Genomic DNA, 110,196 nt, shown 5'->3' with positions numbered 1-110,196 from the left:
TTCTTCAATCTGATGTCCACCATAGATGGATTTCTTCATTTCCTGCCATAAAGGTCTGCCATGTTGGAAAGGGGTTTATGGGAACTGAATTTCAACATACTTTAAAGACACACATTTGGGTAAGTTGGACTACTTCAGTGGGTTGTACACAGAATTTTCTGAGTACATGACTGGAATTGCAACTGGATATGAGTGCTGTAACACAGATGAATCAGGAATATTTTAATTCATGTCATTTATTTTAAAAATCTTACTTTAGAATTATTCATTAACAGAATTAAAGGAAACTTTATACAGATGACTTTTAAATGCATATCTATACTGTCACATTTTATAAATATGTATAAAATCATTATTTTCCGGCTTAAAAAACATATTCAATATTTTAACAATTCTCAAAATGGACAACACTTTTAAAGTATAAGCATAATATAAAACATACAGCAATTATCTACAAAATCCTTCAATACCAATTCTTTTCAAACAGAATTCAATCATTTTAAACCATCCCTAAAATATCTTTATCCTATTCTGGAACAATTTACTTTTCCATCTACCAGTAATGGTCAATATTTCTTCAAGCTCTGGGTCAGTGACAATTAACCTGAGAAACTGAAGCTGAATGCTTGAGAGGCACCCTTCACAGCTTTATTTCTTTAGAATGTTAATGTTCTTCAAACATTATTGCAATTAATTCCTTTTACTGTATGCTACTATATATGTGTGGTGGAATTTTAATTCACAAAAACAAAGTTTTATGTATTCCACAATCTCCAATAGTTTTCCCCTCCTTGAAAGAGTAAGAGGTTGCAAACCCTAGGGAAGATGAATTCAGCCAGATTTCAGACCCATATGTGATTTACACTAAGCAAAATTATATACTGCTTATTTTTAAAGGAATGGTTAAATATATATTTCTGTCAAAAAAAAAAAGAATTACATTTACAGTCACAAACAGATCAGACCAAGTTGATAAGAATAGTTCTGAATAACTTCGTAAAAGCAATCTTTATATCTCGGGCAATCCCACAAAAAATTGGTGGATGCCTTTATATATTTGTGGCAACTTTTGATGAAATTGACAAAAAGTCTATCACTAATTTTAGCTTAAGAAAACTAAATTTGTGTTCAGAAAAAAACACATCATCTCTGTGGGAGTTTTCAACATTTTTTTGCATGAAAATAGTTACACCAATCAAACAATGGTGATTAGCCCTAAGAAAAAAAGATAGTTTTGGGGGTAAAATCTTTAATTTCGATTGAAAGTAGAACTATTTTTTCTCCTTTCTAGGCAAAAAGCTCAATGTCTTTCAAAATTTACAAATTAAGAAAAAGCTTCAACCCTGCCTCCGATAATGGATTCAGCTGTACTTCAGTTCAGATATCTCCTGAATCTGTCCATAACAGTGTAATTGTGGAAATAGTGAATGAGGGATCCAATGTATCTGATACAAGGCATTATTTCACTGCAGCCAAATTAAAATGAAGATCAAAGATGTCTATTCCATAACCCCCCCCCCCGTCTCGATATATTAGTTGAAACTGGAAAAAAATAACCCACATTCTTAACCTTCCTATCTTTGTTGCATTCTGTCTCTCCAGTCAATCCATTCAATCTGCTATTGAAATTGTTCATTTACAAATAAGTTGAATATTTTCTTTCAGCTTTAAGCAAGCTTGGAGGATCTTTATCAGTTTCATTAAATAATTTTCCATGTTAGGCTCTAACAGTTCTCTTCAGCTTATTACTGCTACTGTTATCATTATCATCTATATCATCATTATTCCATTAACTGGAAACAGGATGGGAACTGCACACTACTGTTCTTTTGTATCGTATACTATCCACTTTCTTGGTTCTCAATTCTTCCAGAAGGCCAAGAGTCTTTTTAGTATCTCAGTGGCAGTTCGGTTACTCCTTCAAGATGTAGATAATGAATTTGCCCAATGATTAAAATTAAAATCATTTGCCCAATGATTAAAAAAATGTATATTTTTGTATCTTCTCAAAACCACTAATTCTTAATGATCAGAATCAGAAATTTCATTGAGATTGTCGAGCAGTTGGGAAAAAGGTGGTCTGTCGTTTTCCGTCTGAAGAAGAAAAAAAAAAAACAAGGAAAGAGAATTAAGTGCTAATATGTGAGTGCGTTAGAATGGCAATAATGGAAAAAAAAGTCTATAGCAAAATAGCATTTTGAATGAGCAGTACATTTTGATGAATTCAAGAGACTATAATGGTGTTCTCCAGTAGCAAATATATTGATGATCCCCCCCCCCTTCCTGGAGATGGAGCTATTTGTAACTGATAGGAAAAATCAGAAGGGAAATCCTTAGCAAAGCATTCTGCTATTAGATGAATGGTTCAACTTTACCAGAAAGATATTTAGCCCTATTCTTAAATAAGGATAATTTAAAATCCAAATATAAAATGAGCCCATTCTAAATAATTTTTTTTAAAAAAACCCCACATTTCTGTTAAAGATGAACATTTGCATCTTTTTGGCACTTCCCCATTGATAGAAACTCTTGACAAGTGATCACTTGTAATTTGATAGACACTAAGTCATAGCAATAGCACTTAGCACTTAGACTTATATACAGCTTCATAAGGCTTTACAGCCCTCTAAGTGGTTTACAGAGTCAGCATATTGCCCCAACAATCTGGGTCCTCATTTTACCAATTTTGGAAGGATGGAAAGCTGAGCCAACTATGAGCCGGTGAGAATCAAACTGCTGAATTGCTGTCAGCAGAAATAGCCTGTAGTACTGCATTCTAACCACTGCGCCACCACAGCTTTTAGTAACCTTATATATGGTCCCTATACCTTAGTAAGAGTACGTGTAGTTTAATTATTACATTTTTTTTCAATAATAAAACTTACAGATAACAACTTGGTTATAGCCTTAAAAAAACTCTTGGTAATATCAGCTAATGTTCTTAAATAGAGATATACTGCCTGTGCAAATGTCCACCTGGAACTGTGATTTGACATTTGACAATTGCTTTTATTTGTTTATTTTTTTTGGGGGGTAAGCAACATGTTGAAGCCTTATAGTCAGATATCATTGAAAATCTTCAAAATAGAGCATCTTCCGGAATCTTGGTGGATATCCTATGCTGTTATTATAATCCCACTCGATTTTAACATTATATTTGCTCTCCTTCAAGATCCAGTACAAAATTGCAAACAAAATGTTATAGATTTTAAAAACTTCTGTTATATTTGACTAATTAAAGACTCAATATATAAGTTGTTTTTAAAATACATTTTAAGCTTCAAGTTAATCCCCGCCCCCTACATTTTTCAGTAGTGCTGTATAAAGCTTTTTGAAAACTGATTTTATAGATGGCAGCTCATATCCAATTTCAAACATTAATCTGACTTAAATTCCCTGGGTTCATGAGAAACAATTAGAGAAATACCAAGGCTATAGGCTAGATAGAAAGTCAAAAAATGCCATTTTTTGAGAAACATTTTCTTTACTGTTGTCAAAAATCCCTCTACAGTCAGGTTGATGAAGTCACCATGAGTTGGGTATGATTCAATGGAGAATATATTACTTAATTCTTACATCTTTCTTGCATGAAATATGATGCACTAACCTCATTCCAACAATGTTGCATAAGTTTATAAATGGTATTGGAAGCAATTCTGGGTTTATACAAACGCAAGCCAGCACTGACTTCTTCCACCACCTCAGCATTTGTCCGATTCTCATAAGGAATTTTGCCTTCAGTAAATACTTCCCACATCAATACTCCTGAAATAAGGCAGGATACATAATTTATTAAGAATAGCATAACAATGTCCACAACTCCGTGTTTCTCAAATAACTTAATGTTCTGATCCGTTGCTTAAATAGACATTTTTTTCAGTGAGATTCACAATTTAATCCTATATATGATTGCAGAAAATTTCATTAAGTTTAAAGGAACTTTCCCCCAAATTAAGATATACGGTTGCATATTGGTTAGTCATCCTATTGAAATAATATTAGCAGGCTCCAGATTGTCAACAGATTGTGAGCTTGCTTTTGATCATATATTCATATGTTGTTTGTTCACTGTTACTTACTATTACTACACGCCCCCTTCTCCCTAATTCTGCTGTTCTGTGTATTGTGGTGGCAGCAGAGGAGGGTGGTATTACTAGGTGAGATGAGTGAAGAATGCCAGAAATGTGTCAAGGGAATATAATCCTAATAGGGTCATTTAAGGCATGGTGATAATCCTAGCTGCCCTGCTAAAACAAGCAGGCCTCCATATTGGGCAGTGGTGATAGAAGAAGATACTAGAAGCAGATGATCACTTTAGTGACAACAGCAAAGGATCATTTCATACTGGCAGGAAAAGGCAATTATCAAACTACATGTGCACAAGGGTAGACATTTAATGTGAAAGACAATACAATGCCAAATGACGGCCCTTCTCAGGTCACATGGCACTCAACACACTATCGAGGAAGAGCTGCGGATCTTTCAGGGTACTAATGATTAGATTAAAGCCTCAGGACATTTAGTTGGTGATGTTTCCATGGAAGAAAAGAAAATCTGAAGCTACAAAGATAGAATTACAATGGAAGCATAAAATGTAAGAAGCATAAGCATGGGAAAGCACCATACAGTGGAGAATGAAATGAATCACTTACACATTGACATTGTAAGCATCAGCAAATCAACACTTTCAGTCAGAAGTCTATACTACAGCTAGTCTTCATTTAGCAACTGACTTCTTTAGCAACTCTTTCAAAGTGATGAAATTATCACAGTGATGAAAAATTAACTTTGTATAGCCCTTGCATTTACAATCTTTGCAGGTAATGCTCAAGTTCCAAGTTAAACTAAAATGGAAACAGAAAACTAACCAGTTTCCATAATATTGTGGAATTGTGGAATGAATTTGAAGATGTTAAGGATGAATGTGAAAAGAGACTGCCAAAGACCAAGTAACAAAAAGAAAGAAGGAAAGAAGAAAAGTAAAGAAAGGAATCAAACCAGTTGTCAGAATAAACAATCGAAATTGCCAAGAAGAGAATAAAAAGTTTCAGAAAACTGTTAGAAGAAACAAGAAGTAACATTACAACAATATCTGTAAAGACACTATGGAAACAGATATGAACAAACAAGGAAAGCTTCCCCAAAACCTCCAAATTCAAGAATTTCCAACTTGAAATGGTGTGATAAAAGACACCAATAGACAAGCAGTAACTGATTTGAAAAAAGATCAAACAAAAAATAGAAGGAGTGTACTAAAGTTTTGTACAATAGAGATGTCAACATCCAAGATACTGAAGAAGATATTTCATACTTTCACGATCCTCTCATATTAGAAGACGAAGTTAACAGCACTTTCCTCATTATCAATTTGGAAGGCTATGGGAATTGCTGGAATATTTATAGAATTGTGGCAAACAACTGAAAAAGATGCAGTAAAGATTCTAGCCAAACTACACCATCAAATCTAGAGAACAACATAGAAGTCAACAGACTGGAAGAGGTCAGTCTTTATATCAATAACAAAGAAATGTTCAAAGTATATAAATACTCCTCAACTTCCCATCCTAACAAAACAATGCTTACATGGAAGAAGAGATGTACACATGTATGTGGCGGCCACTTGCTCTTCCGGGTTGCGTCGTGCACATGCATGCTGGACAGCTGGTCTGGCACGCATGCACATCGGCCAGCTGTTTTCTTCTGGGTTCCGGCACGCCACCTGGTCTTCATGTGAAAACCAGCTGGCCAGCAATGCAGGAACTCAGAAGAAAGCAGCTAGTCAGTGAGCATGCATGCCAGACCAGCTGGCCGATGTGCATGTGTGTGACAGAACCCAGAAGAGTACCTGGCGATAATGCATGTACCCACAGAGAGGGCTCTGTGTGCCACCTCTGGCACACGTGCCAATTATGTGACTGGGAAGTTTGTTGTTCAAGTCTCTTACCAAATGACCATACATCCGACTTGGTGCTATAGCGGTTATAGGAAAAAACCTCTGGTGCTGACCACCTGATGGGGAATTTACTACCAATGGAACTGTTATATACATCAAGAACATACCTAAAAGAGATAGATTTGTTTAAAGTATTTAAACAGTAATTTTAATGGCATAGCTCATGCATGAAAAACAAAAGATTAAAATCTCAGACTGTTACTGAATCATTAATCTGAAACCATGAGTTATAATGATATAGGAGACTCTATCTTTTTATACTTGATCCACAGCAATAATAGAACAGGGATACATACATACATACATACATACACACACACACACACACACACACACACACACACACACACACACAAACACACATACATACACACAGATTGACTTTGATTCCATGTTATCAAACACTAACCATTCTCTAGACATGCTTCTCTTTAACTGTCAGTACTATGGAAGCTATTGAAATAAAACAGACGGCTAGTTGTTATGCTGCAACCAATGCTATCATTGATTTTATGAGTACTGCTATTCTTTCACATACTCCTCTTTGGAAAAGCAGTAATGTCTGTGGAGAGAACTGACTTCAGTTGACCAATAAAATATAATTTGAATATGTCTGGCTGGCAAGTGATAGAAAAATATCTGCAAAGTAGGAAATTATCCTAGAAAGCTATGTATGATAGGATGTTGGGTGTTGGGAACTCCAATGACATCTCATGCAGAACTTCTATTAGCATAATTATGAGAAGATAATTTTGCTTTCCTAATACAGTCCTTTGGGTACCTTCAAAATCTGATCTGCAAGTTTTAAGGGAAGAGAAATTGCAGAATAGAATTGAAGAACTAATGTCCCACTGTCCCAAAGGTGCTTTTTCAAGAGGCAACTTTCTGATTTTCTTTGAAGACATTTTGCTTCTCATCCAAGAAGAGCTGAAAAAGTGTCTTGGATGAGAAGCGAAACATTTTCAAAGAAAAACCAGAAAGTCCAGTTGCCTCTTGAGAAAGCACCTTTGGGACATCCATGACCTGGATGACTGAGAATCTCTATAGACATTTAACGTCCCACTGAACAAGCAGAGTTGCTATACAATATAGCATTCTAAGTATGAGCTTTAACTACCTCCTTCAATGTAGTAGTGCCTATAGATGGGTTTGGCTTTGAACTTTGTGAGTTACAGTACTCACCTATCTGAAGAATCCCTGGTTGGGAAAGGCTGTACTATGAACCTTACCATTTTCATTCTTACTAGTTACAGATTTGCAGAGGTGAACAGTGGGGAAATTCAAATGATAAACTAATACAAAAATGCATTGAGATCCTTTAGTTCTCTTAAGCTGGCTGTCAAGAGAGGAGTAGGTTATAGAAATTGCAGCAGAAACAAAGCAGAGGTGAACTTTAGAAGCTTTTGCCACTATAATAAAGTTGAATTGGGTTAGATTGGATATAATTAAAAAAAACCTATAGGGCTAATAATGAATAAGAAACCTATATTACCGTGACATTCCAAAATCTGACACTTTGACAACTTGAAATTCGCCCACCAAACAGTTCCGAGCAGCCTGCGGGAAAGAAAAGACAGGATATATTTGTAGGAGGTAATATGAGCCACATTGTACAATACCTACATTTATCGCTGACAGAAAATCCTTTATCAACTTCTGGCAAACAGAAAAAAATGAACTTCACCAGTGACCAGGATATGAATGACCATGAACAGGGCATGATGATCCAGGAGTGGGTATAATTGGTACAAAAGATGAAGCTGTACAAAAGCCCCCTAATTCCTGGATTTCATCTGCTTTTTGAGCAGCAGCCATAAGTCTAGAACAGTGATGGTGAAACTTTTTTGGCTCTCGTACCAAAAGAGGGGGGAGTGCAGGGGGGTTGTGTGTGTGTGTGCCACACCCATAATGCTATGCGCAAAACCACAGCACGCATGCATGCATGACCAGCACTTCCCCCATTTTTTTGCATGCTTTTTTCACCCTCCCCAGGCTCCAGAGGCTTTATAGGAGCCTGGGGAGGGTGAAAACAGCCCCCCAGAGGCTTTCCCTGAAGCCTCCGAAGCGCGAAAAACCAGCTCTACCGGCAAACTGGAAGTTTGGGGATGGACTTCCAGTTTGCTCATAGTGTTGTTTTTTTGCCCTCCGGAGCCTTCAGGGAAGTTTCCTGAGGACTCCTGAACACACTGGAGGGCTAAAACCAGCCCTACGAGCAAACCAGAAATCCGTTCCCAAACTTCCGGTTTGCCCACAGGGTTGTTTTTCGCACTACGGAGGCTTCAGGGAAGCTTCTGAAGCCTCTGGAGGGTGAAAAATGGCCTCAAACGAAGGCCAAAGAGTGCACGCTGGCCTGCAAGCTTCACGTGCCCTGACAAATGGCTCCACGTGCACACATGCTGTAGGTTCGTCATCACAGGTCTAGATGATTCTGTAAATGGAGCACTGGCTTTGTTTGAGGCTATGCTATCCCATCCGGAATGAAAGATGGAAAGTCTCTGCATCCAGGAAGACCCATAATCCACCAGCATTCAATTTTATGAAGGTGGATTTTGAACCTGGTTTTTTTTTCTATCCAGTCCTTTATAATCCTCTCTATCTAGGCCCTGCAGACAGAATCTTGGTGTGTTATCATATATTATCATACCAAATAACAATAAGAAATTAGCAAACCTATGAAGACATTAAATTTACATAGAAAGCTACTGGGCACTACAAAACCAAATAAAACTAATAAAGAATTTAACACTCACACATAGAAGGAATAATAAGAAATATTGCACAATCCACAGTTGTACAATCCCCACTGTTGGTCCAAACGCTGAAAGCCTTCTTACATTAAAATTTAAAGATAAATGTAAATTTTACAATAAAATTTAAAGATAATATAATTTCATTTTTATGCTGACTTTTTATGGTATAGATTTCTTTGCAGGGAAACCAGATGTGATCCAGACATACCAGATCTCTATGAATGAAAGATGCCTCTTCAAGATAAGCCATTCCCTCACACACATCTTGACACATTCCAAGAAGTTCTTCCTTTGATAAGGTTCCACGTTGCTTCTTCAGGTAATCAGATAAACATCCAAACTCCATGAACTCAAATACTAGACATATAGGAGAATTTTGCATGCATACCCCATGTAACTGGACCAATTTGGGATGAGAAAGTTTCCTGATGATGCAAAAAGATGAATCAGGAATTTTCAACAGAAAATGAGGAAGAATACCATAAAAGAAGAAACCCAGATATATGATGGATATACTAAGAAAGAAAGAAAAAGGGAAAAGTGTGATTATTGTAAATACCACACTACATTTCCCTCATTCACTATGGATAATTGTTGAAATGGAAATCAATTGTGAAGTTACTCTTTTCAAACATATACAAAATTTCACTATTTTCTGAAAAATAAGAATCTTGTTAAATATGTTGTTCATAGACTCACCGTGAATAAAGTTTACCTCAAAGAAAAATAATTTTCTTAAAACTTAATTGCAAACAGTATTAGAGATTGTATTTTGTAGAACTTGTAACAATACAGCAATATAGCAACTTCAATCAAGGACCCAATTGTTTAATGCCTGATAGTGCCAATCATGTTTAGGAGACAGTCATATTTGTGAGACATAGCAAAACAGTGTAAGAAAGATTTTTTTAAAATCACAAAGCAGTCATATTTTAAGTTTCTTTGTGAGTGCCAATGATAGAAACTCTACTTCAAAAGTAGTACATAGCAAACTATGTAGCAAATTCTGAAGATATCTAAAAGGAACCCGCATAGAAACCAAAAACTGACTACCATTATTTAATGCACATGCTTTAGAAGCTTTATGCCATTAGACTTGCCTAATGTTAAAAATGCCTGATGTCAACTTGAGACTAAGAAGCACTACACATTTGCTAATATTCATACAAACATAGGCACATAACTGTAGACAACAACATTCATTTGATAATTCTAATTCTTCCAGTAAATATTTATAGAAGAGATGTGTCGATCACATCATATCTTTTAATTTCATCCATGATGCGCAACCTTCAGTGTTGCTTTGAAGAAACAAGTTGGAAGAAGAATCTAAGTTTAATTATAAAAGTAATTTTAAAAGTTTGTGGTCAAGCTTATCAAAATTCTTTAAAATAAATAATAATATGAGCCACATCAAATAATTAAAACATATCACTGAATTATTCATTGTATAAATAAAATGGGAATTTAGTAGGTGTTTATACTGCTTACATCATGACTTGGGCCTCTTCAATAAAGTCTTCTTCTGACATTGTTCCTGTGCGAATTGTCTTTATGGCCACTTTCATCCGATCAAGCCAGTTGCCAAGATGAACCACCCCAAACTCACCAACACCAATCTCCTGTTCAAATGTTAGTTCTTGCGGATTAATAATCCATTTGCCTAGGAAAAAGCAAAAGAAAAACAACCTAATAATTGCTTTTGTCCAATAAATAATAATTGTTATATAATCAATAGTGCCAGTGTTTGTGTATGTGGAAAGAACTTGATTAGGTCATTTAATTTATTAGGTCATTTAATTCATTAAGGTCATTTGATTAGGTCATTTAATCATTTAATCATTACTTCCTCTCAGATTGTGCACCCTTATTCCCATTCACAGAAACAAAGAAGCTTTGTGACTGCCTTATTTACCCTTATTTAAGTTTTAAAGAAAAGAAATTTCATTTTGTTTCAAAGTAAAAAAAAAAAAATACAAGCCCTTTTAGCAAAACATCTAGTTTACTTACCATAACTTAATCCAGCTGTAACAGGGGCTTTTGCTCTCCAGGTGGAGACAGCATATCTCAACCGAGTAACAAGACCTGTGTTTTGAAGAAATGTACAAATACATTTTAAAAAAGACTCAAAAGTAGGGGGATTTTGTAACTCAAGATTGAAATGAAGGGTCCTTGATGCTCTCTGAGCTTGGGCATTTCATTACCCAAACTAGATAACATCATGAGCGCTAGTGATATACTAGCACTGATGTTGTTACCTGGTTTGGGTAATGAAATGTCTGCAAGAAAACAACCAAGCCCAGAAAGCACCAAGGACCTCTCCTAAATGCCAGCTTTTGGCAGCTTAGAAAAAAAAATGATGGCCATAAAATAGAATTATGGAGATGTGCTATAAGAATGTACCTTAGAATCAAATATAGAAATAATGAAGTTACCAATAAAGTATATCAAAACAATTTTCCTATTATGTGATTTTTTTCATCAAGATCTATGAAGTTTTGAATATGTCGAATATAGGCACTTTGACCATGTACCTGATCATGGTAATCATTTTATATTAAATTTCTCCCAGAATATCTAGAAAAGCAAGGAATATAGGCTTCCTGTAAGAGATCCAGTAGTCAGGAAACTTTCAGCATTTGACGATACTAAGTAAATTGATATTTTTATACCAAGGGCTTTGATAATAAGGAATTATTTAAAACATCAGATGTCAAGATAATTTTTCCTTCCATTTTTTAGAATCTTAGAATTAAATAAGAATCTGCATCTTCTTACCTTTCTTGTCTGAACTTACCTCCTGCATTATACTGATGATAATTGATCAATTCCGGGATACAATCAAAAACATATTTCTCTGCCAAGTAATATCTCTTGGGCTTGTCACTGGTTTCCTTGATGTGATAGTGCTTTATAACAGAGCTATTGTCATTGCTAAAAAGACAGAAAATATGTCTCCTTAAAATAAGTAAAGGCAGCTAAAAAGTCCAAGTAAGGCAAAATGACCAATGATTCATGAAATATCAATCCAATTCGGGTTTGAACCATTGAATAAATATTATGAACCATTTTATTAGAGTCTGCTACCTATACAGTTCCACAGTATTTTTTTTTCTGTAAAACTTTTTAATGTGAAACTATATTTTTTTTCTTGTCATGTTGTTTCTTCAAACAAGTACCAGAATGCCACACTCTGGAAAGTCTAAACTGGGAGACTAAATTGGCTAGAATATATGCAAGTTCTACCATTACTTCAAAATGAAAAAAATAAAACAAATAGCCTTTTCCTCTGATTTTGAAATAATAATCTTGGAATTAGAGAAAATACCAAAAGATCTGTGTAGAAAATTTATTGGCATTATTAAATGTCTCTGAAAAGCCACATGTTACATATTTAGGAAAATTGGGGGTGGGTGGGGGAATACAGAAAATAAAAACTGTAGTTCTTTATCTAGGCTGAAACTATTAAGATTCGACTTTGGAAAGATTGAAGAACAGTCACTGAAATGAATACATCAATGATATCATATTCTATTATTTTATTTTAAAAAATGAAGACTATTTCTCTAAATAGTTCAAAGAGATAGCAACATATAATTGTGTTTGCTGGGATTATTTAAAGAACCAATAATTCTGAAAACTAGCTTTTAGAGAAATATATAAATTATTTATTGAGTGCCCAAGGGTTGAAGACACTTGCTTCCCACTTGGAAGGTTGAGAGTTTAATTCTAGGTAGCAGCAGATGTTTCTCTCCTAGGACACAAAGAAAAAATATCTACTGCTTATTCCATGTAGGCATCAGGAAGGGCATGCTCAGGTCCATCCAGTCACCCCAACTCTACACCAAATTAAGGGATTATAGGGTTGTAAAAAGGAAGCGTTTACAAAAATTGTTTATTGTTGCAGCAACATCAAAATTATGCCTTCTGTTAGTGTTGAGAAATTAATATTGAAAACAAATGTATGTTTATCTGAGGAATAACCTCCTATATTCATCCATCAATTAATCAGATTAAATAGCACCAACTCTTTCTGGGTAGCATTACTAAAGGATTGTCACTTGATGAAGCCTTGTAAGGGGTCCATGTTGAATTGCTATTGACCCTTCGGCAGGTTTGGTTATCTATCCATTTGGGCATTAGGAATATTGAGAAAAAAGCTACCTGTTCCATGTGTTGTAATTGCAAGGAGAGTTTGCTGGTGCAGGATATTTGTATGTTTTATTTTTTCCCCCCATACTCTTTTAAGTGCATTTGGAATTAGGGGGTCATTTTTTATATGTTGACACTTAGCTGTGCAAATCTTTGGGGAATAAGCAGCAGACAAGCTGAGCAGAGCAAATGAATAATTCAGAGGGCAGCAAGAATACCTATAGCCTAAAAATAATGATAGTAATAGTATATTTCAACAGCACATCAATTATTAGAAAGTGTATTAATAACAAAGTCAGGATATTAGATATAACATCAATTTTTACCTTATTTTCAATTATCAAGTTATGCTAAAAGGCATTTGTCACAAAAATTGTGCAAAACAAGATAAAGATGAATTACTATTGTGAAGAGAAAGATCTCCAAAAATGTCATGAAAAAGTCATATATTACAATAAATTATTTTTATATATTTCCAATGCCTGACAAAGTATTACTGAATATTAATTTTTATTTAAATGCTTTTTAAAAAAATGCTACCTCTCCTAAGATCTAGCTTACTTTAATGCTTTTGTGAAGACAGAGACTGTATAGGTGCCAGGTTGCCTTGAGTCTCTCACCATGAAAGCTCCTTCTTTATTCTGCAGAAAGATGAAATACATTGAATTTACAAAGGAATCTGTAAAAAGACCAGTTTTAAAGTCTGAAATGCTACGTAAGCATTTATTCATTCATTCATTCATTCCAGTTGTGGGAACTTCTGGACAGGTCCATGCCATCCTTTTGGCAACACATTTTTCAGTAGTAGGTTTATAAAGAGAGTGAACTTTCCCAAAGTTACCCAGCTGTCTTTGTGCCTAATGCAAGACTAGAATTTGGGGTTTCCTGCTGTAGCCCAGCACCTTAACTGGCTGAACAAATGTATCCACTGCTAATCATATAATAAAGGCATTTATACTTCATGCTTGTAAATGTACACATAGATCCATACACAATTTGCCTAAAGGAAAGTAAAACAAAGCAAAAGCACAAAAGAGCAAGAAAAAGAGAAGATGTCTAACAAGGAACAGACCAAACACCCTCAAAGTTATGGAGAATGGACAGGAATGTAGTAATGTCAAATTAATCTGAACAGTCGGGCTTATTTTAGTTTCCAAAATAGTCAAAAGTTGCTGAAAGCTAGAATTTGTCTTCTGTTTTAGTTGCACCAAAAGTAAACTAATTCCTTTTTGCTTGTTCTGTATTGGTATCTCATATTTTCCAATAGCAGTCTTCCTCCAAAGACTCAGGCCATCAATAGATAGTGATTTTGCCTATATTTTATATGTTCAGCAATCATATCTGGGAAGCAGACAGACTGGGGAACAATGAGTGGAAATTATAATTTACAATAACCACCATAACCAGCCAATTCAAATTAAAGATTTTTAACCAATTCAATTCAAAACTACTACTCGATTTCCTCATTACATCACTGTATGTTAATTTCCTATATGCCCAAGTAAGTGAAGCAAGACCTTGATTTAAGTACAGTAAAATGTGGGTACTATCTAAAGGGAATTACGTTACCTCTTCCCTGAGCATTGTTTCTGCTTTGGTTCGGTTGATATTCTTGTTGTACCAGCTGCAATGATTAAATACAAAGCAAAACATATTGTGTGTCAAGTGGAACCAATTCATAAACAGCATTAATGTTTGATATCATGGCAAATAAATAAGATATTTTTGTAGATACTAGTAGTCCTCAGGTCATGATGGTAATTGGAACCAGAATTTCCATTCCTAAGCAATGAGGTCATAAAGCACAACCACATTGGTTAACAATATGAATGCCAGCAGTGCCCATTGTCATTGTTAACTGAATTCAAATTGTCACAATTCAAGGACCACACCAATTTAAGACATTCCTGTCTTGGTTCCTTCCAGTCTCAAGCCTTGGCAAGGAGAGGAACTTCCTCCTCTTGAGCTACCCCCCTCTGCTCAGCTTTGTCCTTCTGGCCACCCTGTACAGGAGCACTCCTTGGCAGTGATGGTAGTGCAAGGATGAATGAGATACCTGGAAGTCTCAGTCAGCCACTGTTGCCCGCAGGCCTCTAACGTCTTCCCCAGCACCGCCACCCCACCCCTGCTGCTGAGAAGCCCATGGCACAATCAGTTGCCCTAGTGCCACAGGGCAAAGCACCAGGTGCTCCTGCCATCCTGCACTCCATAGACCAGTGATGGCTAACCTTTTCGGCATCAAGTGCCCAAAGCAGGCGGTGCATGTGCATCCCCAAAATGCAATGCATGTGTGCATGCCCCCCACAACTGCTGTGTGACCCCGTGCCCCAGTCCCCCCCACATGCATCCACCCACCCACCCCCACGCATGCACAGCAGAGACACAAAGACCAACTGGCTGGTGGGAGGCGTGCATGTGCAGCAGAGCTGAGCTGGGGCAACGGCTCGAGTGCCCGGAGAGAGCACTCTGTGTGCCATAGGTTCGCCATCATGGCCATAGACCCTGCTGTCTCTAGCTGACTGTCACCTTCTCTTTCCTTCCACTGCTGACAAGGCAATATGCCTGGACTTATGCGAGGCAGCTGCTTGCTGTGCCAGGCCTTTTTCCTGAGGCTGCCTGTGCCATTGAAATCCTTCCGAAACATTGCATGAGTTGGAGGAGATGGGCACAGCCTTCTTACAAGCTTTTGGAAGGCCTTGTCAACAGCAAGTATAAGTAGATGGCAAAGGTCAGCTGATCCTGACTAAAATCACATCTGATAAAAGGAAAGGAAAACTGAGATTTCCATTTCTTTCTGTGATCTCTAAAAAAACTAACATTTTTCTATTTGCTTTTACTCACAATATTTTTCCAGCTTTATGTTTTTTTTCTATGTGCTTTTGAATGCCATTATCAGTTTATATTCTAATAAAAATTGAACTGACATCTTAATGTTAAGATTTAAAAATTACATAATTCAAAGTTTCAGTTGTAACTTGATAATGATATTACATACAAAGAAGCGACACATTCTTACTTATATATTTGAAGATTGTCTGGTGATTTTTCTACTATGTAGCTGCTTGGCACATATCCTTCATGCCTGCAACAAAACATAACAAAATATATTATGTGTCTTACTCATCATGGACTGTCCTTAAGGTACAGTGCAGTAATCCAAGACAGGAAAACAAAATTATGGGGAAAATGTAATGTAGGAGGGAATTAGAACATACATTTTATTAAAAAAAGAAAAGGTCTCTTTTTTTCTATAGACCTACCCATTCTTATCTTCAACCAACCACCAATGGACTTCAGAGTTATCAATAACATAATATTCCTCATTGCATCGTAATGTCAATTCCTGAGAATTTTGAGCAATATAATCATAAATGGCAACTACTGAAGATTCCTTGGTATCTAGTGATGATTTCTGTTTTTTTAAAAAAGAAAGACATATTAAAAACAGAAAATGACTGCAAAAATATTTGATTACATATATAGTATGTCAGCATTATCAAATCATATATTTCAAAAAAGGAAGATTTCTAGAATTACACAATATAGGTGCCTGTAATATTAATACTGTAGGGCATATTAGCCTTTTTAAATTTATTATTTAAATAATTAAGAGCCGCGGTGGGACAGTGGTTAAAGTGCAGTACTGCAGGCTACTTCTGCTGACTGCTGGTTGTGGGCAGTTTGGCAGACCAAATCTCAGCCTTCCATCCTTCTGAAGTGGGTAAAACGAGAACCCAGATTGTTGGGAGAAAGACCCTGACTTAGTAAACCGCTTAGAGAGAGCTGTAAAGCACTGTGAAGCAGTATATAAGTCTAAGTGCTATTGCTAAGTTTTATTTGTGGCTGCCTTTATTATTTTTGCCAATAAATTTTGTACCCAGCTTTCATGGGTATGGCAGGACTTGAACTCACTCTCTCCCATTTTCTATCCTGATGCCTTAACGGCTAGACCAAATTGGCTCAATATTATGCCTTTTGTCTATAAACAGATACTGAATGAATGAACCTTACATTTTTTAAACCAAACTGGCCTCTACCTGCAGTATTGTTAGAAAATAATAGTAGAAGGCATCATGCAAGATCATTCAAATGATGGATATTGAAATATGATCATCACAAATTGCAGAGCTATTATTAAAATTTTAATTAGAAATGTTAGGAAAAAAATTGCAATCATTATTGCAATTGCTATCACTGATAGCAGTGTTCCGATATCTCAGGGGTTGCCACAAAGAAGAGAGTGTCAAACTATTCTCCAAAGCACCTGAGGGCAGGCCAAGAAGCAATGTGTGGAAACTAATTAAGGAGAGAAGCAACTTAGAACTAAGGAGAAATTTCCTGACAGTTAGAACAATTAATCAGTGGAACAAGTTGCCTCCAGAAGTTGTCAATGCTCCAACACTGTTAAGTTTTTAAGAAAAAAATAGATAACCATTTGTCTGAAGTGGTGTAGGGTTTCCTGCCTAAACAGGAAGTTGGACTAGAAGACCTCCAAGGTCCCTTTGAATTATGATATTCTATTGAACCACATCTTAGATGTAAAATCTGATATAACATTTCAAAAACTGAACTTCAGGCATCATGACATCAATGCCATAATATGATGGCTCTTCTATTAGTACTACCCATATCTTGATGCTCACCATGTTATTCTCCGGTGTAGGCGGAAGAGGTTTACTAAAGACTAGGAAAAGAAAAAACATGAAATCAACATAGCGTGTGTGCATACCAAACAGAAAAAAAAGTAAGAGCTTTATAAATCTGAGTGTTTTCAAGGACTACAGAGTAACTGTATATTGATTATTTCCAATATTTTTTAATCATGGGCTGAAATGAACATCTTCAATGACCCACAGAATGGGTAAGGTACTGACTGGATTAAGAATCATGAATAGAAACTATAAGCAAACAGCAACCCACAATCGGGACATGAGTGATGAGGATAAGAGTATTGCCCTTAAACACAGATGCCAGAGCAAAGGAAGTGATGCCTGTGAACCAGAAAGAAAAACCATTCACAGATCCTAGTGAATTGAAAAGTGAAACCTAATACTTAAAGTAGATAATCCACAATATTCATTTTGCTTATTTAAGATGTATAATTAATGTACAGCCCATGTAGTGCATGACAGCTAATATTACCATCCACATATGTTCTAAACAGTGACTGCATCACAAACACAGTGCAAGAAGCACAAGAAAATAATTCTAATTAGGTTTTCCGGCATTTCACATTGTTTGCACCATATTATGTAGAAGTTAAGGATTTAGACATTTATTGGTTTTATAGATGAGCAACACTGAGTCTGGAAATCTTCAGTTCCAAAGGAAATGAATAGATCCACATTACAGATTCAAGACATATGGTGAGCAGATCACTCTCATGAGCCAAACCAAAAGGCAGTCAAGCCCCTACATAAAAATAATGGAATTAAACATAAAGCTTTATTGAACTTCTCTCATACACATTTTACAGATGTCCTATAGCTTATATAGCAGTACTTTAAATGATTCTGGAAGCCTTGATGGAAGAGAAGCTTTTGAATTTCCTACCAGTCTTGGCTGGAATATACTCCATGCAGCCTGTTGCCATCTTTTCTAGCTGGGAACAACATCTCCATCGTCCTTCTATCCAGAAATCTGGGTGAAACTTTGACACCAAAGTGCTGTTGTTCCTAGTTTCTAAAATGGGGAAAATGTCAGATACTTCAAGCAGAGCAATCCTGATAATGGTAAATAGCTTTTACAATATACTCCCCCCCCCCAATTGATACCCTGCAAGTGCATTGGGATTGCCATTTCCCAAATTCCTAGAGAGTGATTTTAATCATTACATTTGATGGGAAAGAATTGCTTCCATTACATCCTCTATCCCATGAAAGAGAAGAGAACTGGTATTGGTGAAATTCCAAAGCATCCTGAAGTAGCAAAAGCTACTTTTACTCTGATTAAAACAAAGCAAAATGCAAAACTCCTGAAGTTTGGAGAACAGATTTCACCATGATATTATGAACAGATGATGTACATGCCATTGCACTTACTACAAATAATACAAGAATAAGCTGTTATCATTGTAATAAGGGCCAATCTTGTTTTATTTTAATGTGCTGTTATGTAAAAGGAGACGTTGATGCAGCATATAATTTAATTAGATACGTAGATAAACACATATTCCTTTCATCCTCAAACATTATTCCCAGCATATGGAGGTGAAATAAATATTTCCCATCAACAGTTTGCCATTAACTTTTTTTAAAATAAAAAATGATATTAAAATAATTAACGGTTGCAGCTGGAAACAGGAATATAAAAATGGAAGCCACAAAAACCTTATGTCCAATATGTATTTCTTAGCCTTTAATTACCTTAGTCAGTATGTTACCTTGACATACTGAATTTCAAATGAGGTGTTGACCTGAGAAATTACAATGTGATGAGTTACAAATTACCTTCTTTCAGAACCATGACCCATTTCTGGCAGCTTGCTAGGTTGGGGGCAAAGATGTAGAGCATATAGTTGTCATGAAAAATCTGTGATGGAAGGAAAAAGGATTTAGTCGATTCTAAACTGAACAGGATCAGCCCACTTTCTATGAATGGTTTCTAATGTGATGTTAGAAGGAAAAGTGAACTTGTATTAATAAATAATATTTTAATGTGGTGGCAGATTACTAACAAAATTATTGCATTAAACATTTTGTCAAATGAACATTATTTCTCATTCTGATATATTTGTGTGTGTGTGGCATGTGTGTGTGTGTGTCTAGTGAATACATTACATATATTTGCACAGAATGGATAAAACATAATAAAAAGCACTGAAGACCCATCATAAGCCACGGTGACACAATGGTTAAAGTGTGGTACTGCAGGCTATTTCTGCTAACTGCCGGGTGCCTTCAATTTGGCAGTTCAAATCTCACCAGGCTCAAGGTTGACTCAGCCTTCAAACCTTTCGAGGTGGGTAAAATGGGGACCCAAATTGTTGGGGACAATATTCTGACTGTAAAGCAATTAGAGCGGGTGTAAAGTACTGTAAAGTGGTACATAAGTCTAAGTGCTTTTGCCATTCCATTGTTAGTCCTTCTTCTCAAAATTTCTACAGATTTCCACAGGCTGGAAGAGAATTTTGCTCTTTAAAAGAGAGTAAACCTAACTGAGGTTGTAAAACTCTTAATTCCCCAACAAATATTCACTTCTGTATTTGTCCTGTAAGAAACAGAAACCATAAGCTATCTCTACCTTGGTCAATCATGAATTGTATCACTAGGATCATTTGTTTTTTATTTTCTGAATGACACTATATTCACAGCAAACGATGGATCTTTCATTTCACTGCTAAACAGGAAACTAACATTTGGGCTACAGCTGTGGGGAAAAATGATTTCATATGCCATTTAAATTATTATATATCTGGTTTGCTTTAGTGCAACCCACTCAAAAGAAGCCATATTTCCCAGAAGAAAGGAAAAGTTTTTTCTCCAATTAATTACTTGTGTTGGAGGATGGGGTTGGGAGTTTCTAGAGTTTTCTTTCTAGAGAAGAATACTATTGAAAGCATTTTGTGGCAGGTGGAAATAATGTTAGCAAGAGGCTGAAATAGACAACGGAAGAAACAGTAAGAATATGTGTATAAAATTAAATTTTATATACTGTTCTAAAATTTGATCCGAAAGGTATTGTACAAAGCAGCTGGATTCTTTTAAAAAATGCCGATTAGCATTAAAAACAGAAACAAGTCTGAAATTCTATAAACTGTTTTTGCTACAATTTCTCTCTCACCACATAAGCAGTTTTCCCCCTTAAATCTTTTGGTCAATTAAAAAAGCATTAAGCATGACTTGTAAGTTTGATGTATTGGTTATGTTTAGCATGATTGTAATGGCATATGTTGATACTTACCTGGAAAGGATATTTATAGTGACATGGAACTGGGACATCACTTTTTACAAGTTCTACACATTTAATCTTGGATAGTTCAACTGAACCCTTTAGAATTCTTTTTTTCTAAGAGGAGAAAGAAAATACAAAATACATTTAGGGCCCATGGTTGGTTTCATTGCTTACATGACATTACACTACTAAGTCTTTAAACTTACGTGTCTGGAAAGTATTTTAGCAAGGGAAGTGAAAACAATGAATGATATGTTATGATTTTCAGCATAACACAAAAAAAATAGAGAAGAAAAAAATGTCTAGGGAAATGTCTAATTAAATTTCTGAACATGTAGCTGACTTATTTCTGAGAAATAGTAGGATTTCTTTTCCCCTCTCTCTTTTTCCATGGTAGATCTAGGAAGCATCAATGCATTGGCTTGTATAGTTTGCTATAAAAGCTGCATTGAACAGGAAGCCAAAAAGCAACTACTATAATAACCCTGCTGTCCATTAATGCCTTGCCTTGAATGATTCACAGCCCTCTTTGAAAGTAACTGATTTCCTGCTTTGATTTTTCTACAACTGAGATGTAACACATTTTGTCATTCCTTTCAGACAGAGCTTAAATGTGGAGTTTCCGGAATAATTTTTCGAATGTGACAAGCAACTGATCTTATGCCTTTTCTATCAGAAACAAATCTGAGTGGCTTGCAAAAATGATACACAATTAATTATTTCATAAGAAATGGCATTAAGATGCAATCAAGGAGAAGAAGCATCTTTGATTTCACAAAACTTTCACAAAATGGGAGGATAGATTTTTGCATAGTTGTCACTCACATATAATTAAGCCTTACACAGCCCACAGCTGTGTGATAGCTTATATCTTTCCATGCTTGCAGATGACAACTTAGTGCAAATAGATTGCCAGTTACATTCTATTTATAGGTTATGGCATTCAGTGTCACCATATGAGAATCTATATAGAGTTTAGAAGGACTGATACAATTTATCTGTCATCCATTATTTAAAAATGTTCCCAGAAAATGCTCAACCCACATATAAAAGGATCCTGAAAAATGCTTGAACAGGGCATGGTGAAGCGCTGGTTAGACTTTACTCAAGCAGATGCCTTTGGGGAAATAGCGTGTCAACTCTTCTGCAGTTCGTACCCCAATTCAAAATAGAAATGGAGGGCATGACCAAACAATTAGAAGGTAGAAATGTGCCAGCAGCAGTCAAATTTGACAAGCGGGTGCTGGGCCTGGTTATGCCATTGCTAACATAATCAATGAGATATCGCACAGGAGAGGAAAAACCAGAAATCCTTCTAAAAAGGTCCCCTGGGAGGACTGGAATCCAGGGAACGAGAGGACTAGACATCCTGAAGAATCGCGCTCCCAGGTGATACCGAACGGCGCAATCCTTGGTGGCCGCGGAGTAACTCACGCTGTGTGGAGGGGAAGATGGCGGCGCCGCGCTGCTGACGGCAGCATTTTTACCTAGATTTTGGCGATTTCTGATTCTATCCAGCTGAGTGGTGAGCCTTGAGGACCCTATTAATGGACACTACCACTCATCATCGCCCCGGAGAGGTGGGGATCTATCTATCTGGACCTGACCGGGACCGGGCGGATCGGGCGGCTGGCTGTGGTTGCCGCCGCCATAGCCCTCCTTGGATGCCCCCTCTCCCTCCATTCTGCTCGCCTCCCTCGCCGTCGCAGCCTCTCCCCTTCGCCCCTCTGCATGTCTGGGCTTCATCCTTTGGCAAACTTTTTTTCTTCTGCTTGCCCCCGCTGTTGTGGAGCCTCCGCCTGTTCCCCTGCCCAGCATTGACTCTCCACTCTCCTGGCCTTTCAACATCTGGCCTCCTCTGACCGTTTGTCACCCGTCACTGCCCCTGGAACACCAACTCGGACAGCGCCCATCTAATACAACTCCTAGGACGCCATGGTCTGTGTATGTGTGGTGCATTCGGTTTATGGAAGGAGTGATAGAGAATGGCAGAAACACGGGTGGGGACTTGGCGTCTCAACAACCGATGCATCCCCCTCCCTTTCGATCTGTTCCAGCCACCCCCAGACTTTGGACCCCCAGACTTTGGACCCTCTCAGGCCTATAGGAGAGGGGGGAAACAAGACATTCCCCTGCATACCACCTACATATCTTCTATGGACCATCGTTGGCTTTTCTTTTGAATTACATCCTGATTTGGAGGGTGTGAGACTGCGAAGTTGCCGCGTGTTAATATCTGGCATTTACGCCCTGTCCCCCTCCATCTACAACCACCTCACCCAACACGGACTTTGGGCCTTTGGCCTTGGGTGTCTTTTTGGGACTTGGAGGAAGGGAGAGGGGTGGGGCAGCTCTCCCTCCTCCTTCCGCACCACTGGCTATTTTAAACCGCACTAGCGCAGTGCTCCGCAAATTTTATGAATGTGGTGTGGATGGTGTGCCTGTTTGATGTCTGTACCCACTTTTTAAAATCTCATTATTGTTGTATTTTCTGTGTTTTAACTGACTTATGTGGGGACTGTATGGGTGAGTGGTTGTGTATGTATGAGAGGACTGGGAGTACAGCCTGGTGCCTCCTCCACTGAGTGCTATTGCAGAAGTGGTAGGGGGCCCAGGCCTACCTCCCATCCTAGAATGACTGATATAAATCGCCTGCCGGAAGGAGCGAAGGCTCTGAGAGGGGAAATGGGGTCTACGGGTGCGGGGGTGGGCTGGAGCATTACAGTTATTACGGGGAGGGGCAGGTACGACGGGAACTTCAGGGCTAGCCATTACTGGGGAAGGAGGGTTCGCTATGTCACAGCGATCCCCCCTTCTGGCCCTGTTAGCTCCACTCCAGGACCAGATGGCGAGAGTTGTCAGGGCCCTGATCTCAGGCTGTTGTTGCTAAATGCCAGGTCTGTGGTTCACAAAGCTCCCCTCGCCCGGGACCTAATGTTAGACGAGGGGGCAGACCTGGCATGTATTACTGAAACCTGGCTGGGCCCGGAGGGAGGAGTCCCCCTCACTGAAATGTGCCCAGAAGGGTTTCAGGTGCTCCACCAGCCGCGACCCCAGAAAAGGGGTGGGGGAGTGGCTGTCATCATCCGAGGGTCATTAGTTCCTCGTAGGATCCCTGCTCCAGAGCTTGTCGGGTGTGAGTCCCTGTTGGTGAAGTTGGACCTTGAGGGTCAAGTGGGCTTGTTGTTAACATACCTACCTCCCAACAGCGTTGCAACAGCCCTCCCCTTGCTCCTCGAGTCAGTAGCCAAGCTGGCGGTAGAGTTCCCCAGGCTTATGGTGCTGGGGGATTTCAACCTGCCTTCCCTTGGTGAGCACACTGATGGGGCGCAGGAGTTCATGGCTTCCATGACAGCCATGGACTTGACCCAAGTAATTCGGAGTTCGACTCACTCAGCGGGTCACATGCTTGACCTCGTATTCCTCTCGGAGCAGTGGAGACATGATCTAGATTTGAAGGGCATTGATCTTGCCCTTGTCATGGTCTGATCACTCCCTACTGAGGCTTGACTTTCGGAAACCAATCCCCCACTGTAGGGAGGGGGAACCAATTAGGTGGTTCCACCCCAGGCGCCTGATGGACCCTATGGGATTTCAGACAGCGCTTGGAGAAATACCTGACGCTCCCGTCCACAGTCCAGCGGAGTCCTTAGTCGCTGCCTGGAATACAGCAGCGGCGGGGGCTCTAAACTGGATTGCGCCTTTGCGGCCTCTCCGAGGTTGCGGATCCAGGAGGGCTCCTTGGTTTACCAAGGAACTCCGGGAGATGAAGCACCAAAAGAGACGCCTAGAGCGCTGCTGGAGGGCCAGTAACTCTGAGTCAGGCCGAGCACTGATGAGAGCCTATATCAGGACCTATCTCGTGGCAATACGGGCAGTGAAATGTGCGTATTTTGCCGCTCTTATTGCACCCACTGAATCGCGCCCAGCCGCCTTGTTTAAAATAACCCGCGCCCTTCTGAAAGGGAGGGAGGCGGACGACCCTTTACAAGGTAGAGCTGAGGAATTTGTTCAGTTTCTAACGGATAAAGTCGCTCGGATTCGGACAGATCTGGACTCCAATTGCACAGTACCAGCCGAGGTACCGGGGTAAGGTCTTGAGCGGATTTTATGGAGCGAGTTTCAACTTGTCGCTCCTGAGGAAATGGACAAGGCCATGGGAGCGGTGAGTGCCTCCACATGTATACTGGACCCATGCCCTGCCTGGCTGGTCTCGACCAGCAGGGAGGTGACACATGGCTGGATCCAGAGGATAGTTAACACCTCTCTCAGGGAGGGATCCTTCCCGCTCCTCCTAAAGGATGCGGTGGTGAGACCCCTCCTGAAGAAGCCTTCTCTGGACCCAGCCATTTTAAGTAACTATCGTCCTGTCTCCAACCTCCCCTTTGTAGGGAAGGTTGTTGAGAAAGTGGTGGCCTTTCAACTCCGGCGGCCTTTGGATGAAACCGATTATCTGGATTCCTTTCAGTCCGGTTTCAGGCCTGGTTACAGCACGGAAACTGCTTTGGTCGCACTGATCGATGATCTCTGGCGAGCCAGGGATAGGGGTCACTCCTCTATCCTAGTGCTCCTTGACCTCTCAGCGGCCTTTGATACTATCGACCATGGTATCCTTCTGCGACGGTTACGGGAGGTGGGAGTGGGAGGCACCGTCCTACAGTGGTTCTCCTCCTACCTCTCGGACAGGTTGCAGTCAGTGTTGGTCGGAGGGCAGAGGTCAACCCCTAGGCCCCTTAATTATGGGGTGCCTCAGGGTTCGGTCCTGTCCCCACTCCTATTTAACATCTACATGAAGCTGCTGGGTGAGATCATACGATGGCACGGGATTAAATACCACCAATATGCGGACGACACGCAACTGTATCTGTCCGCCCTGTGCCAACTCAGTGAAGCAGTAGAAGTAATGTGCCAGTGCCTGGAGGCTGTTAGGGTCTGGATGGGAACGAACAAGCTTGCACTCAATCCCGACAAGACCGAGTGGCTATTGATGCTCCCTCCCAAAAATGGTCCAGCTATTCCATCCCTTAGCCTGGGGGGTGAAAGCATTCGCCCCTCAGAGAGGGTTCGCAATTTGGGAGTCCTCCTGGATCCACAGCTGACGTTAGAACATCACTTGTCGGCTGTGACCAGGGGGACCTTTGCCCATGTTCGCCTGGTGCACCAATTGCGACCCTATCTGGACTGGGAGGCCCTTTGGATAGTCACTCACGCCCTCGCCACCTCAAGACTGGATTACTGTAATGCGTTCTACATGGGGCTGCCCTTGAAGAGCGTTTGAAGACTTCAGTTAGTCCAGAACGCAGCCGCGCGAGCGATTGTGGGTGCACCTAGGTACATCCACGTTACACCTATCCTCCGCAAACTGCACTGTCTGCCGATTGGTCTCCGGACATGCTTCAAGGTGCTAGTCATTACTTTTAAAGCCCTGCATGGCTTCGGACCTGGTTACCTGAGAGACCGCCTCCTGCCAATTACCTCCCAAAGACCGATTCGATCGCACAGACTAGGCCTTCTCCGGATTCCATCTGCCAGCCAATGCTGGCTGGCGACCCCCCGGGGGAGGGCCTTCTCTGTTGCAGCTCCAGCCCTCTGGAACGACCTCCCCGTTGAGATCTGGACCCTTACTACCCTCCTGGCCTTCCGTAAAGCTACTAAGTCCTGGCTGTTCCGGCAGGCCTGGGGCTGTTGAAGTATCCAGCCCCACTTTAATTGTGAATGTTGTTGTATTTTAAATTGTTGTATTGTCTTATTTATCCCCCTTCCCTTTTTATTGTAAGCCGCCCGGAGTCCTTTGGGAGTGGGCGGCATACAAAACTAATAAACTAAAACTAACTAACTATTAACTTGTTTCTTCAGTCATAAGCTATCTGGAATTTCTTAGTCCCATATTTATTTTGAGTATAGTCAATCCATCTTCTCCACTCCAATTTATATCTCTCATTGGAATGGTCCTTGAGATATGCTGATATTTTAGCCATCTCTGCTAAGTTTGTTACTTTTAATGTCCATTCTTGAATAGTAGGCAAATCTTTCTTCTTCCAGTATTGCGCCACCAGCAGTCTTGCTGCAGTTATTAAATGCAAAATCAGGTTAGTCTCTATAACTGTATAATCAGTAATTATACCTAACAAAAATAACTGAGGGGTAAACTTTATCCTTTTTTAAAGAACATTTTGCATAATCCATCATATTTTTATCCAAAATGCTTTAACCTTTTTACAAGTCCACCATATATGATAGTATGTAGCATCAGCACAATCACATCTCCAGGAGTTAGGTTATAAATTCAGATACATAGAGGCCAGTTTTTTAGGATCTAAATGCCATCTATAAAACATCTTATAAAAGTTTTCTCTCAAATTTTGGGCTTGTGTAAATTTTACATTTCTTACCCAAATCTTTTTCCATGTATCAACTCATTTTTAATGTTTATCCAACTATTCAAAAGCTGCCAAAATTGCTAAAGAATAATTGGGATGAATTGGAATATTATTTATTGAGTATTTTATTAGTACAACCTCTACTAATTACAAACTCTGAGGGTTTAGAAATAGAAAATATAAACGTACAGACCTGATATGACTGTTAATACTTGCAGGTGATATAGATTTTATCTTCTTTTTTGTATTATCACTATTCAATGAAATATTTTTCTTGTATTTTACTATATTAAGAATTTTAAAAAAATACCAGGATACTAGATACAGTAGCTAAGACATAAGTAAGTAATAAGAGAAAAAAATGCTAAAATAAAACCCAAAAAGTCAATACATTTTAAAAATTAAAAACAAAAAACCCATACAAATGTAAAATCTAAATATATTATGATTAAATGAACTGAACAATGACTGAATACACAAAAACAAAAGATTTATATAGAAATACTTACATGGAATTAATTCAAATGTTGAACTTATCATTAAATCTGGACCATATAGAAACTTAATGTCATCTTATACTTATTAGAATACTAACACTTAATAATAAAACAGATAATAAGCTCAAAACCTGGATTTATTCCTATTCTATGTTTAAATAACATAGAATTATTCCCTTTAATCCCTTTTAGAGACTTACAAGGGTTCGAAAAAGAAAACTCTTCATAATATGGCAAATTCTACATTTTAGGAAAATAATTCAACACTACATTGGAGATACTTTAACATTTCTTCCCCAAATTGTATCTATCTTTTAATTTGAAATAAAAATAAAGTTACAGTAGACCCAGACCAAATCATGTGAATTAAAAAATATTATTAATCACGAATATAAGACTTTCTAGGTGTCTATCTATTTTTAAACATTCTTTGAGCGTTCCAAATAGATCTGAAATAATATTGTCTGATGAATTAGTTTCATTTTTAAATCATAAGTATAGTTCACCTTTTTAAACACCTGGAGTCATTGATTCCTAAAACTGGAACTTTTCTAACTCTTCTTTCCATAGTTACATAACAAATAATTCCATTTACCTTTTTTATATCTTTTAAAATTGAATTGTTGGTTTTCATTTATAGCACAGCATGTCTTAAAGAAAACAAAATTGCAGGTATCTTAGAAGCTATTAGCACATTACAGACCATATTGTTTAGTTGCTTATATTGCCAACTGTATATGGGAAGTAAGTCAAACTTAAACTTTCAAAAGGCAATCTTTCAAAACCTTTACAAAAAAAACATTAAAATAACAAGTGATTTAAAGTATTTCAATAAAACATGTTCCCTACTAGTTTCACATTTAGCCCTGGTATTTCCTAATGATCCAAGTACTTATCTTGCTAAACACAGTTTAGCTTCTGAGTCCAGATAAGACTGACCAATGCTGCTGCCAGCTGAAATACAGCAAAATACTTTGTACTGATTCAGGCTCCTCCACCATCCCTAACCTTTTAAAAAACTAAAATAGCCCGGACACTTTTATCTATGCTTTGGAAACAACTAGATTAATCTCTTGCAATAAATTGTTAAAGCATTGTGCCTTGGAAGTTGCTTATTGCAACCAACACAGCCAAAAGATTCTAATCTGGTCAAATGGTAAGTTGCCTATTATAGGACAGCTGTTGTAGTGTGGTTTCATGTTTATTTATAGGAAAAACACAAATGGCTATTTTTAAACTTTCAGGCTATATGCAGCATATGATTTGGATCATCTCTTGATGGGAACCTACCTGCCTGTAAGATTTGGCATTATAGTAAAGACTTTCTCAGTAATCCCTGCAAAGAAAATCTCTTTAGGAGAATCTGCCCGAAGCCTATACATTTTAAAGATCATTGCTGTTTTTTTGTTGTATCCAAAACTTTAACAGATTTATACTATGCTTAAATAGAGACTTTGAGATTTTATTTGCTTTCTTTTTATAGACTATTATTATAATAGTTCACAATGGCATTTTGAATGTTAAAAATTAAACTAAACTAAACAAAGATAACCTGGAAAATATGCAAATAATCCAACAAGAATAATTTATTAAAGATTTTATCATCAGATGATAAAATACAGTCCCTTCGGGGAATAGGGCAGCTTACAAATCGAATAAATTCCACTTCCAATTCCAAAATACAAAATGCAAGAAGAACCATGAGCATTTCAGAAGTGCTTTGCTATAGACACCTTAACATCTCTGGTTTAAAATCAATCTCATCACAGAGATTGAATATAGTCAGCAATAAAAACTGCATTTACAGGTCCTATTAAACTATACTTGCTGAATTAGAGCTGAATCTCCACTCCTTCAAAATACAAAGACCAGCTGAATCTCAATCTTTACAATAATAAATCACAGTACAGCCCAGATGTTGCTGTTTCAATAAATAATTTCTCCTGGGAAGCTTTGTTGTTTAGATTTGCTTTACTATTTTATTAGCTTTACTGTTGGCTACTGAATTTGTGGTTATCTGTGTACAGGGATCTACTTCTCAAAATTAAAACTGGATTGTGTAACATAAACATAGATACCTGAAAGTAGGCATAAGGGAAGATTGCAAATGTTACCTACTATGATGCTGTGGCGAGCCCTTAGACATTTTAGGAGGTACCATTTTACGATACAGAACAGAGCAAATTAAGTTGCATAAATCTTGAGCTCAACACAGAAGAGTCAAATGATAGATGCCTAGGAATATAATTTATATCACCAGGACATTTTTAAAAAGCTAAAGAAGAGAGCTCTTTAGAGAAGCAAGCAGTAAAAACAGCAAAAGAAAAATAGCTTTTAAATATCTCCTTCATACTTCACTTTTCTCTTCCCCAAACTTAATCCTTTATCATTGTAGAAAGGTATCTATTGCTTATGAGAGAGAATTAGAATATAATTCTTTCCCCATTGTTGAATTAATTTTTATCTTTGAATTGGGAATAAATTATACCAGTATAGCATTTGTAACCATTGCTGAATCCTATCCATAGAGGACATAAGGAATGGCCTTGAAGGATGGAGGAAGAGTTGCTACCAAGACAACAGTCAGATAAGCAGAGCTTGAGCTTGGGTTAAAAAAATAACTTGAAAAAACTGTCTCAAACAAACCTCTCCTTAGTTCACACAAAGATAAAGGGAAAGACAGAGGAAGTACTTTTATTTTTTTTCTAAATTTTTAATTATTTACAGACATACAAAATACACACACAAAAAATTAGACATACACTACATTTACACAATACAGTACGAACAGGGGGAAGTACCGTATATACTCGAGTATAGGCCGACCCGAATATAAGCCGAGGCACCTAATTTTACCACAAAAAACTGGAAAAGTTATTGACTCGAGTATAAGCCTAGGGTGGGAAATGCAGCAGCTACCAGTAAATTTCAAAAATAAAAATAGATACCAATAATGTTTTTGAATATTTATTTCAAAGAAAAACAGTAAACTAGCGGTGTATTCAATGAAATACTTCACTCACCTCATGATGCTGATGTCCCGCTGTGATGATAATGTCCCGTGCAGCCGCGGGAGCGATGTCCCGCCTCCTATGACACACGGCACAGTGATTCCTATCATTGGATCACTGTACCAGAGGAGGTGGGACATCGCTATGTGGCTGCTTGCCATAACAAGGAGGAGGTGGGACATCGTTGCAGAGCGGCAGGAGGGGGAGGAAGGGGAATCGTAAGACAGCCCTGCATTACATTAGAACGTGAGGAGGGGGGATGGTGCGGTGCGCGCTGCGCGGCAAACTGACACAGAGGGAGGGGAAACTCACAGGGGCACTGGGCCATTCACGAGTGTCACCCAGCGGCATGGCCCCGCCCCTTTTTCTCCTCCATTTCGGGCAAATTTTTCACTGACTCGAGTATAAGCCGAGGCGGCTTTTTTCAGCCCAAAAAGTGGGCTGAAAAACTAGGCTTATACTCGAGTATATACAGTACTTTAAAATTTTCAAGACTGTCTTTAACTATTTAAATAGAAAATATTTCAATACCTACATGGTATTGGTGTCTTAATCTACCTTATAGTGGTGACATTTCTTCAACTGACTATGTTTTGAATCACTGCCCATGCTTAGCTTCCCTCCAAAGTAATGGGAACAATTGAACATCTCTCTGCAGCATATTGATTCCTTCACCGTGGAACTTGATAGTAATTGATAGGAAACTGAATGTACTGGGTGAGCTGCAAGCTGGCACTTTACAAGTTCCTTACTTGTAACACCTTGCTAGCTATATATTTTCAGAGGTGGGTTGCTCCCGGTTTGGTCTGGATTGGGCGAACCAGTAGTAGCAGTGGACGCTTCTGCACATGCACATGCAAGCAAGTGCATGAGCAACCAGTAGTAAAAAAAAAACAACACTGCATGTTTTGTAGGTTGGACATAATTCAGGGCTCCAGTGAAGAGAATATAGCAATTAATTTCTAGGCCCAAGAGTAAAATCCATAGAACTTCAGTAGGTAACTTAGTGCCCTTGAAATATTTTAAAGTTCAGCTCCTGTCAATCTTATTTAAACAAGCCAAATGAGAAGGACTGTGGAGGTACCAATCCAGGATATCTCTAGGGAACACTTTTCCTTATCCATGTACTAGTGCAACAGATAATGATTATAAAAACCAACCCTATAAAATGTCCAAGATATAATATTTATGGCTATCTGCTGTGCTTCAAGTAAGCATAGCAGGAGAGGAACTGCAAAAAGATGTCTCAGTCTGTCTCATGTGGTGGTTTTAATTGTGAAAACCACAAGATACAATTCAGAGTAGCAAAGACAAGACCATAAATTTAAATACCTACTGCACTTGCACTAACATGCAGTGCATGCAACAAAAGTTTGTATTAGCTATATATACATACACATACACATACACATACATATACATATACATATACATATACATATACATATACATATACATATACATATACATATACATATACATATACATACACATACATACATACATACATACATACATACATATAATGCAAGAAAAGCGCATTGATAGTTTTGGCAGATAACATGAGAAGCAACTTGGCAGAATGGTTTAAAACAGCAGACATATTAGCTAATTAAAACTAGATTTGACTGTGTGGGATATATCTTCTGTTATCCAAAATAAAGAGGTAAAGCTCTTTTTCAAGTGAAACACAGCTCTTGGGGAACTTTTAATACACTTCTTTGCAATTTTACTGGCAGCAGTTTAGAAGGATTTGCTACTACTTTCTTCCTGGATTTCACCACCACCACCTCAATCATCCAATCTAGCCCAAAGTTTTAATATTGCATGGAATATGAAATAACTAAGGAGACCTGATCCTAGTTCTTAGCCCAGAGATCATACCTGTCTTTTTTAAAAAAAAAAGAATTGTTATGTCTTTTCACACTTAAAATTGGATCCAACAGAAGCAAAAATGGTTTCAAGTAACTTGCAAACATAAAGAGTTCATTCAAAAGATGACACAATAAATAAATTATTCTTGGGGGGGGGGGGCGTTAAATTTATCAGCTTTTGAATGTTATTCAAGCCTTTGAATGTTAAAAGAGTAAACACTCTGTAAAGACTGAGCCTAACTCAATTGGGAAACTAAACAACAGGAAATATTGGAAGAAGCATGGATGGGTTCATGGAAATACCAGCTGAAGTGTACCACCCAAATGGTAAATAGGTCCAGCTCTATTCAACTTTTGTGGAGAATCAGTCAAATTTTATCTGGTCCTGCCTCTGGGTAAGTGGAATGATTCTTCACCAAAAGAATCTACTTAGTTACTCTGGGAATGGATTACTAGAGAGGCCTTTTTTGACTTACGTTATGGCAAAGTGATGCTTGCCTAAATCTAGAGTCTGTGTCCTGTTTCTTTTTTGTTCTGGATATGTTCAGATCAATAATGAAAACTCATTCTCATTCATCCATTCCATGGTAAATTGCACTGGTTCAAAAAGATCTCCTAATAGTTATATATACAATATGCAAAATGTGCAAACAAGGCAATTTAAATCCACCAATCCTACAGATGTTCCTTTAGAATGAAGCTCATAAAATATGTAATATATTTTAAACAACTTTTATAGAAATATAAATGATTTTTTTGATGATTTAACTATATTTCAACAGAAGAATATATTTAAATCTAGAATTATATTAATGTCCCTTACAAGTTATATATCTATGATTTAGTTTAGTTCATTTATGAAATTTGATTCTTTCTAACTGATGTAAAAATCTAGTTTCAAGGCATTGTATAAAACATAACTGAGGGAAAGACACAAAAACAGCAGAACAAATGATCAAATTATTTTAGAAGGATTTTTTCACAATTACTGCCTATCATCTAAGGTACATATTTCTGAACTAAGCCTGAAAGTAAGAAATAAGATTGGAAAGAAACATAACTGAAGACTTATTGCTTTTACAGCCACCCTTATATATGAATCTTATCTTGTTCATAGTTCTCTATGGCCATGTTGCCTCTGTGTTGTTATATAATCCAGAATTCCTCAAGTTAGATGCTCCTAGAATGTATGACTTTTGACTCTCATTAGTCCATACTAAACATAATTATTATGATTTAAGTGTTAAACATAGTGCTGTTTATAGAGACTTCCAATCATCCAGGTCATGTTTGTCCCAAAGGTGCTTTTCAAAAGGCAGCTGAACTTTAATTTCTTCCCTGAAAATGTTTCACTTCTTATCCAAGAAGCTTGTTCTGAAAGCTTCAACTGCCTTTTGAAAAGCACATTTGGGATCAAGATAGTGATCAAACACTGATTCTCTGGCACCATAATTTTAATAACTATAATGACAGGTTTGGCAGGTGATCCTAGGGAAGCAACTTTTTCTCAGACTCACATGGTTCATGTATTAGGTGAGCTCATGTCGCAGACTTCTGTGAATATCATGACACAATAACATATCAAATATTTTAAAATACATATTTAAATGCTAAATATGCTATATTTGCAAGACATGTTTGTATCTCCATTTATACATATTGATAAAAATGTTGAAAACAAAGTTGGATCAGGAAGAAAATGAGAGAAGTTTAACAAGCTACAGATTTTCAGGAGAGAACTCCAGAACTTCTGAAAATCTGGTCAGCTATGGTCCTTGTTTAAGGACTTTACTATAAGGAAAGAAGAAGTGATAGCACAAGAAGTATAGAGCACACTTTTCATATATAAAATTTAGCAATGGATTTTAAATGTATATTCTTAAAATATTTTTTAAAATTAGAAGTTGAACATTCCCATAAGATTAATGACCCATGTGATTTCCTAATTCAGTCTGGATTCAATCAAGTATCAAGTTATCAAAATCTTCAAAGCAGGATTGAGGCGATCCTAAGCTAGAAGTGCTTGCTTCTTATTGATTTTGATTTCATTACTGACACATCTGTTTGCTAGATTATTATGATGAGAAAAAACAAGCAATAATTTAAGATATATATTTTTAAAAGATCCCCAAAAAAAAAAAGTCAACTATTTCTGGCGACCTGCATATCTGCTTTAGAACAGTGAGAAATACCACCAGTGCTTCGTGGTTGATGGAATAAGTATATAAGAATTTTTGTGAACACTGTACCTTTCAAATGAACTGTATTTAAAACTGATGGACATTACGATAGCTGGACATTGTAAATGTTGCTGTTTAACAGATTTGCAAGCTATGATAGTGGGAGGGCTAATATAGAGAGATGTATCTTGGATGAAATCATGCAATATACTAGAAAAGAAATTTTGTGTAATTGAATCCTGTATTTTTGTACCATTTAATTCCTCATCACACACAGTGTAGCTAAGCTTTGTATAACTTAATAAATATTTTATAAATGCAGCTGTTCTATGTCTTTTTAAATTCACTATGGGCATTTCTGAATGTGCTGTAAGATATTATATTATGTATTATTTATATAATGTATCTTTTTATAAGGCAGCTGATGCTGTTTTATAATGCACTGTCAGTTAAATGCCTCAAATACGACCATCAATTTTTTTTCCAAAGAATACTTGCATGCTATATTATAAAGTAACCCTGATATGACCAAATGAGGCTAAATCCCCAAAAGTTACTGCTATCAAGATGTCCATCAATAAATTACACTGAAGTTACATTTTTGCCCATTTTCGCATGTGATTTTATATTCTACAAATGTAGAATATGTCTATAATTCAGAAGTCACTCGGAATTTTGGAACAGCTCAACACATACCTAGCTCCAATGAAAGAGTACATTCTTTTTCTTAAAGAAGGAAAAGATAAAATGACTTTTAACATGGAAGAGTTATGTTATCAGAGACAGCTACCAGAGACAGCTAACTCAGCTACCATTTTCTAACATTGTTAATATAGTTATAATCTCATTACAGGAAGCCTTACCATGGCTTTAAAAATTGTAACTGTCATCCCTGGCACAGAAAGTTCTTTCTCGTCTTGCGTTTAGCACGCAATTGCCATTAGCGTTAATGAAAGGTTTGTATGTAATCAGGGGAAGAATTAACCCCAGAAAAACTATCAACAATAAGCATCTGTGTCTTCCAAAATTCATTATACAGTGCACAATGAGGACCTATCTCATCATGAAGGAAAGCACTCATAATGGGTATGTGTGTCCAAGCTTGACTCCCTGCATAAGTCCACCAGCATCTCATAACTGGCTTCCTTATTATAAGATGCAAATTACTATTGCAGACAAAACTCCCCCCCCCCCGAAAATCTGACCTTACATACACTGACGTATGCAAGCAAACTATGCATATGCCTGCAGTCTAATCGGCAAACAGTCTGGCCCTCGGCAAAATTCCAGAATGTGAATTCCAGAAGTACAAGTATTCCCAATCTTTTCAAGTTTGTTGGTTTTTCAAATTAGGATGGTGCCTTTTTGCAAACGGCCCCCAAAGAAGATTTACCAAATAGAACCTAAAACCAGAAAACACAAAGACGGCCACAGCAGACAAATTGAAACAGACTAAAACATAGTCATGAGATCATCGATCACTGAACTGGTGCCCAAAGAAAACCAATTAATTTCACTGACAAAGGCCAACATAAATCAGGGTCTGCCAACAAGGCTTAATAGCTTTCTCTGGAATGGAACTGCAGTTGTGTGGCACAACCAGGGAATACTTTTCATGAAAGGTAGCCTCAGGCACCAAAAGTTTGTTCAGAGATGGAGCTCAAAGAGGTATCAGAAGAGCCATAGGAGCATAAGAGATCCTTCAATATCTGCCCTCCTTGGTTACTAAGTGAGGCACTTTACTCCTGTTTTAAGGAAAACCGGAATGCCAATCCGGTTTAATATCAGCATTAAGAACCCTTGTTCTCAGGCCAAATGCTCAGGTATAGTGAGGGCAATATAATATTCTCTGCCTATAAACTGCACTGTGTAAACCAATTAAGTATTTTTAGTTTATTTTGCACAATACAGGTAATCCTCAACTTATGACCACAATTGAGCCCAAAATTTATGTTTCTGAACATTTGTTAAGTTAGTTTTGCCACATTTTATGACTTTTCTTGCCACATTTGTTAAGTGAATCAGTGCAGTTGTTAAATTAGTAACAGGGCTGTTAAGTGAATCTGGCTTCCCCATTGACTTTACTTGTCAGAAAGTCACAAAAGGGTCTCACATGACTCTGGGACACGGAAATGACATACATATGAGTCAGTTGTCAAGCATCTGAATTTTGCTCATGTGACAGTGGGGATGCACACAATGGCCGTAAGTGTGAAAAATGGTCATGAGTCCATTTTTTCAGTGTCATAACTTTGAACTGTCACTAAATGAACTCTTGTAAGTCCAGGACTATCTATAGTCTTCCCCACCCTCCTAATAATATACTAGTTACAAAAGCTTCTCTTCTTGATGTTTGGATTCTGAGAGTTGATAGACACTGATTGTATTATCCTAAATACATTTTTGCAAGTGTGAGATTCAAGTATTTCGTTACGTAATTAAACCAATTACAGTTCTGGTGGTGAGAACAAAAGATGTTCCATGACACATTTTGAATTTTATACTTTTGCAATCGGTGCAGTTTTGATAAATTAAGTCAGAAATTATCGTATGTCAGCCAATGAAATAACAGTGAGGATTTTTTTTTAATGTAAAAATTGCCTTGGGAATTTTTAAAAAATACTATCATCACTAAGACCGGAAGTGGAAGATTAATATGGTGTGAAAAGGTCTCTGTTTCCTTTTGAAAGGCCATTTTTCCATTCAAAAGAGTTTATTTTCCAAATGGGTTAGCCTCTTCTTCTATGAAGGAGAGAACTACCTATAAAAATGTTGCAGGCAGGGAAAAGCATACATGATCAGCATATATGACTACCCATTGGGGAAAGAATATCAAAAAAGTCAAGATGGCAGTTGTGATTATGCAACACAAGCCCCTGACCCCAGAAAGTCGTGACCCTCTGCAAAATAGAGACAAATTTTACTCATGTCATATGAAGTATTCCTTGCAAGTAATAGCATGCCATTACATTCTGACACATTTTGGCTAGTAATAGTTCTAAGCTGTATAAACAGAGGGATAGAATCAAGATCACATGAAGTGTTTATACCACTTTATAATGCCTTGGTAAGGCCACACTTGGAATACTGCATTCAGTTTTGGTAGCCACAATGTAAAAAAGATGTGGAGACTCTAGAAAGAGTGCAGAGAAGAGCAACAAAGAGGATTAGGGGACTGGAGGCTAAAACATATGAAGAATGGTTGCAGGAACTGGGTAGGTCTAGTTTAATGGGGGGGGGGGAGACTAAGGGGGGCATGATAACAATGTTCCAATATCTCAGGGCTGCCACAAAGAAGAGGGAGTCAAACTATTCTTCAAAGCACCTGAGGATAGGACAATGGGTGGAAACAAATCGAGGAGAGAAGCAACTTAGAACTAAGGAAAAATTTCCTGACAGTGAGAACAATTAATCAGTGGAACGATTTGCCTCCAGAAGTTGTGAATGCTCCAACACAGGAAGTTTTTAAGATGTCTGAAGTGGCATAGGGTTTTCTGCAGGGGGTTGGACTAGAGGACCTCCAAGGTCCCTTCCAACTCTGTTATTCTATATTCTAACACATAAGTGTAACCATAGGTCAGATTTGCCCCAGGGATGTTCACATGATTATATACAAGTGATGCAATCTAAAGACTACCTTGCATGTCAAAATACTGTAGTCCATATTCCATTGATAGGGAGAAAATGCAGTGCAATGACTCACAATCATATATATTGTAATATATATTGATGAATAATTTTCTATGACCTTACTTTTTTCAGGCTGAGGGTCATACCTGGCCCATGAACTGGTATACCAAATTGCAGCCTGTAAAAAATGGGACCATGTTCCCCCCAAATGAATATTATTTAGTTAAATATATCAGATTCTATTTTAGAAAAAAAAACTTTGTAGCATTAATTTTTACAACTTTTGGAGGAGATCTACAGACTGGATATCAGTCCTACTATGATAACCTTGGAAGGTAGTTGCGTGAGAGTGAGAGAATGAGATTGAGAGAGGGAGGGAGGGAGGGAGTCCAGATCAAAGTCACCCAGAAAATTTTAAGAACTACTGGTAGGAGTGAGCTTGAACCTAACCCATATCTTAGTCCAATTCCATCTTTGTACAGTAGTACACTTGAATGTATTATGCACCTGCCTTAAATTATGCCATATTCATTCTTAAAGAGAGCTCGATTTATAAAGGTTATTCAAACTAATTATGGACTACATACAGAAATAGGTTAAAATAGAAATACAAGTGAATTATTACTTTATGGAAACATACCAATAAATATTGATATTTTTATCTGCTTGAAAAACAGATATGAAATGCCAATGTTTAAGAGCTACAGTGTAGAAGATGCAGAATATTTACTTCCAACCACCTGCAATTTACTTTAACTTAAAATCAGCCATATGGGAGCCAAACTAGTTGGATGTATTGCATGAGGAGATACTGTTCAGACAACATCCTTGACTGATCTTTGAGGAAAATAGCCTCAATGTATGTGTATGTGTGATGATATTTTGGTTGGGAATTGAAGAGTGCTTTTTCCTTTTTTGTTATTAATTAAAAACACAAAATTATTAATAAAAAGTTATTAATCAATTTATTAATAAAAATACAAAACACAAAGTTTATGAACATTTATAGGGTACTTAGTGATGTCAATGGTGATTCCCAATCATTCAGTTATTTGAAAAGGTGCCTTTTCAAAAGGCAACTGGACTTTCTTGTTTTTTTCATCTTTAAGGCACTTAGTGATAAATATTTTTGGATGGCTTACAGTAAAACCAAAACAATAAATAAATTTCTACATAATACTTTTAAATCATTGGCAAAATAATGTACATTTGTTTTCTTTTTTTAAAAAATAATAAGCCAGTTTTCAAATTTATTGGGAGTGTAAAATTAGCTTTCAATCAGCTAAGATGGTACAGCTAAGATGGTACAGGAGAAAGTACAGGAGGTAGTTGAAAAAATAATTATGAATGCTGTGGCTACAGTCCTAATTCTTTGTGAGATAATTTTAAAAGATGGGAGGAGATCTCACCTCTGCTGATCTCACCTTATATTATCAGAACATAATTTACACTTTTTACCAGAGGTGTTCATCTCAGAATATAATTATTATCATACTTTATTTTACTGCTTTTCTGTTTTTCAAGATTTAACACATCACATTAAATGTAGGAAAATGTGTGGAAATTGATGGCTCTTATCCTTGGTTTCTTTCTATGTAAGATTCACATGAATCATATCTTTTTTATTCAAGGCAGTAAAACGATATATTAAAACAAAAATAACCCCAAGACCTATTTCAATATTTACTTCCAGTCAACCTGCCTCACAAATAGAATTTCATGAGATTCAGACATAATCTTTCACCTGTATCCCTTTTTCTTCTTAGTACTTACTTATATCTCTTAAAACAAAAGTGTTTATAAAGGAATGTATGGCCACGGAACATCTTTTTACTGATTTTTTCTTCCACACAATTATGTCCAATTCTTGTAGACAAAATGGATACGTCTCTGCAGTTTTCTTGGTAAGGTTTTTCAAAATTGGTTTGCCATTGATTTTTTCCTAGGGCTGAGAAAAAGTGACTGGCCTAAAGTCACCCAGTCGCTTTTGTGCCCAAAACTACAACTCACCTTCTCCTGGTTTCTAGTTTGATGCTTTAACCATTATACCAACTGGCTGTCTTTTTACTGGTAATATCTGTCAAAAACCACTCTTGGGTATGAACGTTTTTCAGACAAGGCTTTTATCATGCAGTTGGTTGTCCTGTTATAGAACTTTACAAGAAGTTCAAACATGTTCATAAGCCATTTGGCAACCCTGTTTTTTTAATTAGTTACTTTTACCCCTTATATTATTTTCTTATTAAAAAAGAAAATACTGAGCTGAAATACCATACTGTCTTTTCCTGGGAAAATCAAGGGATAACTCCAACATTCAGTCTCTTCCTTTTTGGATCTCTGCAACCTTAAGAAGTGATGAGACAAAACTACTGGTAATGTAAGAAAAGAATCCCCATTTGAATTGGCAGTTCCTACCTTTGGCACTAGATGTTGCCCTTCACCTGTCTAGCTGGATAATAAAGAGGGAAACTATTCAGAATATCTCCCTTTCTATCATCCGTTACCACCTCCTATTTGTGATATTAAAAATATACCACGGAGCAAGAAATGGAAGGAAGCTGATGACATGACTTGAACCAACAATGAGCCAGAAAAAACACATTGTCTTTCATCCTACTTTTATGAGTGATTTAAAAGAAAACAGTCCAGCTTCTATGGACAGACAAAGCAATCCTAACCATTTGTAAGAATATCTGCAAAAAATGTATTTCAAGAATATCCAGGATCCTAAATTCAGAACTGTTTCAGAAATAAATAAATATACAACACAACCATAAAATGGGAAATAGGAAACTATAATTTTGAAATACTTATGATTTTAGTAGTGGCTTCCAAACTGGTTAGCTAAACTTGAAGTGTTTAGCTGATAATGGTTACCTGCCAAGCATTTGGAGAGTTGACTGACAGACTCCCTAAGCTGGCGATCTGAAGAATGAGTCTATATTTCATTTTGCTAGGTATTTAGGAAAATAACACATTAACTTCCTTTGAGGATATCTAAATAATAGAAACAATAGTACTATCAGAACACTCCATTTTCCTGAAAAAGATACAAAGGACAATTTTTTCTGACATGGTTGTATGTGTGTGTACATATAAAACATTGGTTCTGTATGTTCTTATAGGGTTTGAGTAATTCTTGTTTACAATAAGAAATATGAATCCTGATAAATCTTTCAATTGTAATTAAAAGATTGTCATTGAGAATGATCAAGCTGATGATCAAACTTTTGAGATCCAACATTCTTTTGTGTGTGTGTGTGTGTGTGTGTGTGTGTGTATTTGTGTAAACTGAAGACACAGACAGCATGAGCTAAAAACACAGAACATAGAAAAATACATAAAACCAATTTTGTTTGTATTTAAGTACAATGACAATAAAGATTATACTTATAACTATGCATTAAATTGTGGCTGAATTAAAGCATTTCTCTGTAAAGGGATAAACAGCATTATACCTTTATGATGATCCCCCTCAAATACACAGGTTAAAGTCTTAATTCACTTATTTTTCATATCAAAAATTATTAGTCTAATGAAAGCTTTGTTCTGTCCAGGTTAGCCATGGAAGTCACTAGCCTTGTTTACAAAATTGCGATGCTATGGGACACATACTATGAATTCTTTAAATAAATAATTTTAAACAGAGTAAAACTTTGAATCTTTGGTGTAAAAAATCAACAGTAAAATAAAATCCAGTGAAATATTCATTTTCTTAAGAACTTCTGTATCTTTTGAGTGACAGAGCTAGGAAACTTCATGGAAAATAGCACACCTACCCCAGGCCGACGTTCAAAATATGCCAGTCTTGATTTTGTTAAGACGAAGAATCGAACTTTAAAGTTGGAAGGGGAGGTTCTTCTCTTTTGCTGAGATTTTTTGATCAGTACTTCTTCCAGAAGAACACAATTATTCATTTCCAGCATGTAATGATCAAAATTCCAGGATGAAAAGGGATCTGCTCTTAATATTCCACACATGACACCAAGAAAATGAAATTAGAGACAAAGACTGAACTGTCTCAAACGTGGATACAAAAAACAATGTAGGTGCTTTATCTTTCCATCTGTCATCCAGGCAGCACTGTTCTATAGCTTCCTTTCTGATATAAAAGCCATAACCACATCCTTTCAAACACTGCGCAATACATAATTTATGTTACAGAAGTAATTGAAAGCTAACTCAAAACCTTGAATGACAACTGTTTGCTGTTAATCTAAAAAATAAATGCTTTGGTGAAAACACTTATGAAAAATATCCATAGAAGTATTTATTTACTTTTGTTCTTTTGTCCTACTATTCAGCTTTAGGAAGGATTGAAATTAATATTTTTAATCCTTGACCTTTTTTAACTTGATTCCAAAGTTCAGGTTTTTAACTTAGTCCATAGTTATTGATATACTTGGGAGTTATTCATTTCAGAAAGTCTTGAGTATACTTAATTTATGTTGATATTTCTTCATGACATTGTAGAAAATAAATGCAGAGATATTTTATAGAGTCTATAAAATATCTCTGCATATATATAATATAGAGAAATAGATGCCCTAAAATGTAAGCACTTATTTCCCACATGCAAACAAAGCCACAAAAATAGATTAACCATTATTCATTGATCAAAACAGGAAATCAAATAATTGAATGAAATCATTTGGCACAAATCATAAGTTTTGACTGTTTATAACTATATAAAATTATAACTACTTACATTTTTATGGTGTTTGAATGTTTTTTCTATCTATGAGCCCATTCCCTTACTCATTCATTATCTTTTAAATTTATTGTGTGCTCATTTAGTTGTTTAGTTTTGTCCAGAGGTTCAACCAAGAATATTATCATGGTGTCTGTGCTCAGTTTCAGTAGAATTTGTAGGTCTGCAATTGTTGTCAAATAGTTGTTTCATTGTTTTGAATTAAAGTTTAAGGAAAGCATATCAGATAGGGGTGTCAAACTTGTGTTGTCATGGTGGCATCACATGATGTAACAAGACTTCCCCCTTCCCTAAACTGGGTGGGGGTGGAGCCAGCACATGACGCATCCGGCCAATGGGCCGTGCGTTTGACACCCTTGATGTAACGTATGTGGGAGAATGTGGATTATCCCAATTCTTGACTGGCTGATTAAGTCAGTTAGCATGTGTTGGAAGAAATATCCATCTGGTTCAGTTTCAAGTGGGGAGAAAGACACTGGAAAAATGGAGACTGATTGGAAAGATGATTTACTGATGGACAGGACTACATGGGTTTGAGGTCCTGGGCAGCTGAACACATGGAGAGTGAGAGGTATTTATACCCTCTCTTGGCTTTGAACTTGAGCTTCCTATTCCTGTGCAAGAATATGCATTTTATTGGCTGCTGTCAAACTCCCATGGGGCTATGCAGGGGTCATAGCTGAGGTTATCTGAGGTAAGTTTGGTTGAACCTTGCTGGGTGATGCAATGTCCTTAGGAAATTTTGAAATGCAGTGAGCCCTGTTGCTAGATGCGGAGAGGGCTAATCCTATTATGTCCTGAGGGTCATGTCTTAATCCCATCACCCTGGAGCTGAAGATCTAATTGTCTTGTAGATAGGCTGGCCCAGTCCTGGTCAATGGGCATCAAATATCTGCTGGGGGCAGGGAGCTTCAGGGAGTTGATCTTTGTCTTTAAAAATGTTTCTCCTTTTCTCATCCAGGGAAATATAATATTCTGCCTTTTTAATATTTCCTAGAATATTTCTTCTAGCAGAGGGGTGGTTGCTAACTTTCTACACGTGCAACTGATACCACACATAAATGAAGGTAGCCACATCTCCTAGCAGGCGGGAGACAATAATCTTTCTACTAAAGAACACTCCTTTGACCAAGGAGATCTGCACAATTAGAGGGCAGTCTTTAAATATTCTAGGAATTATTATATCTCCAGAAAATGTGATCAAGATAATAGTTTTGCAGATATAGATTCATTTAAATGATATTTGTTTAACCTATCTGAATTGGATTGCAGCAAGATATAGTTGCTAAAGTTGCTTGGTGGTTTTGAGGAATTATATTTTCTAGAAAACTGCATGGGGAAGACTGCCTTGGCCAATCTTCCTCTCAGCATTTTAGTATACTTGACTACTGTATTTTTCTGAACTGCCAGTCAGGATTGAGTTTGGCTGTGCTGTTTTACAGAAATCTAGTACTTTGTTTAGGGCTATGTGACACAGATGACACAGATGGACAATAATTGACTTATAGTCAATTGATCTGCAAGATTCCATATTGGGCTTATCCACATGACTATGTTGGCAAAGGTTGAATTGAGGTCAGTATGTTGATGACATCCAGTTCAATTACTCCTCACCATCCAACTCCAATAAAAAGTCTTTCCCAAAGACTTTATAAAAGGTTTATAGTCTGGAAGTGATCCTTTATATAAGGTGACCAGATTTTCAGATTGGTAAAGAGGGACACCATTGACCGGAGGGGGGGCTTGATTAAAAAAATTATATTTTGTCAAAAGGTCAAACAAGGCGATTATATGACCCCAGGAGACTGAAACCATCATAAATATGAATCTGTTGCCAAACATCAAAATTTTGATCACGTGACCATGAGGATGCTGCAACTGTCTCTAAGTGTGAAAAATGGTCGCTAAGTGTGAAAAATGGTCATCAGTCACTTTTTGCAATGCCATTGTAACTTTGGTCACTAAATGAACTGTTTGAAAGCTAAAGCTAGCTTGCATTATAATGCCTTATGCTAGCTTACATTTTCGAGAGAGAAGCTAAACTCCTTATTAGAATTGAAATAGAAATGAATAGAGTAGAGTAGAGTAGAGTAGAGTAGAGTAGAGTAGAGTAGAGTAGAGTAGAGTAGAGTAGAGTAGAGTAGAGTAGAATAGTTTATTAGCTAAGTGTGATTGGACACACAAGGAATTTGTCTTTGGTGAATATGCTCTCAGTGTACATAAAGAAAAATAAAATAGAATACATTCATCAAGAATCAGAAACTACAACACTTAGTGAGTCTCTCTCTCTCTCTCTCTCTCACACACACACACACACACACACACACACACACACACCCCTCCTCTGGATTCACTGGGCTATATATAAATTCCCCCTCCTTCAGCCTCTCTCTCTCTCTCTCTCTCTCTCACACACACACACACACACACACTCCTCCTCTGGATTCACTGGGCCGTTTATAAATTCCCCCTCCTGTGCACACGCTCAGCCCCCCTCTCTCTCTCTCTCACACACACACATACTCACACAAACTCCTCCTCTGGATTCACTGGGCCGTTTATAAATTCCCCCTCCTGTGCAAACACTCCTTCAGCCTCTTTCTCCCCTCTTTCTGGATTCGCTCCGAAGTTTTTAAAATTACCTCTTCTGTATAGAGACCAGGTTATCAGCCACGTGAGACATACACTGTGTTTCTATGGCACAGTAATCCCCTTCCCAAACAACACGCAATGCCAATTTAGAAGCCCCAAGCAGCCGAGGCGAAGTAGCAGTCCGGGGGGAGGGGGAGGGGCTGAGCTTGGACAGCCTCGGAGGCAGCCGCTAGCTCCAAGAGAGAGAAAGAGGGGTGGAGGGAGGGGCTGCTCAAAGCAACAGAAGAAAAAATCCGTGAGGGAAGCCCGCGGTCTCCACATGGAGTAAAGTCTTCTCCTCCCTCAGCCATTGGCAACAGCTCCCAAGGACGCGCGGGTGGGAATGCGCTCGGCTCGAAGAATATACGCTCCCAGTTGCTAGGAGAGCCTCAAGGCGGCTGGAGGCTTTTTTGTAACTTAAAAAAAATCGGGACTTTTTTTTTTTTTAAATATATTTTATTCGTTTTCACATTCCATTTTACAATCACTTATATACAGGGTACTTGCTATAAGAAAAAAAATAAAAAAAATAAAAAAGAAAACACAACTCATCATTCACAACCCCACCTGACACTTCCATCCTCCATACACCCCATCTACCCCCTCCAACTTTCCTTTCCTCCCTCTAACGCTCCCCTCCTACTTCCCTTTCCCCTCAAACCTTCCTTCTCCCCTTACTCCCAACACGCCCTCCTTACATTCCCCTTACTCCTTCCTTACTCCTCCCTCCTCTTTCCCTCTACCTCCCTCCTTGGTGTATTCCTTTATTCAAGTGTTGTTTATTATAATCTGATAAAAAGTAAAATAAACCAAGGAAAAAAAAATATAAAGAAAGAAAAGAGAAAAAAAAGGAAAAAAAAAAAAGAACCGTATATAAGTGCATTCCTGTTCTTATTGAGACTATATTAACACCCACCCACCCACCCACCCTAAATCCCCATCCCTACTCCTCCCGACTTCCCAGGGCCCACACCTGGCACTGCCTTCTATCTAAAGTATCTTATGTTCGTATGGATTAAAAATAAAAGTAATATATTAAGAGGAAAAAAAAAACAAAAAAAAAAAGAACAAAGAAAAAAAAAGAAACTCTTTGTGTTAAGCTCAGCCCCCCATCTTTATCTATGCTTAAATAGTATAAGTCATTCTATCTATATTTTATTCTCGTCTCTTGCTTCTTTGTTATTTACCCCGACCTCCTGTAGACTCTCCCATTCCTCTTCCTTAACCTTGTATTCAGATAAACATTTATCCAAATTTGTATAGACATCAATATACAATCTAGCTCAAAAATAATCCCTTCTAGTAAAATTTAAGCAGCGTGGATCATTCCACATATTCAGATATTACTTTACAGAAGAATAATCAAACTTTCCCTTCTAATAGGATTTAAACAGCGTAAATAATCTTTCTTAACCTTAATTTCAAACAGTAATTCAAAATAATCTGACCAAACTTTCCCTTCTTAGTAAAATTTAAGCAGAGTGGATCAAGTATTACTTTAAAATGATCCCGACCAGCTTTCCCTTCTAATAGGATTTAAACAACGTAAATCATTCCGCATGCATTTTGCCCTCATCCCTTGCTTCTCTGATATTTACCACTATCAAATTTATGCAGACATTAGTTTAAAATTTAGCTCAAAATAATTTCACCAAGCTTTCCCTTCTAATAAAAATTAAATAGCATAGATCATTCCACATATTCAAATAATACTTTCAACAAGAATCAGTTTACCTTCTATTTTAAAATAATCTCTTCAAACTTTCCCTTCTAACAAGATTTAAACAGCGTAAATCATTCTGCATGCATTTTACATATATACATTCAGTATCACCCCACCAATAAATTCCGCTTTTTCTACCGGAGAGAGGTCGCAAACCCCCATTCAATCCACAACTTTGGCGAATATTTTAGAATGTCTAAATCCTCGAACTCCGCTTTTCTGCTTCTCCGAGGGAGGGGGAGCTACCCCCTCCATCTTGCAGCCATGTGGTCTGTTGCTTGCCTTCTCCTTCGGCTTGTCTCTCCTCTTTTCCAAGTGAATCAGGAAGTCCCGCCTTCAAAGTCTTGTAATAGAAATCTCGAGCCTCCGAAACAGAATTGAGACGAAGTCTTTGATTCTCAAATGTGACCGTAATGCCGGCTGGGGCCTCCCATCTATATTGAATCTGTTGATTTCTAAGCTCTTTAGTTAAAAAAGCATAGTCTCTTCTTGCTCTCAACATCTGGAAAGGTATTTCTTTGAAGACAATCAAGTCCTGGCCATCAACTCTCAAACTATTATTGTAAAATTTTTGCATGATCGCGTTTCTGGATTCTTTTGTGGAGAAATATATAATTATATCCCTCGGGAGCTGTCGCTGTTCCGCTACCAACGAATTCTGGCGATAGATTTTCCGAATCTGCCAATCAAAGTTAAGTCCCGGGCTTCCCACCGCATGGCTGAGGGCTTCAACAAAGGTCTGTTTCAGATTCTCTCGCTCCTTTTCGCGGAATCCTCTGACTCTTATTGCGAATGCCTTCTTATTAAAGTTTATCATAACGAGCTGTTCTTGAGTGTCTCTAATTTTTTGTTGTAATATTTGAATATTAGTAGTCAAATTAGAATTAGCCTCCTCCAAGCTTTCCAATTTATTCTCTATTTCAGCGGTATAATCTGACAGGGCAGACACGGCTGCAAACGTATTCGCCTTCATTTGGTCAATTTTAGACTTTAAATCACCATATAGCTCCAATACAAATTCCTTAATTTCTTGTTTAAAATCATTGAACATTTGAAAAAAAAATTCCTGTGTTAAGCATTCTCCAGTAGAGGGCGTAGGAGACAAGGGCTGCGATTCCAGTGTAAATTCTTTAAGCTCATTCACAGATTCTTTAGGCACATTTGTAGAGAGACGCTTCGATTTTGACCTGGGTGCCATTATAAATAAACAAATAAACAGTGCTTTCGCTCCCCTCTGTTTCAAAAAAAACCAAAAAAAATTATCTTGTTAAGGAGCGGTCTGCAGGAAGGTAAAACCGGCTACGTACATCCCCTATCAGTCACCAACAGAGAGAAATCGCCATTTTGAAGTCCGTTTAAACAAAGAAGCCTCTAAGACAAATGGTGCTGGTATTTAAGATAGTAATAAAAGCATAAATCTCACAGGAGTGGGACCCGCCCGTATTAATCCTAGCTTCAAACAACTTTGCTTTGTCCTGGGGGGGGGGGGTCGCCTGTCTGGGGCTGCAAAAAAAAGCAGCTGAGAAGAACTGGCTGGAGATAAAAGCTCCGCTCACGCTGGATCTAATCTCTGTCCACAGCCAAAAAAAAGAGAAAGGCTGTGAATTACGAATAGACCCTAGCACACAGAGCTACTCCCTGCCCCTTTATAGCCAAAAAGGGGTGATATCTATGATCTTATTTAGATATACAGACCAGATCTCTGAGAGGAGCTCGGTTGAGCCCTCCTCGGCGACAGGCTCCGCCCCCCCGGAAGCCCCCCAAAATCGGGACTTTTTAAAAAAAAACTAGGACACGGGACAAATTGTTCAAAAGAGGGACTGTCCCGCTGAAATCGGGACATCTGGTCACCTTACCTTTATATTCAACTGTCACTAGATTATTGGTAGGAAGCTGTGACAAGACATGCCTTTACACAATTATTCCTATTCAACCATCACATTTTTGTCCCACATTTAAAGAAATTGCTTCCATGCTGTATTTTGGGCATATTTGCTACTGCTGCTACTGCCAAATGGAAGGGGCCTTAGCCAAGCTTATGGTATTACTTTTGATTATTTGTTTTATGAAACTTATGAATCCTGATACTATGCTCCTCAGTTATTGCTATTGCCATTGGCTTCTTATAGAACAGTATATAACATAGCATATATTAAGTACTCCTAAGTATGAAGAATGTGCAAAAATTGTGATATAGGCTTTCTCTTTTAATTTGCATTCAAAGATTGAATGTTTGAAAATATTTGCATTTAAAGGAGCATAGATTATATACAAGATTTTGTTACTGAATAAATTCTTTCCATTCAAATCTTAAGCTTAAAAGTGAAATGTTAATTTGACTTAAAAAAAAATACTTGGGATGGGTTGTTATATCATTTTTCAAACCTAAATCATCCCCCAAACCTGCCTTTCTCAAAGCAAAAGGCTATTTGCTATAAAAGCATGGCAAAACATAATTGTTAATCCCAAAGTGTGCTATTGCTTTCTACAGATCATTGTATTTTTTTAAAAAAACAACAAAAAGTTCCTGTCAAGCCATGATTAGTACTGCTCTCTGCTGGCTAACTGTGGCATAACATAAAGGCAAACGTAATAAAGTGGACCACAAAATAATACATATTTTTGTTGTTTTCATTTGATCTATTAACAATGTATTTTTCATGTGAAATTTAGGTGGCAGTAGAAATTCATTTGGAAAATTAGAGTTTGAAACATATTGGATAATATATCAATTATATTCTTTATGCTGTGTTACAAATTAAAAATCAGTGGGTGAGTGCATTGTTTCCCTAGTAATAGAGGCTCCATAGTTATATTCCTGGATCCCTAGGCAAGATGGTAAGGCCATGTCATCAGGCTATTTTGGAAGACTAACAAGATGAAGCCAATCTGATCTAATGGTGTCCCACAGAATAGGGGTCATAGCAAAAAAGGTCTTCCTGGGTCTCATCACATGACATTTTTTCATGGACACAATATCACAATATATACTTCTTGCTGCATCTGGTAGAGTGGGTAGATGTGACTGGTGAGATACTTCAAATACCCATCTTCCAGATGTGAAGAAGTAAGGTTCTCCAATGAGGAAAGTCTTCGGAATTTCAACTGGTAGCATGTGGATGTAGTCTATTTCATAATTTTAAGAACTCTCTTGTTTTCATCTAACATTTTAGTGTTTTGCATTATTAAAAAGGGACAAAAATTTGATCATATCAGAACCTACATATATTCAACTAAAATTTTCCAGGCACAGTGATCAACATACCAGTAGTAACCCGGTGTCTTTCCTGATAACATAAAAACAGTCACTTTAGGATAGAAGAACCATCTTTTCTGGGAGCATAAGCATACATTACGGTACTGAAAATCCCTTTTCTACCCAATTGTCCAATATTATATCTAGCCACCATATTTTACCCTGGAGCCATCAAAAACATTAAGCAAAGCCAGGTGATAAAACAAATACACACAATATTATATAAACCATACAGATACAAGGGTAAATTTGCACTTGAATATTTCATGGTCAAGAAATTTAACAGCAGGTTTTAAAACATCAAAGATATTTTGGGTCTTCCAAAATGTTATACAGGACCTTCCCAAGACGTTTTACTGAACAGAATATGGTAAAATGCAATTCAATATCCCATGTATACAAATGGACAAAAATGGATATTCAATTTTAATTCTGGTGAATGAATAAAATTACCCACTGCACTTTCCAGCATCGGAGATGGGTATCTTAATAAATTCGGCCTTGCTCTCTGAACAGTTTAAGTTTGTTCAGTGCTAATTCTCTTCTAGTGTTTACTGACAATAATCTATGGACAAAATTGGACTGACAATCTGGTTATTTGGGGCAATTCCAGCTTTGCACAACTGATTGTTTCAGGAAAGAATAACTTCAGAGGATTATTTTATTATATAAATTTAGACATGATTCAAATTAGTATTTCCTATACAAGTGTCTTAGCACCAGGAACTTCAACTTCTAGTAACACATTGTGGCAAATTAGTTGCACAATCCTTTATTTTACATTTATGGACAATCGTGGATTTACACAGACAAAGCACAACATATAGTCAAAGTAAGTTTTTAGATTCCCCCCAACCCCGTCCTATCTGCAATAACGGGAAATGTGTTAAATACAGTCTAGCAGAGAGGAAAATGGCAAGAACCTATTTTAAAATTCTTAAACACGAACACTTTTCCCAGGGAAGATCTGATTTTGAAAGAATCTGAATAACATTTGTGTGGTCGGCTACAATAAAACCCTGGCCTAGATAGTTTCATGGCTCCTCTAAACCACGATAAGATTTCAGGAAATATGCACCATCCGAAAACAACCCCCCCCCTCCAACGCCCCTCAATCTGCTTAAAGGCATCTTCTTAGTAAGATGTCAAGGGGGGAAAAGCGGCAGCGGGGAGGGGGTTGAAGAAAACAAAACATCCATTAAACAACTGACTGCCAACGAAAGCCACACGCGCAAGTTGCAACGCTCCGCCCCGCCCCTTTTATTGCCCTGCGATTTGCTTCCAACGGCGTCTTTTTCGTTTTTCTGCTCGCGCGCTTTGGGGGCGCTCGCGCCTCCGCGGAAGCCAATGAGGAGAGCGGTGCGCCGCATGCATAGATTGCGCGCGCCGGAAGCGACTGTTTATTGCTGAGGAGAAGCGGAGTGGATACTAGTAACTGATACTGTGGCACGGAGCTGCTGGAAGCCCGCGACTGATCTCTTTTGTTGTGTCTGTGAGGGCAATATCAAGTAAGCCAAAGGTTTTCACTTCGGGATTCCCCCCCCTCCCCGACACTCTTGTAGTGCCGGGACCAATTCTTTTTCCCGATGCCTTTTGGGAGTCTGCATCCTGCAATTTTCCCGCTTGTTTTGCTCTAAGAGCATTAGAGGCCTGAGTTTGGAAGACTTCCGGTTTGCAGTTAGGGCGGGTTTTTCCTCTTAAATGATATTTTCGTGCACGGCGCCCATAATTCAACCAGCCTCCCCCTTGTCTTCCACTTAGATATTCCTTAATATGGAAGGAGAAAAGAGAGGTTAGCGGATTGCGCATGACTTTTCCTCAGACCAAATATTAAAAGCAATCATCATCCACGTTCGCATTCACGATCCCAAATCTGTTCCCTGCCTTATATTTGAATATGGGGCGGAGAGAATTTGTTGTTCACTCTCTTCTAAAAGCCAGTGTAGATTTATATTTAGTGAAGAAGGAAAGAGAACGGGAAGTTAGGAAAAAAAATGTGATGTATATATAGACATATATTGGAACGACCTCTTCAGTTAGAGAGAATATACATAACACACCTAGGTATAGATTATCAAAGTTATGTCAGGTTTTATAGTTCGTGTAATGTGATGTTTTTGTTTGTGTTTCTCTAGAAGTGGATTTCTGCACAAGGCAAGGAAGTGGAGTAGATGATCTTGAATGTATTATCAATTTTGTGTATTTCTTAAAATATGTATGGTTGGTGGAACCAAAAATACAGTATAATGAAATTTATACATAATTGCGCCTTGACATGTACTCAACATAATACATGTTGAGGTGCAATTTGAGAATCTTTTTGACCAACTATCTGAACTTTTACATAATTGTAAAGTTGTGAGCAATAATATTAATAGGATATTAAAACAGTAAAGAAAACTCTTGTGTCAACTCTCTTACATGTTCTTGGGAATATAATTCAAGTGTATACATTGCATAATGCAAATTATTTTTGTCAATTTATTTTAAATCCTCTAAATATTTATAAACAGGTGGCAGATAATTCCATAATTCGTGTTAATAAATAGTATTCTTAACCATTTGGTATGTTGGACAAAAACGTTTTAGCTTTATTGTAATGTATAAATGCTTATATGTCTTGTATGTGGTATTTAAATGCTGATTTTATTATGTTTGCAAATTTTATCTCTTCTAGCAATTTGTTCTGCTGCAATGGGTGAACCTCAGCAAGTGAGTGCCCTCCCTCCACCTCCAATGCAATATATTAAAGAATATACTGATGAAAATATTCGGAAAGGTATAGCTCCTAAGCCTCCACCACCTATTAAAGATAGCTATATGATGTTTGGAAATCAGTTCCAGTGTGATGATCTAATTATCCGACCCTTAGAAAGCCAGGGTATTGAAAGATTGCATCCCATGCAATTTGATCATAAAAAGGAATTAAGGAAACTCAACATGTCTATCCTGATCAACTTCTTAGATCTCTTGGATATATTAATAAGAAGCCCAGGCAGCATAAAAAGAGAAGAGAAACTGGAAGATTTAAAACTGCTATTTGTTCATGTGCATCACCTTATAAATGAATATCGACCTCACCAAGCAAGAGAGACTTTAAGAGTCATGATGGAAGTGCAGAAACGTCAGCGTTTAGAAACTGCAGAGAGATTTCAGAAACATCTAGAACGAGTTGTAGAAATGATTCAGAATTGCTTGGCTTCTCTGCCAGAAGATTTACCTCATTCAGATGGAGGAATGAGAATAAAAGCTGAACCAATGGACACTGAAGACAGCATAAACTGTATTGGATCGAATGAACAGCAAAGAACAATCTCTAGCGTAAAAAAAGATCAGGTTTTGGATAAAGATGCTAACATGTGTAGCATTATTGATGAAATGACATGAAAAAGCTTTGGATTTGGGATTTTCAGGGAACATGCAACTGATGCCAAGGAATTAGAATATGATGTTTCTTTTCCTTTTGCTATGACTATTTAAACAGTAATGGAACACAGTGTATAAATCAGTAAATATTGATAATTTATTTGTTTAGCTTTTGCATGTATATACTTGACTTTAAAGTACATCAGTCTTACTGATAACTTTACCCATTATACTAATTATACATATCAGTATCCAAATTTTGCTGATGGTCATTATTGAAATATGGAGGTACTTTAAGGAATTTAAATACATGTGATGATTCCTTGTTTAGGTTAAATTAAATTAATCATGTATACAAAGTGAAAGTTAAAACAATAAATATTTTTGTTCTTGTTATGAATGTTTGTGAATTAAAGTAATTGCTTCTGAAGATAAGGAAGCTTGGCGACTAACATTTATTAAAAAGAATGAAATTCCAAATTCTTTGAGATAACTTTATCTTTAAAATATTTAACAGAAGACTTGATCCAAATTAGCCTTGTATTTTACAGGATGAGCCATATTGCTTCCACCCTATTTAAATATAACTCAATTGTATTGGGTTGTAATACAGTTGTTCTTCAGATCATAACTGCTTGTTAATGCTGACTTAAATATATTTGAATTACTGTGTTGAAATCTTTGTATGTGTGTTTGCTAAAGAACTGGAAGTATAGAAACAGTATAGTCATAGTATGTATATATTCAATATTTATATCACATAACATGCACTTAAAACATTTCTATATTTCTACACAATCAGGAAAAATTTCTATATAAAGTAGTTCTTATGGGCCAAGAAAAAAATATTTGCAAGAACAAATACTAACATATACATACCAAAGAACAAATTAAGTTGTGTATTGTTACAAGGTAATGAAATTATTTTTGATCTCTAGAGATTGAATTTTACCAAATTCCATTATTTTCTGGGGGAAATGTGAGGGTGGCAGATATTTTTCTGACTTCAATCTATATAGAATTTTTACTTTGCTAATATGGTGTAACCAGAGGTGGTTTTGTACTAATTAAAAGTATTAGGGAAAGTCAGTAACATTTGGCTTCAATTTGTCTTCACCACCAAGCTTGTATTTCTTTATACCATATATCATGCAATTCAGAAAGTCTTTCAATTCTCAAAAGTAGAAAATATAGTTTAGCTAACAAAGAGAACAGTAATTAAAATTCACCTCAGAAATTCAATTACCATATTATTCGGCGTATAAGACGCACCAAGATTTTGAAGAGGCAAATTTTTTTTAAAAAGTTTGCACTCTGCAGTCCCCCCAAAAACGGCCCGTTTTTCACGAAAATGGGCTTTTTTTTTTTTTTTTACCCCAAAAGGCATGAATAGCCTTTAGGAGGCTTGTAGAGTACTCTGGGGGTTGGGGGGGAAACGAACAAAAAATGCCCCATTTTTTCCTGAAAATGGACCCGTTTTTTGTCAAAAAAAAAAACCAAAAGGGCATGCATAGCCTGTAAGAGGCTTATAGAGTGCTCCTGGGAGCTTGGAAGGGGGACAAAATTGAGCAAAAAATGGTCCAGTTTTTCGCTTATTTCTACCCTCCCCAGCCCAAAGGAGCACTCTGGAAGCTGCCTAAAACCTCTGAATGGCCATTTTGGTGAGGGGGGGGGGGTTCGGGAGGAAAACATTCTGTATTCAGTGTATAAGATGCACCCAGATTTTCAGCCTCCTTTTTGAGGGAAAAAAGTGTCTTATACTCTGAAAAATATGGTATGTAATAAATACTTATCCAAAAATTGTACTTAGTTTATCCTAGTATTACTAATGGTAATTGGTAGTAGTGATATTTTACTACTATCGTTGCAATGTTGATTCATTTACACTTTAATATTCATTAGAAAAAATTACAGTCAAATTTATAAAGAAGAGTTCAAGAAATACAAGTGGTTTTGCCAGGATGTTCCATCTTCATTTGGCATTTCAGATTTAGTAAACAACATAATTATACAATGGCTACCAAACCAAGATAGCTTTTTCTAATCTCTTTATTTTTGCTTTTAATAATAATATAGTGCTGAGAATAGGTGAAAGCTCATGTAAAGAGAAGCAGAAAAATAGCTCTGCATTAAAAAGAATTTATAAACAACTGTGGAATAAAGTTCTTTTTCTTGAAAACAGTTTAAAACAATTTATGATGGGCAACAATGGGAGTTGATTTTTTTCTCCCTTAATTATGTGCAACTTGTTTATGGAGATTCTTGCAATAACCTTAATATTTAAATATACTGTAGGAGATTTTATGCCTCAGCAGGAGGCAGCACCAAGCTGACTGGCTGAGCTCAAAGGCTAAGTATGGATGTCTTCACTCAGCAATTGCTTATAGATAGTAAAAAGTATCAGGTTTGGTAGTACCTATAAAAGGAGCAATACAATACAATAGCAGAGTTGGAAGGGACCTTGGAGGTCTTCTAGTCCATCCCCCTGCCTAGGCAGGAAACCCTATACCGTTTCAGACAAACGGCTATCCAACATCATCTTAAAGACTTCCAGTGTTGGAGAATTCACAACTTATGGAGGCAAGCTGTTCCACTGATTAATTGTTCTAACTGTCAGGAAATTTCTCCTCAGTTCTAAGTTGCTTCTCTCCTTGATTAGTTTCATCCATTGCTTCTTGTTCTACCCTCAGGTGCCTTGGAAAATAGTTTGACTTCCTCTTCTTTATGGCAAACCCTGAGATATTGGAACACTGCTATCATGTCTCCCCTAGTCCTTTTCATTAAACTAGACATACTGAGTTCCTGCAACTGTTCTTCATATGTTTTAGTCTCCAGTCCCCAATCATCTTTGTTGTTTTTCTCTGCACTCTTTCTAGAGTCTCCACATCTTTTCTACATTGTGGTGATCAAAACTGAATGCAGTATTCCAAGTGTGGCCTTACCAGGGCATTATAAAGTGGTATTAACACTTCACATGATCTTGATTCTATCCCTCTGTTTATGTAGCCTAGAACTGTTGGCTTTTTTGGCAGCTGCTGCACACTGCTGGCTCATATTTAAATGATGGTCCACTAGGACTCCAAGATTCCTCTCACAGTTACTACTATTGAGCAAGATACCACATATTCTGTACCTGTGCATTTCATTTTTCTTGTCTAAATGTAGAACCTTACTCTTTTCACCATTGAATTTCATTTTATTAGATAGTGCCCAATGTTCAAGTTTGTCAAGATCCTTCTGTATCTTAAGCCTATCTTCTGGAGTGTTGGCTATTCCTGCCAGCTTGGTGTTATCTTCAAATTTGATGAGTTCCCCATGTATTCCCTCATCCAAATCATTGATGAATATATTGAAGAGTACTGGGCCTAAAACAGAACTTTGGGGTACTCCATTGCATACTTCCCTACACGTAGATGCAGTTCCATTGAGGACTACACGTTGAGTGCGGTTGGTCAACCAGTTACGGACAAATCTATCTAGTGGTAATGCTGTCTAACCCATATTCTTCTACTTTATCTAGTAGTAGGTTATGGTCTACCTTATCAAATGCCTTATTGAAGTCCAAGCAAACTATATCGACGGCATTCCTCTGGTCCACTAATTTTGTTACTTTGTCAAAGAATGCAATAAGATTAGTCTGGCATGATCTGTTTTTGACAAACCCATGTTGGCTTTTAGCTATTTTTATACTTCTAGGTGTTAGCTAATTCGTTGCTTGATTATCTTTTCCAGAATCTTTCCTGATATTGAGGTCAGGCTGATAGGTCTGTAGTTTCCTGGATCTATTTTTTTTCCATTTTTGAAGATGGGAACCACATCAGCTCTTTTCCAGTTCTCTGGCAGTTCCCCGGTGCTCCAGGATCTCTGAAAGATATAGTTCTGAGATCTCGTCTGCCAGTTCCTTCAGAACCCTGGGCAATGTTCCCTCTAATTTTTTTTCAGTGTGAGCAGAAAAGTATAGTGTTTGAGCGGCACATTTCCATGCCTGAGCACCTGAATATTTTTCACAGATGTCTCCTAAGACAACACCGAAATCAGTATTATTTGAAACTCAAAGTTATGTTTATTCAAGGTACCCGCTTAATTAAAAGTGTTATATAATATCAGTATCACTTAACAACGCTCCTGCTTAGCAACCAAAATGTTGGCTCAGAAAGTCTGGCATTTGAAGAACGCAAATCTTAAAGCTGTTGTTACAAGATCCTTGCACCCCTAACCCTTTAGGAAAAAAAACCTCAGGGGTCTTCAAACCTGACAGCTTTAAGACTTGTGGACTTCAACTCCCAGAAATCCTCCTCCAGTCATGTTGCGGTGATGTCATCTGTTCCATCTTCGGTTTTTTCACTGGCAGCAGGGCTGCCGCTGAAGATGCCGACAAGCCCCCCCCCACCAGAATAACTGCTGCCGCCGCCTCCTCCTCCAACAACACCACCACATTTGCTGCCCGGTGCTGCGGCTGAGGTGAAGCTGCCAAAGCTCCCACTGGAATCCCCTCCTCTCCGAGCACCTGAGCTGGGCACTGCATTTACCCCTGCCGCCACCTCATCCTCTGCCGTGCTTTTGAGAAGCCATGAGGTCTTTTTTTCCTGCTCCCGCCCCCTCCGCTGCCTTCCTATTGGCTCCTGCAGCCTCATGGCTCATCAAAAGCACTGTGGAGGAGGAGGGGGGAGGGATAATGCAGGGCCCAGCTCAGGTGCTCCGCGTGGAGGGGGAGACACCACTGCCACGGGCAGGGCCGCTGGTGGGAGCTTTGGCGGCTTCACCTCAGCTGCAGCGTCGAGCGGCAAATCCGGCAGTGCTGTTGGAGGGGGAGGAGGAGGCAGCAGATATTCCGCTGGCAGCACGGGCTTTGGGGGTTTACTTCAGCCGCAGCACCGGGCGCAAGCGGCTAGGATTGGCTGCCCACAAAGGACTTCCCCGGGCTTGCTTTGCTGAACACGGGGGCGACTGACGCTAGTTTGAGCGGCTGCGGCCGGCACAACCTACCATCAGTCACTACGTGCTCATCAAAACAAGTCTGGGAAGGTCCTTTGCAGGCGGCCAGTTCTAGCCGCCCGCAAAGGACTTCCCCACGTTTGCTTTGCTGAACACAGAGCGACTGACGGTAATGAGCGGTGCAGCCGGCGCCTAGGAGGTCCTAGGAGACCAGTTGTGCTGCGTAAGCTCCTGCTGCCGTCCTGCGCCCGTGTTAACCCTAGATTTTTTGAGGTCCCTGTGTGGCAGTTAGAAACTGCTGCGTGGGGTTTTCTTGCCACGTGCGCAGCCGCGCACCTTAGAGGGAACAGTGACCCTGGGGTGTAACTCATCTAGGGTAAACAGGTGCTCACTTATCATTTTCTTCCCTATTTCCTAATCAACTGGAACAACCGGGCCAACCTCCCTTTCTCTCTAACTTCACTTCCTAATTATAGAAGAATGGAATAGCTGTAAAATAAATGTTCACAACAATTATAGACAGCTGATACTACAATTAATATTGACCACTACTGAGGAGCTCTAAAAGGACCTTGAGTTGCTCTTCCTCATGGAAAGAATTTCCATCCTATGGGCAGGATTCCACCCCCAGAGCCTGGATATTGAACTCTCCTGGCCCCATTAGCGCTCTCTCTCTCTCTCTCTCTCTCTCTCTCCCTCCCTCCCTCCCTCCCTCTCTCTCTCTCTCTCTCTCTCTCTGTGTGTGTGTGTGTGTGTGTGTGTACTAGCTGCACAAATCCCAAATGCACGTGGAGATGCATTTGCACTGAGACCCTCAGGAATAATAAGATGGAAAGCATCCTCCAAGATCAAGCGGACTCATTCAGAGGAACTGCCAATAAGGAATAATACTAGGAAGGCAAATGGTTTGAGTCTCAGAGTGAAATATATAGTAACTGATTAGTGCTGAGAATAGGTGCGAGCCCAAAATTGTGCCTTCAACTTGATATTGAGAACTGCAAAGTAAGTTACCTTGCTGCTATTATTGTTTCTCTAGTGACTATCCAAGAGAGAGTTTTCTGGATGATTAGAGGACTTACAATCAGGCACAGTGATGGAGATGGGGGTTATGTTCAGATGGAATGATGGAAAACCTGAAAGCAAAACCACAGGAGCTTTCTTAAAGCTTGATGTTCATTCTGTATTGTAAAAGTTAAGGAATGACATTCAGAAAACCACGAGTATGGATGTGTGGGACTGGTTTCAGCTGCCCCAGTCTAATGATGGGCACAAGGTTTTGGAAAAAGTCTGACTGACCACATGGATTCTTGACCTATCATGGCATGTAGAATCTAGCTAAAGGGAATTGATTAGGCAATTAGTACATCTTTGAGCCATGGGCATAGTGGCCTTAATCTGGAAAACTCATCTACTCCTTAAAAAGAAAGCCTTACAATGAAACTGCTGGCTGCAGTGAACCTATTAAATGCTTAGCTAATTCTTATTGAAGTTGATTTAAAATGAAGCTTTTTTCACAGTAGGAACTCGCCTTTTAAACATGTTTGTATATCCAAATTCATCCTGGTTTCTGCCATAATGACATCAAACCTGTTTTCAGAGTTGCTTCTGCTGCACTTTTATTTTTCTATTGAGAAATATTAATTTATTCTTGTAATCGGACTACATTACACTTTGGAAGATTTGTGAGAATTTGGCCTTCGCTCTAATCAGGTCAATTTTTCAGATTAATTTCACTTCTGTGACATCTAAACAGTAATTACAAACTGCAATTATGCTGTCTTATAAAGGTTTCATTTGCTTACCTATTAAAAAGTTTCTGTCCAAAATGTATTGGCTCAAAGATTGGCCCACTCATCAAAAGCTGTGTCATGAGAATAGAGAGTACATAAAATATACAATCAGAAAGGAATGAGTTTTTTAATTGGAGTTCTCTTAATATCATTTTTCCATGATAACCTTTTATAAGGTTCTGCAAACACCTTAAATTTTTCATAGGTTTATTGAGAAAGTTAAGTTTATACTTGAGCAAAATTCTAAAATTAAAAATAATCTTCAGGTAGCTAGAAAAAAAAACCATCCAACATATTGAATCCCTCAGACCAAAACTAATGGATTTTGGATTGATTAAATTTTAAACTAATTGTGGAACTACATGAGTTTGATAAAGCTTAATATGTATCCTAGATGGCCTCAAAAAGAAGTTCTAATGCTTTTGATAATTCTAGTCATATAGGTGGAATAATTTACAGGTGGAATAAAACATCTGTATTCTGTTGTAATATAACACAATATTAATCTGTGTTTTCTATTCATAAAATATCCTTTTACCAGAAACCAATCTTCTGAGTTTATTTCCTCTCTTCCCCAATCTATGATCTTGGCATTTTTATCTCAGGAAATGAGCAGTTTTCCCATCCAAGTATAGGATTTTAACCACATCATTTTACTCCATTGTTTTATTTTTACGAATGCTTCAGAGGATAATGTGAAGTATAAAATTCACACTCAGATGGACAACATGATGCTTCACTGAATCATACTTTAGTAGGAATGAAGTTGAGTATCCAGAACAGAATCCATGCCATAAGAATAATTTTTCTTTGCTGATTCTTTTCTCTTTTTGCATAGTGATATAAAAATGTTGCCTGACTGAGTTTTCCCTTCTGTTCCTCTTATGGCCTAGTGAATTAGGATAAAGCCAGTTTGAACTTCTTTCTAACACTTTTCCAGATTTAAACCATGATTTTGTTTTTGTTAACTGTCTTTACACTCTCCCCCCTTCATTCTTTCTATGATCCAGATGATAGAAAAAAATTGAATCATATCAGGTTAAAAAAAGACAAGGCAACTGCTTGGAGTGGAGATAAGATTTTATTTGACAGCAAAACAGGCAATGTAGCCATGAATTAATAAGATAGGTATAGTGATATTTATAGGAAAGCCTGTTCAGGAAGCACTCAACCATCTTTGCTTCGGGGGTACATACAATGTAGGGTCCAATAGGGAGAAAATACAGCTTTCTCACCCTGTGGGCATGATAAACTTTGCTCCTTTATGTGTTCAGGTGTTAGTTTTGGGGTGATAGGTCTGGTATCAGGTGAATCACATTGTGTGAGTAAAGGATTTCCATGTCTTCAGCAATTTTTCTTTGATTATGGTTAAGTTGCTGCTTTTGTCAATTTCTTAATGAGAAACATCCTTAAGTCAGTTTCTGCCTATCTGTCAATATAGGGGGGAAACTTAAGCAGTCTTTGCCATTATTGTGTGTTGGTTCACTGACCAGTCAGGAGTGGTGAGAATTTCACCCAGGTATCAGGAACCTTCTGCCTCTCATTTAACATGGAATGGAACCTTCTTGTTACCCTCAGGTTCACTTGGATAAAGTTAAAGTTGGTATGCAAGTGATAGAACAAACTATTTTATTAGAAAAAAAGGACTTACATTGCTCTCTACCATCTAATCTAATCCTCCAGGACTTCCTCTAACAATTCAGTTTTTGGATAGATGGTCCTACTTCCCAACAAAGTCAACACCCACCCATGATTATGCGATTGAAACTTTATTTCTTTTTGCTGCATTGATCGTGTGGTTGCCCCTACCTCCTACCCTCCCCCCCCCATGAGAATTTTTATTTTCTAAAATAGCAGTGGAGTCTGTCTATAGCTCAGAAGCATTCTTGGAAAGAAAGAAAGTGGTAGAGGTGGTGCTGGGGGCAGCGGCGCTGGGGGACTATGAATAGGGAATTCCCTAGTCAAGGAATTGAGAAATCTACCTGGCCTGAATGGACCTGTATTCCCTTTCAAGAAACAGATGCATACTGTGGCTGTTTTTAGAACTCTTGTTATCAGTGGAAGCTTTTATGGAGAAAAAAATAAGCTCTGGTAGGAATGGCCTCTTGGTAGCACCATATTTCCCAAGAATTTGCTATGCAGCATCTAAAAATGAGACATTTTTGATAGAGAACCTCCAACTGTAAAATTATATTTTTGTTCAGTTTGGGGTCATGTACTTTGTAAGCCTTTCATGCCATCAGTTCGGTGACCACGTGCTTGGTGTGCGCACACGCAGTGTTCAAAATACAGTAATTTGATAGAGCAGCGCAAATCAGCTGAACCAGAAAGAAAGAAATATAAGACAGTATAGGGTGGAGGCAAGAGGGCAGGGCCAGCTGATCGTCAGAATTACCAATTCATCCGAACCGGTAGCAGCCCACCACTGTCCATTGGACAACGTATTTGCTTAATTAATTGCTTTAATTAAATAAGTAGTTTGAATTTATGCAGCTGTACCTTACGCTGACTCTGAATTAAGGAAGTATTTTACAGTTGTAATTTTTTTTGTCCCAATAGTAGGATTTCAAAGCTAAAGCAAACCCAGCAGAAATCCAATTCTCAATTGGTGTTTTCTATTCTATTCTGTTCTGTTTCATCTCATCCCGTCCTGTCCCATCCAATTTGAGCATGTTCACAGTCGTGTCCACACGACTGTTTCAGGCAAGACCTCTTTCTAGAGGCTGCTAAATTTATGACAGGAAGAGGGAGTTCTGCTCAAAGCTACATAAAGTGCACTGTGATTGATGACATGCAGCAGTTAGAAGTCAGAGAAGTTCAGAATCTTGTTTGGGAAACAAGCCATCTATTAATAAATAGGTAGGAAGGAATATTTTCTACGGTTTGTTCTTTACGATGTTTTCTTGCTTGCTTCTGAAACAGATCCTGCTCATGATATTAACAGGTAACTAAATTTTCCTAAAGCTACACATAGATAACATCTTTGTAACAGCATTGCTTCAGTCTCTTAGAGGATTTGTTAGTATGATTTTGTTTAGAATTTTGGCAAGTTATTGCATGTATTTTAAGGCTGCCATTCCAATACTAGGATGCAAATTAGAATGGTTCACATCTGAACAAACATGATAGAATTGGAATGGATGAATGACTGAAAATTAATATATTGACATCATCTTCATATGTTATTTTTTACATGGTAGGAAATAAAGGTAGTTTACATGCTTGTCTTAACCCAACACCAGCACTGTCTTATTCAGATTATCAATTGAAGTTGATCCTATTAATTTCCAATATTACATCTGAATTATTTTTCTAATATGAGTGCAAGAAGAAGCAAAGGTCAAAATAAAATGTACATATTTTTACAAATAACATTTGCAAATTTGAGACTCCTTGATTACCCTGTGTAGGGCAACTAAGTATAGGCAGTGGGTGATCTGTAATCTTCATTAATGCCAATTGGAAAGGATTAGCTGTAATCATGTTGAGACTATATATCTAACATTAATTCCAATGTTCATGGTTATCTGGCTTAAAATAGACAGCAGTGACAACTGTGCACTAAGAACTTCTGAGGTTTCTCAATTGAGCATTATCTCTATTGTGCAAATATGTGACTTAATTATATTTCCCCAGTTTTATAAAATAAGAATAAAATTGGAAAATGTGGCCTTCTATCTACTGTATATAGTGATAAAAATGGTGTGAAGATACGAGAAACAATCTCTGAAAATAAAAATAAGCTTTTAAAGTTTTTAATTGCAGGATTCTATCTATCTATCTATCTATCTATCTATCTATCTATCTATCTATCTATCTATCTATCATCTATCTATTTATTTTTTATTTATCAATTGCCTGTTTCCCCGGCAAGGTGACCCTTCATCATATGCTAGCTCTGAATCACAAAAGGTTTTCCTGTCATAGCAACTGAGTAATTAAGTGTTCTTTCATTTTTACTATCGTAAGATACCACCTAATCCACTAAGAAACCAGTTGTTTGCTAGACTGAGAAGATAATGAGTGAAGATGCTGTAGAACCTCCGTCAGAAAAAGTTACAACATGTTATAAATAATGTCCTGTTTAGTAACCAACTATTACATAAACAGAACTTCCACAGTGAGGACATGTTGCTGAATTTTTTCATTTTATGAACATTTTAAAAAAGGTTACATCGCCATAAAAATTTAATTTGGAGGGAAGAAATAGAGTTCCTGGCAGGCAACCACAGAGTGTGCGTGGGTATGTGTTTTAATCAGCATTTCCATCCTGCTTTTATTTTCTTTATATTACTCAGCAAACTGAGGCAGTCATGTCATAGTATCTGGTTGGGAGGATATTTCAGATGATAAATTCATTCTTCTAAGTAAAGCTGATTAGAAGAAAATTCTTTTAGAAGCCATGGCCTAATTTGTCCCAATCCAATATTTTTTTAATAATAATAATAATAATAATAATAATAATAATAATAATAATAGAAAGTCAAGAACATCTATTAATTGAAGTAAAGAACAAAAATCTACTGAAGGCCCAACAGACGAAACAAGAATACAGAAAAGATGTGATAAAATCAAGAATGGAGAGTTGGCAGAATAAAGTACTGCATGGCCAATTTCTGGAAAAAATAAAAGATAAAGTGGACAGTGAACAAACTTGGTTATGGTTAACAACAGGTACATTAAAGAAAGAAACAGAGTCACTAATCCTGGCTGCGCAAGAACAAGCTATCCGCACAAATGCCATTAAGGCCAAAATCGAAAAATCCTCTGATGATGCCAAATGCAGACTTTGCAAAGAAGCTGATGAAACTGTTGATCACATACTCAGCTGCTGTAAGAAAATCGCGCAGACTGATTATAAGTTGCGGCACAATTCAGTAGCACAAATGATCCATTGGAATTTGTGCAAAAATTATAATATTAAAACAGCAACAAACTGGTGGGAACATCAGCCTGAAAAAGTCACCGAAAATCAGATGGTCAAGATCTTGTGGGATTTTCACATACAAACAGACAAAATACTGGCGCATAATACACCAGACATCACACTGGTTGAGAAAAATAAGGTCACAATCATAGACATCGCAATACCAGGTGATAGCAGGGTCGCTGAGAAGGAACATGAAAAAATCACAAAATACCAGGACTTAAAAATTGAAATTCAACTACTATGGCACAAACCAGCAGTGGTAATTCCAGTGGTAATTGGCACACTAGGTGCTATTCCAAAAGCACTGGAATTACATTTAAAACAGTTAAAAATTGACAAAATCACCATCAGTCAAATGCAAAAAGCTGCACTGCTTGGATCTGCACGCATATTACGAAAATACGTTACGACGTCCTAGGCCCCTGGGTGGGGCCCGACTAGTAACCAATGCCAAATCCGGCGAAAAAACTGGCCGCTGTGATACAATTGTATAATTGTAACATTTCTTTTACAAGTTGCTTCACAACATATGCTGAAACTGTCATACAAGGAAGTGTGGGTGAAAACATCACTTTACCCTGTCATTATTCAGTTAAGGATAATGGACTCACAGATACATGTTGGGGACGAAGTTGCCCTTCAATGGGTAGTTGTTCCAAGAAAATGATTAGCATTAATAAAAAATTGGAGATACATGGGCGACTCCAAAAATACCATCTAATGGGAAGTGTCAGTCAAGGAGATGTATCTCTGACTATTGCTAACATTACAGAAGATGATGTGGGGACATATTGTTGTCGAGTGGAATACGATGGCTTGTTCAATGATGGGAAAATGCTTTTCAAATTACTGATCAAGGAAGGTGAGCAAAAGATTTAAATTTGTCACATGCTCCTTCGGTACAATACAAAGGATTATTTTTTAAAAAAATATGCTTGTAAGTTTGAAAAGTATTATTTTTATAAACTTCATCTAATGACACTCTCTCACTGTAGTGTCAGTATCATCTAAAATTATATACAAAATGATATTTACATGTGTTATCTATTATGTATGTGCTATTTATGAATTATGATATAATCATTAATATTACTGGTTCTGGATTTCATTTGATATGGAATTCTTCTACTGTGTTCTTTATAAAAGATACAACTCTATTTACACATATACACTTTGGTATGTATGTATGTATGTATGTGTTCATCTACATGTATGTATATGTGTATATATGTATGTATGTATGTGTATACACACACACACACACACACACACACAAAATATGGGGTGGGCAAAAATATACACCCACCCCCAAAAATGAGCCCAGTGGACAACCCCCCCTCCAGCTGATTAGGCCAGCTGCCTGCTGCCGAGTCTTCCGGCAGCTGGGGCAGAGAGTCTTCCAGCAGCTGGGCAACAACCATAGAGCAGGAAGCAGACTCCCAGAGTGGCCACTGCTGGAAGACTCTGCCCCAGCTCCTGGAAGACTCAGCATCTAGCAGCTGGTCTAACCAGCCTCTCAGAAGAAGCCATCCTCAGTGGAGGGATGGCAGCGGAAGCCCTGGTCCTGCAGGGAGAGCTGGCCAGGTTGTGGTGATGACTGGGAGGCACGTGAATGGCGGGGACAGGCACTCACACAACCCCTCTTCGGCTGGGCAGAGTGCCACTCACTGAGCCAGCAAGAGGAGTGCTGGTCCCCCCCCTTCGTTCATATGGCTTGGCACCTTCAGGATACCACTGGATAAGTGAGTGGTGCTCTGCCCAGCTAGAGAGGGGGGTTGCTGGGCATCTGCTCTCTTGTGAGCAGGCTCCCAAAGAGCCTAGTTCCAAAATAATAAGCCCCCTCCTCTGATAATAAGGCCAAGGCTATATTTCGGGGGTCAAAAGAAAATAAGACCATGTCTTATTTTTGTGGAAACATGGTGTGTATATGTATATTCATGTACACACACACACACACACACACACACACACGTGTATATTTATAAATATATGTCTCGGTCTGTATTGCGAACTCTCCTAAAAATACAAGTTCCAGGTGTAGCTATAAAAGAAGAGGCAGACATCACAATCTCTGTAACTTAAAATATATTATCCTCTTAGCTTTCATTAACCTCTAACATCGTCAGAGTGTAAAAGCTACCATTGAGGAGATATTTGCCTTTATACATCATTGACCAATTTGACCATTATATACGTGATAGGTGAAATAATAAATGAATTTGGTTGATATATCAAATATGCCTGTGAGGCGGAAAGCAACAGTGTATGGGAGGAGGCCAGAGAGAATGCTATCAAAGCAACATCTGACAGCTCAGCATCATTCCCTTGGAATGAGCAGCCCAAGCGGTACGCAATAGGGGAGGAAGCAATAGGAGTTAAGCCTTCATCAATTAACATGTCTGAAGCAAAAATGACAGAGCTAATTACAGGTGGGAGGTGGATGGATGGTCCTATCATGCACATAATGAATAGCCAAATTGATCAATGATGTATAAAGGTAAATATCTCCTCAATGGTAGTTTTTACACTCTGACAATGTCAGCAGAGGTTATCGAAAGTGGATAATATATTTTTAAGTTCCAGAGATTGTGATATCTGTCTCTTCTTTTATGGGTTTGTATGTCATTTGAAATGATGTGTTTCAAGTTATATGATCCAATTAAAACTATCATGAACCCCAAAAAGCATGTTCAGACACAAATATCAGTCTAACACTATAAGATTTGCTTAGTGGTGAAAATGGTGAATTTTGAAAAAATAGAATGAATGATCCTTACCAATTTTATGGTATTCTGTCTTCCAAAAGCTAGCTAGCTTTTCCCCCTCTCTCTCCTTCTCTCCCCCTCCCTCCTTCTCTCCCCTCTCTCTCTTCTAAAGATAGATAGAGTTATATGAATACAAATTTGTTTTATTCTGTATTAATACTCTTCTTTTTCAGCATCGCTTCATACAACACCTATATATTTTACTACATCTAATTTTGTTTCTGAACCAACATCGGTAGTTATTAGTGAATCTCCACTTAATGTAAGTATCAATATAAAAGTTTTTTATGTTTCTGTGTTTCTCTGTGTGTGCATATTAATTGGTAGCTATTTATGCTAAGTCTTCTGAAACCTAGTATGCTTTATCTACTTCTCCTTTGTGTTTTCAATTTCCAGGAATTGGCTATAAATTTTAGTGAGGGTTTGATGACAAAAAGGGGGAAAGTGTCAGTGTCTGTGAATCATTGGGCTCCCATCCTTGCCATATCATAACTATCATGTTCTAAGAGGTTTATTCTGGGTTATATAAATAATGGAAATAGCATTGAGAAAATAGAGAATTAATTTCCTGAGGAGCTTTGAGAGATGAAGAACCAGAAGAGAATCCTAGTATGGCTTTGGAGGAAGATGAAGAGCAAATTGAATCAAAATATAACCCATACTATGGATTAAATTGTGGGAAGTGTTTGCCGATAGTGGCCTTGTTTTAGGTGACCCAATTCCTGGTGGGAAGGGATGTGTCATTGGACTATGTGCAGGGCTACTGTGAGGAACATTCTTGCTATCTGGCAAATAAAACTTCTTGGATCTGCTTAGAATTGGAATCTGAGTAGACATGTCCAGTTGAACTGCCTGAGGCAAGGTTTTATATGAATATCTTGAGTAAATTCAGTTCTTTAAAAGTGTACTGAAGTTCTGCACTTTCTACACTTGGACATCTATTAGATCCAGGAAAGGGTAATCCCTAATGCCTTGAAAGAGGCCATGGGACATCTGCTTCTTAAGATATTATCTTTGGACTTAATGATCCTGGGTAATTTCAATCCAGTTTCCAACCTTCCATTTTAAGGGGGAGGTGGTAGGAGAGGATGGTCAGGGTTCAGTCCCAGAAGACCCTAAAGAAACACATTATCTGGACCCATACCAGTTTGCTTTCATAGTCAACATTGTTGTATTTATCAATGATCTGTGGTAGAACTGGGATGCGATTGATGTTCATCCTGGTGCTCCCAGCAATTTCTGATATATTTTATCATGATATGCTGGGTTAGGTCAGGTATCAGCAACACACTATTATTTAGTTGTACAATTCAACACCAGGCGGATTTTGTGATGCTGTTGAGGTCCTGACCCAATGCCTGGAGTCTGTGGAGATCTGGCTTGGGAAGAGCACACTCAGACTCAATGTTAGCAAGAGTGAGGGACTATTTTTTTTTTTTACCTTCCCAGTTCTGGGGATATTCTATTTAACATTGCACAGTTTGCAAAAACAAATAAAAACCCTGAATTCAAATTTAAAAAGTAAAGATTGAAGGCCAACATTATTATTATACTCAATTCTCTCCTTCTGTGACACACCTAATAAACAACCAGTGATGAAGAAAGTCGAAATCACAGTTGGAATACTGTGTGTGTATCTAAATACTATTAGTATCTACATCACCAAAATTCCAAGAATTATAATAAACGGAATTGCAACAATTTTACTGTTAGATAGTAAAGATACTATTTTTGCAGTCTCCCACCATGTCTCATTTTAAGATTGCTACTAACTGCGTGGCATGGGCTTTTTTCACATCACAACTTCTTCTTTTAGCTTCTTCCTCTTCCTCCTCCTTTTCCTCTTCTTCTTTTAGCAATTTTCCAAAGTTTATCTGAAGACTTGCACATTTTGTGACTTTTCTTGTGACTAATTCCCCAAACAAGATACATGTGAGAGCCACTTGACTCTTTTGTGGATCAAATTTTGAATTTATAACTATATACTTTTAAAGTTTGAATACATCTTTCTTAAACACACACAAACACCTTAGAAGTGTCAGGTCTGAGGAAGAGTTAGAAACAAATGAATGGGAAGTAATCTGATGAATGGCTTTCTTGTACTAAAATCTTGAATTAATGGGATAAATGCTCCTATTAACTTTAATGAACGCTAATAATGTTAATAATAGAAACGGTGCTCAGAAAGGGCTTCATTCTAAAGAGCATAGAGGGAATTGTAGGCTGCTTGAGTGGCAGCCACTCTGTATGTAGTAGATCTATAAGAGTGAGTTCACAGTGGAGCAGCTAGCTCAGCGACAGCCTAAGAGCTTTTCTGTCTCTCCAACCTGCTCTATTCATTCTGTTGTCGTAGATTTGCAAGGTAACTTGGTTAGTCTGCAGACTGTAGTTATATTGGTCATCTCTTGAACCTTTACCTGACTGAGTGTTTTCTTTGTGAGTATTGACATTTTTGGAAGGAAGACAAAGGCCTTCTCTGGTTTCATTTTCTAAATTAGCCATCCCATGTCCTCCCAAGTCCTTCTGCAGTATTTGAGTGGCTCCTAACAAACTTTGCAAAAGATTATTTCAGGCAGTCAACCTTATTTATGACAGTTGATAAAAGTTCATAGATTGAGTTTATAGTTTGAGCTATAAACAAACATTGTCTAGAGAGGAAATCTGTCACATTTCCCCCTTTAAATTTATTACATTTCCCTCCTGTTCCAGGGTGTGTGTGGGGGGGAACCATTCTCTGAGAGAGAGAGGAGGAAAGTTCTACATGCGGTTTGCTTTCAAGTTCGGTTTGTAAGTCCCATTCCAATGAGTCACATAAATTAAATTTATCTGACTGCTGGTGACTGCTGATGAGTTACTTACTGGAACAGACTGTCGGTTTGTGGTATAAACTTCCATTTTCTACTGCTTCAATGGCTTGGATGAACTCTATGTTGCAGAGTGCTGTCTCTTTCTCCTTTTCCCCATTCTTAAAAATCCTGGCTTGTAGTGTTGTTAAAATGTATCTAAAACAAATAGTAGCCACATAATATGTGCTTTTGTAAAAGTTTGGCATAGATTATATATGTATATATGTGTGTGTGTGTGTGTGTGTGTGTGTTAAATAAATATAATAAAGGCAACAGTAAAAATATTGGGTTTCTGTCTGGATGGTCTCTTGTGACGAGCCGATAGACAGAAAAAAGGAATCAGTAAGCTTTCTCCCATATTTGGGCATATCAGGGGTTGTGACACTAAATACATACATGCATACATACATACATACATACATACATACACACACACACACGCACACACAAACACACCTATACCTACCTACCTACCTACCTACCTACCTACGTACATATATATATATATATATATATATATATATATATATATTAGCACAAATATCAGCACAAATAAAACACATACACACACACACACACACACACACACACACACACACACACACACACACATATATATATATATATATATATATATATATATATATATATATATGTTTTTATTTGTGCTGATAAATAAATAAAGGGAGACTAGTATAGATCTATTTCAAGCTATTTAGCTCTCATCAGCTAGCCATACCCTTACTGGGATTCGAACCTGTGCTGTATTGCATCTTAGGCAAACGTCTTAGCCATCAAGCCAAAGGTCTCCTCCTTATCAGCTGAAGCCAGGGAAGAAGGTATATATTAGTGTCACAACCCCTGGTAAGCCCCAATTATGGGAGGAAGCTAACTGCTTCCAACATCTGTCAATCGGCTCGTCACAAGAGTCCATCACGACAGAAACCCAATATTTTTACTGTTGCCTTTTGTTATATTTGTGTTTTTATTTGTGCTGATAAATAAATAAATATATATATATATATAATTTACTTTTGGAGGAGCTCTTTAAAGCAATTGCTGCCTGTCCTCCCAACCCTGGTTATTAATTAATTTATTTTATATTAATTAATGAATAATTAATATATTTTAGAGCTTACTGGCTCAAGTTGACTCTGGGTAGCTTTCATTAAATGCACAAACTCTTTAGCTCAGCGTGGTTCTGCTGTGATGTTTTTTGTTTATTTGCTTTTCCAGAATATTTCATTATATACGTCTATAATGGTGAAGAAGCAAGGGAAGAATTTACTTTATCAGATAGGCCTATACTTTGGAATTGGATGGTGTGTACTTCTATTTGCCATTATAATCCTGCTACTTATAAAGCGTAAGTACTGTGACTATTATCAAGAGGCTTTTTTTGTGTGTGTGCTGGTCATGTAATAGTTTGTCTTGCCATATTTTATTTAGTCTTTCTTATAGGCCACTTTGGTCTCTATGTTATTCAATAAACTTTCATGGTATAGTACAACGATGGCAAACCTTTTTTGGCTTGCGTGCCATAAGTGGGAGGAGCGCAGGGGGGTTGTGTGCGGATGTGCTGCACCCATAATGCAATGCATGACCCCCCAGTGCACATGCGCGCACTACAGGCACAACCTCCCATTTTTTGCATGCTTTTTTCGCCCTCCCCAGACTTCAGAGGCTTTATAGGAGTCTGGGGAGGGTGAAAACAGCCTCTTCTGCCCCACCCGGATGCCCTCTGGAGGCTTCAGGGACCTTCAGGAGGCTTCCCTGAAGCCTACGGAGCAGTCAAAACGACCCTCCAAGCAAACCGGAAGTCCATTCCCAAACTTCCGGTTTGCCCATAGGGCCGGTTTTTTGAGCTCCAGAGGCTTCATGGAAGCTCATGAAGCCTTTGGAGGGCCTCCGGAGGGGGCGGGGAGGCTCTTTTCGCCCTCCCCAGACTCCTTTAAAGCCTCTGGAGCTTGGTGAGGGCGAAAAATGGCTTTAAAAAGAGTGAACTCAGCTGGCCAGTGTGCACATTTTTTTTACATTTACATTTTATTAAGATTTATAGGCCGCCCTTTTCCCTGAGGGGACTCAGGGCGGCTTACAATCACAGGGAAGGGGGTGCAATATCAAAAGACAAACAATGTGCGAACAAAAGAAAATAATAAAACACAACTTTCATTCAACAGTCAACACTCGGGCGGGTACATTGGGAACCTATCCGCAGACCTGATGGGAGAGCCAGGTCTTGAGGGCTGCGCGGAAGGTCTGGATGGTGGTGAGGGTACGGATCTCGACGGGGAGGTCGTTCCACAGGGTCGGAGCTGCAACAGAAAAGGCTCTCCTCCGTGTAGTCGCCAGTCGACATTGACTGGCGGATGGAATTCGGAGGAGGCCCAGTCTGTGCGATCTAATCGGTCGGAGGGAGGTAATCGGCAGAAGGCGGTCTCTCAAGTACCCAGATCCACTACCATGGAGTGCTTTAAAGGTGGTCATCAGTACCCTGAAGCGCACCCGGAGATCAACAGGTAGCCAGTGCAGCTCGTGGAGGATAGGTGTAACGTGGGTGAACCGCGGTGCGCCCACTATCACTCGTGCAGCTGCATTCTGGACTAATTGCAGTCGCCGGATGCACTTCAAGGGCAACCCCATGTAGAGCCCATTGCAGTATTCCAGCCTAGAGATCACAAGGGCTCGAGTGACTGTTGCGAGAGCCTCCCGGTTTAGGTAGGGCCGCAACTGACGGACCAGGCGAACCTGGGCAAATGCCCCCGTGGTCACAGCTGACAACTGGTGGTCAAAGGTCAGCTGTGGATCCAGGAGGACTCCTAGGTTGCGGATCCTATCTGAGGGGTATAAAATTTGACCCCCCAGCCTAAGTGTTGGAACATTGGTCAAATTGTTGGGAGGGAAACACAACAGCCACTCGGTCTTGTCCGGGTTGAGTACCAGTCTGTTAGCGCTCATCCAGTTCTTAACGGCCTCAAGACCCTGGTTCATCACGTCCACCGCTTCATTGAGTTGGCACGGGGCGGACAGATACAGTTGCGTATCGTCCGCATATTGGTGGTATTTTATCCCGTGCCTCCGAATGATCTCGCCCAGCGGTTTCATGTATATGTTAAATAGGAGGGGGGATAAGACCGAACCCTGCAGCACCCCGCATGTTAGGGGCCTCAGGGGCGATCTCTGCCCCCCTACCAACACCGACTGCGACCTGTCCGAGAGGTAGGAGGAGAACCACTGCAAAACAGTGCCTCCCACCCCCACCTCCCGCAGTCGTCGCAGAAGGATACCATGGTCGATGGTATCGAAAGCCACTGAGAGGTCAAGGAGAACCAGGATGGACACATGGCCTCCATCTCTGGCCCTCCAGAGATCATCGGTCAATGCGACCAAAGCGGTTTCTGTGCTGTAACCAGGTCTGAAGCCGGACTGGAAGGGGTCAAGATAACTAGCTTCCTCCAAGGCCCGTTGAAGCTGGAAGGCCACCACCTTCTCCACAACCTTCCCAATAAAGGAGAGGTTAGAGACAGGACGAAAGTTGTTTAAAATGGCTGGATCCAAGGATGGTTTCTTCAGGCGGGGTCTCACCACCGCCGCTTTGAGTGCGGTGGGGAAGTGCCCCTCCCGAAGGGAGGCGGTCATGACCGCCTGGATCCAGCCATGTGTCACCTCACTGCTGTTGGCAACCAGCCAGGAGGGACACGGGTCCAGAATACAGGTGGAGGCACTTACAGCTCGGATGGCCTTGTCCACATCCCCAGAGGCAACATCCTGGAACTCAACCCAGAGATGATTTGCCAAGTAATCCTCCTGTGTCTCGGCTGGGCCTACTGCGGTGGAGTCCAAGTCCGACCAAAACCGAGCCACTTTGTCCGCCAAGAACTGAGCATAGTCCTCAGCCCTACCCTGCAGGGAGTCTCCCGCATCCCTCCTATTAAGGAGGGAGCGGGTGATCCTAAACAGGGCGGCTGGGCGTGACTCGGCGGACGCTACCAAGGCGGAGATGTGTGTTCTTTTGGCAGCTCTTAGTGCCCGGACGTAGTCCTTGGTGCAGGTAGTCAGAAGTGCTCGTCTCGCCTCGGACTTATCGGACCTCCACAGGTGCTCTAGGCGTCTCCTCCGGCGCTTCTTCTCCCGGAGTTCCTCAGTGAACCAAGGAGGTCTCCGGGATCCGCTGACCCGGAGGGGCCGTAGTGGCGCAATCCGATCAAGAGACTCTGACGCCGCCGAGTACCAGGCGGCAACCAGAGTCTCCGCCGAACTGTGGGCGAGAGTATCAGGAATTACCCCAAGCTCCGTCTGGAACCTCAACGGGTCCATAAGTCGCCTGGGGCGGAACCACCTGGTCGGTTCCTCCTCCCTACGGTGGGGGTTTGGCCTCCGGAAGTCAAGCCTCAGTAGGCAGTGGTCTGACCACGACAGGGGTATGATCTCATTACCCCTCAGACCAAGATCACACATCCACTGCTCCGAGAGGAATACGAGGTCGAGCATGTGACCCGCTGCATGAGTTGGGCCCCGAATTACCTGAGCCCCGAGCACATGCGCTCTGACCAGGTGACAGAGCAGCGCCTCGCGTGCTCTGACAAATGGCTCCGCGTGCCACCTGTGGCACGCGTGCCATAGGTTCACCATCACTGGTATAGTAGCTTTATTGCATCTTCTTCATTGTCCTTTAGATATTATTCCAATTGTTCTTTTCCCTTTTTCAGCCATCTGGTATATTTGCAACATTCCTCACCTACCTGTTTTCCTTGATAACAGAGTCTGCATGGATGATCCATTGTCATTATTTTTCTGATCTTCCTATCCAGGGCTTTTAGTTCTGCCTGAGTCTGCTCCACTATTCCAGCTGTGTATCTAATAATAACATTTGGAATTGCCCAAATGTTAATTGCCTGGATGGTATTTCCTATACACACTTTGAACTTTAAGATCTTCTTCACTCTTCAAGATGTATTCACTTGTAAACTTCTTCTTGGTTTTAGTATGTTTCATGCTCACAGCTGGAAAAATGTCCAGGTATTTGTAGTGATGTTCTTCATCCAGATTCTTGATGTTATTTCCAGAAGGGATCTTGATTCCTTCATTTTCACTATTTGCCCCATTTTAATGGTAAGGGTAGCACATTTGTCCAGTCCAACTCCATTGCAACATCTTGGTTATAAATATGGATAGTACATCATTGAACAATGATTCTATGTCAGATGATATTTTTCCATACAGCTTTACACAATCCATTTAAAGGAGGGGGGGGGTAAATTAGAAGATGTTTTTATATTTGATAGTCATAGCCTTATTTGTTTAGTATTGTTGTCAGAAGAAAACAATAGTGATCTCCTTGAAAGATTCATCACTTGATATTAATCCATCCTGATCCATCACCATTAACCAACAACTGTGTCCTATGAGTCCTGGTCTATCATCATTAACCAACTGTGTTGATCCTTTTGACCAGTGTGAAGTTTCCGCTGTTCGCCCATAACACAGGAAGATCACGTCACATCTATCATGTCGATCACGTCTATCACGTCGAGGTCACCAAATGCGAAGTAACCATCCTGTGCTACCAAATGTGATGTTCCCGTGGGTCAACCATGAGGCCAATGTTGAGAAAAGACAGGACACGAACTTTCTCGAGATGGAGCGACCCAGATGAGAACCTGAGAGCCCCTTTTATTGAGACAGGACAAAGGCAGGAGGAGCAATAGCATGTGATAAAAAACAGCCTGTAAAAGTACAATTTCTAATCTACTGCTTCAGGAAAGTTCTCTCTATATGGTCAAATCCTGGGCGTCATTGGTAGGGCACATCTCAGAATGTTATGTTATTCACTATCAGGATGTTATGGCTTTCTCGGAGCCAGTTGTCTCCTGTGTGATTCAGCGTGACCCTGCAGGCCCTAGTGTGACCTAGGCCATGGAGGACACACACCTACACAAGGAACTATATTACAACATCTCCTACTTTTTTATTTTCTTTTTGTCAAAAGACTCTTCTTCTTCATCTGATAGGGCTGATCACAGCATTCTACAAATAAACCAATAGAAAATCACATCATGGCAAAGGGTGGGCAAAGGGGGAATAAAAAGTTACAGCTGCATGGCATAGCGGGGAGAAAGGGCAGGTGTGGGAGTAGCTGGCTCACATAGTTCATGTTACATGAGGCTGCATAGTGAGTCCTGACTGTTTAGGCTGGAAAAATGTTTCTGGTACGATGTTTTTGCATCCCTGTGTATGTGTGTTTCAGACAGCAGAAACTGCCCTGCACACACACACCCGGAATGTTTTTGTTTTTTAAAAGGCAGCGTCTCCTTCTTTGTCGCTGGGCATGCGGAAGGGATCTTTCCCCATGAAGGGGTTGACTGTTCATGTAACTCCATGTGGTTGGCAATGTGAATGTTCTTCTGTGGAGCCAAGCTAGAGAGTATATTCTTACACATAGTTACTAAAGAGGGTACACATTGAATACAGCAACACAACAGTATCAGCAAAGCAACAAGGGTTATAACAGTCTTGGAAACATTTCCCAACCAGATAAAATTAGGTAACCAAGAGGTCATCCAGTCCCACCAGGAGTCCAAGGCCTTATATGTTTGTCCAACCGCTTGAACGGTATCATGTAATATGTCCACACTGGTTTCAATTTCTCCGGACTGGTTCAAATAATGACAACAGGTAGCATTCAACCAAACACATAGTAGGGGGATCTGCGGCAAAAGACGGGGCAGCCGGTCGGGGGAGTGGAGGGTGGAGGGTGCTCTGCTCTGTTTTCCAGGTCAGAGACAGAGACAGCCTCAAGCTGTGGTTCCTGCTGGTTGGTCATGGTCAGGCTGCTTCTGTGTTTGTGTAGGTGGTTGTATAGGTGGTTTTGGCAAATATGGTCTTACGTGCCGTCCTGGAATCCAAAGAACTTTGTCTTTTAGTTGGATTGCAGCGTAGTTCCTTCCCCAGGTAATCAGGTCAGCAGGTTCAAGCCACGTCAAGTCAGGCAAGCAGCGACAGTAGACAGGTGGACGGGAGGTGTCTGCAGTAGGTGGAGCTGCAAAATGACGAGTCGCTGCCGAGGATGGTGGGCTGCCGGTGTGTTGCACTGCTGGGAGGCCAGGGGGCATTTTCCCCTATTGCCAATATATCTGTCCAGGGCATGTTTTAATGTCTGGTTGGCGCGCTCAGCCAACGCCTGAACCTGGCTGTTATAAGGAATGCCAAATTTATGCACAATGCCCCATTGGTTACAAAAGGCAGCAAAGGCTGTGTAAGCGGGGCCATTGTCTGTTTTTAATTCTTTTGAGCGTCCCAGCGATGCAAAGGTCCGAATACAATGATTAATAACATGTTTGGTGGCTTCACCCCTTTGTGGGGATGCCATAATGTAGCCTGAATACGTATCAATGGAAACATGTAAATATTTCCAAGGAGCAAATGGAGGATATTGGGTAACATGCATTTGCCAAATTTGGCAACACTCTGTCCCTCAGGGATTAACTCCCATCGGGAGGGAATGCACTTGCCGGCTACAGGTAGGGCACTGCTGAATAATTGCTGATGCCTCATTTGCAGTAATGCCAAATGGTTTTATGAGCGCTTTTTTATTCTGGTGAAAGTAAGAGTGGCTATCCCAAGGTGTGATAGCAGAACAAATATTGACATGAGGTGGGGGGGCTGCTGCCGCAGCGTCAACAACATCATTGCCCTCCTGGAGAGGCCCAGGGAAAGGCTGATATGGGAGACATGGAAAAAATGACAGCGAGAGGAGACAAGACCTTGTAAAGTGAGAAACAGAGACAAAAGTTGTGAATCAATAGAAGAAGAGAGATAAGACTCATACAAAGAGGTTATAATCTGAGTCACATAAAGACTAGCAAGAATTAAGTTAAAGGTTGTTTGTCAAATAACTGAAAGGCCAAGATGGAAGCGGCCAATTCATCTCTTTGAGCAGATTTTTGTGGCTCTGTGAGCTGGGTGTGCCATGTACCATCCTCCTGCCAGGCACATGCTCCCCAATGTTTGCTCCCATCGGCAAAGACAGTTGTAGCATCTTTGATAGGAAAAAAGCTGTTGAAGGAGGCTTCCACTGGAGCGGAAGGGCTTTTGTAATTAGGGCTGCAAAAAGGGAGGGTGAGAAATAGTGGACAAGTGTCATGAGATCACATTCTTGGGGAATCAAATTTGGATTGGGGAGGCCGCAGCGCTCCCACGGGTTGGAGAATTTTATTAACAGCCCGCAAATCATGCAAAAAATGCCATTTACCAGATTTCTTTTCTATAACAAACACAGGGGTGTTATAAAGGCTGTGGGATATCTCTTTCCTCTTCTTCTCTTCTCTCTCTGTCCCTCTGTTCACATTCTCTTTCACTCTTTTCCATTCTTCTGTCACTTTCACTCTGTTTCTTTCTTCCTCTCTCCCACTCTTTCATCACTTTCTCTGTACTCTCTACTGCCCAACCTGTCCCCATAATTTACCTACTAAATAGGCGCAGTTCCCTTACTGGATCCTTCGCTCACTCAAACACATACACAAACAAACTGACACATGCACAAAACCATTTTTCTCCATTCCAATTCGGATCCTATAAATCAATTGCTCTGTGAAACATCTGTGAAAAGAATTCCAAGGGCTTCCCGGGGGGGGCATGGCCTGCAGAGGCCCCGTATCAAACCCATCCCCTCCCCTTAGCTGAGGGGCGGTAACATTGTTGGACAGACCCTTGGCAATTGCCTTGTTAATCTCTCTAAGGTATTCGGAGGTCCAAATGGCAAACTGAGAGGGGGTAAGAAGCATGCCTGACAAAAGGTTTTGGAACAGTCCCTTGCAGTATGGGGATTGCACCCCATAGGTGGAAACGGCTTGCTTAAGATCCTTAACAACTCTATAGGGGATTGAGTTATGAGTGGGCACAACCCCCCCAGCCGCGTTGGTTTGAAAGGAAACGGGGAAACAATCCTCTGCCAATTCCATGTCCCCTTGATTGTAAGCATCGCGCAGAGCGTCTTGGAGAGCGCTACGCCACACTTGCGGGGCGGGGGAAGGGGCGGAAGGGAGAGGGGAAACCTTCTCTTCCGGAGAGGCCGGGGGAGTTGGAGGGGTCTCGGAGAGGGCCATCGCCTGGCCAGCAGGAGAGGCGATCTCCTCGTAGTGCGGGGGAGGTGATTCCGAGGGCTTAAAAGCAGCCCCCTGCATATCTTCCTCATGAATTTGAAGGCATTTTACAAGAAGTCTCCAAGTAGTGAGAACTTCCGGCAGGGCTCGAGGTTACTTTAAGAGAGCCCTTCTCAGGGTAAATGGGACAATTCTCAGATGTAAGCCAATAGAGAGAGGAAATGTTTTTTCAGGGGAATGGGAAGCGGATGGTCTGTCGCTTGAAAGATTGCAACAGACGATTTAACGATTTCCCGAAGCTCCTGCAGGTGTGCAGTCTGAGCCTTCGAGAAACCTGAGCCCATACTCACGATTGGGAGGGTGCTCCGTTCGCTAACGGCAGGCCCTGGTTGCGAGACTTTGCCAAGTCGGGGATGAGTGAAAGGCTGGTGACACAGGAAGATCACGTCGGTCACGTTGCATCACGTCGGGGTCACCAAATGTGAAGTTTCTGCTGTTCGCCCATGACACAGGAAGATCACGTCACATCTATCACGTCGATCACGTCTATCACGTCGAGGTCACCAAATGCGAAGTAACCATCCTCTGCTACCAAATGTGATGTTCCCGTGGGTCGACCATGAGGCCAATGTTGAGAAAAGACAGGACACGAACTTTCTCGAGATGGAGCGACCCAGATGAGAACCTGAGAGCCCCTTTTATTGAGACAGGACAAAGGCAGGAGGAGCAATAGCATGTGATAAAAAACAGCCTGTAAAAGTACAATTTCTAATCTACTGCTTCAGGAAAGTTCTCTCTATATATGGTCAAATCCTGGGCGTCATTGGTAGGGCACATCTCAGAATGTTATGTTATTCACTATCAGGATGTTATGGCTTTCTCGGAGCCAGTTGTCTCCTGTGTGATTCAGCGTGACCCTGCAGGCCCTAGTGTGACCTAGGCCATGGAGGACACACACCTACACAAGGAACTATATTACAACAGACCAGTGCTAATATGTGAGTGCCCCAGAGCAGGTCCTATTTTATGATAACACCCAGAAACCTAAAACCAGCTACTTACTCCACTTGGTCTCCCTTGATAACCAAAGGCTGGTCTTAACGGAGGTGTGATCTTACTAAGGTTTTATAAAGCAGTACTAATATTTCACATGATTTTGATTCTATGTGTGGGAGTCCAGATGATATAATAAGCAAAGATTAAAGCTTTCCACTTTCCAGAATTCTGGGGGACTCCTGACCCTGGTCAGATGTCACAATCTCTAAGACCTCCATCAACTTTCTTCTGGCTTAGTTAGATATTTCACTATGCCAGACCTTGCTAGAACATGAGTATTATCATTAAGTGAAGCAAGCAAGAGGGAAAATGGTTTTTAAAACAGTGGGAAGTGTAAAAGTTGTACTTTCAACAAGGGTATGTAAATCAGGAAAGGCTGAGAAGAATTATTACCTGGTAGGGCTTGATAATCTCCCTTTTTATAACAAGCAATATTAGTAGGTTTGGTTTTTGAAATTTTGATTTTGTGATTTTGTGTATGTAGTGATTTGAGCTTCACTACATGTGTACTTTAGAAGTGGATGCTGTGCAGACACACTCAAAGTACATGATTTGACTGCCCAGAAAAAAAGACGAGTGTGTGAATAAACCATATGATTTTCTGAAAGTAGATAATGAAAAGACATACCTGTATATATGTCTCATTCTTAAAATAATTGAGTAAATTGTTTCATCTTCAAGTTAAGATTATTTGCTGCTCTGATTATCTTGCAGGGTGTCGAGACAAGAAGAAGATGACAATTAATTCTACAAGGTAATTACTATTAAATCTGTTTCTTTTGAATGGTAGGAAGAATAAAGGTCCCACTTATTGTATAACTATTACAAGGAAACACAGTACATGAATATGATATTAACAGTTCATGAATGCACTGACCTTCAAAAAGGCTGACTCCAACCTACCCTAAACATTGAAAGTCATCACTTCAAACTTATTGGATGCACAAAAATAGTTCCCTGTATTTCAGACTACTAACTCAGCATTCATGCACACAGGAAATGCTTCATGTGATCAAATAGATGCAAGTACAAATCTAAAAAAAATAAATTAAAAAAATCCAAATTTGAAACTTAAGAGATTTTGAATATTTAATTTAGTTTTGTTGCCGAAAGAAAAAGATAAAAATTGTTTAAATAAAACAATCTCAGTAGGCACTTGGTAATTTTCTTGGCATTTCTCAATAAATAAATAAATAAACATGTCTTTTGGGTTTTTTTTTTTAGAAGAACATTCTGAGGAGAATGATGCCTACTAAGATTAGTAAGAAAGGAGGAAGTAAGAAAGGAAGAAAAATTGAACTAAAAAAGTGTAGTTCCTGTTTTTGTTTTGTTTTTAGCTTGAGATACTTCGAATGAGTTATGTAAATCTAAGCACATTCACCCACCCACCCACCCTTAGCAATTCCTTCCTAATCAACCTGATTTTTCAGAAATTGCATTATAAGAGCTGAGGTGGCACAATGGTTAGAGTGGAGTACTGCAGGCTATTTCAGCTGACTGCTAGCTGCAGTTCAGCAGTTCAAATCTTACCGGCTCAAGGTCCATCCTTCCGAGGTGGGCAAAATAAGGACCCTCATTATTGGGGGTAATGTGCTGACTCTGTAAACAGCTTAGTTAGAGAGGGCTATAAAAGCACAATGAAGTGGTATATAAATATAAGTGCTATTGCTAGTGCTACTGCTATGACCCAAAATGGAGATTAATTTTATTCTGAATTTTGTAGTATCTGCTGTGAAGGCTTTCCTATGCCATTTTCTAATCTTTTTCCAAAACAACAACAGAAGCAGCAGCAGCCTGGAAGATAGCAAACCTATTGGTAGGATGCTGTTATATCATCATTAAGATGCATGAGGAGATGAATTTATTAGCAATTTAAAAGATGAAAATATTATATTGTATGCTATTTAAGGCAGAACATTAAATGCAGAAAGTGAATCAAAATAGCTTCTCTTCCTCTTGCAACACTGGAACCAAATTAACTGTATTGTTAAGTTGAATCATGGAGTTTTGACAATGAAGCCGAATAAGTGCACTCAGTATAAGTAAGCTGAATCAAGGAAATTGTAGGATGTAAAAGGTGTTATTCTACTGGATGTATAGTTAAAAATGAAAATCGCAAGAGATGATTATAATCTGCAATTTAAATGTCTTCAAAGAGGAAGGTAAGACAATGATTGGCTGATAATCATAATGTAATATTGCGTTCATGCCCAGCCGGAGTTCCTATGGCATGAGGGCAAGTCTATGACATAATTCACCATGGCAGTTAAATTCTAATCTGATTTGTACTTTTGATTTTTACAGTCAGGTGGCATTTACAAATTCAGCAACTGAAGGCATTCCGTATGTTGTCAGCGATCATGTCCGTGCGCCAGAAAATATTTACCACTGCTTTGAATAATTACGTGAGCAGACTCATTTCGACGAAGACACTGTATTTGGATCAGCATATTTGGCAAACAGATCTTGTAATAGACGTATATAGATTCAAGCTTTTGTTTTTATTAATGAAATCAAATGAATGTATAGAGAAGGTGAAGAGAATCTGTCACACAATTTTTCAGAAGAAATATTGTGCCTTGTTTAGCATCCCTCCCTATTAAAACCATGAAGGAGAGCGCCAGTTTCAGATGGTGCTCCAATACCCAGTTCTCCTTTCTTCTGACACTAAGCCCAGTGTCCTGGGCTGCTTGTTTGTCATCCATCTTCCACAGGTAGAGACAAACTGCATTAGTGCTTTACTTATTTGCTTTCTCTTACTAGCTGAAATTCGGTGAAAAACAAGCAGCCATGGGATAGCTGGTTAGTACAAAATTATGAGCTCATGTTTGGCTGTTATGGCCCTATGAAGTTGGCGCATACTGACCTATTACATCCTCTTTTGAGCATTTGGATGGGATATAGAAATGTAGGTAATACAGTGCTGATGGACTTAACCTCAGTTGACATTTTTGGGCATAAGGTATTGATTTCACAAGATATCTCTTCATTATTATGAAATTCAGCCACAATTTTTGAAGGTGCAATAATATGTTATAGATTTCTCAGGCATTTCTTATTGTTTCTCAATGAAACTCAGTTTACCATCCATTGGTTATTCATGCCTTTTGATGTAGTGTGCTGTACTTCTCCCATATAGGTTATTTTGCTATCTTGTTTGCACTGAGTATGAATCATTTCTGTATCTTGCTTTTCTTTGTCATTTATTGTTCCCTCATTCCTGTGAGCCAGGTTTGCAAATGAATGTAAATAATATTTTTTTTAAAAAAAAAATGCTTTTATTTCTGTATTACCATTACCATAGGCCAAAGGCCACAACTAATATATCCATAGGAATAAGGGATGCATAGTAGATTGAACCATCTAATATTTGGATGGAGATGCTTCTTTGAGAGTTTGGGGGGGATTATATTTTTTTAAAAAAACTATGACATGCCTACATCTCCCAGTTTTCCATTTCAAAATAACAAGAAAATATGCACTACTTTTCAAGAATTATGGCCACTGCTATCCTGCTCTGGAATGGGGTTTTGAAGTGTGGTCCTAAGGTCACAAATTGCTCTAATACCATCACTCAGATGATGCACTTGGATTTATAATATTTGCTAGGTTATATGTCTGCATTTTATTTTTCATTCTATTGTCTCTTCCCAATTGAGGCAGACTTTTCTTCCCATTGTACATAGTTCACATTTTTTTTCTAGATTTGTCATTCTTTGATAACTAACACAAACCTAAGCAATACTGATGCTACTATATTTCAGATGATGTTTCCTCTAATGATAAAAATTATGTGTATTCTTTAAGTGGTCACTGAATTATCTTTGTTGGACAGTAAATATTTTTTTAAACAACACAGAAATTGATAGAAAATTATAATTAACAAGGATTTTGTTGTATTACTGTCTGATATAGAATGCTACTAAAACAACCAAGTATATTTTGAAGTTGCAGTATAACATATGCTTTATACACTTTCCCCCATTATCATTTCCAGTGCCATCTTTCCCACTAGAAAGGTGCTAGAAAAGGTGGTCCAATATATTGCTCTCATAGGTGCTGTGTGTTTTCAGTACTAAAAATTTGAGTTTTCCTTATTAATTAGTTTTGATGATTTCATGTTAAGTTAATTTTCAAACTGGATATAAAAACCAAGAAGTTTCCTTTAAAGTTTTTGGCATTGACCATTACAGAACTTGCTAAAGTCACATGTTAGAAAGTGAAAATAAGAACTACATTTTAATGTAATGTGTTGTTAAAGAAGTAAGGAACAAAAACAGGGAACAGGACTTTTTCTGAATACTTTTGCTTTTTTAGCTGGGGAAAAAGGGAGACATTTACAGGAAAAAAACATACTGAAGTGATAAACTTGACACTTTTTAAAAATTGTAATACATTAGAAAAAATGTCTCTTATGTCTAATGTAGAGTAGGACTGGATCAAAACAGCCCCAATACTTACCAATCCAAAAGTCATAATATATTTTGAATAACATGACTTTGCTACCATCCAGATCAACTCAGTGACCCAACCATGTTTTTAAATCCCTACAGAATGCCTGAAGTCCAAGAATGTGATATATTAATGTAGCCATGAGTTTTTCCAGGTTTACTTAGAAATGATTGGGAATAGCTTTTAATGTAGCTGTTTTAGCAATTCAGCAAGAGAAGCTTGCAGTGTTATATTGTACATTCTATGTATTATTTTAATCCCTTCAAACATTTCTTTAATAAAAGAAGTTATATAAAAAGAAATTGCATCAATTATAAAACCTTCCTTTGATAAACATCTTCCCATTGGAGGCTACTGAAATTATTATGGGATGAGAGACTTATGTGTGTGTGTGTGTGTGTGTGTGTGTGTGTATATATATGTATGTATGTATGTATGTATGTATGTATGTATATATATATATATATATATATATATATATATATATATATATATATATATATATATATATATATATATATATGGTTCTCTTATTCCAGGAACCTTTTTCATAACTTTTTTTATAGTATAGCATTTTCTCAGATTTTCTCTGAAACAGAAGGAAGAATGTCATTTTTGCTTCCCCTTTTTCTGTGGAATGTGGAAATGAATGCTTATGCCTTATCTTTGGCATGGGATGTGTGCAGAGAGACTATAAAAACATGTTTTATTGTGTTACTGCTGTTCTTCTGATTTGTGTATACATGATCTTATGCTGTTTTTACCCTTTTTCAACGGAGAGTCCAGATTTACTGGAGAATATATTCTCTCTTCCCTTTTACAACCATCAAATCAACAAACCAGGTTTCACTTCTGGAGAATGACCATTTAGTGTTACCTACGATCTCATGAAGGTCACTTAGGTTCTTTGATGCAGAGAAAGAGACCTTTTAGAAAATAATGTTATTCTGCCCCCCCCAAAAAAAACTAAAACAAAACTCAGAAATGCTTTTTCAGTGACTAATATTAGAAATTCTAGTGCAGAGAACAAGAAAGAGGATAGACAGCATTTTAGTCTGTCACAAATATAGGAGTCCTGATGGCTTTTTCTGGTATTTCCATTATTTCCCATGACTTTCAACTTACGGTTATGGACTGCATCTTATTTAGAAAGGACACAGGGGGAAAATGCCTTGTTAACTTCCATGTCATAATGCAGGGACATGCCTCATGTGAAAGTCAATCCATATTTAGCTACCTGCGTCAAGCTTTCCACCTGCAGGTGATGCTGGAGAGAAGCCAACACCCTTGAATGACATTAGCAGGACAGGTGGTACAACTTAACCATGGTACTCATAGAGAGAGCATCCTGATTCAATAAGTGCCTGAATGGTTCTTAGCACTACCCACATTGTCTAATGAACAGTCAGGTTATGATTCCAATAACCCCCATAGACCAACCCAGAAGTCACTGGTTGTCATATATTGTCATGTCATGTCATGTCATATATCAATTCAGATTAATGGATTTAGGAATAAATCTCTATTTGAACCAAATTTTCTTGAAGAGACTTGCTCCAGAAATGCAAATGAGAAGCAGCGTAGGAACCTTAGCACCCTTTCTTTCTGCCTTGCTGTCTGTATCCCCACTTCTAATTATTTACTCAGACTTATGTCTGAATTTACAAAAGAGATCAGAGGATAGGAAACTCTATAGAATTCAAATGAATCCTGCTGGGATCTATTTAGATGGAAATGCACTGAACTAATTCATGAAGAACTGATACCAGCTGTCAGCATATTTAATGAAAGGTTAAAGAGAGTTTTCAGAGGCAACCATAAGAAGGAACTTTTCTCCAAAGGAGCCAGGGATTGAAAAGCTGGAACCCCTGGAGACAGAAAGGCATGACACCTCTTGTAACTTTGTCAAACAATGAAGCACTTAAATCTCAATATTCATAGTTTCCTTTCACTGGAAAGAAGTCCTGGTTAATGATGAGTGAACTGACTCTGTTACAATGGCAACATTAATCAATCTGACATACACTCAGATGGCCATTTTTTAGCATTACAAAGCAATTCTGCATTTGCACATGTGCAGAGTGCATCTTACAGAGATCAGCTTCTGCCTTAGGCACAAAGCCAGCTAGGTGACCTTGGGCCAGTTAGCCCTAAGAAGGAAACTGTGGCAAATGACTTGTGCATCTTGCCAAGAAAACTGCAGAGACTTGTCAAAAGTCAACATTGCCAAAAGTCAACATTGACTCAACGTCTTCATTAGATCATTACAACTGATGTAAAATCTAATCAGTCAGATAGTCATTTTATTTCAGTCACTGATCTGCAAAACAAAGTTATTTGCGGGGTGAAAAATAATATATTCTATATTAATATATAGAAGGAGTATTATATGGGTTTGCCACTTTATAAAGCAATAAATGCAGGATAAAAATCTAAGAGATGATATATAGATGATGATAGATGGATAGACAGATATAGTTATATAAATGAATTAAATAATTATTTAAAATAACAAAATAGTGAAATTACTGGTTATATATATAACCATTATAATACATATATCTGAACAAAATGTGATGTATAAGGAACAACAATATATGTAGTGATTATGGGTTTTAAAAATTAGAGTCCAATTATAGTGACTATTTATAATGTTAAAATGACATGGCAGCTAATGAAAATAAGACATGAAACATTGATTGAAAATTGAAATTAAATGGAGGTTACTAAGTAGTGGACTAATTTTATTGGGTGCAATGTTATAATTTTTCTTTTGATTTGTTCCATACCATAGTAAAGGCATATAACCACAACTGTTAACACTTTACTTTTTAGGTTGTACTGGGTAAACAAGTACAAATTGGCTTGCATTGATGACAGGCTGATGAGCGACTGCAAGTGTAATATCACAGAGCACCATTGCCTCTTAGCCAGACAAACAGATTAACTATAATGCTTGCCACAATATGTGATATAGAGGTTCTCAGCGTAATGAGAATTCTAAGCTATATACACTTTTTCAAAGCCTCCTTAATGATCCCAGAATCTATTTAAAAGGCTTCTGAGTGGCAATTTTTAGTGTTGTGGGGAAATGTGCGACAGCAATTACAAATGCATGTGTTAATTGTAAGTACATTTAACTTATTCAGATTTAGTTTTTTTTCCCTTCTTTTTGGCACACACTCAAAGGCCAAAAGTAATCATCACTTCCAAAAATTTGCGCCTCTTACAGTAGAAGAATGCAATTAAGATAAGTTATTTTCCACAATTAGACCTAAATACTGTAGATAGTAAATGCTACCAAATACTGTGTTAGAGTTTTCCAAATGGACTAGAGTTACAGAGAATTATGTTGTATGGTGCCATTTAGGAGATTTAACATCTGAACCTGTTCAATTTGACAATATAAGAAATACCATTTTGCTTCTTGATTTAATTTTTTTAGGACTGGCATAATTTCTTTCACATATGTATAGCGGGCTGTCACCTTCTCATTAAATTACTGGTTGATTTGGGAAGATTTGAAGCTGTTCTTCTATGTTTTCTATATCTTAAAAGAAAAACAATTTATCATTTATGTGCGTGTTTTGGAATGACTTATTATATTTGCAGTGGGCTCATGGAAAAAAGTTTGTTCAGTTAAGAAGGAAGTATATCATTTAATGCACTCTGGGTAATCAGTAGGCACCATGGCCCAAGTGGTTTTTAATTTGTTCAGATTCGATGTCAAGACTTAATAGTATTATATCTAAATGGCTTGACAAGGCAATATGGTAATTCAATCAAAAGTACTTTACTTTTCTCTGCAAAATAATTTCATATGGACCTATACCCACTGCTTAGTGAAAAATGGCTAGGCTAAACTGACAAACAGATTGACTCAGAAAAGCCTGAAGAGAGAGGATAATGATCTTAGCACCCTGATTAATATAGGCAAGCTGGAGGAAAGTCATTAAATATAAAGATATAACTGTTTTGGAAGAAGAATTGGATAATGAGGAAACAAAAGAAAGCTGCAGCAAATCCAGAAAGCAGGTGAGACAGGAAGACAAGAGGAAAGTATTAAAAGATTATTTCACAATTAATGGAAGGTCGCAATGACTTTGTTAATAAGCCTCACTGTTGCAGCTATTTTATTCCAGTCTTTTCCTTCTTGTTTCATTAGTTCTCCTAAGACTTTTTAAAAAAGGATTCTTGAAGCAAGCAAAAGCAACAGCCTTTGGAGGATTTAATAGGACTGGGATTAATTTAAAAAAAAAAAAATGAAAATAGCAAATTAAAAAGCCACCTGCTGAAAGGATTTACAATTTGAAAAAAAATCTGAAAGGAAAGATACACAACAGTGAAAAAGGACACATATTGATCAAATTCAATCAATCAGTATAGTCTGTTCAATTTAGCAGATTTTTTTTTAAAAAAAGTGACGTGGAAGTTACAGGAGATGGCATAAAGGAGTTTTCTAAATTAAACAACTAAATAGTCTGAGAAGTAAGTATGCCTTTATTTTTCCTTTCTAAAAGGAGATCAGGAACAAAATCCCTTGCATTAAAAAATATTTCCCCTCTGAATACTTGTAATTCAAATAATATATGCACTAAGTTTAATTGTAGGTCCATCAAATATGTATATGGTAGAATCCAAAGCACTTAAAGTATCATAGTGAGTCACTCATAAGGTTTGGAATTATTATTTCAGCTACAGAATATGAAGTCTCTGCCCAAAGCAAGCATCTCTTTGACATGATTTATATTACAGGCCCACTCAATTATTCTTAGATAATGACTTGCCTAATAATAAATCAAACTGTTTGATTTTAATATCTTTTTATATTATATTTTTAAAAGAAAAGTATACAGTATATAGATGTTCTGACTTTAACCATTTTAAAATTGTTATTAAATAGTTAACTATTTTCAAATAATTAAAAGAGAGTTACATGATATAATATCCATAAATCTAATATTTAAAACAACCCTAAATCAACAAGTTATCTCTCTTGAGATATAGTATTTCAACACTATCTTTCTAGGCAGTACACATTCTGTACTAATTCTGAATAATTCAACTCCTTTTAGCAAAGCATTAGTTAGAATTATACAGTAAAACTTTTTTTAATGTCCTCATTAAATATGACATGAATATAAAACACTCTTGAATCTATTGACAGCTCTTCAATGCATACATTAGCCCAATAGTACATGCACCTGATAGGATTCAGTGTCTAATTTATCATGCGGAGGAATGTTGCTGACAACCAAAAGATAAGAGGGGGAAATGTAACACTTTAAAGTATCTATTAATTTTAAAATAATAATAAACTGCACCCACATTTTTTGAAAAGGATGCAAAATAAATAAGAAAGAAGTCAAGAGGATAGATGATCCAAAATATCCACTGCCAATACAATATACAAAAATTAAGATTCTTGTGTTGAATCCTTATGATATAGATAACTCTCATCCCCCAAATCTCAAACCAACTGATGTAACATAGATAGCACTTCTACTACCAAATCCCAGTTTGTTTCATTGCTGAGTTGAAATCCTACCAGGTCACTTTTGGTAAAGCTGATGGCAGACTCCTAATAGAAAGATATTATAAGTGAGATGTATTTTGAATTGAGCTCCTAGTTCATCAGCATCAATCCAAATTTTCCTTTTATAAATAGAACCATTCTGTTCAACAAAAATCCCATGAAAGTAAATGTGACATGTTATTAGGTATGATTTGTTAGGGCAAGAAGCTCCATTGGGGTTATCTGTCCCGGATAGACCACTCATTATCTACCTCAAAATTTGCACCAATTATTGACACTGGTTGTTCACTTTATTGTCTCCATTTTTTCTTGTAGAACTAAGTTCTCAGAGGCCACAGGTTTTTTTCCCCCTTTTATAAATGCAGGAGTGAACAGAATTCATCTTTGCCTATGTAAAAAACAGTAGAGATGGAGGATAGTGATAGCCAATCTGGCCCTAGTCTTATGCCCCAGTACACCCAGAGTCAATAAGGCAAACTGAGGCAGGAAGATAATTCAATTAAGATTTATTCAGAACAATCTGCTAAAAGGATTTCCTCTCATTCCTCTCATTCGAACAGGGAATCCCAAAGTGAAAAGCAGCAACATTGGTTTTTTTAAAAAGTATTTTATGATGTAATTTTGAAAAGTAGCCAAAAGAACAAATTGTCATTGACCTATTTTGGAGAAAGAGGAAAAATACAGAACACTGGAGAATATAATTTGGTTAACCCCCCCACACCTGCAATGAGAAAAGTGTTGTTCAACAGGGCAATTGGAAGAAAGCATGGAGCTATCATATCTATGTTGCAGATATTCAGACCACTACCACTATGTAGTGGTACACAAATACTGAAAACAGTAATTCTTTGCTATCATCCAGTCCAATATTGTGGCCTAAAGATTGCTACTATTCTGCAAATAACATCACCATATCTTTGCGATCTTATGTTATTAGTGGTTTTCACTTTCCCTTCTGTAGCTAAGTAACTGCTACCTCAGCCATGATATAGAAAAAAAGTTGCAAAAATAGGTTTGTGTCTTCTGCAAGTTGATCAGTCCCTGGTTAAGTGCTGATATTTGCACCCTCACATTATCCAGCTAGAAGAAACACTAATCATCTAAGCAGAATGCCTAAGAGCTCTTTCACTCTGGGTTCCCAAATAGCTTAAATATCTTTGGAATAATTGGGACCTGTAGATGATACCCTTCTATCTCAAGTTGACTGGACATATTCTGAAGCAATACACTCTTGGATCTTTAAAAAGGCCCAGAAAAAACTAGGAATCTCAGGAAAATAAAAAATAGTAATTAAAAAACCCACAAATTTCTGCGGAGTTTCATCAGTATCATATATTTGGAAAGCAAATGACATAACCTTTGTGCTACTAGACCATTCATAGTAAAGTTAGTTCTAAAAGGCATGAGAAACTTTGATAAGCCATTAACTCAGCTGAATTGGCATCCCTACCTCTGGAAAGTAGCCAATGAATTGCTGGGGATAGCCTGTAATAAATTGTAAGGTGCTATCTCAAATGGACAGGAGTGCTCCAGGCAATATAACATGGAAAAGTATTATTTGGCAGTGGAACAGAAAAAACCCACTCTTAAGTCACTTTGACAGTGAGTGGGAGTTTATTAGAGAGCAATGTTTTATCTGATTAGGCAGGAAGGCCATGTTGCAGGTTCTGTCAGTCAAGGAGTGTATGAATGTCTTTTCTACTGTGGCACTACCCTCTAGAACCTCATCCATCTGGAGATAAGATTAACCCCAATCCTGCTGGCCTTGGACTTGCTCAAACCTGTGGCCCTGGGCATGTGACTATTACCTGACTATGCTGAGGGTTTTTTTTACAAGCTGCTATGTGTATTATTTTGCATTGGTATATATTTATAAATATATATATATTTATATTGTGTGTATCTATCTCTGTCTCTCTCTCTCTGTCTCTCTCTCTGTCTCTCTCTCTGTCTGCCTCTCATCTCTCTATCTACACATGTATACATACACACATACACTTGTACTCCTGCATATCTATCTAGCTGTCTGTCTGTCTGTCTGTCTGTCTATCTATCCAGTGGTGAGTTCTGGACTGGTACATTGTGATAGGGACGGGCGTCCACCACATACATGCACTCTGTGCGTACATGTGCACCCACCACCCATGACGCTCCAGCTGCTTGGTGGACTGTCATGCAGGCGCCGTATGCTCTGTGCATGTGCACAAATGGCCTGGTTGGGTCAAATACAGGTAAGGAGGGTGGGTGGGTGAGCCCTCCGTACTGGAATGGTACCTGGGCTCCCAGCAGGCACCAGTATGCCCATATCGGGGTGTACCGGCTGTAACCCACCTATCTATCTATCTATCTATCTATCTATCTATCTATCTATCTATCATATGTATATGTGAGTCTCACTTATTTTGGCCATGTCATATGGGGGAATTCGCTTGAGGAAGCAATTATATGATAAAAGGAAACCAGGCCGCCAAAGAACACAATGGTTGGACATAATCAAAGTTGACCCCAGCCAGAGCATAAGAAAAACTCAAAGAAGAAGTGGAAGATCGGAAAGTGGGGAGAAAGATGTGGACCATAGAATCACCAAGAATTGAATAGTGAATTGATGGATACCATTATCATGTTTTCATATTTTTATTTATATTTTTGTTTTAATGTTGTGAGCCAGCCACAGTCCATCCCTGCAAAAAATATTGTAAAATCATTCATGGTCATGTAATGACCCACTTAACAACTGACATGACTTACAACTGTAATTATAGACTCAATTATAATTGTAAGTCAAAGGTTACCTCTGTTTTAGACTTAAGAACTGCTTGTTAATAATTATGATCAGTGGACGGCTTGATCTCAACAGAATGGTGATTTAAAATTGCACCTTGTGGTGATCCATTCCTTTTATATTTCCCCCCTAAGTATGAAAACAGAATAATAGAGATATCCTTGTGGCTATATATTCTGAATTTGTCAAGTAGTATATAGTCCTTTCACAAGTTTAGATTTTTTAGAGAGCTCTGTCCATGAATCTGTTAAAAGAACCGGGAACAGTATATTTTATTGCAAACTATGCACTAAAGAGGAATTGTTGTTTTTGAAAGCAGAGCAGTTATAATGACAAACAATCACAAGGAGGATCATAAACCTGTTAGGCTTCTGTATTTACAAAGGGCTTTGGCAACAAACAGGCATTCAAGCTTGGTTTAACTGTGAAAGCCTCTCCTTTCTGTGTTTATAGTTTTTTCCATCATTCCACTGATTTGTAACAGAAGATTTATATTTGCTGATAAGGCTTATTAATGGTTAAAAAGCTAAAATAATAAAGTTATATAGAATTTAGCAAACACTTTTTCCAAGTTAAATTGGCCTTGTTGAAGAGAGCAAAAGAGCTCTGATAATCTCTGAATACACAGCAATGGATATTTGCTTAGTAAAATATATGACTCTTTATGGTTTTGTTCTTCCTCTCATAACATCTCAGTGAATCTCAAGAAAGATAGAACTACCATAGAAGCACCCTGAAAGTTTAATTGTTCAGAGCATAGGTTTCTGACTTCTGAGATTCTTCTTTGAAGGGTGGATCTAATTTAGATACTTTTCTTTTCTTTTTTCTTTATATTTTCCACTTCCTGTCAGCTTCCCCATTGAGTGTCCTTGTGAGAAGCTGCCAGAGTGCCTCAGAAATCTCCCGTCCCTTCCCTTCTCTTCCCTATGTGCCTTCAAGTTAGTGTTGCTAGGAGTTAACACTGACTTGAAGGCACATACAAACAAGACAGACCTCTTCCACTCCACTCAGTTGGGCAGTGTTGAGCTTCAGGGTTTCAAGACAGTGACCTAGGCAGCATATTTCCTGAATGACTATACCACAACTGTGGCTGGTATCTTCAGAGGAAGATACTACTATGTCGACCATAGACAGCAGATACAAGGACTGACTGCACTCCTTTCTTTATAGTCAGGTGATCTGCTTTCCGATTTGTATTTAGCTGATTTGTATATATAGGGAATACACCAAATGTTAAAAAAGGAGTCCTAAGAGCCATGTATACATGGTGTGTTCCTTTTGCACTTTCAAACTAGAAGTGCAAGAAATGTGTCCTGATAGGATGAGAAAAGTGATCGTTAATGTTTCGTTGCTCCCATTTATCCCAGGCTTCAGAGTCTCCTGTCAGCCATCCATTGACAGGAGTCTGTGACCACCTCTTATCACTATGATTGACTTTGCCTCCTCTGTGTTCAATCCCTTCTCTTTCTCTCTACCTTTCTATACCTCTTGTGGACAGAATTTGCACGTATGTTATGTGTGTGTGGTGTGTGTGTGTGTATATGTATATGTATATGCATATGCATATGTATATGTATATGTGTTGTGGCCCAGCAGGAGCCGTTCGAGCTGCCACCAGACTCCGACAGCGAAGGGCCTTATGAGTCGGCTCTGGAGGATGTGGAGGACTCTGGACAGGGTTCCGACTCTGAGCAGGGTGCAGAGAGGCTGGTTGGCCACCAGGAGGCGCCTGAGCCTTGGACCAGTGGGGAGGAGACAAGGGAGTGTGATCCTGACGTCATGCATTGGAGCAGTGGGGAAACAAGGGAGTTGGTCCTGGATGCCCGGCAATGGAGTGCTAATAGGCGTAAGGAAAGTTACGCAGTTACAGGAGATAATTGCACTCAGCTGGTGGTAATTAGGCTCCTCTCAAGACTATAAAAGGAATGATTGTGCACACGCTCGTTGCAAGAGTCAACGTATTCACTAGAGCTGGAGAACTCTTATGGCTAGCTTGGCAGGCTGGATTGCTGCCAAGGTTAGTCTGTGCTGGATTGCTGCCAACGTCTAGTCTGTGCTGGATTGCTGCCAAGGTGTGGACTGTGCTGGATTGCTGCCAAGGTCTTGTCTCTGTGTTAATAAATCCTTGAAGTATCTTTGTCTAGGCGTGCTTTGGTGTAGGACGAGGGGGGTCAGAACGTATATGTATATGTATATGTGTGTTTGTGTTTGTGTTTGTGTGTGTGTGTGTGTGTGTGTATGTGTATGTGTATAAATAAATAATTAAAGTAGCACCATAAGGCTACAAGCTTTGACTCCCTTTGGGCATCCGTGCAATGTCATGAAGCATGTCCCAAAAGAACAGAGTCCCAAAGGCATTTCATTGCCCCCCCCCTGCTCCCTTCTCTATGGATGCTGATGTTTGCAAGGCTGATACAAGCTTCTTTGTGATTTGCTTCTTCTCCCCCACCCCCGAAATATTGAAAAAGTTGTTCTACGTATGGAAGTCTTCATACTTGGGCAAATATTAAAGAATAGAATTGAATCCCAAGGCACTGATTTACTTAAAATCTTTGTTCATGTAACTGTGACTGTGTCAATGAATGAATAAAAATGAATGAATTAATTAGAATGAATGAATGAATGAATGAATGCACCTGAAGCAGTGGTGGAATTCATTTTTTACTACCAGTTCTGTGGGCATCGCTTAGTGGGTGTGGCTTAGTGGGCATGGCAGGGGAAGGATACTGTAAAATCTCCATTCCCTCCCCACTCCAGAGGAAGGTTACTGCAAAATCCACATTCCCTCCCAATCAGCTGGGACTTGGAAGGCAGAATATAGATGGGGGCGGGGCCAGTCAGAGGTGATATTTACTGGTTCTAGGAACTACTGAAAATATCTTCTACCTGTTCTCCAGAACTGGTCAGAACCTGCTGAATACCACCTCTGACCTGAAGGCTAGTCAAGGAATAATAGATGGAAACTGATCAAGGAGAGATTCAACCTAGAAATAAGGAGAAATTTTCTGACAATCAACCAATGGAACAGCTTGCCTTCACAGAAGTTGTGGGAGCTTCATCACTGGACTGCCATCTGAATGAATGAATGAATTAAGCAATCAGTTCTGATGGTTTCCAGTTGTGATGGTTTCAATTCAAATGACAGAAAATATACTTTCTAATTGGAGAAAGCATGGAGGAGACTTAAAAAAAAAGCAATTTCTCTTCTCAGGTGGGTTATCAAATATATTTCTTCTCTCACTTGCCATTTTGATTCAAATTAACTGAAAACTAATGGAAATATTAATCAGAACCTGTTTCATTCATCTCAGTCATGGGAAAGGAGGTGAACATTAAGCATGATATTTTACAATGAAATTGATCTGTTGTATGAATATAGTTAATTAAGGTTTCAGAACAGCACATCATTTTAATTGATAAAAGGAAGTACCACCAAATACGTGCTTTAAAGGTTATTAGGAAAGAGAACTCTTGAATCAATTTCTCTCCACCCCTGAACAGCCTAATGGGGTAAATTTTATATACACCGTCTCAAATGCAAGGCACATTAATGAAATGATAATTGAGCTGAGAGATGTGTCTCAAAAGCAGAGAACAAACAAAATGTTCTTCAGCTGTGTCTTTTAGGCAACTGAGGTACAGGCATCACCTCATGAATAACAAACAGTTATGGCTTTTAACACATCTTCGAGGGCAAGATTTGCACTAACAAAGGGATACAATTCGTTTTCCCTCTATTATTCTTTTTATCCATTTCTACATTATGCTTTTAATAAGTTATTAATAATTAACACATTTTAGACAAGCTTTTGCCACCCCCACCCCCCAGTAGCAGAAATAGTGCCCTTATGGGACTATTAGGTAGGGAGGTTTAAGAAGTGTTACTGATAAGGAAGTTTACATTGGAAGAATTGATATGTTTTTAAGAATAGTTGGGGCTAGCCTGATATAAGGTTATAAAAGCAGACAGATGTCAGCTGACACCAGCTTCCTTACCGGTAGCATTTTCGATTATCTCCAGTGGACGGAGAAGAAGGAAAATGTGGAAGAAGATTCTGGAAGATTCAAGTATTTCGATTTGGTATATGAATAAGAAGCCATGGGTGCTGCATTTCCTCCTTTTGCTTTATCTAACTTTCTTTTGGGATAACTATAGACATGACATGTACTGTACAATTTCTAGACAGGGATCTAGTTTTCTTCATGACATCTTAATGCTTACTCTTCTGCAGTTGGCCATTTGTTTTTCTGACACAGTAGGACATAGACAGCTTTCAAAAGGACATTTGTGCTGACCTTTTAGAAGCTGTGTAGGGGATTTCTGTGCATTGCATACTTAAAAGTGGTTTGTTGCAAATATCAGTTCAGAAATGAATATTCTTCAAGATGACTGCAGGGAAAAGCTGATTATAGCCCTAATTCCAACAGGGAGAGAGCAAATCAGTCTACAATGTTCTCCCCAGGTTAATACGCAGGAGTTGTTGATAAGGGGATATGGGATGCAGATGAAAGAAGAATGATCTGAAACCAGCTTTAAGCAAAAATAGTGTTCCAAAGAACTGAACAAAAATGTGTTCCCTTTGTAACAATCAAATGTGGTTGGATCAATTTTAATAAGGATAGTTTTTTATGTGCGAGAGTCAGGGCTGTCCCCAGGAGAGTCTACTACCCTATCCTCTTATTTTTTCATTGTTACTTACACATTAATAGAACCATTGTCATAATCTGGGACTGTGGTAAAACATAATCTCTAATTATAGCAAAGCAATGATGAAAAACATTGGGCCACCATCCTTACAAGTAATAAGTCTGCTTCTCAGCCAAATTTCATTGAAACTAAAAGAGATAGCCATCCATCTCATTTCTGAGATTTTGGGCAACTAGCAATGCATTAAAACATAACATTTTTTAAATAACCACTATTACAATATTTATACAAGGCAGCTAAAGTCCTAGCCCAGTACCAGTGGAAACAGTCAAGTTATAAAAGCTTTTTGGGATTATGTCACAAATCTGCATGTATTTGTTCTGGAAACAGAATCCTTTGAAAATTACCAGAGTGCATGTAATTTATTATTTTTTAAAAGTAGCAAGTTTCTAGTTCCTCTTGTAAAAAAAGATTAAGGAATTATGATTAATTAATGTGCACAGGTCTATTACAGTGAATTTGCTTTGAAGTTTTAAACAAAAGAACGTTACAGGAGAGAATGATTGGCTGTTTGTAAATAATGAAGCAACTGCTTTTTTCATGGTATTGCTGAAAGAAAGCTTCTTGATCTGTCTGGAATGTTCTCTATGAAAAAAGGCTGTAGCAGTCTGAACGAAATGAACTTCTTATTCCCAGTGACATTTCTGTGTGTTTATGACAAAAAGCAGAAGATCAATTCAAGTCTGAGAATGGAAAATAGACCAAGAACAGCCAAGAGAACTGAAGTGAAATGGGAAGACATTGGATTTAAGGATCTGGTGTGGGACTGCTAATCAGACTAGTATTCTGTTCAGTTTGTATGTTTGTGAAATGGACCCTAACATTTTTGGATGGCTGCATCTTTGTAATTTCTGTTTCTTAAAGAAACAAAGGCCAGAACAGCACTGAATCTGCAACCCTTTATCTTTTGGAGAAGGGTAAAATGGGCATGAAACAATGCAAAGTTGATATGATGCTTATTGCAGCTATAGATGATTAGAAATAGTCGTTGACCTAAAAATACATTTACAATGAGGTGACGCCCTTTCCTTCTTTGATATTTAAATTATTTGCAAAAATAAAACAAAACCCAACTACTGTATTCTGTAGAAAATCAATTAAAGTTACGGTAATTCAAAACAAATGTGTGTTTATTGTTCATGTGCATTTTTCTTGGAATTAATTCAATTTGTACAAATCTGTGTTCTGTCTCCATATCAGTGCAACAGATTGTTAAATGTTTAAGAAATGCTGCATTCTTTATCCGAAGGAAAAGACCATCATCTGCCTAAGAAATGCTTTAGAATTTGGCCAGTGGGTGCCACTATTTTCCTATAATTCAGAACTACAATTCAGAAGTTTCAAAGGAGCATGTTCATAATTTTGTTTATTGCCATTTCCCTGTCATATAAGTGAGAACAAGAACAATGACACTCATCATAAGATTACACCTGAAAGTATCACTAGTAAAAAAAACTTGCTTAATTTTCAGAAAGTCATCTGTATAATTCCTCCTCCATAGTTTTGCTTTATATGAGGACACCACTCATAAATTGCAGACAATTCCTCAGATGATAATGACTCAAAAAAGCACAGAATCCAATCAACAAACACTAACAAATAAAGAATAAAATATAATTTTGGGAGGCCAGGTTTGATGTAATATAGCAGTTAAGGTGACAGATTACAAAGAGGGAAACTGAGCTCTCATCTCAGGTTTTAGGCATGGAAGTCAGTTTGGTGACTTTGTACCAATCACACTCTCTCAGCCCATAAATAAATATATAAATAAATAAAGTAAAGTAAAAGCAGGATAGCAATCAAATAATAAATAAATAAATAAATAAAATGATAAGGAATACAAGACAGGAAACAAACTCTGCTGAAGGAATCTATGTCATACAATCTGAGTTTGTCACCGGGACCGAAAGGTTTATTCTTCCAAGTTTTCAGACTCATGATGGAGCCCATCTTCAGAGAACTTCTCATTCTTCAGAATGATCCTGGTGATCGACTCAAATTAGATTCTGCAGCATTATCCTGGAACATGTATATTTGCCTTCATCCACAATCTATGCAAATGGCTGTGATGGCCACATATTGGACAGCGAGGACACTGGTTTGAAAGAGGAGTTGAAGAGGTCATCTATCCCAAAATTGAACAGCTCTCTCTCAACAGAAGGGGAGGGATACAGCATCATCTATTTCCAGTCTACAACACAGCCAAGAAGGTTCCACAACCATTTCAATTACTCAGGTGACCCTCAGGACACACATAAACCTCCACGTGGCCTCAACAACTCTCTAAAATAATGCAAATGACCAGCTGCCTGCAAGGAATATAAATCCTTCCATTCCCATTCATCCAGTCAGAGCGGAAGAAGATTCTTGGATGAGAAGCAAAACGTCTTCAAAGAAAAACAAGAAAGTCCAGTTGCCTCTTGAAAAAGCATCTTTGGCACAAGGATTGTAGAGAATGTATACTTCATAATAGATGGAAAGAGCTAAGCATCTGATTTAAAGCAGGATTTGCTGTATTAGACTCTGAATCTACTATCTGGTTCATGTTCAAAATGGGATTGGTCATACAATTCTGAATTTTTCTTGTGTCTTCTCCCCCCCCCATTTTTTTTTGCCCTTCATTGGTTGGAGATTTGTGAAAGATGCCAGCATATATTTCTAGTGTGGAGACTTCATGCCTGTGCATGGAATTGCCCAGAAAGATATTCTGATGGCTCCTCATCCCAATACCAAGGCAAATTTCTGACTTTTTTCAAGAACTCCAAGAGCAATGTCACCATTGCAAGCCTTTTCTTACCTGTTTTTGGTATTTTGGAATCAGTTCCCAGCAGAATTGTTTGGGGCAACAGTTCTCTTGAACTTTGAAAAGCAGAAACGGCACGACTTTTGAATTGAATTTTTATAATTTTAAATTTTAAATCATTATCGTCATCATCATCACCACCATCACCACCATCACCACCATCACCACCATCACCACCACCACCACCACCACCACCACCACCACCACCACCACCACCACTTTAGCCATTGTCTACCTACTGCAGGATGAAGGCCTCTTCCTCATTTCTCTAAGCAATATAATCTTGAGCTTTCATTTGCCAATTGGCCCATAATACATGCTGATGTTGTCAATTCATTTTGTTTTAGATCTCTTTTGTGGACGTTTTTATCAAGTGTGATCCATTCTATGACTGCCATGGTCCACCTGCCATCAGTTCTTCTTGCTATGTGATCAGCCCATTTCCACTGAAAGTCTTTTACTTCTTGATGATATTATATATTTTCATATGTTCTCGAATCCATTTCTATCTATTTCTCTATCTTATCTTGTAATGCTGAATATGTATCTGTCCATGGCTCTTTGTGCCACTCATAGCTTTGTATTGATTGTGAGGTTAGTATCCATATTTCACTTGAATAGGTTAGAAGCAGGTAGCACACACTGATCGAAAACTTTTCTCTTAAGCCATAAGGGGAGATTGTTCATAAACATATGGATGTGGTTGGCAGGCATTTGGCAAGCTAAGGATAATTTTCAAGAACAACCTCCCCCTATGCCTGAAAATTTAAAATGGAAAGGGTTAATTTGATTGTACAGATGCTGATTGTGTTATAGGTCATAGGTCTTCTCATCAAGACTCTTCTTCTTTTATACTGTAAGGTTGACAATTATTAGTAATTTAGTCATATGTCTTTACTACAACATACTTAGCTACAGCCTCATGATAAACTTACTACTACTACTACTACTACTACTACTACTACTACTACTACTACTGCTACTACTACTACTACTACTACAACAACAACAACAACAACAATATATAAATGTCCTTATGTTTCCATACTGGAATAAAAGATATCTCATTCTATATGGCACACCCTGCCACACACCAAAAACATTTCCGAAGCAGTAGAACACAGCTTCCAAGATCTGGAAGTGGGCATCATACACCAGCCAGAGGCTACCGTATGAGGACAAATTATGCACCATACAGATTGTTAGAAGGTGGGAGATACTTCCAATGTAATCTTCCAGATCCCCTACATGAATTGCCCTGTGACTATGTAGGACAGGTGGGGAGTCAGACGAGAAGACACAAACTCATTGGTAGCCTCACATTGCAATGAACAAGGACGTACATTCAATTTTGCAGCTACTAAGATTGTTGGATGAGCAGGTACTGAAAGAGCCAGGGAAATAATTGAAGCCTGGGAAATGGGACGCTCATCAGTCAACAAGAGTGCTGATTTGCCACTATAGCAATAGTATTTAGACATATACCACTTCATAGTGCTTTACAGCCCTCTCTAAGCGGTTTACAGAGTCAGCATATTGCCCCCAACAATCTGGGGTCCTCATTTTACCCACCTTGAGCTGGTGGGATTTGAATTGCCAAACTGCAGCTAGCAGTCAGATGAAATCGCCTGCAGTACTGCACTCTAACCACTGTGCTACTTCAGCTCTTATCAAGTACTTAGGAGGCAAGGGCTTGGCAGTACAAGGAAATAACAGCCAATGACTTAATAACAAGACATCAACAGCCCAACCAACAACTAAAAAGCCACACAAAACCAGGCACCATATAAATACCACACATAGAATAGCCCAAAGCACACATTGTGCTAGAGAGAAGTTCCCTGAGGATGGGCTCCAGCACGAGTCCAAAACCTCAGAAGACGAAATCTCTGGTCTTGGTGACCGACCCAGATTGGATCTTGTAGGTTCGCCTTCATTTGTGAGATATTTTTCAGTTTGAGGAGGGAGTTCTATAGGTACTCTGATAACTACTGTTTTGTCCCAAGGATTCAGTACCTATTTGAATATATTTGCTTTATTCATGCATATATTATGGAACACATTCATTATCCTGGATACTATGCAAACCTTCTCTGGAACCTCTTTTTAATTAGTTTGGAAAGCAGCCGATCTTCGATGCTTTAATCAATTGCAAACTGCTGAAGTGTGGAACTCTGAGCCACGTACCTTGAATCAGGGGTCCAGCAGGTGGGAGCGTATTATTGTTTTTCCTGTAATTTGCACTCAGCAAGAACTGAACAATGGCTAAACTAGCAATAGGATCACAAAAGAGAGGCCTTGATGATACCCCGATGGGGTTTTATTTTAAATAGCATAAAGATAATTAAACTTGACAGAGGTGAGGGACATAAATTTGATTTCTGCTGGGATTGTTTGTTATTCCTTTCTTGTTTTAAAAGTGAGCTTCAATACTAATACTATTGTTGGGTTAACTTTGGGTACTCACACACTTCTCAGTGTGGGCTAAAGTGACAGAACTGCAACAGAGAAATTTCAGAGAACTAATGAAGAAACTTGCAGTTCATTAAAATGGGAATAAAATTTTGGGTACGCAACCTAGTACTATCAATATACGAAATAACTACTGTATGTCCAAAACAACATTAAAATTTACTTCTTGATTTCTTTTTCTTCATTTAGTCTGGTTGGTTGGTTTAAAATAAGCCTGTATAACTTTATAGAGAGTAGGCAAGAAGTACTATCGTTATATGTGTTTCCTGATTGCCTGCTATTTTCTCACTTCATCAATTCGTTTCCTAAGATTAGATTCCTAAGGAACAACTTGCTCTGGTTCCAGGATATTAAGGCATTCACGAACTCTTACTTTGTTAATCAGTTTCTTGCCCAGTGTTTTTATCCTCCCTTCTTTTGAAAATCTTGAAACATATTTGTATTTGACTAAAAGAAGTATAGGTAAAGAGAAGCTCCTTTTTAATTCACCCTTTCCAGTAATTTTTCAATTTTCTTTTTTCACATGCTGAAAAAGCTGCCCAGAGTAACCTTGTAGGCATTTAATAAATCAATCAATCAAATAAAAATATATGTTTTTATTTTATAGGAAATGATAGTTTCTTTTTAAAAGTGAGGGCTCTTTCTCATTTATTACTGGAAACATTTCCTCCAAGAACACTGGGCATTGGTGTTGTCTCCATACTACTTACAACCAAAAAACCTAAATTGATATTTATAAAAATCACCTGAAGGTGGCAATATTTATATAAATCCTATATGGCTTCAGGCTATGAGTTAATTATCTTAGTTCAGAGGGCAGACAAAAAGCCATATTCAACTGTATCATCCAGGTATGAAAAAGTTTGAGATATTATATGCAGAGACACAGAAAACACTTATGTGATATATGAGTTATATTCTCCATCTATGCCCACTTATTCTCAATAATTATAGCCTATAATAACTGTGCAAATGTAGAAATGTGAACTGAAGATATTTAAAATATAACTGGGGTTTTTGATTAGCTGGATAGAAATCTATTGTGAATACAGGAACCATCACTACAGTATTATTATTTTTTTTAAAAAGAGGACTGTTATATTATCAGTTATTTAAAATACCATCCAACTGAGTTCTGCTGCCTGGCTATTTGTTCAAACTGGATTATGATTTTCTTTTCCATGCCTTTCTGGGTTCAGCAAACCTTGCACATTTGCAGTAACTGCTTGTCATTGCATTGTAAGATTGTAACATACATTTTTGTAAGATTGCATCTCCAGCAGAGGGGTCATAGGGTGCTGAGCAAAACTATGACAGTTTTTGTGGAAAATATAACACATTGGATGTTAATGTGTGATGGCTCTTATTTTGAATTTCTTTATGTGTGAAGGCAATAATCATTTATTGTCCTAATGTAGAAAGTTGAATGAGCATTATCTTTTCTTATAGCTCACATCCAGACTCTGGACATTGTGCCCCCACCTCTCTGTATGTAGCCTTTCTATTCACAGAGAGAGGAAACAGTAAATCTGAATACAGTATAAGTAATATATGAAATACATGTAAACGGAGGGATAGAATCAAGATCATGTAAAGTACTAGTACCACTTTATAAAGCCTTAGTAAGACGGCCCTTAGAGTACTGCATCCAGTGTTGGTCACCATATTATTCCAAAAAAAGAAGTTGAGACTCTGGAAAAAGTTTAGGAAAGAGCAATAAAGATGATTAGAGGGTTGAAGCTGAAACATAAGAAAGGGCAGTTTCAGGAATTGGGTATGTCTAGTCTAGTAAAAAGAAGGACTAGGGGGTACATGATAGCAGCGTTCCAATATTTGAGGGTCTGCAACTACGAAGAGGCTTCAACCTATTTTCCAAAGCACCAGAAGGCTAGACAAGAAACAATAGGTTGATGGAAACAAATCAAAGAGAGAAGCAACCTAGAACCAAGGAGAAATTTCCTGACAGTTACAACAGTTAACCAGTGTAATGACTTGCCTTCAAAAGTTGTGGATGCTTCACCACTGGAGGCTTTTAAGAAGAGAATGGACAGCTGTTTGCCTGGAAAGGGTAGTGATGGTGAAGCTTTTAGACACCATGCCCAAACTATGCATGCACGCTTGCAGTCATGTGCAAACGTGCATACCTGTGGACATGTGCAGACATGCATGCATGCACAGCAGAGACCCAAAGAGCAGCTGGCCGGTGGGAGGTGGAACACCCCAACACTGGCAGTACAGCAAGAGGTAAGATCTTTTTCTTTCGTGAGCTTCTGTTTCATTGTTTGCAGGGAAACAAGCTCACAAAAAAACGCCATGAAGATCTGACCTGGGGCGACTGTGCATGTGCCAGCAGAGAGGTATTCTGTTAAATATAAGAAACCGAGTAAAACCAAAACTGATGGTTTAATTCTTTCTTAGAATATGATACAACTTCCTGTGTGTAATCTTCCATGAAAGACTGAGTGAATGATGGTACCAGATTTTAGAGAAAAATAGAAAAACCATTAATACAATCCTCCATTCAACTTTTAATGCCTGGACATGCACATCGAAGGGAATGTAATGGATGTTGAACAAAACATGAAAGTGAATATTAAATGACTGATTTATAATTTGTTCCCCAGTACCTTTTTTTTTTTTTAGGAAAGGACCATCAGTCTTTGAATATCAGAGTTATCTTAGAGCAGGGATCCTTAAACTTTTAAAACAGGGGGCCAATTCATGGTCCCTCAGACTGTTGGGAGGGCTGGACCAGCTGGGTGGGTGTGGCTCGATAGTCATGTGATGGGGTGGATGTGGCTAGGTCAGGTGACTAGGGAGTGTGGCCAATTTAACAGTCCAATGAACAATGCACACAAATTAAACTTTAATTTGTTTTGCTCCTGCGAGTGTTTTATTTGGTTTTGTTTGCATGTTGCTCTTTTGGTTGCCTTTTCTTTATACTAGATCATTTTTTCAGTTGTTTAGGAGTCCAGTGGTCCACTTCAGGAAACTCACTTCTTCTCAGCCCCAAGGAGCTTGAGAAATCTCTCTCTGTCTCTCTTTCTCCCTCCCTCCCTCCTCCCCTCTCTCTTTCTGTCTTTTTCCTCTCTCTTCCTCTCTCTATCTCTTTCTCTCTCCCCCTTTCTCCCTTTCTCTCTCTCTCCCCTCTCTTTGTCTCTCTCCCTCCCTTGTCTCTGTCTCTTTCTCTCTCCCTCTGTCTCTCCATCCCCCTCTCTCTGTGTCTCTTTTTTATTCTCTCTTCCTTTCTCTTCTCTTTCTCTCCCCCTTACTCTCTCCCTCCCGCTCTCTCTTGTCTCTGTCTCTTTCTCTCTCTCTCCCTCTCTCCCTCTTTCTCTCTCCCTCTCTCCCTCTTTTTCTCTTTCCCTCTCCCTCTGTCTCTCTCTCTCTCTCTCTCTGTCTCTCTCCCTCTCTCTTTATCTATCTTCTGGAGGTAAAGGAGATGAAAAACGGGCCGTTTTAGTCCATTTTTTTGGCCTCCCGGGGCATCTGTGTGTCCTATTTTTCACTCTCCCCTCCCTCCAGAAGCATTCTGCAGGCCAAAAACAGGCAAAAATGGCTTGTTTTTTGCCCCCCCCCCAAAGTCTCTGCAAGCCAAAATTGTTGGCCTTAACTTTCAGTTCCAGCCCTCAGAGCTCCTGAAGGTACATCCTGAGCTCAGCCAAAGGGTGGGTGGGGTGATGTGGGTGAGGCAGCTTCATGGTCCTGCATGGGCCAGATTAATGGCTCCTGTGGGCCGCATGAGGACCTATGTCTTAGAGCATGACTCATCCCATTAAATTTTCTAGCTATCTTCTCTGTGGTGATATTCACTTTTCTTCTGTTTTGAGGGAAGTGGCCTTTTTCTGAAGATCTTTGCTAGGTTCCTTGCTATATGATAAAAATATAACAAATTGCATTTTAGATATGCACTAGGTGTTTTTTTTAGCAATAATTTTGTAATTATTTCTTATTAATTCTAAACCTAATATGAATTAATTATACTGCTTTATAAGTATTAAACCCATATTTTCCAAGAAATTTTTAAAAGATGTGCTGTTTGAAACATGTACTGTGAACAGCTGGAATGTGTCTAGAGACAGAGAGCATGGATATTTGCCTAATTATTTTTTTTAAGATGGATTTTTTCCCCTTTTAATACAGTAATTGTAAGAATCACATTTTTGCATTGCTAATTCTTTAGCAGAGTGTCAGTATGGTAACCACATTTGGAAGCCGCCTGCTTGTTATACAGCTTACTGATGAATCATTAGGAAAATAAATTAATTCACTTTGCTAAATTAGAAGCATTGCCATAAGCACGGGAAATGTTAATAGGCATGTAGTCATGCAAAAATATTTGGATTTTATCAGTAATAAACACTATGCAGATGAAGTAAGCATAACACATCCATAAACTAAATACAGAGCGTTGAAAGAAAATAAAGTCTCTCTTCTCTTTGTCTTCAGATCGTAATTTTCATCATGCAGTTTTCTCCCTAGGAACTGAACCTGATATGTCTATATTGAATTTCTAGGAAGGTAAGTGCTTAGAGGTTAAATTCTTTTCTCCTGGTGAATATGAACATGAACTATACAGCAATATAGTAAAGAATGACAAATGTTTTACAATACTGTCAGCTCTGTTTACATTCTCCTTTTTTGTAATTTTGTATAACTGTATGATTGAATTTCTCAAACATGGTATGTTTTTCAGTTACTTCTCACACATCTAGTGGTTTCAGATCTTCAAGGGATATTAGCTTATTCATGTGATCAGGTTGAGCTTTTAGAAATAAGTGATGGAAAAAGACACTGCATTGCAGTTGTGTTGGGAAACAGCAGATAATTTTATTTTTTAAATATCCACTGGCTGAAAAAGAAATTGGGACAAAAAAGGAAATCCTAGAAAATAATATTTTTGCATCAGATATATTGATCTCAGGAAAGAGTAGTGTTTAGAAAATTCAGCAAGTATGTAGAAAGGTATCCTCATTATATAATGAACAGCTAAATTTTTGTTATTGTGGTAGTCTCTAAGATACACAATTGCTATTCTGGTATGTTTGATTTCAGGTATCATAAGGTCATCTTAGGTAGAAAATGTAGAGATTAAAGTCCAACACATTTGAAGGGCCTCTGGCAAGGAAAGTCTATTTTAAGACAATATAACTTGTTGCTATGCAATAAAACTGTCTCTGTGAAATTCTTGGATATGACTTGTCCCTGCTATCATTCCTCAAACATTACTAGTGCTATCATAAATGACTACAATTTATTATACTGATGTTTGAGATGCTGAGTGGCTAGAAAATCAAAAATCAATGACTGAAGTGGGCAACTCTGTTTTTCAAAAATGTTGCTTCCTGAAAACCTTTTGGTGATTATGATAGATTTCTTCAAACTGAACACACAGATATAATTTCAGTTTGACAGTATCACGTACAAATGTTGAAAATATCATCTTTTTTACACACTGCATGAATTCAGCAAGGCTGAAAGTGTTTTGCTAGTGATTTTTGTTTGTAATCAGTGTCTGATGCATCTCACTGCAGTGTCCATCAATGGTCAGCCAGTACTGATGAATTCCAGTTGCCTTGATACAATTTTTTCATTGAGGCAAAGTCCTGGTGAAACCTTTCACCATATTTGTCACCCACTGCTTCTAGATTTTTAGAAAAGTCCAAAGGTGAATGTAGAAATTGAATCTTCAGTGACACATTGCATTTCATGGTCTTGTATGTTGTGAGAAGTTTGTCCACCAGCTGAATGTAGTTTGGTGCTCTGTAGTTGCCAGAAAATTCTCAACTGCATCCTTGAATGCTTTCCAGGCAATTTGCTCTGGCCCTGCTATCAGATCTTTGAACCACTTGTCATTGATGAGACATCTTGATTGTCGATGTTTATTTATGGACCAACAAAAATGTCTTCCTTAATCTTGGCTTCAGTTACTCTTGGAAACATCTGTCTTCATTAGCAAAATCCTTTACTTTCCTTATTCATCACACACACATACAAATTTTCAACAATCCAC

At 38.4% G+C, this 110,196-nt stretch overlaps 3 protein-coding genes across 5 annotated transcripts; 2 read left to right on the top strand and 1 right to left on the bottom strand.

The window, feature by feature from the left end:
- Window positions 1-331: 331 nt before the first annotated feature.
- On the bottom strand, window positions 332-42,330 carry ITK (IL2 inducible T cell kinase). Its single transcript, XM_032208619.1, has 17 exons — window positions 42,100-42,330; window positions 20,758-20,862; window positions 19,305-19,386; window positions 18,409-18,537; window positions 17,499-17,539; window positions 16,116-16,267; window positions 15,872-15,937; window positions 14,425-14,479; window positions 13,417-13,496; window positions 11,501-11,637; window positions 10,714-10,788; window positions 10,195-10,366; window positions 8,912-9,128; window positions 7,446-7,510; window positions 5,945-6,060; window positions 3,608-3,765; window positions 332-2,094 (listed from the first exon to the last, which is right to left on the bottom strand). Exons 1-17 carry the CDS (start codon window positions 42,298-42,300, stop codon window positions 2,023-2,025), a joined length of 1,923 nt encoding a protein of 640 aa, XP_032064510.1. The 5' UTR covers window positions 42,301-42,330; the 3' UTR covers window positions 332-2,022.
- A 9,696-nt stretch (window positions 42,331-52,026) lies between these two features.
- MED7 (mediator complex subunit 7) lies at window positions 52,027-54,403 on the top strand. The gene is made up of 2 exons (XM_032208500.1): window positions 52,027-52,149; window positions 53,319-54,403. The coding sequence occupies exon 2, from the start codon at window positions 53,336-53,338 to the stop codon at window positions 54,026-54,028; it is 693 nt and encodes a 230-aa protein (XP_032064391.1). The 5' UTR covers window positions 52,027-52,149; window positions 53,319-53,335; the 3' UTR covers window positions 54,029-54,403.
- Window positions 54,404-63,532: 9,129 nt separating this feature from the next.
- Window positions 63,533-86,163, top strand: LOC116505070 (hepatitis A virus cellular receptor 2 homolog). 3 transcript variants are annotated; one of them, XM_032212385.1, is made up of 7 exons: window positions 63,533-63,676; window positions 66,177-66,524; window positions 68,601-68,689; window positions 71,137-71,214; window positions 72,510-72,639; window positions 82,145-82,184; window positions 83,735-86,163. In XM_032212385.1, the coding sequence occupies exons 1-7, from the start codon at window positions 63,628-63,630 to the stop codon at window positions 83,829-83,831; spliced, it is 831 nt and encodes a 276-aa protein (XP_032068276.1). In that variant the 5' UTR covers window positions 63,533-63,627; the 3' UTR covers window positions 83,832-86,163. The 3 variants fall into 3 exon arrangements, with proteins under 3 accessions (XP_032068276.1, XP_032068277.1, XP_032068278.1); XM_032212386.1 differs by lacking the exon at window positions 71,137-71,214; XM_032212387.1 differs by lacking the exons at window positions 82,145-82,184; window positions 83,735-86,163 and adding an exon at window positions 76,729-76,906.
- The last annotated feature ends 24,033 nt before the right edge of the window (window positions 86,164-110,196 follow it).

Source organism: Thamnophis elegans, chromosome 2, assembly GCF_009769535.1.
Source record: "Thamnophis elegans isolate rThaEle1 chromosome 2, rThaEle1.pri, whole genome shotgun sequence".
Lineage (NCBI taxonomy): Eukaryota > Metazoa > Chordata > Lepidosauria > Squamata > Colubridae > Thamnophis > Thamnophis elegans.
This window is presented reverse-complemented; position numbering and strand designations above follow the sequence as displayed.

Bases quoted from the DNA above. Each gene is read 5' to 3' on its own strand.
- LOC116505070 (XM_032212385.1), top strand. From the start codon at position 63,628: ATGTTTTCTTGCTTGCTTCTGAAACAGATCCTGCTCATGATATTAACA. The intron at 72,640-82,144 runs GTAAGTACTGTG...ATTATCTTGCAG, and splicing joins AATCCTGCTACTTATAAAGC to GGTGTCGAGACAAGAAGAAG. The intron at 82,185-83,734 runs GTAATTACTATT...TGATTTTTACAG, and splicing joins ATGACAATTAATTCTACAAG to TCAGGTGGCATTTACAAATT.
- ITK (XM_032208619.1), bottom strand. From the start codon at position 42,300: ATGTGTGGAATATTAAGAGCAGATCCCTTTTCATCCTGGAATTTTGAT. The intron at 16,268-17,498 runs GTGAGCATCAAG...TTAAAAAAACAG, and splicing joins CTACACCGGAGAATAACATG to AAATCATCACTAGATACCAA. The intron at 3,766-5,944 runs GTAAGAGACTTG...GCCTTATTTCAG, and splicing joins GTCGGATGTATGGTCATTTG to GAGTATTGATGTGGGAAGTA.
- MED7 (XM_032208500.1), top strand. From the start codon at position 53,336: ATGGGTGAACCTCAGCAAGTGAGTGCCCTCCCTCCACCTCCAATGCAA.